Source organism: Rhinopithecus roxellana, chromosome 14 (assembly GCF_007565055.1).
Source record: "Rhinopithecus roxellana isolate Shanxi Qingling chromosome 14, ASM756505v1, whole genome shotgun sequence".
NCBI classification, from domain to species: Eukaryota; Metazoa; Chordata; class Mammalia; order Primates; family Cercopithecidae; genus Rhinopithecus; species Rhinopithecus roxellana.
Window position 1 is genome coordinate 7,855,539 of NC_044562.1, and position 144,179 is coordinate 7,999,717.

At 37.5% G+C, this 144,179-nt stretch overlaps 1 protein-coding gene across 6 annotated transcripts; it reads right to left on the minus strand.

Annotated features, from left to right (window-relative positions):
• Window positions 1-2,860: 2,860 nt before the first annotated feature.
• SPOPL (speckle type BTB/POZ protein like) lies at window positions 2,861-69,398 on the minus strand. 6 transcript variants are annotated; one of them, XM_030916609.1, is made up of 12 exons: window positions 69,053-69,244; window positions 26,106-26,243; window positions 25,796-25,917; window positions 25,368-25,519; window positions 23,387-23,514; window positions 21,537-21,633; window positions 16,874-17,051; window positions 16,737-16,792; window positions 15,144-15,266; window positions 11,411-11,553; window positions 11,268-11,321; window positions 6,624-7,137 (listed from the first exon to the last, which is right to left on the minus strand). In XM_030916609.1, exons 4-12 carry the CDS (start codon window positions 25,395-25,397, stop codon window positions 6,993-6,995), a joined length of 954 nt encoding a protein of 317 aa, XP_030772469.1. In that variant the 5' UTR covers window positions 25,398-25,519; window positions 25,796-25,917; window positions 26,106-26,243; window positions 69,053-69,244; the 3' UTR covers window positions 6,624-6,992. The 6 variants fall into 6 exon arrangements, with proteins under 6 accessions (XP_010379896.1, XP_030772469.1, XP_030772470.1 ...); XM_030916610.1 differs by having other exon boundaries at window positions 25,368-25,448; window positions 69,053-69,240; XM_010381594.2 differs by lacking the exon at window positions 21,537-21,633 and having other exon boundaries at window positions 2,861-7,137; window positions 69,053-69,398.
• Between the last annotated feature and the right edge of the window lie 74,781 nt (window positions 69,399-144,179).

Genomic DNA, 144,179 nt, shown 5'->3' on the forward strand with positions numbered 1-144,179 from the left:
CTTTATGTAGTATTCATTTTTTTCTCCTATCTTCCAGTAAAATTTTGTGGGATATTTTCTTCCTTGTAGAGTCTGTAAGTCTCAAGAAAATTCCTAGACTTTTTCCATTTTATTTTCTGCCACTGTGTTGAGATTTTATTTCCCATCGATGGTTTCTGTCAGTACATATATCTTGTGGATTATCTCTGGATTTTCCTAGCCATTTTACCAAGTTGAAATTCTAGCCATTTTACCAAGCCTAAGAAAAATTTAGTAAAAAGAAAATTTAGTATTTTTACCTAGCCATTTTACCAAGCATGAAATTCTAAATTTGAGTCTCCTAGGAAGACAACTGTATAAAATTTCCAAATATAGGCCTACTTTCTCCTATACTTGGAGGATCCATTTCCTCACTCAGATTCTACTTCTTTCTTCAAAGATTCCTTTCATTTCTTCTTTGAAAAATCTTTTACATTTTAACTTCCTATTTGGCCACTCAGCAGAACGTGACACTGTTAGACATTTCTTTTCCTGAAACATTCTCCTCTCCAACTTCCTGGAGGGAAACTTTCCTGATTTAATCTTATTATGCATCCTCTTTAGGATAATGATAAAATTTTATGTTTCTGCCCTAAGCTGCCTTCTTTTCAGCCCATATAAGCAGATTATCATTTGTGTATTGATGATTACTTCCTTTATAACTGAGATCACTTTTATGATTCACATATCCAACCCGAATGCACCATAGGAACCCTAAGTTCAACAGCCTCCAAATGATATTTTTTTTTCCCAAAAATATTCCCATTCTTGTGATTACTCTATCAGTGAACAGAACTACCCTCCACCCAGTTAGCCAAATGCAAAACCTGGAACCTGGAAGCCACTCAACTCCTCTTTCTCCCTTCTACCATATGAAATTTATTTTCAAGTTTCAATGTTTCCTCTCAACTCTCCCCCTAATGGAAAAAGCCCCCTCCAAACTAAGTAAAGATTGACAGATTGTTGATCAGCATGAAATACCCCCATTTGAAATACTTCTGTCCTCCCAGGTTAAGTCAGGTTCCTTTAATAAGGTCTGTAATAAACTGTAACCCCGCCTTACTGGTTTGTGTTAGTCCTTTCTTCCCTTTACACAGTAGGATATAGTCATGTTCATTTTCATTTCTATAAATGTTCTATATGAACCTTAGCCTCTAAGACTTCAAATAATGGGCTGGATGACACCCTCACTAAACTGCTTAGTTTCCACTGAATCTCAGTTTAGACGTCACTTTCTCAGAAAAGTCATCTGGGACTCCCACCCTCACCCCAGTCTAGGGGCTCCTCTTGTATTCCTATCACAATTATCCCCTACTATTATATGACTGCACTTTCTTCAAGAAAATAAACTTTATGAACACACAGACCATTTCTACTTTATCACTGTGAACAGCTCTACACAGTGCCAGGCACTCCATTTAATTAACTGGTAACATAAATTAAACTGCATCGTCTTTTTCTTCATCTCTCTATTCTTGTCCTTATAATCTGGAACATTTCTCAACCTTGTCTTCTACTGATTCAAATGTCTGCTTTATCATTTCAGGTGTGATCAAATTTAATGCATCTAACTTTAGTACCTTTTTTCAATTGCATGTCATTCTCATTTTTCATCTTTGCCTGTTACAATGACTATCACAATTATTTTACGACTTTAAAAAACAGTCTAAAAACCTCTGCTTATGGCAATGTATCTATTTTAGAGCAGAATAGCAGAGTTCTCGGTGCACTTTTTTTTTTTTTTTTTTTTTTTTTTTTTTGCTGTAATTATTATTTACCAATCCCACCTTTTTTTCTTTTCTTGTTATCGATTAAGGCTTGGTTTGAATCTGAGCAAATGGGTAGGATACCATTGAAATTGTTCAGGTGTTATGTCACAGGCTGGCGAAAGACTACACCTGCACCCTTTACAAAAGGAACAAGGGGGTGGGGGAAGAGCCAGGGAGAGATGGAAAGGAAGCACAAGAGGACAACAGGAATGACAAACCTTCTGCTTGTCACTGTACACTGCAGAGGCATGCAGACCTCTCTGGTATTCCCCAACACCCCCCCAAAAGCAAAAACATATTATGTGAAAGATTTCTACCAATGTGTCTTCTATTTAAAAACAGTGATCAAAGCAAATGCCATTCTTCGTCTTTTCTTAGGAACAAATGATTCTGAGGTGGTAGACGGAGACATCACATCCCAATGTTCTCAAACTATTAAGGGGACTGGCTGCGGCAGAGTAGGAAGCAAAAGGTTACACAAAGTTCATTAGTAACATTTATAATATTATTAACCACTTATCCTACTTTACTATGCTTGCATATATGATGTTCTAAATTTTTCAACCCGCTTTTATTCTATTAGAGAAAATTCAGTGCATGTATGTGTGGCTGAGGTACATGGAAGGTTTTTCACTGTGCCTTTCTACTACCACATTGGTCATAATTTTAAAGCACGAATTGTGTTACTGTTATTAAACTGATTCAGGAATATCCTGCCCCAATTTGCTTTTTGATAGCATCACATGATTAAACTGTCTGGGATAACTGAAATTAATACGGGATAGGAATGACAGGGAAAAGGTGATCTCTAAGTGTTACATTAATCGTACGTAACATTAGAATAAGTCATCCAGTATTGATGGTTCATACATATTAAAATAAATGCATATTAATATTTCACAGTTAAGAATGTCTTCAATTGGTTCCAAAAAATAAGAGCTTACTTATATAGAAAAGGCAATTACTATGCATATCAAATACATATCAAATACATGGCTCTTTCACAAAGCATCATACCAATCTAAAAAAGAGTATGCATTTTTCAAATAAACACAAGATAAGCCAATTAATTCTGAATAAGTAGTAACAACTTTATTTTAACTTATGTTGAAATGCAAAAAATATTTTCAGCAACAAGATACAAGTATTATGTATCTTATCATTAACAACAGCTAATTAAAAACGAGCCTGAAAAGTTCAATATAAGTTTTTATACACTTGAATCTTGAAAATCAATTTCCCCAAGAACTAATCTTTAAATAATTTTTGCGGAATTTCATTTTCAAAAATGAGACTCACGTAAGTTACATCTTCATTTTTTAAAACTGAATGCAAAATTTACTGGGTTACAGTATACAATGATAAACTCTGACAACAGAAAGATTTAAATATAATAATTTCTTTTCAAACATAAAGTTTACATACTGCAAACAGAAGACACTGTGTGATTTCATTCCTAGTAAGGAGTTAGTCTTGCATATGGTAGGCACTCAATATTTGTTCAACTGGACCTAAAATTTACATCATTCCATGAACACTTAAATAAAGTAGAGCTCATTAACTTGTATAAAAAAGGTTTGTAAAATATACTTATGTGTGCGGAAAGTGCTGTCTTTATAATCTGAGAACACTAAAACAAACCCACTCACCCACCCACCTTCTTTTGTAAGAATACATTGAATATTTTTATTTTATCCATCAAAGAGCATGCATGTCCAAGTCAGAATAATTCACCTCTTCAAGTATGCTTGGCTCTAAGCCAAGTATATTTAAGTATGTTGAGTTGGATTTTCACAATCCCTGTTCTATTTTAGTAACACTGAATCATATCTATGACCCACATTTTATAAGGAATTCTGATTAAGATTTTAAACTTATGCACAAAATTTAAACGGGTAAATTATTAATTCTAATTTTGGTCATCTAAGCTCTTATTTAGATCCAGTTTTAAAAAAACCAATAATGTTCATGACAACTTTTTGAGATCTTTGTTAATATTTTAAAACAATTTTATTATAACTCATGTCCTAAAAAGGCACTGTTTTCACATTTCATCATGCAGTAAATTGATCACATTTTTGAAAATTATCATTTGCTCTGTTAATCAATTGTCCTCCAAAGTAAAGCACATTTAAATGAAATATTTCTGCTAACCTGAACTTTCAACATTTAACTGATTTCTATTTCCAGAAATTCACTCTTTTTAACATACCACACACAAGCCCCAAGCAAATAAAGGTATTTACACACACACAGACACACGCATATACACACATACACACACACACACGATCACATATTTCATGCAAGGTTCTCCAATTACCATTTCAAGACAATGACACATGACTATTCAAGGAGGTAACATTGGCAAGCCATATTATGGCACCTTCATTATTTGTGCTCCAAATATCAACACACATTAAAATTAAAAAATGAAAAGGCACAAATATAGTATTTCTAAGTGTTGGTCTAAACAACAGTTACTCAATGATTATTTTTATAGTATGTAACATTTTAAACCATTCACTACTTTCTCAGAAAAAGCCCTGCTTAAGGTGACAAAGGGAAACAGGAACAGGCTAATAGTTCAAAAGGCTGGACAGAATATCTATGCCCACTTTGAAAGTAATGTATGTAGTTTAAAATGAGGGGGAGGAGGCTATTAGAGCACTCATGTCAGAATACATTGTGTTTTTATCATTGCCTCAAGAACCCACAATACCAAAAATATACATAATAAATAAAAAAATAAATCAACTACCATATGATTCTGTTAGTATAATGGTAGGCATTATATTATCTGAAAAGTGGACATTTCTACAAACATGGATATTCTTACAGCACAGTGTTTGACATTTTTGGTACAAAATGTGCTACCAAACTAAAAAAAAAATCTTTATAATAAAATCCTTAAGATTTGCAATAAACTCTTGAGTAAGTAGAAGAAGCTGAAATGTTCATTATATGGTATTTTTACTGAAGTCACTGTGGTTAGAAATATAGATTCTAGCGGTGAATTAATTCACAATGTGCCGGTGTGGTATGCACTGGATATAAATGGATACATCAGTACTTTTCTGATACATGACAACATAATTCTATAGCCTGAGGGAATTTTTGTTTTCTTATAAGACCCTCGCAAAATCTTAAATTGGAAATGTATACATATGTATGTGTGTACGTGTATTTTTAAAATTGTAATATTGCAAACTTAAGAGGCTCAATCTTATGACGGATTTAAGGAAATGAATTTCTACCTCCCATAATACCTTTACACAGGATGAAGGGTGAAGTCCATCACCAGGTAAGAATCTTTCTTCTATCCCAAGAGATTCTTCCAATTTCAAATTTAAGTTACCATGACAAAGAATGAAACTACATAGAAAGTAATGAAGACAGGTGAAAATACGATCTTTTTAAACTCCAGGTTGTTGTGGATGACAAAAGGTTATTTGAGTTTTTTCAATGTAAATATGAATCCAGATGAATCTGGATACATTAAAATTGCTTCAGTTAACACCTAACAAAGAGATAGCAAAAATAAGGTCTATTTGAAAACACCTCAAGCTTCATTTTTTCTTTTGTCCTGAATTCAAACATTAAAGAAACAAATTATACAGATTTTTATCTGAAGAATAGTTATGTTTGCAAACATAGGTATATGCATTTTTTTCCAGTGACACACTTTTTCCCTTGTGGTCAAACATAAATCTTGCCCTTAAGAAGCACATTGTCACCACCACAGTAAGTCAGATATGGTGCCCCGACACTGACTACTTCTGCTTCTCCAGGACAATGCACCAGAACAAACCTCCCTTAAGAACACAACTATCAAACACTGAACGTGTATATGCATTTAAAGCTAAAATTCATTTATAATAAAGAACTGGCCCATGAAAAGCAGTTTATAAATAGTTTATCCTGTTCACATTATGCAGAATTTCAGTATCATCCACAATGTTAGTACAGTAACTGAAACACAATGAAGAAAAACGGGGAGTCGGGGGAGGTTCCTAGCGTGACCTGACATGGTCTAAGGGTTTTCTCCTTTTGTATGCATCTCCCACAGGCAAGTATCAGTTCACTATGTGAAGGAGAGTTGACTATCCAGGATTCATTTATTGTTCGGGTGTCTTTTCCAAAGTGTGAGAAAATAGGAGTCAATTCAATAATGTCTGTAATCCAAACCAATTTAACTACAATCAAGGATACCTTTCTTATCTATTATCACAAACATCCCAGTTGTCTCCGTCTAAAAATTTCTTTCAAAAGTTAAGACACAATTAATTATACCTTATTAATTCCCTCAAAAGCAAAAAAATATATGTACCATTCAGCATACAAAAGTTACACAGTAAAAGTGCATATATATCTTTCTTAATTGGCCCTCATTAAATTTACATTTGGTCATCTTACTTTTAACATGTACAGAATTCTTCATATAAATGTAGGTCAGTATAAATTAAAAAAAAATTACTTCCACACAATACATGCTTTCTTCATGAAATCTTAACCTCAATCAGTTCTTAATCATTGTAAACTTAGAATAAACCCACAGTTTGTTGGACAGTTAACATACAAGACAAACATCACAAATGTCACTAAAAATCTGGGCCAACTCATTGCATATTTGCCCCCTGAAATGAAAAATAAATTAGAACTGAAGCAGTGTATTGCCATAACTTACCTTGAAGGTAAGAGGGTTCTCCCATATTTATAGAACTTAGACTGGAGACATTACTGGTTATCTCCAATACAAGTGCTTTTAAAGAGAACTTAGTTTTAAACTTTGAGATAGCATAGGACAAACCCTATAAAATTCATTTTTCTTTTTGAAAAATAATGGAAGATCCTTTTGAAACTTAATATCTTCAGTTATCAATATTACTGCATTATGGAGCTAGTGCAATCCTGCATAGCCTTGGTCAAAATGACAAGGCACAATAAAAAAAAATTAAAGTATTATATGAACAAGAGAAGTCATTGAAGATAATTTAAGGCCTTGAAGTGAATTAATCAGTCTAATTTAAAGCTGAAGAATAAACCATAAATTATCCACCTGAAATGCAAGCAATATGCTTTTTCAGCTTCTGTTCTGTGGACAAAATAACAGAAACAACTCTTGCTTATGGTTTGTGTATTAGAATCCTTCTGGACCTGGAGGAGTAAAAGTCAGTTGCATTTTTCAACTGTTCATGGAAGATTTCAGGACTGTTTTAGCCGTTTTCGTGGAATGCCAAACTGTGGACACTGTGCAGACGCTAGTGCTCGAAAGGCTTCTGCTACTAAATGAGGGTGAGACTGAATCATGGACTTCCACCCCGATGTTTCCATTATGTCGGTTGCTTGGCTGAAAAATAGAATTAAAAAGATGTTTACTAAAGAATACTTTTCAAAATGTACTGTTGCACTGTCAATTTTTTAAAAACTTGCAAATTTCAAAATATTTGGCCACTTTTTACCTAGGTATTCGAATCATTTGCTTTTATTAAAATACCATCTTTATCTTACTGGTATTTTCTGTGGCAACTGAAACTATTAAATTTTTCTGGAAGTTCTACTCCCTTAAAGTATGCGACATGGGTCTTCACAGTTCAACTCTCATTGTTACCATTTCTGTACCAACTCTTTCAAGAGCCCCTTTCTCTTCTTTTATATGCCTCTTTTTTTTTTTTGAGACGGAGTCTCGCTCTGTCGCCCAGGCTGGAGTGCAGTGGCCGGATCTCAGCTCACTGCAAGCTCTGCCTCCCGGGTTTATGCCATTCTCCTGCCTCAGCCTCCCGAGTAGCTGGGACTACAGGTGCCCGCCACCTCACCCGACTAGTTTTTGTATTTTTTAGTAGAGACGGGGTTTCACCATGTTATCCAGGATTTATATGCCTCTTATAAGGCAGATTTTCACTTGAGTTACAAATATTGAACTCTACTCTTCTCCCTTAACATGCATTATTCATTCTATCTCATCCACTATTCACAATTTTAACTATGAAATTCAATGATGTTAACTACTGATTTGCTAAATCCTAGGGCTCCACACAAAGTTCATTCCCAACCACTTGGTTTTCTCACTTGGATGTGCCTCAAGACCCATAAATTCAGGATTGTCAGATGAGAGCTCATCATCCCTCTCCCCAACCCCAAATTCTTCCTCCTACCTTTCCAGTCAGCTAAAGCTTCCACCATCATCCAGTGATGCAAGCTAGAAATCTGGGAGTCATCATAGACTCTCCTCTCCAATCATCAAAACTTTATTTTAAGGTCTGAAAGGCTTCAGAGATGTCCTGAATCCCAGTTTAAGGCCCACATCATCTCACGTTTGGATTATGACAACAGACTCCTAAGTGGTCTTCTAGTCTCCTGCTCCTCTCAAACCGAGCTTCCATAATGTTACCTTGGTAACACAAATATGACTATAGGAGGCCCTCTTCATTGTTCCCCACTGCCCATATCCAAGTTCTTTAGAAAGAGAAATACAGCATTATATTATGTTTGGTTTCTTACTCTACACACACTTCCAACTCCCTCTTCCATGATCTGGCATTTTATACTCTGGTATTGAACTACTTTTGTACCCTATGTACACTATGCTCTCACCAAACAATAACAGTAAATAAATGCTCCAGCAACAAATCTAGTTACCCTTCCTTGCCTCATTTCTCTCCTTTATGCCATCTACCATCCAAGTAATATCTAAATATTAGATTCTCCCTTCAAAATATTTCTTACTTTCTTTCCTCTCTAGCCCCACTGTCACCAATCAAATCTAATTTCCACCGCTCATCTCTTGCCTGAACTACTCCAATAACTTTCCAACTAGCCTTCCTGTATTCAACCTTGTTTCTCAACTACTATCGCCACTGTAACCTCCCCACAATTTGTTCTCCACCCTGCATGCAGAGATTGTTAAAAACGCAAAACTAATCATGTCCCACTCTGGGTGAAAACCCTTTACTGGTCACCTACTACTCTGAATATCTAAAAATTCTAATGTTATTTTACATGGCCTTTCAGGAACTGACCTCTGCCTACTTTCTCCTGCTTCTTATTACCTACCTCCCCGCCGCAACACACACACACACACACATATATACACACACGTACACAGAGTATACTGCTCTTTCTCATTGTTAAAACTTTGCACATCTCATGCCCTTTTTCTGGGGTGTACTTTTCTTCCTCTCTTCCCTCTTGTTTACCATGGTAACCTCTACAATATTTCTGGTATTTAGTTTCATAACAATTTTTTGAGAAGGCTTTCTCTGATTCCTAGGTTAGGTTAAGTCTCTGCTATATGCTCCTATGGGTATGCTACATATTCCCTATCATCACACTTCATTGCAATTACCTGTTTAATTAATCTGCTGCTAGACCAAACTCCATGAAGGCAGGGAAAATTTATATCATGCTCACCACTGTATTCTCTATACTGTGCACCATAACTTGGGAATTTACTGGATAATAAAAGATAAGTATCTGTCAAATGAATGATCAACTACTACTTTACGCTTCTATACTTTGGTTCATGCTGTCCCTTCTGTCTGCAATGCTTGCTACTTCCTTCTTAGTTCTGCTAACTCCTATTTGTCTTCTAACACTCAGCAATCTCCAGGAAGCCATTTCTAAATTTCCAGGGTTAGTCAAGTGCTTGTACATATTCTTCTATTGTATTACTTACCATATTATAATGAAATTATATATTTATATATCTATCTATATTAGATAACTTTCTCAAGACCAAGAATTTCTCTTGAAATTATTTTTATATGCATTGTACTTGAAACATAGAAGATGCTAATGTTTGCTGAACTAAATAGTAGCTGATATCAACAAAACAATTTTTTAAGTTGGCAAACATCAAATTATTAGGTTGGTGCAAAAGTAATTGTGGGTTTTGCCATTAAAAGTAATGCCAAAATCTGCAATTACTTTTGCATCAGCCTAATATCAGTGTGTCATTGTGTTCAAAATTTCAATTAGTTGTTTAGAATCACATAGATACGTATTATACCTTTTTCATTTGTTAATCAATATCTATTGATGAATATGAATACAGCTTCTCCAAGGGGGTACAAAACAAGCTATTTTTTGACACTGAAAAAGTTATAAAACGTAAAGTATTTCCTTAAGAGTAAAACTAGAGCTTGAAAATGGCTAAGTGCAAAGGAGCCTAAACTGACATTTGATGCTAATATATTTTAAACGCAAAACAATTTTTCTCTAGGATCAAATACCATGATGATATCATACTAGCATACACTGATCAACATATTATACAAGACAACCAATAATTTTAAAGTTGTTATTACTTTTTACTTTCAGAAAACAGAATCTACAAACTAATAGGATGAACTCAGTTAAACAACTTCACATATATCAAAACAGATTAAAGCAATGGAAAATAATTAAGTCAATAAACTAATTCATTTCATTCTCTAAAATATTTGGCTGGGTGCGGTGACTCACGCCTGTAATCCCAGCACTTTGGGAGGCCAAGACGGGCAGATCATGAGGTCAGGAGATCGAGACCATCCTGGCTAACATGGTGAAACTCTGCCTCTATTAAAAATACAAAAAATTAGCTGGGCGTGGTGGTGGGCTCCTGTAGTCCCAGCTACTCGGGAGGCTGAGGCAGGACAATGGCGTGAATCCAGGAGGCAGAGCTTGCAGCGAGCCAAGATTGTGCCACTGCACTCCAGCCTGGGCGACAGTGCGAGACTCTGTCTCAAAAAAAAAAAAAAAAAAATTTTTCCCAGTTTCTTATATCAACTTTTGATAATTTGAGGAAGTGAAATTTAAGGATTTATAGGCAAAACTAATCAAAATCAGACGCAAACACTTCAACCTATTGACTCCCCATTTTGATTTCAAATAATTACGAAGAATATTAAAGTAATGAAAAATAAGAGAAGGGAAAAAAGTAACAGTATGTTCATGTTCACAAGATCCAGTCTTAGAAGATATAGCAACTATCCAACCCCTTATAGGTTCACTAGGGAAAAGGGAATATCAAATTGCTACCATTTTTGGAATATTAGGAAGCTAGTCTAATATAGCATATTACTCAAGGTTCCTGACTAACCTAAGAAGCAGTGAGTCAGCCTTCAAAAAGGCTTTCTCAGCAAATCTGGAGGGTAACATTCCTCATAAGAGTAAATGAATTATTTCCCACACTTTTTGGAATGTTTTTTGAAGAGGCACGGACTGGATCTCTAGCAATACCTGGACTCTGCTATATACCACATGGCATTATGCACTTAAGATATTACAGCATCTATCCGAGGTTGCATTAGAAGCTGACCTACAAGGGAGCATAGCCTCAGGAATCCACTAAGTAGTCTTTGTTTGTTTGTTTTGAATAACTGGCAGTTTGCTTCATATAATATCTGGATTCATACTTATTGTAGATGAACAAAAGGCTATGCAAACACTTAATTTCACTTATGCAGAGCAACTTTAAGTCAGAAACTGATGTCATCTTACTTGCTGTTCCAGTTTTTCCCATCTTTACACCCAAGTTGTCGAAGTACACTGCACCTGCATTGAAGATTTAAACATACTTAAAAAAAAGTCCGGTGAAAAAATATTGAAGGTGTCATGCCCACTGAAATACAAGCATAGCTTACCTATTAATAAAGTCTATGGCTTGTGCTTTCAACTGTTCTGCACTGTGCAAATCTGCAAGGACAAGGGTATCCGCAACATTCTCTACTGAGAGGTTACTACACAAAGCTTCTTCACACATGACCTTCAGTCGTTCCAGTGCATACTATCCAAAATGAAAACATAACCATTAAACATTTACTCCAACTAAGTTCCTGAATACATGACACATTTGTAACTTGGAAAATAAAGGTAAAGTAGATTATTCTTCACAATTATTTTAAAATTCTTTAAGTTACTGTTTTAACCTAATATGAAGAAAATATAATGAATGCACTTAGAAAAAAGACTAATTTTCTTTAGGAAACTGCAATTTGCATAAGTGTATTTTTTAAAGTAGGATTTATTCTAAAAAACTACCTTATTACTCAGTATTCTTAATAAATATACTTCTCTACTACTTCAAACACTAATGTGTACCACCAAGTATACTGCATGTTGCCACCACTCAGTAATGAAGAATGAATTCATTATAATGTCAAATAAATCATATTTACAACCACTAAACACTCTTCCAGTTATTAATGTATGTTATGTAACATGTTGAGCAGCTTTACTATGGTATAACTGACACACAATAAAGTACACATAAGGTTCACACTCTGGTAAGTTTATAGAGCCATAAAACCATCATTAACTCTGTAGTAAATATACCAATCGTCCCCCAAAGTTTCCCCCTACCTCTTTGTAATCCTTCCCTCTCGCTCCACCCTAGGTAATACCTCTGATATGATTTCTATCACTATAGATAACTTTGCATTTTCTGGAGTTTTCTATAAATGAAATCATATATTACATATTTGTTTTTGTCTGACTCCATTCAGTATAATTATTTTGAGAATCATGAACGTTATTGCCTATCAATAGCTCAATCCTTTTTATTCCATCATACATAGATATACAACAATACGTTTTACACATTCAACTGCTGATGAATATTTGGGTTGTTACCAGTTTTTGGCAGTTACAAATGAAGCTGTTAGTCATATACAAGTGCCTGTATGGGCATATGCTTTCTTTCCTCTTAGGTAAAAACCTAAAATTGGATTCATTAGATCACAGTGTAAGTTTATGTTTAACTTTCTGAGAAACTGTCAAACACTTTTCCAAAGTGGTTGTACCATTTTACATTTCCATCAGCAGCATATCAGAGCCTTACTTTTTCCATGTCTTTAACATATGAGAATCCTATTCTTCCACATCCTTGACAACACTTAGTATGGTCTTTGTACTTTTAGCCATTATAATAATATGTAGGAATATCTCACGATGGTCTGAATTTACATTTCCCTAACGACCTAATGATGTTGAGTATCATTTATTTTTGAGACAGGGTCTTGCTCTGTTGCCCAGGCTGGAGTGCAGTGGCACAATTAGGGCTCATTACAGCCTCGACCTCCTGGGCTAAAGGAATTCTCCCATCTCAGCCTTCTGAGTAGCTGAGATTACAGGCACATGCCACCACACCAGGCTAATTAAAAAAAAAAAAAAAAATTGTAGAGATAGGGACTTACTATGTTGCATAGGTTGGTTTCAAACCCCTGGGCTCAAGTGATCCTCCAGCTTAGGCCTCCTAAAGTGTTGGGATTACAGGTGTGAGCCACCATGCTTGACTAGAATATCTTTTAAAGTATTTCAGACATTATTTCAGAAAATGTCTGCTCAAATGTTTTGTCTACTTTTAGAAATAACATTGTTTTCTTATAACTGAGTTTTGAGAATTCTTTATATAGCCTGAATACAAAAGTCAAATATATTCTGAATAAAAGTTGTTCATTAGATATCTGCTGTGCAAAATACTTCCTCCCAGTTTGTAGCTAATCTTTTTATTCTGTCTTTTGAAGAAAAGCAGTTGAAATTTTATTGAAGTCTATTTTATCATTTTTTTCTTTTACAGATTTTTTGGTGCCACAGCTAAGAAATCTCTGCCTAACCTAACATCACAAGGACTTTCTCCTATGTTTTCTTTTAGAAGTTTTAGATTTTTAGGTTTATGATGCATTTTGCATTACTTTCTTTTTTTTTTTTTTTTTTTTGAGATGGAATCTAGCTTTTTTTTGCCCAGGCTGGAGTGCAGTGGCATGATCTTGGCTCACTGAAACCTCTGTCTCCTGGGTTCAAGCGATTCTCCTGCCTCAGCCTCCCAAGAAACTGGGATTACAGGCACACACCACCACGCCCAACTAATTTTTGTATTTTTAGTAGAGACAAGGTTTCATTCACCATGTCGGCCAGGCTGATCTTGAACTCCTGACCTCTAGTGATCCGTTCACTTTGGCCTTCCAAAATGTTGGGATTACAGGCTTCAGCCACTGTGCCCGGCCCACACTGTCTTAATTTCTAAGGCTTTATAGTAAGTCATGATATCAAGTAGTGTTAATCCTCTACTTTATTCTTTTTTCCCCCAAAGTTATTACACATAAAATCTTAAATCAGCTTGTCAACTTCTGGAAAAGAAAAAAGAAAAAAGACTGCTAGAATCTTGAGAGGAATATGGTGACTCTACTATCAATTTTAAAGACAACTGACATTTTAATAATACTGAGACTTTCAGTCCATGGACAAGATTTATGTACTTATTTAAGTCTTCCTGAGTTTCTTTTAGCATATTTTGTAATTCTCTTTTTCAACTTTTATTTTAAAATCAGGGAGATACATGTGCAGATTTGTTACAAAGGTGTATTGTGTAATGCCATGGACATAAAGATGGGAACAACAGACACTGAGGACTCTTTGAGGGGGTAGAGAGGGAGGGGGGCAAGGAATGAAAACTTACCTATTATTGGGTACTATGATCATTACCTGGGTGATGGGGTCAATCACACCCTAAACCTCAGCATCACACAGTATACCTTTGTAATTTTCAATGTGCAGGTTTTAAACCTCTTTTTTCAAATGTATATCTATGTATTTAGTACTGACGATGCTGCTATTGTAAATGGTGTTTTTAAGTTTTTATTGAGACAGTCACAGATTCATGTGCAGTTGTCAGAAAAAATAGATTCCATATACACTTGGTCCAGTTTCCCCAATAGTAACATTTTTCAAATGATGTGTATATATACACACATATCATCCATCGACACATACACATGCATAAGTACATATATACATACATACATGCATATGTGAACTTGTACACTGAATGTGCTTTTATAATTGAGAACCATTGGCTTATACATTTTTCTGATGTTTTCTGCAGTTTCTCTGCCTTCAAAAAAATCACCATTACAAAAAAATATTACAAAATTGTTAATATTGTTTTTGCTCTTTCCATGCTGTCATAATAAAAAACCATCTCTACATGGAAAGAATCAAATTACATAATATCCAGTATTTTTTCCTTTTTTTAAAAAAGGTCATGCACTACATCTCAAGACTAAAAATATCTGAAAATTACATATGCCACTGTGTGTGTTCTTTTAAATGGAAGTCCATATACACTTAAAACGACTGAGTTTACAGGTTACTCTCCCATGAAAAAAAAAAACTTCTTTCTGGTTCAAGATGCTTTTCACATCGTGACTTAAAAAAAAAAAATTCATTTCCAGATTACCCCACTATATGGTATTTCATAAAGCTCTCAAGAGCCATCTACAAGTAATACAAGTTATTTGGAGTTTTCATTTGATGACAGTTTTCTATATAAATCAAGCTTGAGGGTATATTTTGGTTCCTTAAGACCTAATTACTTACTTTGTCTGCAGCTGCCAACAAGTTGTCAGCCATTTTGTCAAGGTTTGGTGCTCTCCCTGTGTAAATGAATCTCATCATTTCTTTAAAAACTTCAGGGTCTAAATCATTTATTTCCACTCGATTCTGATATTGAAAAACAACACAAAAGAGTTTAAAAAAAATGCACACACAAATGAACCAAAGTGAATCTTTGACAGTAATTTAAAAGCCCTACATCTACACTAAAATAGTGTATAACTCAAATACACATATACAGATATTTCTAAATTCTACTTTAAAATTGAGGTAGGTACATCTTCATTAAGTACTTCGGCAAAGTGAAGTGGACAAGTCCAAGAGGAAAAGCATACACTATCGGAGAGGTGGGAACCATGGCCAGCTGGAGAGACCACATCCGGATATTCAGACCAAGCCAAGCACCACCATGCGGAAAAAGGAGCCCCAAGTTTTCAATTAAAAGCAGTTAAAAAAAAAAAAAAAAAAAACACAAGTAAACAAACGGAAAACTATAAGCCAAATAAAACACATCTGTGTTAAGTTTCTGATCACTGTTCTAAAGGACACTGGCTATTAACCCTTTCTTTGTTGAATCCCTAGGTCCTAATACAACACCTAAGACTCTATAACAAACAGTTCTATTTCCAGAATTAATCAAAAGTAGGGCAAGGTACCAGAGAGGTAACAACAAAGCCCACTACCTCAGAATTCTCTAATTTGCAAAAATGGCATGTATTATCAAATACTGGCACTTCCTTGCTTACCTGAAAAACAGTCAAGTCCAAAGAGGACTAGTGCTTTTTTACTGCATGTTTTTGTATTTAGTTTTTTTGCTGAGATCAATAAGGCTAAATATCTAACTAAATGAGAGCAAATTTTTCTGACCCCTTGATGTCAACAGTATATGATATCATTGATGTCTCCCAACTTGAAAGTGATCATAGCATCTCCCCAAACCAAAATCTGGAAAAAGAAAGCAGTTATTTTATTGCAGCATCTAGTTCTGCAGAAAGAATAAAATTGAGCCAATGAATAAACTCTGGAGTTGTCCAGCTGGAGCCCTACGGTCCACAAGTTATGCAAACAGCAAAGAATTAACCTCTGATCTCTAACGTAACTACATTTCACGATGACAAGTGAAAGAGAAATATCTCGGGGAGTCAAGTAGGTAACATCCTGATTTTACAGTTGGTATACAATAATACTGATGTCATCTATGTTATTTTTGTTGCTAGAAAACAGATTCCAAAAATCAATCCATAAAGTCTACAAAGGGAGAATATATACCTTGAACAGAGACTTCTCAAATAGCTATGGACCAGAAGAGTCCTTTGGATAACTATCCTTTTGGATAACAACTATCCAATTTACCTACCAGACGGGCATAAAAAATAGCTGTTCCCTGGAATATTCACTGCACATCCACATTGAGCTACATCTATTGTTCTATTATAGAACACATTTTTTCTTATTTATAAAAATTTTCCCTGCTTATCACAGTATGACAATTAGAACATTGCACTACTACTTTTAAAACATACAGCCAACTACTTTACCTTTGTATAAATTAAATATTAGCCTTTAAGCCATGTTTACCTTTTTGCTTTCTTCCATTTCATGTTCAAACATGGCGTTAAAAACTGGGGATCGAGCTGTAACAAGATTATGCATCATTATTTTATGCATAAATGTATTTTTTAAATGTACTATATTACCCCGTAAGTAGAAAGTACCTGCAAGCACAGATTTATGAGCTTTAAATTCTTGTCCTCTCACGAAAAAACTGCAGTCTGTAAATTTTGTGTTTTCCCAGAGATTACCTAAATCTTCTGCTAGACGACACTCAGGCACCTTCAAAGTATTTGTATTAGTATGTCCTGATATGTTTACTGAATCTTGGACCACACTCACCTAATAAAAAAGGAACAGCAAGAAAAACACTTTCACAAAGTAATATCAATAATTAAAGTCTATACTTCAATTTTTTTATGTTTAAGATTATTTGGATAATTCAATGTACTCCTAATCAAAATTTATAATATCTAGAAACTGAAATTAAAAACACAATTTAAAGGAGAGAAATGAAAAAATTAGAAATAATATAGATCTTTTTCAATTTATTTTATGTAAATAAATGGCTTATCAATTGGTCAGAATGCTTGATTATTAAAGTAATTACAAAAATACTTCGCAATAGAAAAGCCACAATATGATATAAACTCAAACAAGAGTACCTCTTTGTGAGGTGGAGAAATAAATTTTTTTATTTTCTTACACTTCAAACCTATCTACATTTAAATTTTACTATATGTACATAAACATAGTATTTTGCTTAGAAGTCAAAATGACTTTTTACAGTATAAAAAAGGTGATAAAATTACAGTCTATGATATGCAAGTTGAGAAGTGTTTAAAGTGTTATTCCTAATGTTTCACTTCTAGTAAAACTAATTTAAATACATATTAAACTGATTTAAATGTTAAGGTACAAAAACTTCCACAAAAGCAACTGTAATTATTAAAGTTCATGAAAATCTTTTATGGAAGATCAACAGCAAGAGCAATATAATTTAGTTCAATTTGCAGACCCTTATTTACTTAATAATCAATAAAAGTAGGTAATGATTACAGTATTATTTTTATGGAGATTCCAATATAATATAGATTAAGTTATTTCCCATAAAAGATGACTACATACTGAATAATATCCTAAAACACTACTAAGTCTTGCACACAAATTTTTAAAAAATTTTATTTATTTATTTTTTATTTTTGAGACAAAGTCTGGCTCTGTCGCTCAGGCTGGAGTGCAGTGGTGTGATCTCGGCTCACTGCAACCTCTACCTCCTGGGTTCAAGTGATTCTCCTGCCTCAGATCTCCCAAGTAGCTGGGATTACAGGTGTGCACCACCATACCAGGCTAATTTTTGTAGTTTTTAGTAGAGAAGGGGTTTCACCATGTTGGTCAGGCTGGTCTTCAACCCCTGACCTTAAGTGATCCACCTGCCTTGACCTCCCAAAGAGTTGGGATTACAGGCATGAGCCACTGCACCTGGCTGCACACCATTTTTTTAAAAAACGAATTCTACTATGCTATTAACAATTTCACATTACATTTAACACATGTAAAAAATACATTTAAAGAAAACACTACCTTAACTACTAAGTAAATGTTTCAAAGTAAATGACTTTAAAACAAACAAACAAAAAGTGCTACATTGTTCATCTATTGCTGTTTTCAACTGCTAAGTTTTGGGATCATTTGTTACGCAGCAATAGATAGCTGTATTAATTTAACAATATTTCATCAGGCTTTTATTAAGTAAAATATAAATAAGGACACACATATATACAATAAACTATGCAGAAAACAGAATCAGAAATAAATAAATTTGCTAAACTACCAACATGCTAACAAACACAAAGTCTAATAATGTAAAATGCTTGGAGAAGATTAAGTCTCAGAAGTCCCAATACATCCAAACATACAAACATGTATCTCATGTGAATGAACACACACTTCTAAAGAAAAATCAGAAAATTTTTATTTTTCTGAGGATATTTTTATTAACCACTTTTGCCCTAAATTTACATATTAACCTTTTGAAATCATGTGTCATAGAAATCATCCAATCTATTCACCTTATTTGATAAAGAGATTTCAAACCGTGCTAAAGACAAGGTAAACAAAGTGTTCCAAACCATATTGTGCTGGCTAGTACGAAAGGAAGACTACACCTAAATCTCCAGATTCCTTTCTTTCTTTTTTCTTTTTCAGACAGTCTTGCTCTGTTGCCCAGGCTGGAGTGTAGTGGCGCGATCTAGGCTCCCTGCAAGCTCTGCCTCCCGGGTTCACGCCATTCTCCCGCCTCAGCCTCCCAAGTAGCTGGGACTACAGGCGCCCGCCACCATGCCTGGCTAATCTTTTGTATTTTTAGAGACGGGTTTTTAACCGTGTTAGCCATGATGGTCTCAATCTCCCGACCTCGTGATTCACCCGCCTCAGCCTCCCAAAGTGCTGGGATTACAGGCATGAACTACTGCGCCTGGCCCAGATTCCTTTCTTTATGGCTGTTTGTGCAATATTTTTTTGATATTTTTAAAAATTAGCAACATTAACACAATTATGATCAAAAAGCATTTATTACAACAATCTTGTGAGATGTTTCTCTAAGTATGGGAGCCACAAGATATTGTATAAATAAATAAATCTGCCAATAAAGGTTCTCCTATCTTATCAAGTTTTTAATCAAATTATGTCTAAAATTTTAATAACTGTAAAAGAGAAAAGAAGTTTCACTAATCCTTACCCAACTGCCCTATTCTACTACACTTATAACCTAATGGTATAGACACAAAAAATGTTGGTGTTAATATTCAAGGTTTCGTAAGGGATCAGCTCTTTAGACCCTAATAGCATTTATTTGTTCATATCAAGCACTGCTCTTGAAATTTCTAGAGAGAAACACTGGATCTGTTCAATGTCTTGCATGATATATACAGCAGAGTTATAAAATGTGATGATGTATTTAATTTCAGAAATGATTTCTTGAATTCTATTTACTGTCTCAACGAATTCAAAATAACATATTTAATTAAAAATTTGGCAAAAAATCAGGTAATAAAAGGATTACAAAATAAAGACAATATTATCAGACACAGATATTGATATTATATTTGTATCCTGTATAAGCAAGAACAATTCAGAAGATTTGTATTATTGACATACCTATCTACATAGTATTATCACAGCAACCACAAATTTTAACTAAGATACATAATTAACACTTCATACTCCAAAGAGTATTCAAGAGACTACTTATAGAGCAGAAATTAATGATCTAATTAAAAATCGACACATGCAATGGATTCTGATTTTCTTGATACCTATATTTAAGAAAATGTTAAAAATTTGGTTTTATCTATTACATACTCAAATGTAGGTAATGAATACTCTTACTGAATGGAACCTAGAATAAAAAATTCAGGAAAAAGGCTGAGATTCTTTTCTGAGGTCAAATTTATGCTTCTTTCACACACACACACACACACACACACACACACACACACACACACACACAAAGGCAAATGTGCAATCCTCAAAATTGTTACATGTTGCAAAGCAAAGCCTCAAAGTCATTTGACAGTCCTTTTTCAAATTTGCTTTTGGCTCAACTCAAAGAATACAGTTTAGACTGACAAGGAGCATTTGAGGGATCTAATCTGTGACTATCCTGAAAAATGTGCGTCTCTTCCAATGCAGAGCTAACTGTTGGTTCCAGTTTTTGAAATCTGAATTTTCCAACTAATTCTAAAAGCCAGGAATTTCCAATGCTGCATAGTACTACAATTTTGCCATTATAATCAACTAGCCAAACACCCACCACACTGGCTCCAAAGTGAGAAACTTTTAACAGTCGAATTTCACATGAATATCTTCCAGAATAGTGAGTTTTAGACTTTTTGACTTTCATAGACTGGTGTCATTTTTTTAAAAATCTGGTGACAGAAATAGGGTAGTCAACTTTTCATTTTGCCAAGAAAGGGCTTTTTAGAAAATAAATCCCAACTTCCACCCACTATCATATATAATTATTTTAAAACAGAAAGGCTATCTGATTTGAATGTATTCCACAAAGATCATATGTTGGAAATTTAATACCCAATACAACACTCTTGAGAGGTGAGACCTTTCAGAGGTAATGAGGTCATGAGGACTCTAACCTCATGAATGGATTAATGCGTTTACTGAGACAATGGGTTTATTAAAGCGAGTTTGGCCTGTTCTCACACACATACACCCTTCTACCCTTCATCAACCCCCACTCTTCCCCTCACCTCTTCTCTGTCTTTCTCACCATGTGATGACTTCCACCATGTTATGATGTGAGAGAAAGGACCTCACCAGATGTAGCCTTAATCTTGGACTTCAAAGCCTCCAGAACCATGAGCCAATAAAAATTCTGTTCTTTTAAAATCATCTAATCTCAGGTATTCTGTTAATGGCAACATGAAATGGACTAAGACACTATCTTAGCAAAAGATAAATAGGATGGGAAAAAAGATGTGTCCTTAAAATGAGCTAGTTAAACCTCATGAAATACTTGTATATATATATTTTATCTGTACATATATTTTTCCTGTATATCATGAAATGGCATGGGTCTGTAGACTATCAGAGTATTTAAAATCTGTTGGATTTCAAAAGATAAATTAAACTAACCAGTTTTCTAGTTTTCCTACTTATTTCTCAATTCCTGTTTTCTGCATCACTTTGGGAAGAGGGCAGAACTGCTTACACTACCAATCTCTATCTCTGGCTACTTTAACCACTGTAGGGAACTTGCAAGATTAAGTTATGTTTTGTGCAAAAAAGGGTAGCACCCAACTGCCTTACCTGTCTACAGCACCACTTGCAGGGGAGGGGGAGGAGGCAGTTCTTTAGGAAGGGTAGTGCAATGCTTCCTCCTCTTCTGCAAGCAGTGCTGGAGATTCTGTAGAAGGAAGGGCATCCGTGAGCGGGGTGGAAGAAATAATGGAGGGCATGAAGACTGTTAGTTAAAAGTACCTTTTGCCCACCTATGCTAAATACGGTGCCCAGGGTATAATTATCTATATCAGCAAAAAGATGTATATTTCAGGATCCAAAAATGAATCTGGTCGATGCCAAATTTAAAATATATGTCATGCTGGGTTTTGTTTTTGGGGGTCACTAAGCAGGTGGCATATGGATACCAAGCATACAAAAAAAAAAAAAATCTTAAACTTAATTTCAGCCTTATTTCTGAATTTCTTGGTTGTCTAGGTTCCAGCACAGTGTACTTAGGAGAATATCTGTAAATACGATTTCAATTCTAAAAAAAAAAAAAAAGGTATTTTCTAAAAAGGTTCATTTCTAAAACTATTTTAGCTGGTCATTTTTTTTTTTTTTTGTTAAAATTGGATCAAATAGCCTTTAAGATCCTTTCTGTTCTAAATTAACATTTTAAAAATTTACATGTTGAAATTTAGGATAACTGCTAAAATTCTGGAAGACTCTACAGTAAGTATGCTAAAAATTTTATATAGCATAACCTATATTTATTTAGAATACTACTTAGAATATCTGCCGATTAGCAACAAATACTGTTTTCTTCCCAATTACTTAATAAGACTTGTGCTATGTGCTTTGTCAACCAAATAATTGTATTCATAATAAACTCATCATACAGTTAACGGGTCTAAGTAAAAAAATAAGATGCAATTATATAGTCCCTGGCGGCATATTTCAATTATTCTTCTGACATAATGTCATACAATTAGTTTGTAATCTTGTCAAGAAATCTTACACACTTACTGTAAAAAGATTACAGCTAACTTAAAGAAGTTATTATACTCCTAACACACTCATCTGTCCATGATAATCTGTTGAAATATATCTACTGCTGAATACTTGATAAAAATCTTTTCAACTATCTTTCTTATGAAAATTATCAACTGCCTTAAACATTTTGATAAAACTGTTACTGATGTATATTCTCTATAAACTGTACTGGTTAAAAATATAATCCTTGAATTCAGTCCAAAGGTGAATCTCAAAAATTCATATAGATAAAACTACCTAATGATAACATGACAAAAGCAAATCCAAACATCAAATTAGGACAAATCATAAGTGTACGTTATTGGCAGAGGCAATGCTAGTAACTTTCAAAATATGCCATTCTATGCACATAATTACACCTTATAAGTTTGTCAACAGACACAGGCATATCTTAAAAATTTGAGAATTATTTCTTAGAATGCTATTTGATTAGATTAATCCAACTGCCTGAACAACCAGAAAGCTTCTTAATGTTTTCCAGGTACTTCTGGGTTCAAACTGATAAACTCTCAGTAATAATGTTGAATACAATCAATTTGAAAATTTTTTTAAAAAGTGACAATCTATGTCAGTTATTCAGAATGAAGAAAATATTCAGGAATGTTCACATATTCACATTCACAGTCTTTTCAAGAGAAGAAGGATGCAGTGTTGTAGTATAAGTGTACACATAAATTATAGCTAGAAATATGACATGTTTCCAGACTGGGTCATTACATTGATTTGTAGTCAATAATTTTCTACAGCTTTTTCTAGTCAAGAATTTACAAAGGAAACTTGATGAACTATACCAATTAATTTTTAAAGGGTTATTAATCCAGTTTATACTTTTGCCATATCACTAAATAAACCATGGGGTTCCTTAGAATAAAAGATGTACCCACCTCACAAAATAATGTAAGCTTGTCATCTGGTAAAAGACCATTAGCTTCGTCAAGCAAAAAGTCCCTTCTAATGAATTTTTTAAAACCCCAGTCCTTCCCTTGCACAAATCGATATGCTCTTTGGCTTTCTGGTGGAAAACAGAATAGAGTTTAAATAAAATAAATATCCAAGAGACTTTTTAAACATGGTAACACAGCTAAATGTGTGAAAACAGGACTTGCCAATACATCCATCATAAAAATTGCAGATATTTGTGTTTATAAATCAAATGTCGTAAGAGTTTTAAGTCAGGTAGAAACAGTAACTTCACATGCCTACTCAATTTTAGCCATTGTCAATGAGCTCAATTTCAGACTTCTGGATCTCAAATAGAAAAGTCAGATCAAATGTTATGGAGAAGGAAGAGACCTTTTTAACAATCTAGGCCCTAAAAGACAATGAAATAGGATCAAAATATGTTGGTACAGGCATACTACTCATCATCTAATATCAGAATCTGGTAAGAAACATACATCTTATTTCCTGCTTCTCCCTTTAAAAATGGATGTTCTAAATATCAAGGCATGTTTAAGCTTTCCTGGCATAACCATCCCACTGATTTAAGTTTTATCCAACTATAGAAAAATCCATGAATCTGTGAAAAAGCTAAATAAAGTCCTTTATCATTCTTAAGTCTCCAGACATAACCTCCTCTCCCCTAAAAAGAATTTTTCATGAAAGTCCAAAAGATGCTTTTCATGTAATTTGTAATAGATTTAATAAATATCTGAAGTAAATATTTCAAATGCCTAAGGTACTCTATAACAACTATATACTAGGCAGTAAACAAGAACCTCTACAGAAAGTATTCATCATCTATTATACAAAGAATAAAATGGAAGTGGAAAATCAGTAATCAATCTATCTGAAATACTCCACTATCTTAAGGTAAGACAATATGAAAATATATATTATGTTAGCAATATATTATTTAAAAATGTATGTGAATGTGAATTTTCTGTAATCAAAAGTTATTTGATTCTGTGATTTATTTCTAGAAAATATTATTCTCCTGCCATACACAATGTACATTTCCTACATCACTCTTCTATTATGAAGCTCAAGGCTACTACTGCATTTCAGCTGGCTATATATGTGAATTTTGGACTGAAATTAATAGGCCCTGAAACTAAGAAAAACAGCTCCTTTCAGTCAGTGTTCAATCCACTGCTCAAAAAATTCTAGTGATGAAATATCAGGGCACTCTATCTCTTTCTCATTGTTCTTCAGATTTTATTACCTGGCAAAAAAGGCAAGAGAGAAATTTTTCCTGAGCACCTATTATATATACCAAGCACTGAACCAGGCACCTTACCCTAACAGCAACTATTTTTCATACCAAGCACTGAACCAGGCACCTTACCCTAACAGCAACTATTTTTCTTTTTTTTTTGAGACGGAGTCTCGCTCTGTCGCCCAGGCTGGAGTACAGTGGCCGGATCTGAGCTCACTGCAAGCTCCGCCTCCCGGGTTTACGCCATTCTCCTGCCTCAGCCTCCCGAGTAGCTGGGACTACAGGCGCCGGCCACCTCGCCCGGCTAGTTTTTTGTATTTTTTAGTAGAGACGGGGTTTCACCGTGTTAGCCAGGATGGTCTCGATCTCCTGACCTCGTGATCCGCCCGTCTCGGCCTCCCAAAGTGCTGGGATTACAGGCTTGAGCCACCGCGCCCGGCCAACTATTTTTCTAAGTGACAACTGGGATGTCATTTTAGGACACGCAGAAGTAATATTATTAATCATTTTTACATGTTTTACGAAGTCTAAGACTCAGTAAAATAATTATAGCTCTCTGCTGGATTTAAATAATGGTCAAATTAAAAGTTTCAGGTTAAGCAGATTTTAGTGGAAAAAAGTCCCAGACTTTTCTAGGTAAAGGTGCAGAAGAAGTCCCAATATGTAGTTATACAGGAATGTCTTCACTCAGTTTGCAAATCACTTACCCATTGCTTTTGTTTCTTCCCTTTTAGCATTCAGAAGGGAAAATTTGAATTTTGCTCGAACTTCACTTTTGGGACAGCTGACTAAAAGCAAATACAAGGACAAGTAGTCTTTACTTTCATCATCTAATCCCTTTGGGTTTACCCTCAGGCACCTAAAATAAAACAATAAGCTCACATGGAGGAATACAATACTTGAAAAGCATGAGACAGAGAGAGAGAATACTGAAATCATATGTTAATGTCACAAACAGCACTCCTGTCAACATCCTCACAGTTCTTTATAATTCCCCACACAATAAGGAACATATTACCAATCTAATATGAAATTATAGTAATACTCATTCAGGAACAATAACAACAAAATCATGAGCAGATGATGATCACATCAAAAACAAAGAACAAAAATCCAAAGCAAACAAAAATCTTACCATTTCATTTTGTCACTTGGGCCAGATGAAAATGTTGAACTTTTTAACACTTCACCCATTTCCTCTCGACAAAAACTGAAGTTATTAATGGTCCACATGTAGGAAAATTTTACTACTTTAACCTAAGAGATTCGGAAAACCACTTTTATAATGATGACACTAATACTTTTAACTTGTTACATGTTCAACATCCTATGATCCAGTCTTCTAACACTTCTAATAACTATGGCAAAGTGTTTCACAATAATATTCTCAACATACTGTAAAATTTATAAGTGACATAAAGTGAGGGATTTTTAAGAGCATGTACCTGTGTGTAACACCAGCTTTCTGCTATGGGACCAGTAGACATATCTCCAGGTAGAGGTGGGGTAGGTTCCCGAGACATTGCCACTTTATTGTAGTCTTTTAGGATTTACGTAGTACCCCACACAGTTGACTACCTTACCTACAAAGGAAAGAAGTCTGATGTACTGATTAAAAAATTTAAATGACAGAATCAAGAGGGAAGACATATTTAAACAGACATGAAACAATTACTATCCCAAACTAGGTTATGAAGGAACATGTGAGAATTTTAAATAAATTTAATGATTTTAAGAAATATAAAATAAGTTTTTGTAACATATAACACTTGAAATCTAAACAAACATAGTATTTATAGATAAGATTATTTTGTAAAGACGTGTTCTCCGAAAAATCACACATTTTAAAATAACGTATAGTTTAAGAGTAAGAGCATATACACAAAACCACAAAATACCTTGGAAACATAATGACATCAGTTAATATCTGGTTTACCTTCCTTCACCCTTTCATTGACATAGTCATGAAAACAAAAAGGTTTGCAAAGTTAGAACTATAAATACTAGTTACCCATCTGTCAGACTACAGAATTTTTCATCAAGCAAAACATAGAATGAAATGTAACAGGCAATGAATGCTCTGTAAGAAGAAATACAGACTTTCTACGAAAGTTTACGTCTATCTCAGACAACAGGTTCTCTGATAAGACTTCATCCCTAACAGAGTGCTTCTTACCGAGATGTACTATGTCATAAAATTTCCTCCCAGTTAGTTGTACTATACTTGTACTATATACAATGGGATGCATAATTACCTCTTCATAACCTAACCAGGATATTAGTGACCAGATGCTGCTGCTTTGTAACTTACTAAAAGAAAGAGGCACAATCAGAATAAGCTACATAAGCAGTGCACTCTTGAGGTGCAAGATGGTTTCAAGATTACATGACAATATATGTACTGAAGTCTGGAGAACCCTATGCTACCACAGATAAAACAGACTTTAAGACAAAAATTGTTACGAGAGACAAAGGATATTATATATTGATAAAAGGGTCAATCCATCAAGAAGGTATGACAAGTACAAGCATATATACACCACATAATAAAGTCCCAAACTATATCAAGCAAAAACTAACAGAATTAAAGAGAGAATAGACAATTCTACAATAATAGTTGGAGACAGCAATACCCAACATTCAATAATGCATAGAACCAGGAAGATGGATAAAGAAATAGCAGACTTGAATAGCAGTATAAAATAGCTAGACCTAATGGCCATTTCACCCATCAACAGTAGAACACACATTCTTTTCAAGAGCATGTGGAACATTCTCCAAGACAGACCACTATTGTTTTCTACAGAGTTGGGAGTAGAAACAAAAGCAGAAACAGAAGTTGAATATTTATTTTACGCAAATTCATAGTTAATTAAATAAATGTACTGAAAGAGTAATGATTATTAGACTTATCTGTTAGAAAAATCTCTAGTAATACAAGAGAAGGATGTGTCCTGGTCAATACTTTTGCCAGTGACTGTAAACAAACCTGATAAAATAAGCCATCATGACCAATTTCAAAAATAATAAACCAAGAAAAAATATCTGAAATGCATATAGCACATGAAACTAATTTCCTTAATATATAAAGAATTTGTACAAATAAAACAATAAGTGAATAACTCACAGGAAAGAAACTTATAATTAGAAAAATAAAAGTCAAAACTAAATTAAAAAGCCACTTTTTCCCTATCAAATGAGGAACAATCCAAAAGATGAATGAGAGTATAAGGAGAGGTGCTCTCATACTTTTCTTGTGGGAATACAAATAATATAATAATCTCCCTTATTATTTCCTGGTGAGATTTCTGGCAAGAAGGGAATGATGCTAAAATACAAGCTACCAATTTCTAAAAGTATAAAAATGCAGAGGGTGTTATTTGATGTCCATGAAATCATTTATATGATTTCTGGCAACTTGCATTGATTTCAAAAACATTCACACACACACAAAAATGATGAGATGAGCAAGCATTTCACAGAAGAATGATTACCAAAAAAAAAGAAAAAAAAAAAGTTTACCCTCACTTGTAATCAATGAAATAGAAAAAGAACTCATAACATTTTCTACCTATTGCATTGTCCAAGATTATTTTAAACTGTCAAGCCCTACAGCCAGCAAAATTGCAGAGAAGCAGATGTCACTATACTGGGAATAAGGCTTTGCTATAGATCAATTTTATAATTAGTATCAAAAGAAATTTTGTCAGATTCATCCTATAAATACATCCTAGGAAAATGATTACAACTGTGAAAAAGATAATTTTGAGCACAGTATATGTAATATTAACACATGGAAAATGTGCAACCATTAGGAGTGTATTAAATTTTCTTAATGACAGGGAAGTGTTCAGGATATGTTATATATCTAAAAAAAACAAACAGAATGCCTAACAGGACATCGTTTTTATAAATATAAATAGTATATGGAGGTACCGGTGCATAAAGAAAAACAGACTGGCAGGTGGAGGCCCTGAGTTGCACTTTGGCATTTCAGTGATAATGTCAAATACATCTAAATATTAAAGGCTATCTCTGAGTGATGAGCTTTTTTTCTTATTTTTATTTATTTATATTTCATCAATGTGTTATATTTTAATTAATACAGAAATACAAGTAATTATTTTTAAAAGTAGTGGGAAACATGGTTATTTTCAAACTCATACGGACCACAACAAATACGTAATATCTTGTGTCTATGTTATTATTTAACTAATAGATCCTGAGGTAGAAGGTAAAAAGAAAGAAATCAAAGAAAACGTTAACCTGAATCTTTAAGCTTTTATAAAAAGATACTATTATAATTTAACACTAACAAAATACATAAATAAAAAAGTTTTAGAAACCCCAGACGGTAAAGAGAAAGTTCTTCAATATCTCTAGAAGAGTTATTATCTTCCTGAAGTATAATTCACAACATACCTCATATATAAAAATATACTTCATACACACTTCAAGTGTAATTCATATATAAAAGCAAAATAATCCCAGCACTTTGGGAGGCTAAGGCAAGCGGATCACTTGAGCCCAGGAGTTCAAGACCAGCCTGGCAAACATGATGAACCCCTGTCTCTACTAAAAATACAAAAATAAGCCAGGCATGGGGGCAGGCGCCTATAATCCCAGCTACTCTGGAGGCTTAGGCAGGAGAATTGTTTGAACCTGGAAGGTGGGGTTGCAGTGAGCCAAGATCGCACTACTGCACTCTAGCCTAGGCAACAGAGCGAGATTCCATCTCAAAAAAAGAAAAAAAAAGCAAGCTACATAAAAGGTTACAAGGATTTTTTGTCGTCGTCGTTGTTTTCTCTCCAGCTACTCCTTCAAACCTTCAAAGGATGTAGTTACAAGATGAGGGTATGGAGAATCTGAGTGAACAGACTGTATGTGTGAGCACTTTACAAGATATCATATGTTGTTTATTCTTCAGTAGCTCTGTGAGATGGGTGTTAATACCCCATCTTAATGATGAGTAAAGAGAGTCTGGAAAGCTTACTTTAGAGTTTAAGTAATTAGAAAATAGTTGAACATAAATTTGCCTGGCTCCAAAGTCAACGCTCTTTCCATAGAATCATAGTGCCCTTCCAGATTTTACAAAGCTGAAACAGGCCTTACCGATCTGTTCCAATTCTTATTTTACAAATGAGGACCAAGACGAGAGAAACGGACTGGCACAGAAAATAAGAACTGTCCAAATTTACACTGTTAGATGAATACTAGAACAAAGAACAAAGACAAAGATCTCCCAAAGTCCACTTTAGTGCTATTTCCAGGATTCTACTTTTTTCCTCCTCTTCACAAGAAGAAAAATGAAAATAAAAACAGCAGACTATCAACTACCTATTAACATTCAGGCCTTCCTGTTCTCATTCTTACAGAAAAAGCTTGCAGAGAGGGTACAATGAAACTAAGACCTAGAGAAAAACACAAGACAATCAATCCATATACATCAACGAATAAGTAAAAGATTCTTCCCTATCCCATCGTATAGTCTTAATCATTTCAAGTGTGATATTTCCTACTTTTACTTATTAAAGGGAAAGCAAGATTTGTTATTTGAATAAACATATACAAGACTTTCTACTTCAACAAAATGCTTGAGTGTCACAATGTTTTATATATGTCATATAGACACATACAACTATCTAACTTTATATAAACGTTTCAAGTATTCAGAAAACATAAAAAGAATCACATGTCAAACAATCACGTACCCACCATCCTGGTGCGTCCCTACCACCATCATATTTCCTCTCTTTACCAGAAGTAACCTATATCCTGAATTGCTGATTATCATACCAATAAATTTATTGACATTCTTTAAAAATATCTATGAATCCCTAAACTATATAGGTAGAAATTCATAGATATGTAATAATGTATATACATGTAGATGTCACAAAATAGTAGAGAGCTCCAAAACTCTATCCCTCCACAAAAGAAATGAATAGCTGGTGAAATGGTCAGAATCAGCTTGTTTGAAACTCTGGAACTGAATCAAAAACTTAACAGCTAAGGGAATGCTTAGTGAAGACAGAAGCTACTGAATTTCAGTGAGAAAGGGCTGTGGCATTTTAACACATCTGCTTATTATGGCCCCCTCCCCCAGTTTGGTGGTCCACCCAAGTCATCAACCCTCATTCCTGATACAGGATGCTGGTATAAAGTCATTTGCCCTCATTCCTGGTATAGGGTGCTGGTACCAAAGGGAGCAATAGGGACCTTATTCTAAAACGTATTGTCATTATGTACTTTGACCAGTCTGGCAATTCCCTGAAGGACTGACTGAAGGGCCAGTGTCACCTGCCTTGGAGCTTCCCCGAGGTAGGGGACAGCATTCTGGGATCTGGCATTTATCAAAAACATTAAGAGGCAAATGTATTGGTTATAGCCACCTAAAGAAGGAATCAGAGTTGGCACAAGCAATGGCCAAGCAAAAAAGCCTGGGAAGGAAGAAGCTGGGGAATAAAAGCTTTGGAAAGCTCCCACATGTACCAGGAAATCTACAAAGCCATGGTATGGCCAGGGGCAAACACATCTTGAAAACAGGTAAGAAGGTCCTAAGCTGGCTCACAGTGCTGAGCCAACAGGAAGTGAAGACTAAGGCAGAGTTGTAAATGGCCTGGCTAAGCACTGAAGAAGTGATCCAACAGACAGGCAATCAGCAAAGACTGGAAGAGTATCTTTAAGGGTTCTTATGTTTATGGAAATCAAAAACAGGTTGAAAGTGAAACGACAAAAAAAGATATTTCATGCAGAAGAGAGTTGGGGGGTTATGCTACCATAAGACAAAACAGACTTTAAGTCAAAAATTGTTACAAGAGACAAAGGATATTATATATTGATAAAAGGGTCAATTCATCAAGAAGGTATGACAAGTACAAACATATATACACCACATAATAAGAGTCCCAAACTATATCGAGAAAAACTAACAGAATTAAAGAAAGAATAGACAATTCTACAATAATAGTTGGAGACAGCAATACCCAACATTCAATAATGCATAGAACCAGGAAGATCAATAAAGAGATAGCAGACTTCAACAGTAGTATAAAATAACTAGACCTAATAGCCATTTCACCCATCAACAGTGGAACACACATTCTTCTCAAGTGCATACGAAATGTTCTCAAGGATAGAACATATGCTCGCTAGGCCACAAAACAAGTCTCAACAAATTTTTTAAATATTAAATTATACAAAGTATCTTCTCTGATTGCAGTTGAATGAAACTATAAATCAGTAACGGAAGAAAAAAAATTAAAATTCACAAATGTGGAACTACCAGAAAACTGACTCAGGAAGAAACAGAAAATGTGAACAGACCCCCATAACCAGCAAAGACTGAACCATTAATGAAAAAAGCTTTCAGCATGACAACTTAAGGAGTTACATGGACACACTCCCCAGCAAATTTGGTGAAAAATATAAAAACACTGCTGGAAGCACAGAACAAATGAAGAAACATTTATTCAAGAAAATTTAGTAGAGACTATGAGAAAAGTGAGAGACTGTGGTGTTTGAACCAGGACCTGCTCTGTCCCAACTCAAGGAGTTAGAAACTCCACTCCAGACTGGTGTAGCAACAAGCACTGTGTTCCCTCTTCCAAGAGGTCCAGTCAAAGTCTTCCTGTGACAGGAAGGATGTCAACATTTCTTATCCTGCCTCTAAGGGAGGAGACCACCCCTCATACTGTTTTACGCCCAATTTCTGCCTCCAAAGAAAAAAGAAGTAAAAACTAAAAGGCAGCCCGGGTGTGGTGGCTCATGCCTGTAATCCCAGCACTTTGGGAGGCTGAAGTGGGTGGATCACGAGGTCAGGAGATCGAGACCATCCTGGCTAACACGGTGAAACCCCGTCTCTACTAAAAATACAAAAAAAAAAAAAAAAATTAGCCGGGCATGGTGGTGGGCGCCTATAGTCCCAGCTACTGGGGAGGCTGAGGCAGGAGAATGGTGTGGACCCGGGAAGTGGAGCTTGCAGTGAGCCGAGATCATGCCACTGCATTCCAGCCTGGACGATAAAGCGAGACTCCTTCTCAAAAAAAAAACAAAAAACAAAAAAACAAAAAAACAAAAAAAACTAAAAGGCAGAAATGAAATCCACAGGCAGACAGCCCGGTGCTACACCCTGGGCCTAGTAGTTAAAAATCAACCCATGACTTAAGTGCTTGTGTTATCTATAGATTCCAGACACTATATGGAGAAGTATCATGAAAATCCCCATCCTGTTCTGTTCCATCCTGATTACCAGTGCATGCAGCCCCCAGTCACGTACCCCCTGCTTGCTCAATCGATCACGACCCTCTCATGTGGACCCCCTTAAGAGTTGTAAGCCCTTAAAAGGGACAGGAATTGCTCATTTGGGGAGCTCGGTTATTTGAGGCGTTAAGTCTGCTGATGCTCCCGGCTGAATAAAGCCCTTTCCTTTCTCAACTTGGTGTCTAAGGGGTTTTGTTTGTTTGGTTGGCTCATCCTGCTGATATTCCACGTGAATGTAGCCAAGAGGTAAGGGGCTGGCTCCCTTCTTCAAATCAGTCACTGCTGGAAAGGGGAGGCTCTACTTTGGGCATGGTGCTGTCGGGGTAACAATCACTGTTGTCTTGACTTCTAAGCTGTGGGTTCCATACCAGGAGCGTGAAGATAAGAAGAACTGAGGTTACTGCCTCTCTCCAGCTCAGCTCCTACAGTAGACATATCACTGGGAAAGAAATACCATTGTTCATTACTCCTTACTCCAGAGCCTGGGCTTGGAGATGTTTGCCTGTGGAAAGAGGTGGACCATAAAGCAGACTGCTTTTTATCTCTTCCCACAGAAACAAAGTTCATTTGCAAAGAAACATGCAAGCATGATCTGAAAAATAGTAGAGGCTGTGAGAGGCAAATGAGAAGAGACTGGAGGAATCAATGGACACAAAAGCTAAACCGGACAGTTGATTTGCCCCCCCCAAAAAACAGGAAAAGAGACGGCTGAGAGGAGTCCACCTGGGTTCAGAAGAAATTTCAAGCACTGACTTAGGGAACTATTTCTTCAAAGGAAACCAAATTTGACGAGTCTGCAGAACAACATAATGCCCCAGGGCATTGTTGAAAACAGTGCAATTAGCACTAGATTAATGGACCTTAACAGATGTGTGTAGTCAGGCAAAAAGAGAGCTCTGCCAAACCACTATCACCCAGGATAACTGGGAATACCCAAGGTTGCTTCCCCAGAGGTGCAACATCAGAGGCTTAAATTAACACTGTGTGTGTGCGCGCGCGGGGTGGGGGTGGGGGTGGGGGTGGGGGTGGGGGTGGGGTTGGGGGCGGGGCACTAAATAGACTCCACTTGAAACAGTCCATAAACAAAATAAGCAAGAAGCAACAGCATGCACTGGAAGGAAGAAACCAGTTCCAAGAATTTCTCAATATACTACGTAAAATGTCTAGCTTTGAATAGAAAATTACAAGGCATGAAAAGACAGAAAGTATGACCTATATGCTGGGGAAAAAAGCAGATAACAGAAACCGTGATTACACTTACATGTTGGATTTAACAGACAAAGCATTCCAAATCGTCATTAATAAATATGTTTTAAGAACTAAAGGAAAACATAATCAAGGTAGAGGAAGGTATGATGACAACGTAAAAAAATAAAACAAACAAAAAGAATGTCAACAAAAAGGTAAAGGTTATTTTTTTTTTAAAAGAACTAAATACAAATTCTGGAGCTGAACAATACAACTGAAATGAAAATTCACTAGAGGAGGTCAACAGTAGATGTGAACTAATAGAAGAATTAGTGAACTTACAGACAAATCAATAGAGTTTATACAATTCAGATAGAAAAATATGAAGAAAAATGAACATCTTCAGAGAACTGTAGGACATTATTTCAGGCACACTGACGTACACATAACAGGAGTACCAGAAGGGGAAGAAAGACAAAAGAAGCAGAAAAAAATAGCTAAAACAATAATGGCTGAAAACTTCCTAAATTTATTGAAAAGCAATAACATATACATTTAAGGAGCTCAATCAAGTCCCAGTAGGTTAAATGCAAAGAAATCCGCAAACATATGGATCACAGTAAAAATGCTGAAAAAGACAAAAAAAAAAAAAAAAAAAAAAAAAAAAAAAACCTCACTAGAATGGCTATAATTAAAAAAAAAAACAAAAAAACAAAACGGAGTGGGGAATCACCTGCACTGACGAGGATGCAGAGAAACTGAAATCCGTGCACATTGCTTGTGGAGATGTATAACGGTTTAACCGCTGTGGAAAACAGTTTAAGGATTCCTCAAAATATTAAACACAGAATTACCCTATGATCCAGCAATTCTACCCCTAGGTATGTATCCAAAAGAACTGGAAACAAGTGTTCAAATGACTGAGACAAAAATGTTCATTGCTGCAGTATTCACAATAGCCAAAAGGTTACTAGCTAATAATCCATCCATTGATGGACAGTCCAAATGTTCACCAAGGAGGAATAAATGAATTTTTAAAAAGTGGTACATATACACAATGAATTTTCCTTTTTTTAAACAGTGTCTTGCTCTGCCACTCAGGCTGAAATACAGTGATGCAATCACAGCTCACTGCTATGCCTAGGTAATTTTATTTTTTATAGAGACGAGGTCTCACTGTTGCTCAGTTTGGTCCTGAACTCATGGGCTCAAGGGATCCTTCCACCTCAGCCTCCCAAAGTGCTGAGATTACAGGTGTGAGCCATTAAGCCTGGTCACACAATGAAATAATATGTAGTCATAAAAAGAAATAAAGTATTGATGCATGCTACAACATGAATGAATCTTCAAAACATTATGCTAAGTGAAAGAAGATAGGCACAAAAGGCCACACTGTATCATTTCACTTGTATTAAATACTGGGCAGATCCATACATACAAAAAGCAGATTAGTAGTTGTTAGGGCCTGTCGGGAGGGGGAAATGGTTAAGTAATTGGTTATGGAGTTTCCTCTGGGACTGCTAAAAGTGTTCTGGAACTAGACAGAGATGCTAGTTGCACAACACTGTCAATGTACTAAGCCACTACTGAACTGTACTTTTTATTTTAAAAAAATGATAAATTTTGTATGAATTTTACCTCATTTTTAAAAAGTACCTGCACATACATGTCCATATGCAAATATATACACATTTCTTTTGTGATTGAAAAGTAATCAAAGTTGTCTCTTTGTTTCCATGGGAGACTGATTCCAGGACTCCCATGGATACCAAAATTCACAGAGGTCAAGTCCCTTATATAAAATGGCATAATAGCTGCATTTGATGTACACATATCCTCTGGTATCTTTAAATCATCTCTAGATTACTTAACACCTAATACAATGTAAATGCTATGTAGTTGTTATACTGTGCTGTTTTATTTGAATTTTTTAAATTATTGTATTGTTAATTTTTTTTCGCCAAATATTTTTGATCCACAGTTGGTTGAATCCTCAGATGCGGAATCGGTGGATACAGAGGGTCAACTCTATAAAACATCTTCTGTAACTATTGAGTCTAAATTAGCCACTATTAGAGAATAAAGTACTAATTGTTATTTTTAATCAGCCAAAGGAAAAACTATTAAGTTTCTTTAACAAATGTCTTCAACTGTGCAGTATATCAAGTGTGTTAGCTATCAGGCTTCTAGACTAATAAAATATATAAATTCCCCAGGAAAGTAGGGTTAAAAAAAAATCATGCTGTCTAAAGAGTATTATCAAAATTTTATACAGTTATAAAATGAGACTGATGTTTATGAGCTACGTCTTTCATTGTTATCTGCAATCAGCTCATTCATCTTCTAGGAGGTAGCTTAATCAATTGTGATTTAATTACACACATAGCATTTTTGTTTATTAACTCTACAATTAACAAATGGTAAATTACTTAAGAATTTTGAAATACCACCATATTTATGCTAAAAGTCCTCTGAACTGCTTCAGGATGTTATAACAAAATACTGCCTGAGGTCAAAACAACTTTATATATATGATGAAAAAGAGTTAATATAATATGTAATTTAACATATAGTTCAACAGTTTTGCTAAGACTGTACTAGGGAGTATAATTAGATTCTAATAAGTGTTTAAGGTGATAAAATAGTAATACACACATACATTTCTTAAATCCATTCAAATTAAGTATACAATGACTTTAGGGAAATACAATAAACATTTATTATATGCTTAGATATATCATGTACTCTAATGAACCCTGGGGTACAAAGACAGAACACATTCCCTACTCTTGGCAAAAACTATAACACAGTAGAGGATACAGACACTGAGATATTTTGAATATGATAATATGAGACAGAACTGTACAGAGTGATAATGAAGCACTTCAGGACAGCAAGAATGTCCTGAAGATATTCCCTGAGCTGTATTCTATAGGAAGCAAACAAGATTATAGGAAGACCACAAACAATAGCATAGATTTTAATAGCAAGAGTTATATACTGAGATCAATGTGAATCAGTGCTTTGCCATGAATTCTGTGATCTTATAGATACTGGGCCTCTCCTTTGTTTATTAAATTATTATAGCACCTCATTGCCCTATGGTTCCTGAGTGGATAATAGGAAATTTTATACATATACACACTCTTACCACAATGTGAGTACTGAATAGAAACAGTAAGTAAAACTTTACTGCTGACAGTTGACGGTAAAGATGGGCAGGGGAGATAAGGCTGGTAATGATCAAAACAACGTATATAAAAAGTACTTAGAGGCTATCATGAGATCTTCTGCTTCTGGGGATAATGGAATAACTGGCAGGTAAAGTAAATTCTGCTGAGAAATAGAAAAACTCGAATAAAAATAAGTATGTTTAAAGGTATCTAGAGCTGCTCAAGCAATCAGGACAAAAGATCACAAGATTCCAGAGAAGGGAGAACAACCTAAAGATGGGCTGACATTTCAAGTCATCACAGAAGTAAAAAACGAAAACAAGGCCAGGCATGGTGGCTCATGCCGCACTCTGGGAGGCGAGGCAGGCAGATCACGAGGTCAGGAGATCGAGACCATCCTGGCTAACACTGTGAAACCCCATCTCTGCTAAAAATAAAAAACAAAAACAAAAACAAAAAATTAGCTGGGCGTGGTGGCGGGCGCCTGTAGTCCCAGCTACTCGGGAGGCTGAGGCAGAAGAATGGTGTGAACCCGGGAGGCAGAGCTTGCAGTGAGCCGAGATCGTGCCACTGCACTACAGCTTGGGCAACAGAGCGAGACTCCATCTCAAAAAAAAAAAAAAAAAAAAAAAAAAAAAAGCAAACAAAAAGAAAAATAAATAAATTGGGCTGATAGACTACCACCACTTTTCTCCCCAAGAATATCTGTGGATTGTAACCATAATGCAAGAGCGAGAATCCATACTTTACCCAGACAGAGCCACTGCCATGGGATGAAACTATCAACAAAGATTCTGTTGGCCTCATGGCGCTGGAGATAAAATAGGATACCCAAGGGGTTAAGATCCTGGTGAGGTGCTCTTTAAGACTTCTGCCAAATGCTGACTTTGCATGAAGCAGTAATTCAAGCAGCAAAGTTTTCAGACATCTTACACTGCAAACAAGACAAGGATTAGAGTTCAGATTTGCCAGAGAGTGTCCCAAGAATTTAAGACTCTAAATTGAAACACCTGTAACGTAAAGCTAGACTGTATGAAGACAAATCAAATGTACAAATAGCCTTAAAACAGTCTTGATTCACTTTAGTCCCTGACTGGATAAAAGCTATCAGCTCCCACACTAACATGTCTAAGAAAAGAAATAATAAATCCTGTCTAAAAGAAGATTATCATCTGGAGCCTTCACAATTTTTACAATGACAATTATTCAATCAAAAATTATCAGGCTGCCAAAAAACAGATGCCTATGAATAAAAGCTAGGAGAAAAAAAAAAACAAAAAACCAGGCAATGGAGTTTTACCAATAATTTAATTTAAAAATAATCAAATGGAAATTCTAGAACTGGAAAATAACTGAAATTACTTAATATAAGTTGAATAGACTAAACAGGAAAAGGTAAGACTAGAAAACTTTTTAAAAGATCAATGAAGATATTTTCACTAAACCAGAGAAAAAAATATAGGTATTACAAAGAGCCTAAGGCAAACGTGAGACACAGTGCAAGAGTCTAACACCTATTTAGTGGAGTCACAGAAGCAAAAGAGAGAAGCAATATTTGAAGAGATAAGTAAGAATTTTCCAAAACTGGCCAACGAAAAATTGTAATGTCTTGGGGCTTAAATATAAGTAGAATTAAAATGCATGCCAACAGTAATGTAAAAACCAGGAGGGATAAATGGAGTAAAAAGTGTTCTTCATAGGGAAAAAGGTATTCTAAGTAAGGTTTTAGCATTCTTGGGGAAGTGGGGTAAAAATAATGCTTGGTGGTAGCTCAAGTTACTCCATTAAGTACACCGTAATCTCTACAGTAACCACTACAAGAAAAGATAGCATAACTAAAAATAAAATAAAGATTTTAAAAAGGAGAGAAAAAAGATTATAAATAAGTATATAATTATATTATTTATAATTACATTTTTATACATAAGCCAAAATATTCCAACTGTTAGACTAGATTAAAAATTAGAATTTATTAATGTAATTTATTCCATTAACAGAAAAAGAAGGGAAAAGATCACTTTGATAGTTGCAGAAAAAGCATTTGATAAAATTCAATATCCATTCAGGATGAAAATGCTACACACTAGGAATAAATCCTTAATTTTAAAAGTGTCTTAAAACACACACACACACACACACCCTACAGTAAGGTTTCCCTGAGAAATGGGAATGAGACAAGAAGACTACTATTACCACTTCCATTCAACATGTACTAGAGGTCCTATCCAGTACCTTAAGGTAAACATAAATAAACAAAAGCATAAGAATTGGAAAGGCATAAAGAAAATGGTCACCATTCACAGATAACATGGTTGAGTCAGACAAACTAACAGGATTAACAATGAAGTTTGTCAAGGATGCTGTATTCAAAGTTAGCATATAAAAATCCATTATATTTTTATGTTAGCAACAATCGGAAAACAAAAATTTTAAAAGATACCAAAGTATAATTTAAAAGTCTACTTCCTAGAAGTAAATCTAATGAAGGATGCAATCTTTATACTGAAAACTACAAAAGATATTAAGAGAAAGTACAGATAATGTAAAGTAATGAAGGGATATATAATATTCATGAATTAGAAAATTCATTATTGTAAAGACATCAATTTTAATATATTCAGACTGACTTCAACCATTGTAGAAAACAGTGTTGCGATTCCTCAAAGACCTGAAAACATAACTACTATTTGACCCAGTAATCCCATTATTGGGATATAGCCAAAAGAATATAAATCATTCTGTCATAAAGACACATGCACACACATGTTCACTGCAGCGCTGTTCACAATAAAGACACAGAATCAACCTAAATGCCATCAGTGGTAGACTGGATTAAAAAAAGGTGGTACACCACAGAATACCACACAGCCATATAAAAGAACAAGATCATATCCTCTGCAGGAACATGGATGGAGCTGGAGGTCATTATGCTTAGCAAACTAACACATGAACAGAAAACCAAATACCACAGGTTCTCACTTTTAAGTGGCAGCTAAAAGATGGAAACACATGGACACATAGCAAGAAACAACACACTGGGGCCTATTAGAGGGTAAAGGGTGGGAGGAGGGAGAGGATTAGGAAAAATAACTAATGGGTACTAGACTAACTAATACCTGGGTAATGAAATAATCTGTACAACAAACCCTCATGACAGGAGTTTACCTATATAACACACCTGCACATGTACCCCTGAACTTAAAATCAAAGTTTTAAAAAAGTATATATTTTCAGACTAACATATAAACTCAGTGTAATAACAATAAGAATCCCAATGCTGCTTTTTGTGGAAACTGACAAGCTGATTCTAAAACTTACATGGAAATGCAAATGGGTCAAGAATACCAAAGCAATTATGAACAACAAAGTTGAAAGACTTAGAAGTAGAAAACATAAACCTAAAATACAGCAACTGTAATTAAGACAGAGTGGTACTGGTGGAAAAACAGAGAAGTTGACTAAAGAAAAAAAAAGAGTCCAGAAACACACACACAGGCACATGCATACACACACACACACACACACACACACATACGCAAACAGTTCATTTATGACCAAGGTAACAATGAAGAACAGTATGGAATGGGGTGGTCAAAAACATATTCAAAAGGGCCATAAAGAATGTATCATATTCATTATAACTTTATAGAAGTACACACAGAAAAATGATACAAGATGGGTATTACTTATTGGCTTCCTATGAGCCCAATTATGCAAAGGGCTCTACTATTTCAGCAGGTGCCTCCTAAGAGGGACAACCATTTCTAGTAGCTAACTTCTCTCTGCAAGTATACTTGCTACTCATTCCAGCAAGCCACTAACAAACTTCTTCACCAAGAGCTTTCAACTCGTAATTTTTCTCCCCAGATATTATAAAAAGAACTATTTTGAAATTTGGTTTATAATAATCTGCTTCACAGTCAACTTTGCAAAAACTTATCTGTCCTATAAGGAAGGGGCTATCTAAAATGCATAAATAACATTTTCCTGAAAAGAGGCAATTTAAAAACAATGAGAACAGATTTTTTTCTAAAGGTTTTCAATATGCCAGACTTAAGTATTTATCTAATTGATTCTCAAATTAACTCTAAGAGGAAGATAATAACTGCCTCTGCCAATATTACAGATAAGTAAACGAGGTTGCAAAAATGCAAAGTAACCTACTCAAAGTCCTAGCACTAAAATTTGGCAGCACTTGACTGGATTTGAGTCCAAGCTTACACTAAATTCCTTAAGACATGTCCTTTCCAGAATGTAAGTAACAGACAATGCTTGGTTTTAAAAACCCAGAACAAAAGGGAGTCATACCGTCTTGTCAATTCATATGTGACAATAGTATACAGTTTTTCTATTAATTTTCTGATTTCTAGATACCTGAGTCATATATTGCAACCAAGATGGAACTTTGAGAAAAATGTATATGGTTCAAGGCAGTGAAATGAACACATTTATCAATCTCTTGTATTTCCCAACACCATACTCAATGAGATGACAACAAATTTTTACAAAAAAAAAAATAAATAAATAAACCAATAACAACGTTAGAAAATAAGAAAGGGTGTGATACTGGTAGATCAGACATTTTTAAAAATCCAAGTCAGAGGAATGGCAATAAATTAGCAGAGATATAAAGGGAGATAAATCACAATCCAGGGTACTGTAAGTATCCATGTTTCTTTCAAGGAGGCCCAAAGAAAAATTAACCTTTCATCACGTACACAAAGAACAGGAAAAGGTCAAGAGGCAAGCCTCAGAGTAATTATTTTAGAAACAGTATTTAGGCTAGATGAGACAGCTGGGGCTCTACCCTTCCCCCAGGTGGCAGTTGCAGCTTTTACCATCACGGCAAAGCCAACAATTGCCCTCTAAAGGAAGAGGGCCACCTGTCTGGGTATGTTTCTTGTGAGAGTGCCAATTCCTGAGAGACAAACAGGATACAGCGTGGACTAACTCTCAATACCATAGCAGACATTAGGAATGAGATGTGAAGAAAAAGGAGGAGAAAAGATAACTTCTAACAGAAATTAAATAGTATTAGAGCACCCTCCCACACAAAATAAAGCCCTCCTTAGTCTGACATGTGTGACAGTTCCCAACTTACGCATGCAACTTCAGGGGAGTCATCATGTGGAGACACCTTGCCCACTTATACCAAATGTGCCCATAACCTTTCCATTCAAGAAAGAGGATGCTGGGGAAACAGATCTACACAACTGCACTGAAGACCATGACAGCCAGATACCGTCTTTAAGCAACACAGTCCCTCATCCTAACATATGAACGGAAAGCCAAGGATAACAGACATTTGGGGAAAACTAATAGATAAAAGAGAAGGTACAAAATGGGAAGAAAAAAAATTAACAAAGAACTCTCACAGAAATGGAGACAATTCAGGGGACTGAATGGTATACTTTTAAAAAATTTCTCATAAAGTACAATTGAATAAAACAAGAACAAGCTGCTTTGAAAAAGTGGTCAGAAACAAAGACTTCTTGATTAAAAATAAATGACAAAATAAGTTTAACGTGCAAGATAAATAATAATATGGTCATAACTGATGCATGAGTAGAAAATAAAAGATAAAGGCGACTTCTGAGGAAACAGATTAAAAACACAAATATAGGAAATATGAGAAATCAGGGAACTGCGGATCACACTGGGGAGGTCCAGTATTGATCTGACAGGTGCTTTTAAAGAAGGTACGACTAGGAGCAACAGAGATATGTAAAGAGAAAAACACAAGATTATTTCCATAATCTGAAGGGAGACACAAGTTCATAGACAGGCCTCATCAACTGCCAAGAATGATTACTGAAAAAAGATCTATACCTAGACACATCTGGATAAAACTCCAAAATTCCATTAAAAAAAGAAAATCCTAAAACTTCTATGTTATCTACAAAGGAACAAGTCAGACTAAAATCTGAATACTATATTAAGGCAAAGGGTAAATGCTGTTAAGAAAAAAAAAGCTGAACTTAGAATTCCATACTCAGGTTGGGTGCCATGGCTGCTGCCTGTAATCCCTGCACTTTGGGAAGTCGAGACAGGTGGATCACTTGAGGTCAGGTGTTCGATATCAGCCTGGTCAACATGGCGAAACCCTGTCTCTACTAAAAACACAAACATTAGCCAGGTGTGGTGGCAGGTGCTGTAGTCTCAGCTACTTGGTAGGCTGAGATAGAACAACTGTTTGAACCCAGGAAGCGGAGGTTGCAGTGAGCCAAGATTGTGCCACTGCACTCCAGGCTGGGTCACAGAGCGAGACTCCATCTCCGGAAAAAAAAAAAAAAAAAATTCCATACTCAAATTTATTCAAGAATGAGGACCAAATAAAGGACATTTTCAGATAACATGTACTTGAAAAGTCTGACATCCTGTATTTAAAATGTATTCTGAACCCAATTAAACTCTAAATTTTTTTGTATGGCACACCCTTATGAGTAAAAAAAAATCTGAATATACTCTCAGTATAGTTTTATAAAATATATACATCACTATATTAATATATGTATTATAAAACATACCAAAATAAAAATTAAAAATTGTAGATAAAAATTAACACATAATTTAATTTATAATAAATCCTGATACTCCCATAAATTATTTTGTGCCTCCTTTTACATTAATGTCTAATTTTAAATACCACAGCTCTAACCAAATGAAGAAGAAAACACAGAAGTGAAGACACAACAGAGCTGAATAACCTCAGAGGAAGAGTAGGAAACAACAATCAGATGAGAATCCACAAGAATTTTCCACTTGGAAAATTTTCAATTGATGGAATTTTCATGTACAGAGGATTACATTTCATACTGTAGAGATATTCCACTTTGTTCCATAGTAAGTATTCATATAATCATCTATTTCTAGACTTAAAAATCATTAGAATTGATTTAAAAAGTAAAAAAAGTTATAGTCAGAACAAAATGCAAATACCTTGATGATGCAAAAATAACAACTAATTAAAATTTTGAGACTGAAGGAGTAAGGAAAGGAATAAGACTATGATTCAGAAACATGGGTAATACTATCTAGGCTAATAAAGAACATATAGAACATTATAGAAACCACTTATATAAGTAAAAGCAAGCACAATAAAACTGAGAGTGAAGGTGAGAATGGATGATATCCTATTCTCTCTACTCTCTTACGTAATGCAAAAACTGATACAGTTACAACTTTTTTTTGAGACAGGTTCTCATTCTAACTCAGACTGGAGGGCAGTGGCACAATCAAGGCTCACTGCAGCCTTAACTTCCCAGGCTCAAGTGATCCTCCTGCCTCAGCCTCCTGAGTAGCTGGGACTACAGCCATGTGCCACCATACTTTGCTAATTGTTTTTTTGTTCTTTTGTTTTATTTTTTCTACTTTTAGTACTGATGCAGGTCTTGCTGTTACCCAGGCTGGTTTCAAAGTTCTGGCCCTGAGCAATCATCCTGGCTCACAAAGTGATGGGATTACAGGTGTGAGCCACTATGCCCAGCCAAAACTTCTCTTTTTATAAAAGCACTATTAAGTAGGAAAAAAGCAGTATGTAACACAGTATGTCAATCATCTGGAAAACTGAAATCAGTTACTGACTGCCAGTCAGCTCACGTGAAACATTTCTACCACCCTGATACAGTTTGGCTCTGTGTTCCCACCCAAATCTGATCTTGCAGCTCCCATAGTTCCTATGTGCTGTGGGAGGAACCCGGTGGGGGATGACTGAGTCATGGGGGCGGGTCTTTCTCACGCTGTTCTCATGATAGTGAATGAGTCTCATGAGATCTGATGGTTTTTAAAACAGGAATTTCCCTGCACAAGCTCTCTTCTCTTGTCTGCCACCATGCGAGACATGTGTTTTGCCTTCTCCCATGATTGTGAGGCTTCCCCAGCCATATGGAACTGTAAGTCCAAGTAAATCTTTCTTTTGCAAATTGCCCGGTCTCAGGTATGTCTTTATCAGCAGTGTGAAAAGGGATTAATACAGTAAACTGGTACCAGTAGAGTGGGGCGCTGCTGAAAAGACACGTGAAAAATGTGGAACCAGCTTTGGAACTGGGTAACAGGCAGAGACTGGAACAGTCTGGAGGGTTCAGAAGGAGACAGGAAAATGTGGGAAAGTTTGGAATGTTGAATAGCTTTGATCAAAATGCTAATAATGATATGGACAATGAAATCCAGGCTGAGATGGTCCCAGATGGAGATGAGGAACATGTTAGGAGCTACAGCAAAGGTGGGTCTTGTCACTTTTTAGCAAAGATATTGGTGGCATTCTGCCCCTGCCCTAGAGATCTGTGGAACTTTGAAGTTGAGAGAGATGACTTAGGGTATCTGGCAGAAGAATTTCTAAGCAGCAAACCATTCAAGAGGTAACCTGGGTGCTGTTAAAGGCATTCAGTTTTATAAGGGAAACAGAGCATAAATGTTTGGAATATTTGCAGCCTGACAATGTGATAGGAAAGAAAATCCCATTTTCTGAGAAGTTCAAGCCAGCTGCATAAATTGCATAAGTAATGAGGAGTCGAATGTTAATTCCAAGACAATGGGGAAAATGTCTCCAGGGCACATCAGAGACCTTTGCAGCAGCCCCTCCCATCTCAGGCCTGGAGGTTTAGAAGGAAAAAATGATTTAATGGGCTGGGCCCAGGGTCCCTCTGCCCTATGCAGTCTAGGGACTTGGTGCCCTGGGTCCCAGCCACTCCAGCTGTGACTAAAGGGGGTCAAGGTACAGCTCAGGCTGTGACCTCAGAGGGTGGAAGCCACAAGCCTTGGCAGCTTCCATGTGGTGTTGAGCCTGCAGGTGCACAGAAGTCAAGAATTGAAGTTTGGGAACCTCTGCTTAGATTTCAGAAGACGTATAGAAACACCCAAATGCCCAGGCAAAAGTGTGCTGCAGGGGTGGGGCTCTCATGGAGAACCTCTACTAGGGCGGTGAGGAAGGAAAATGTGGAGTCAGAGTCCCGCCCCTGCCCCCCACAGAACCCTACTGGGTCATCTCTTAGTGAAGCTGTGAGAAGAGGGCCACCACTCTCCAGACCCCAGAATGGTAGATCCACTGACAGTTTGTACCTTGTGCCTGGAAAAGCTGCAGACACTCAACATCAGCCTTTGAAAGCAGTCAGGAGGGAGGCTGTACCCTGCAAAACTACAGGGGCAGAACTGCTTGAAACCATAGGATGCTGCATCAGCATGGCCCGGATTCAAGACATGAAGTCAAAGGAAATCATTTTGAAGCTTTAAGATTTGACTGTCCTGCTGGATTCTGAACTTCCATGGGGGCCTGTAGCCCCTTTGTTTTGGCCAATTTCTACCATTTGGAACAGCTATATTTACCCAATGCTTGTACCCCCACTGTATCTAGGAGATAACTAACTTGCTTTTGATTTTACAGGCTCATAGGTGGAAGGGACTTGTCTCAGATGAGACTTTGGACTGTGGACTTCTGAGTTGAGACTTTGGGGGTTAACTACTCAAAACCAGTTGGAAAGGTATGATTGGTTTTGAAATGTGAAGAAGATATGAGATTTAGGAGGGGCCAGGGGGAGAATAGTATGGTTTGGCTCTGGGTCCCCACACAAATCTCATCTTGTAGTTCCCATAATTCCCATGTGTTGTGGGAGGGACCTGGTGGGACATGACTAAATCATGGGAGTGGGTGTTTTACGTGATGTTCTTGTGACAGTCTCATGAGATCTGATGGTTTTAAAAACGGGAACTTCTCTGCACAAGCTCTCTTGTTTGCTGTCATGTGAGACGTGCCTTCTGCCACGATTGTGAGGCTTCTCCAGCCATGTGGAACTGTAAGTCCAATTAAACCTTTCTTTTGTAAATTGCCCTGTCTTTATTGGCAGCATGAAAACGGACTAACATACACCCCCACTAGCCTACCTCATTTACTGTCTTTTACTATAAAGTTTATGTGCATGGCTGTGGTATTACCTAAGTATATCATCTCTATTTTATTCATTTCTGTAAGGCAAAGCCTAGCACAACACTTAGTGTTGGTTTAAAAATAAAATGAAAAAGAAACGGGGTTAGTTACATGTTTTGAGATAATTAATGGAATAGCTAATTTTGACCTACACATGAAAACAGAAGTCCATCTTGTAGTTTTAATTATTCAAAACCAGTTTACTTAAAGTTGACTAAAATTTGTACTAAATTTTAGTCAATTTAGGCTCCTCTCTGAAATAGAAACAGCTGTGTCTTTCAGCAGACTGATTAGACTAAGTGGCAGAGCTGGACACCATTGCTATTGAAAAGAATGTTGCAGGGGCAAGAAGAGTGGGTGGTTAAAGATGCAATAATGGCAACAGCTGAACCCTCAGGAAAAAAAATTGGCTAAGGACATGAAAAAATATTCCTTCTTCTTATATATATTTCTATTTAAGGGGGAAGCCAACAGAGCTGGGGGAAAGGAAGGAGAGGATGGGTACACTGAAGTAATTGGCATTGGTAATATATTTACACAGGACCCCAGTTTTTTTAAAAAAAGGGCGGGGATGAACAAATACCTTCATTTACCTTATAGTCTACTTACCTGGGTCCCTGAGTCATAAGAGAAATAGCTATTCTATAGTGTTTTTTCAGTCAATTGTATCAGGTTGAATTACATGACACTGACATTTTTGTATGTCAAAAGCAGAATATTGGTAATTTCATGTGGTCCTAAAGCAACAGTCCCCCACTCTAAGTGATTACAATGGTAGACCTTAAAGGTTTATGTTTTTCTAGGGTAGTAAGTCTCAAAGTTAAGTGTGCAGTAGAATCACCTTGGAGGGCTTGTTAAACAAAATGCTGGGCTTCAGTCTGGGTGTTAAGGGTTCAATGGGTCTGGGTCAGGTTCCCAAATTTGCATTTCTAACAAAATCTCAGGTGGTCCTGGGATCTCACATTAAGAACCTTGGTTCTAGTCTGAAAGCTGAACCAGGAAGCTATCAATATTACTAACACACACAAAAAAACTCATCACCATCTCCCCAGCTGCTCATTTGTTCTCCATCTCTGAATAAGTCTTCCATTTTACTTGGGTACTATCCTGAGGAACCGGACTACTTTCAACTTCTTTTTTGGGAGGTCTTATTGCAATGTTAGGGAATCTCTTTTGAAATCCACAACATCCTCCAACACTGAAAGCAAGGAGATAGTTTTAGTCACATTTTATAGATATATGAAAAGTTTACAAGGGTAGGCAAAAGACTTCCAGATATTTTTGGAACAATTCTTTTTCTGCTTGATAATTCCTAAAGGCTAATAACACATGCTGTTATAAAAGAGGAGATTTAGAGCCTCTGTTTACTGCTGCCTTGTCACTTACTGCCAGGGTTCTCCCACAAAAAATAAACAACTGAAAATTAAACTAAGAGTGAACCCCTGTGTACCACAATATAACCCCACAAAATCACTTCATTTCTGTTGCTTTAATGTATTTTCAAAGAAAATATTAAAAGCAAGAAATCATCTAACATTTCTAGATATAGGCATAATGTCGTTTTCCATGGCAATAGTAAAAATGGAGAAAAAAAAAAAATGCTCTAGGGTCCATGTGCTGAGATACCTGGATTCTATTTCTACCCGTTTCATGGTTCAGGCTATGTACTCTTTGGCACATCACTGAGCTTCTGGCTATAGACAGAATTGGAGGCAAGAATTACTAAGTTCTGTCCAGTTCTACCATAAGTTAATACAGATTCATAAACTGTAGTGTAAAATTTACTCAACATCACCAAATAATTTCCTCACACTGCAATTACCTTCTTTTAAAATACAAACTATAGGTCACTGCAGAACCTGACTACTTTTGCTATAGCATAACGTATTAAAGATATTCTGGATCTCTGGAAATCATTTTTTAAAATCATCATTTGCAAACAACTACATTTATATGGCATGCTAGTTGTGACAGGTACAATTTTTTCTATTATTTATTAATAATATTGTATAAACAAGGCATGTAAGAAAAAAGCCCAGTGGACCTATGTTATACAGTATTAGGATTTTTAAAAATCAACTGTATTCAGTTAGCACCACAGTTTATAACTACAGTTATAAGAGATAAGATTTTAAATTATAGTAATATATAAACAGGGTAGTAAACTACAATGGGCCAGACTAGCAGTCAGGTGACTACTCACAAAGGAAACCTGCACAGCCTTTTCTTTTTTTTAAAAAAATCATTCATTCATTTGTTCACTCTCTTTCTTATTCATTGATCCATTTGAGTATTTTGGGGGAACCTACACTAATGTAGGCCATGTGGAAATAAGGAAAGACAACACAAAGACAGTCTCTGACCTCATAATTTGAACTAGCTCTCAGAGGTCCTCCAGATAAAATCTTCTACAACTTCCAATGTGCTTAAGTGAATAAACAAAATAGCAAAACTTGGCCATACCTTTTTTGGTAAAAATTACAAATAGCTGAAACCAAATGTTGTGACCAAATGTATGTCTGTGTACACGTACGTATGCAGGTATGTATGTATTTTTAAGCAACACAAACATGATAAAAGGAACAGGATTATCCAGATACTCTTAATGCCAAAGCAGTACCTCCAAGTTCACTATAGTCTCTAAAAATAAATTTACTTGAGCACCGGTCTACAAAGTTTTGCAAATTTCAGCAATGGCTTAAAGTTCTTAAAAGACAGAAGGAATCAGAAATTACCTATGCATAATTAATCTTTTATAAAACATTACAGAATACAAAAATATACATTTTTAATATAACAAAATTCTTAGTCAATTTAATTCAAGCTCTAGTTTATAAACTATAGTAACACACTTCTTTTTTTTTAATTTTTATTTTTTTATTATTATACTTTAAGTTCTAGGGTACATGTGCATCCAGCATATAAACAGAACCAAAGACAAGAACCACATGATTATCTCAATAGATGCAGAAAAGGCTTTTGACAAAATTCAACAGCCCTTCAGGCTAAAAACACTCAATAAATTTGGTATTGATGGCGGAGGGGGGAGTAACACACTTCTTTTATTCAGTTCATAGAGGAGTAGGTTATTTCAACTAATAAGTGACAGATAATTTAACCTTATCTCTTTAAGCACCAACATTGCATTTTAATCTTAAATGTCACCTCTTCGTAAAACTTTCACTAACCACCCTTTGGCCCTCCACCATTTTTCTGGGTAAAAATTACTCCCTAGCTACCTGGGACTTTCAGAAAAAATGCTACCCACACAGAATTAATCAAATGTATTGTAGTTAATAGTACAATAATCTGTAAGAGTTTGCTTTACACATTCAAACTTTACTTTTTTTAAAAAAATTATTTTTTATTTTATTTTTCTGACAGAGTCTCACTCTGTCACTCAGGCTGGAGTGCAGTGGCATGATCATGGCTCACTTCAGCCTTGACCTCCCAGGCAAGCAATCCTCTTGCCTTAGCCTCCCAAGTAGCTGGGACTACAGGCACATGCCATACCTGCATAATTTTATGTCTGTTTTAAGACGGGCTCACACTATGTTGCCCACGCCAGTCCTGAACTCCTGGGCTCAAGTGATCCTCCCACCTAAACTTTATTCTTCACACACATTATTTCATTTGATCCTCTAGACAAACCTGTTAAGTATTTACTTCTGTTCTACATATAGGGAAACTGAAACACAGAAAAGCAACACTACTTAAGGTCACAGAGTTTTTTTTTTTTTAAGCCCAAGAAATCAGAAATTGAATCCAGAATTTTTAAGTGAAAACACTATGACTTTTCCAATTCATCAAATACGCTAAGCTCCTTAAGATCACTGTATTTACATCTTTATGCAACCACTGCCTAGTATAGAATGTGACAGACAGTAAGCAAAGACATGCTGACTGGATAAGAAGTCAACCACTAGTAAAGAATTAGATGTTTACAAAACAGTACATAATTTAATGCCTTGTAAAATAAAGCATCAAAAATAATTTAGTATTACAGAATGATCCAGAGAACACCATCACAGTTAAAAGTTCAGTTTCTGATATCAGACTTGAGTTCGATCCCAAAGCAGTGTAAGGTCTCTGGGTCTCAGTTTTCTTGTATATAATATGGGAATAATAAATGGTAATTCTCTCAAATGACTGGTATATTGAATGGGAATGTACAGAAGACACCTAGTACAGTGTCTGGTAGACAGAAAGCACTCAATAAATTATTCATGAGTATCAATATAAAACTCAAAGATAGAACTTGTTTACAAAGTAGTAATAATCTTGGAAACTATGAAGGACAGCAGAGTTAAATTTGTCCAAATATAGTTTTTGAGGTTTTAGTCTTGCTGTTTAAACTTTTATTGCTTGGCTCTCCATTAGGTATATACCAGCTATTAACTCTGCTGTTCTCACACTGATTATCTCCAGCAGCTCCCATCTGTCTTTTAATATGAGCAATGTGGAGGTGCAGCTGGAAGAAGACAGACTGATGTCTAACTTGTCTCTTACGAATTGTGTAACCTTTGAGGGAACTTTCTGGAATAATGGAAATGATCTATATCTTGATTTGACTGTTGTTACACTGGTGAATACCTCCTTCGAAACTCACTGAAATATATCTGTAAAGTCTGCATATAAAACTTTGTAAATTAAACAAAAACTTAGGTTTTATACCCTTGAACAGGTTACTTTTCCGGCCCTTAGTTTTCTCATTTTCAGAAAGGGAATAATTCTTTACTCAGAAAGGTCATATTGAGTATTACAGGAGATAAGGTCTATAAAGTACTTAGGGTAGTTCCTGCACAGTTAGTTGCCATTTCTGGACCTACTAATATTAACCCTAGGCATTTTTCAAATTTACCTTAGTTCTAAAACATTCATCTATAAGAAAAGCTATGTTCTCTCCCTCTCCCTTCTCTCATTCTTCCCCAACCTCTTCTGTTTCAGAATAATTTGGCTAAACATTTCATTAAAGCTTCCCCAACTTCCAAAGTTTTCTTTTTTTTCTTTTTTGCCTTCATTATTTCTCTTCCTTCTTCATTTAGCAATTCAGAATTTTTTTTTTTTTAGACAGAATTTCGCTCTTGTAGCCTTGGCTGGAGTGCAATAGCTCGATCTCAGCTCACTGCCACCTCCGCTTCCCAGGTTCAAGTGATTGTCCTGCCTCAGCTCCCCAAGTAGCTGAGATTACAGGCATGTGCCACCACACCCAGCTCATTTTTGCATTTTTAGTAGAGACCACCACGTGCTGGCCAGGCTGGTCTTGAATTCTTGACCTCAGGTGATCCGCCTGCCTCAGCCTCCCAAAATGCTGGGATTATAGGCATGAGCCACCACGCCCCGGCCTAGGTCAGAATTTTTTTTTTTTGAGACAGAGTCTCCCTCTGTTGTCCAGGCTGGAGTGCAGTGGCGCGATCTTGGCTCACTGCAAGCTCGCTTCCTGGGTACACGCCATTCTCCTGCCTCAGCCTCCCGAGTAGCTGGGACTACAGGTAGGACTACAGGCGCTCGCCACCACACCCAGCTAATCTTTTGTAATTTTAGTAGAGACGGGTTTCACCATGTTAGCCAGGATGGTCTCGCCCTCCTGACCTCGTGATCCTCCCGCCTCAATCTCCCAAAGTGCTGGGATTACAGGCGTGAGCCACTGTGCCCGGCCAGAAATTTTTTACTTTAAATTACTGAAGATTTCTTTTTTTTTTTTTTTTTTTGAGACGGAGTCTCGCTCTGTCGCCCAGGCTGGAGTGCAGTGGCCGGATCTCAGCTCACTGCAAGCTCCGCCTCCCGGGTTTAGGCCATTCTCCTGCCTCAGCCTCCCGAGTAGCTGGGACTACAGGCGCCCGCCACCTCGCCCGGCTAGTTTTTTGTATTTTTAGTAGAGACGGGGTTTCACCGTGTTAGCCAGGATGGTCTCGATCTCCTGACCTCGTGATCCGCCCGTCTCGGCCTCCCAAAGTGCTGGGATTACAGGCTTGAGCCACCGCGCCCGGCAAATTACTGAAGATTTCTTTACCCATCTTGCCCCAAAATTAATCTGCTACAATTCAGTCCTCAAAAGTCTAATGCTCCAATGAAAGGAAACAACAAAGAAAGCAGCAGCTAGAGATCAGAGGTGTAATAATTGTCGAAAGTTCTAAAAAATATGCATTAATTTCATAATAGCCTCCTCCTGCCAACCTCTAAAAATCAAGAATGTTCCCCCAAACATCCCAACTACCCTTTATAATCCATCAAAAAACTGTCATCCACCTATTTATGTAAAAAATTATGTAATTTATTTCCTGTACTATGCCTGTAAACACAAACATGTCTCATTATAGTTATGGTACTTAATTCCACACTTTGAAAATATAATTGTGTTAAAGTAACAGTTCTTTTACTAGTTTTCAAATCACTTTTTTAAATGTCTAAGCAATGTTCTTTATTCTAGAATTCCAGGACACTGGCACAATTTCACATTTGTCTAGCATTTACAGAACAAACATTTATTAAGTACCTAAATAGGTCAGGCATTGGTGAAACAAAGATTATGAAGATAAGGTCAAAGAGGTAAATACCTAATTAAAGCAGATAAACCAGAACTGCTCAAATAATACTCTTTTCTTACACCTGTGAAGGATCTAGACAAAAGAAGTATGGAGCAATTAGAGTTCTTTCAACTCCCTGATGTTGTTTCTAGACAACTCTTCCAGCCTTCTTGCAAAACTGGCAACTGTGTGAGTCAAATGCAATACCCTCTTCCCCTCTTTTCCCTGGCTACCATGGGCTTACCTCTTCTGTTAATAGTTAGGTTCCCTTTTTGAGGACTTCAGCACTTGTCTCCCTCCATAGTTTTCTTCACTATTTCTATCATCACCTTGGATGAGTGTACCCTGTGGACTTTCAACCTACCAGCATCAAATTCCTTGACATTCCTGAATGAGCTCACCCACATAATATTATAGCAATCTTTTCCAAAAAAAGTATTACCTAGAATAGCCTGACCAACTCTGAAAATAAACCTCAGTATATCTTTTAAAACAGACCTTAGTCCTGTTTTGTCACCAATTTAATCCCTCAATATCTCTTATTACCAATACTTCCTTAGCCCCTTCCCATTTTTTTAAAGTCATTATTCCCATTATGGCTTCACTTCCTTCCTTGTCAAACCTCAAATCCACAATGCATCACTTCAAACACCCTCTAGCAAGCATACTTAACATTTCACTCCTTTGTTCTTTTACCGCAACCGTCCTGTAAACCCTCCACCCCTTAACAATCTAACCACCCACTGTCTGCTTATTTGAGCTGAACAATGCTGTAGAAAATTTTAAAAAGCAGAATAGCAGCTTCATAAGCGCATGCTTTCATTAAACATGTACTTGTTTTTTTTTTGTTATGTTTTTTAGCTAATTGTTGTCAAACAGGTTTATTTCAAAATAAAAATCTTACAAATAATGAATGACATCTTAGCTCTTCTGATGATGAGCTAATAATTCCAAGAGTTCTGTGACTAGCAATAATCAGTAAATACTTGAATATGTAGAGCAAAAAGTATTTATCAAACGGTTGCTCTACCTTAAAACAGTAGTTTGCAGCAGTAAGAAATGAAGCCAGTTATAAAAATAATAACTGTAAAAAGTTAGGCATAGAAAATGTAGAAAGGGAAAACTATGGGCTTATCTGGAGTTAAGAGTTTATGTGCATATCTTAAAAGAAATCAACAAATATTATCCCCAAAAGGTACAGGAATGACACTTCCCTACATACGATTCTAACATAATCTACAATGATTAAGGAATGAGAAAAGATTAACTACAATCCTAACACTGAAAAGGATACAAGGGAAAAATATTTTTTGCACTCTTAGGCTTTCATTACAAAATGACAAAAAATACAGCTTAGCAACACTTCTGTGAAACTTAAAAGAAAAACACAAATAACAAGAAATTAAATATAAAACAACACACAGGATGCTGTGAGGAAATGGTTATTTGGTCAACTTTTTTCAAGTTCTGAAAATTGAGAAACATCTGCTCATATAGTGTTCCCTTCTTTAAACTGTAGCAAAACCCCACAGAATAATGAATGAACACAACCTGCAATCTGGGTAGATGGTCAAGTAAGAACAAGCGCATTTCAGCATTGTGTAATCAGAGCTTTGGGCCAATGTTGCAAACTCACTCAGTAAAATAAAAAAGCCTATAAAACTTTTCGCCAGCCTGCAAAATCTTAAAACTCAACCATGTTTAGCAAGTCAGAAGTGCACTATTTGTCAGAAAATCAATAAACTACACTGTGGCGCTATAATTTTCATGACCATCTCATTTTCCCTAAATTATACTTAAATTTGTTGTATATTCTGCCTCTTACCAACTGGCAAGGCGACCAGAATCATCTGATGGGTTTTATGAAAATATACAGGTCTCTGTTCCACTTTCCCCTGGTGTGCACAAAGGAGGGGACCAAGGGTAGGAGTAGGGAAAGGAATCATGTTTACTTTGAGAAAATAGTCTACCCACAACTTAATACCATGTTACACCCACCAGAATGGCTAAATATATGAGAGAGAATATCAAATCAATGTTCCAGAGAATATGGGACGACTAGAACTCTCATCTGCTGCTGATGAGGTTATATACATTGGTACAACTTTGGAAATCACTGGGTTATACTAAAACTGAACAAAGCACACATATGACCCAATGATTATATCACAAGGTACATTCCCCAGGGAAAAGTCAAGCTGGGAACTGCTCAGGGCAAACTTGCTTCCCATTCTATTCAAAGTCACCCCTCTGCTCACTGAGATAAATGTATATCTGATTGCCTCCTTTGGAGAGGCTAATCAGAAATTCAAAGGAATGCAACTATTTGTCTCTTACTTACCTATGACCTGGAAGCCCTATCCCAGCTTTGAGTTGTCCCACCTTTCTGGACCAAACCAATATTCATTTTACATATGCTGGCTGATGTCTCATGTCTCCCTAAAATGTATAAAACCAAACTGATTTGTTTTTCTAAGACCACCAGAGCGGGCACAAAGAACCAGAAAGTAGGCAAGGGCAGGAGCAAAACTGCAAATTTATTTTTGGTCACCTAGCTTCAGAGAAGGAGGTGGGTAGGGAGAGGTCTGTCGGCCTCCGGCAAAGGAGGCCAAGAGAGTCCCCCGGTGAGCTCTCGGAGGGAGTTCCTGCAGTCCCGACAAGAGTGGGGGGCTGGGAAGTCCGCCCCGGGCGTCTGCCGGGAGCGGCTTTTCTAGGAGTGGGAGGGCAATAGGCGGGGCATGGGCCTGTCGGGGGGGCGTTCCGCAGGTGCGACCCGGTAAATCTTGGTCTCTTCGGATTGACGTCACCTGGCGCATGCCCAGTTGGTCTCCACCGTCCCGGGTGGCGGCTGCATTTTCGCCCCGGGGAAAAGTTGGTGATGAAGAACCGGAAGTGCGCCATCTTGCCTCCGTTTGTCCAAACACAAACCATGCTCTGCCCACCTTGGGTACATGTCATTAGGACCTCCTGAGGCCGTTACCCCAGCGCAGGTCCTCGACCTTGGCAAAATAAACTTCCTAAATTAACTGAGACCTGTCTCAGATATTCGGGTTCACAGATCACATAACCATATATGTACGTTTAGAGTAAGAGGCGAGGATAAAAGACCATACATGATGTATGATGATATGTGCATGTCTTTGCATGTTATACTTCAAAAGTTTACTTAAAAAAGCAAAAAAAAAAAAAACCAAAAAACAAATAAATAAGCACCCTTGATGCCCTGAAGTGTGTAATAAAATCCTGCTCCCAGTATCATTCTCCCTCTACCCTAAAATGGGAACAGGATACTTTTTTGAATCTTCCCTCACGCTAGTTCAAATTTTTTTACATTAAAGATTTGTTTATATCAAAACAAAGGTATGTTAACAGAATGCAAAAGCCAATTTTTTTTTTTTTTTTTTTTTGAGTTAGGGTCTAGCTCTATTTCCTAGGCTGGAGTAGTACAGTGACAAGACCATAGCTCACTGCCTCCTCAAATGCCTGAGCTCAAGTGATCTTCCTGCCTCAGCCTCCTGAGTAGCTGGGACTACAGGCGTGCACCGCAACACCAACATGTGGCTAATTTTTTAATTTAATTTTAATTTTAATTTTTAAGATGGAGTCTCACTCTGTCACCAACGCTGGAGTGCAGTGGTGCAATCTCAACTCACAGCAACCTCTGCTTTCCAGGTTCAAGCACTCCTGCCTCAGCCTCCTGAGTAGCTGGGATTACAGGCATGTGCCACCACACCTGGCTGATTTTTGTATTTTTAGTAGAGATGGGGTTTCGCCATGTTGGCCAGGCTAATCTCAAATTCCTTACCTCAGGTGATACAATCGCCTTGGCCTCCCAAAGTGCTGGGATTACAGGCGTGAGTCACCATGTCCAGTCTAACTTTTTAATTTTTTTTTTTTTTTTTTTTGAGACGGAGTCTCGCTCTGTCGCCCAGGCTGGAGTGCAGTGGCCAGATCTCAGCTCACTGCAAGCTCCGCCTCCTGGGTTTATGCCATTCTCCTGCCTCAGCTTCCCGAGTAGCTGGGACTACAGGCGCCGGCCACCTCGCCCGGCTAGATTTTTTTTTGTATTTTTTAGTAGAGACGGGGTTTCACCGGGTTAGCCAGGATGGTCTCGATCTCCTGACCTCGTTATCCGCCCGTCTCGGCCTCCCAAAGTGCTGGGATTACAGCCTTGAGCCACCGCGCCCGGCCACTTTTTAATTTTTTATAGAGACAATGTCTTGTTATGTTGTCCAGGCTAGTCTAGAACTCCTGGCCTTGGGTAATCCTCCTGCCTTGGCCTCCCAAAGTGTTGGGATTACAGGTGACAGCCACCAAGGCCTCAAATCATTTGTAAGAGAAAACACTAAATTGAAAAGAATTTTAACATCAAAGCTCTCCCCCTTCACCACCACCATTATCACACTCAGATTGTCACCTCCCTTTGATTCCCCAAGAGTTCCCTCTTCTCTGCCATCTATTAATAGAAACATTTGAGAAGCACTGACCTATCTTAGCAGTGTAGTTACGAGGATTAAATCAAAAAATGTATATATAAAGTCCTCGGCACCATGCCTAAATACTCAATGACTAGACATTTAATAAATAGTGAGTTCTTTCAGGTCAAGGGCTATTTCCAATTCATCACTGTAAACATAGGACTTGGCATTTAACAGTCGGTCAATAACTATTTGTGAAGTAAATGAATAATTTGAGTCCAAAAAAAACCAAAACAAAACAATGAAAACAAAGCAAAAGTGGGAATAAGGGAAAAAGCAACAAGTTCAAAGGAAGGTCTTAATCCATTTTTGTTACCAGGGTATATGAAAAGATTTTATTTTATTTATATAGAACTGTGGTTCAGAAAGATGATAAGATTTTAAATCTCAAAGTGAACCAACAAAATCATCCGCATATAAAGCTATTACAAAAACTGTCTCGGTATTATCTTTACTCTATACATCGTGCAATGAAAAGGCAGTATATTTTAACTGAAATTAAAACATGCATCAATAATACTGAAACTCTTTTAAAAAATTTCTGAATCAGTTTCTTGTGAGGTTGACAGGAATCTCAACTGTATCACAGGTTATTTTCAAGATATCCATCATAGCACATCAATATTCTGACTAAATATGTCATAACAGAGATGAAAGGAAAGCAGATTTCAGCTAAACATTTATACAGTATTATTTTTATGAAAATAAAAATATAATTTAGATGTCAAAATTGTCAAGACTGCAATCTTACATTAATTTTAAAGGACAAATCAATAAATTACTTTAATATTTATTATGTGCACAAAATATCAATGAACCATTTGATAAGGCTCTTTTCCTCTCCCTTTTAAGCTTAAAGCATCTACTTAGATCAGAAACAACAATACTGTTTTAATTAACCAATCTATGTGCAGAGCATTTAACCTCATGGAAAGCATATTATAAATGTATATACAACTCATTCAGTTCTCACAACTATATGGTTTTACCATTGTCATTTCTATTTCCATTTTATGGAAAAGAAAACTAAGACTTTAAGTAACTTCCCTGAAGTCATACAGCTATTAAATGGCAGACTGGCTGTATGCTCCTAGTCTCTATGCTCTGATGCCTGGAGAGCTCTGGAGTAAAGCAGACCTACATTTGTCTTGACTTCACATCATTTTGGGAGGTGAGTTGTCTGGAGAACCCTAAGTGATAACCACAAAACAAGGTAGCACTAATTCCACCTTTCACTAATTCTAAGACAGCTATTTTGTCACACTTTAACATTTCTGAAATTGATAGCATCTTACAATTAAAATCTGCAGCGCTCTCCCTCTGGGGTACATAAAATAATAATCCATCTGGTAATTGATAGCAACTGTGATTCAAAAAATTATGATATTATCTATATCTCATGGGTTACTGATAAGAAGCAGATGAGATAAAATGTCTTAAGTACTCGACACAGTGTCTGTCTGGCACAAGGGCTTTACAAAGGGTACTTCTTCTCTTTTAATAAAACAATCCATGAGGAAATTTGATGTAAAGGTTATATTTACCACTGTAGAAAGCTGTCAGTTTCTCAGGCTCATGTGCGAATACACCTGGTACACTCTCATAAGAAAAAATACTGGTTTCATTAAACTACTTAAAGTTTAATGAAACTTTTTTTTAATAAAAAACTGAACATGCTACTCATCAATCATGGTCCTTGGTATTTACCAAGAGCTGAAAACTTATGTCTACACAAAAACCTGCACAAGGTTGTTCATAGCAGCTTTATTCATAATCTGCAAAACTTGTAAATAATAAAGATGTCCTTTAGTAGGTCAATGGATAAACTGTGGTACATCCAGATAATGAAATATTATTCAGCATTAAAAAGAAATGAGCTATTGAGCCATGAAAAGACACAGAGGAAACTTAAAATGCATAATACTAAGTGAAAGAAACTGATCTGAAAAGGCTACACTCTCTGGAAATGGCAAAATAGTAAAAAGATCAATGGCTGTCAGGGGATGCAGGAAGGAAGAATGAATAGGCCTAGGTCAGAGGAGTTTTAGGCTGTGAAAGTACCCTGCAAAAGACATCATAACGGTAGACTGATGTCATAAAAATTGTCCAAATCCATAGAATATACTATACAATACCAACCGTGAATCTAATGTAACCATGTACTCTGGATGATAATGATGGGTCAATGTAGATTCATCAGTTTAAAAAATGGGTCACTCTGGTGGGGAATGGTGATAATGGAGGAGGCTATGTCTGTACGGGTGCAGGGGATACATGGAAAATCTTTGTAGATTCTGCTCAACTTCTTCAGTGAACCTAAAACAGCTTCAAAAACATAAAATCTATTTTTTAAAAAAATCATTTAACTGGGGGGTTTGAGGAGGGGAGATAAAAATGTATTTTACACAAGAAAAAAATTTTTTTTTTTTTTTGAGACGGAGTCTCGCTCTGTCACCCAGGCTGGAGTGCAGTGGCCGGATCTCAGCTCACTGCAAGCTCCGCCTCCCGGGTTTACGCTATTCTCCTGCCTCAGCCTCCGGAGTAGCTGGGACTACAGGCGCCCACCACCTCGCCCGGCTAGTTTTTTTGTATTTTTTTTAGTAGAGACGGGGTTTCACCGTGTTAGCCAGCATGGTCTCGATCTCCTGACCTCGTGATCCGCCTGTCTCGGCCGAAAAAAATTGTTAAATTTGCTTCAGAAAACATACCCAAACAGGAAATAATAGTATTTTCTTTGTCAATAAATATAACATTATATTTTATTTGTTATCCCCTTCAACTTCTTCAGTGAACCTAAAACAGCTTCAAAAACATAAAATATACTTTTTTTTTTTTTTTTTTTTTTTTTTTTTTTTTTTTTTGAGAGGGAGTCTCGCTCTGTCGTCCGGGCTGGAGTGCAGTGGCCGGATCTCAGCTCACTGCAAGCTCCGCCTCCCGGGTTTATGCCATTCTCCTGCCTCCGCCTCCCGAGTAGCGGGGACTATAGGCGCCCGCCACCTCGCCCAGCTACCTTTTGTATTTTTTAGTAGAGACGGGGTTTCACCGTGTTAGCCAGGATGGTCTCGATCTCCTGACCTTATGATCCGCCCGTCTCAGCCTCCCAAAGTGCTGGGATTACAGGCTTGAGCCATAAAATATATTTTTTTTAAAAAAATTACTTAACTGGGGAGTTCGAGGAGAGGAGATACAAATGTTTTTTACACAAGAAAAAAATTGTTAAATTTGCTTTGGAAAACATACCCAAACAGGAAACAATGGTATTTTCTTTGTCAATAAATGTAACATTATATTTTATTTGTTATTTTTGTTTAATTTATTCTCAGCTCACACCTATAAAATAATACTTCAAAAGCATGATACTACTTTTTAGGTATACTATTAACCTTACAGTTCTGCAGAAAATAAAAATACCTCTTTGTTTTTAATTGTTAACTCTAAATATTTATATTTATTTATCTAATATAGGATGAAAGCAAACACACCAACTCTAAAGAAGTGTGTGTACTGGGGGAAGGGGAGTATTTTCTAAATATATTCATATTGCAGAGATGAGTATCTTCATCATATTTTCACTTCAGGTATATCTAACCTGTCTCAATGATGATTTGAGGTGCAAAAATTTTATACTTGAGAATAAAAAAATCATTTTAATCTGCTAGCTTTTACCTACGTAAAGTTTAGTCTCATGTATTACACAATTCAGAATATAATGCTAATAATTATTCTGACCTCTTTTAGAACATATAAGCAGGTATAAAGAATACCAAACAGGAGCTATAGTTATGTTCAACATAAAGATAAAAGGCCTCTAAAAGGGTACCTATAAGAGCCATAATAAATACATGAAAAGCATAGAGTTGTTATATAAGACATACAAAACTTAAAACCAAGAAGAAGGCAAGAACAAAAGATTGTAAAGCCAGTATGAACTAGGAAAAAGAAATGCTTAAAGTTATAATTTTCTTAACATAAAATTTCAGGAAGACCACCCTAGCAGATCAGAATAACACAATGATGGTTCCACAATAACTCAAGAAGGTATTTCAGAAACAGGTTTTGAAAAAGTTGACCCCCTTTTAAAGTATGTTCCTTCTATGGCTGCATTGGGTAGCTCACACCTGTAATCCAGCACTTTGGGAAGCCCAGGTGGGAGGATCGCTTGAGGCCAGGAGTTTGAGACAAGCCTGGGAAATACAGCGAGATCTCTGTCTCTGCCAAAAATAAAACAAAGTACATGTCTTCTAGAACTTTTCATTTACTGTGTTTTTAAAATTCACTTTGGCCAGGCCTAGTGGCTCACGCCTATAATCCCAGCACTTTGGGAGGCTGAGGCGGGCAGACTACTTGAGGTCAGGAGTTTGAGACCAGCCTGGCCAACATGGTGAAACCCCGTCTCCACTAAAAATACAAAAGTTAGCCAGGCATGGTGGCTATGCCTGTAGTTCCAGCTACTGGAGAGGTTGAGGCAGGATAATTGTTTGAACCCGGGAGACTGAGGTTGCAGTGAGCTGAGATCATGTCACTGCACTCCAGCCTGGGCGACAGGGGCAAGACTCCATCTCAAAAAAATAAAATAAAATAAAATAAAGAATAAAATTAATTTTAACATAATTTTCCTTTCTATCCCATTATTTCCTATGAGACACTGCCCTTGTCAATTAAGCTTTTACCAACTACAGTATTCTTCAAAAAGTTTACCCGTGTCTATAAACTGTATTCTACCCATGGTTCAAGAGAGAAGTCCAGGGATTTGTAGACTCTTTGATGTAATACAACCACCTAAAATAACATTTAAGCTATCAGGGGACGGCTGTCATTCTACTGAGCCCAAAAACACCATCACTGACCATATGCCCAAGGTTTAATAGTATATCTTCACCAATCCTTAGCAAGGCTTTCCTTAACTCCCTAAAATTGAGAGAAAAAGTTACATGTATAAAATTTCTTCCATACTAAGTCACTGGAATGTAACTAAAATATTTAAGTATGCTATCAGTTATTGAATGAATCTGTAAGTATGGGTTTAATACATACAATGTAAAGCTAACTAGCAAAAATAAAACACTATCTTGAGCAATAAATACTCAAACAAAGAAATATTTCATTCTTAAAGATAGTAAAAAGATACCTCCACAATTATTGACTGTATGGGTGGTAAGGATATTAATCAAAAAAACAAATCCAAAAAAGATACAAGTTCAAGTAAGAAACTTTTAAATGGTATGGCCAACCTTTCCAACCTACTACCCATGTACTCTAGCCCCAATTTCTGCCTTTGCAGACTTTCAAATTACTTAAAGTATCATTTCTTTAAACTCCTCTGCCACCTATGTTTAACTAGCCCTCTCCACCTATGTAATTTGGCTTTCAGAAACACTCTGCTCAAGGGTCACTTTCCTTAGAAAGCCTCCCTTGATGCCCCTGCTCTGTGCTTCCAAGGCAACCTGAATAAACTGCCATGACAGCACTCACTACACAAGAAAAACAAATATTTGTTTAATCATCCATGGTCCCTAATCTCTGAATTCTAATCCCATACCTAGAAGTCTAGTATTCAGTGTCTGATAAATAGTGACTATTTAAAAAATACGTACTATGAATGAATAAGCTGTGAAAAGTTTTAGATATTTATAGAACAGCCAAATGATAAACAAAAACATGTCTGAACTCAGAAAGACAGATATGGCTCATGTTAGAGATTTAATATTTTAATTTAGGATTGTAGCTTTAGCAGATTAATACAAAATTCATTGTCAAACAGTTTATGGGTGGATTGACTACCAGAAATATAAAATTTTCTTCCTGTTGCTGAATTCAGCATGTGTTCCTTAGTTTGCCACCTGATTGATTTCCCAGTTGCACTCAAAATATTCAACTGGCCACTCCCTTCTATTTCAGTCTATTGCCTTGTCTTCAGTGATACCAACAAAATTTTCCTCCAATCTCTAGCTTCTTCCTTCTCAGCCTCTTTAGTTCCATTTCTTTCTACTAAAGTTCAAATGCAAAAGATTCACAGGGCTTACTCATAAGCCCCCTTATCTTCTCTATACTTTCTCCTTAAACAATCTCATCCCTCACTCCAAGACATCAATTATAAACTGTACGCTGACTATTCCCAATTTATTCCCAGTCCAAACCTCTTTGCTGAGCTCCAGACCTATACATCCAATTGCTACTAGACGTCTCTACTTCTGTGTCTTAGTCTCAAGTTAAACAAGCATCAAATTGAAAAATGACCAATACCTCCCCCTTCCCCGAAACTACAAAATAAAAAACTGCTCCTCCCCCAGTACTCCCACCTTAAGCACAAGAACTACTGGCCTTGGAAGTCAGCCTTTTCCTCTCCCCAGGATCCCCAAATCTCATCCACCTCTGTATCTATTACATCTATATAATTTTTCCTCCCAAATATTTGTCAAATCAGGCTAGTTTATCTCTATCACTGCCATCCCGAACCAAGGTTCCACCAACTCTTGACTACATTATTATAACAGTTAATCTCAATACTATTCAAATTGTGATCTGTGCACTGACACTGATCCACAAACTTTTGTTATTGGTTTGAAATGAAATAAATACAGAAACCTTGAGAAAGGATTTAGGAACTTTCACAGCAATTTGACACTGCCACAACAAACATCTTATTGTATGTTACTAAATACCAGTATGAACTGAAAATTAAAACAAAATTGGTCCTTCAACACAGACAAGTTTGAGAGGCAATGACTTAACTAGTCTCCCTGTATTTACACTTGCCTCCTTCCAACCTATTCTCTACAGAGCAGCCAAGTGATTTTTTTAAAGCAAAAATTTGGGTAACTTATTCAGCTGTTTTCTCTGGTGGCTTCCTATTGCTCTTAGGATTAAGTACAAAATGCTTAGCATGGATTTTGGCCATTGTGATATGCTCCAGTCTATTCCCCATCAACCAACTTCATGTGCTAAGGTTCAGTTCTTACTGGGCCTGTCAGTTCTAGAAAGTTGAAACTGCCAACATCACTTGGGTCACTAAAGTCCATCCTTTAGGTTTCTGTCTAAAAGTCATTTCTTCAGAGAAGCATTCCCTGATGGATTGGTGGGCCTTCATTCTTTACAATGATTTTCCTTTGTAGCAGTAATGGTAACTAATTACTTTTTATAATTTTTTCTTTCTTTTTTTTTTTTTTTTTTCTTTTTTGAGACAGAGTCTCACTCTGTTGCTCAGGCTGGAGTGCAGCTCACTGCAAGCTCTGTCTCCAGGGTTCAAGAGATTCTCCTGCCTCACCCTCCCAAGTAGCTGGGACTACAGGCATGTGCCACCACACCCAACTATTTTTTTTTGTTTGTTTGTTTGTTTTTTAAGAAGAGAAGGGGTTTCACCATGTTCGCCAGGCTGGTCTCGAACTCCTGACCTTAAGTGATAAGCCCACCTCAACCTCCCAAAGTGCTGGGATTATAGGTAGGAGCCACTGCACCTGGCCTGTAATTGTTTTTCTTTATTTTATTCCCCAAACAGACTTCTGCCTCCATGAATACAAGTAATATCTTTCCATTACCACATGTCACCAGAGACTAGCACAGTGCCTGGCACAGATGAGTTGTTAATAAACTTTCGTTAAGTGAACAAATCCAAGTAAGCAAACAAAACAGTGAGCATGACTACTAAATGTAAATGCCTTCAATATCTAGTTATACATAAGGCTTGACATAAGACTTTTGACGAGGTGCTTAACAAGAGTTACATCTCCTTTACTTTCTTTACTAAACAACATGAAAAGAGAAGGAAACTCTGCTGTGAAGCTTACATTTATAAAAATAAATAAATAAGATATTCAGAAAGGTGAAGAATTTTCTCTGATCAACAAGGAAGTGAGTCTTCTCTAAAGTAAATCAACAAGGAAGTGAAAGGTATGAGAGTCAAAAGAGTAATCGATGAGAACTATGTTGCCTGGCTGCAACACTTTCTCAACTGTCTGATTTTACAGAAGTTAAGTCATCTGTTTCTCAAGTTCCTTATTTGTAAAATAGGAATAAAAAAGTCTTCTTAAATAATTATTATGGGGTTTAAAAAAGTTAATATATATAAACTGTCTGTCAGTGCCACATTAGAATATAAATTACAAAAAAAGCAGAGACTGCATATTACTCTTCTCTGTACAGGAGCTTTTCTCAACTAGGGCTTTGCAGAAATTAAGCCCTACAAAAACTGACTGGAGTAACTACTTCCTCAGTTCTCTCAAGAATGGTACATAGCTAGTACCATCCTAGTACATAGCTAGGTGCACAGGAGATGAGATAATTCATTACATAGCTTAGATGCCTCAGAGCATTAGGGTTTGATTTTCACCCAGAAACATGGTGCAGAAGGGCCACTCTCATGTATCCCCAATGCCTGGCACATGGTAGATGCTCATTAAATATTTTTGGAAAGAATATTTACAAAACCAAAGAAATAGTGCTAGGCATAGAGTAGATGCTAAATGTCAATTTTATCCCAGCCTTTCAAAGTTCTATAAGCTTTAAAAGTCTGATTGTAGGGGAGTTTTCTTCAATCTACACTGCTTATAAAAATTCATGGCCAAAAATGCAGATACAGATATTAGGAAAGCCAAGAAACGAAATGTTGGAAGGAACTAGGTGGAAGCAGTGAGAGGTGGAATACAGGTAGAACCTGGATATGCAGGAGAAAGAGCAAAGGTTATTCTAGGTCAGGGAACAGGATTACCAAAAACAGTGTCACCCCAAGTATGGAATATTCTCCATGGTGGCACAAGAATGATTTTAAACTATAAATGAAAAAACATTTTTATTTTGATAGTTACATATGTACATATTTTTACATGTAATTAGGACAGCAAATAGTGATTTCAAACTTTTACTATTTAAAACAACACTAAAGTAAGTAATACCTATTCAGATCCTTTAATGTGAGTCCTTTAAAAATGTAATAAGCAAGCAATAGCGCACAAGAGGTAAGCAAATGCGGCAAAAACTGTCAGCATTTTTTTAAGTGAGTAAAATTCTGTAAACACCAAGACAAGAAGACATGTGAATATGAATGAACGTAACACATGAAGAGAAAACGGCCACCAGTCTTCTGAATGAAGCCAAGCCAAAGCTCTATCTCGAGTAGTGATTGAAGATAAAGGTCAGATGAGTACGAAGAATACCACCAGTTTTGAGTATTTAACTTACAGCACTAACATTTTTATCTGTAAAATCTCAGTTTCCAGTAGATGAATCTATTATATACAGTACTTTCACTTTGTTTATTCTCAAAACAAAGGTAAAATTGTAGAAGTTCCAAATAGACATCTGAAATAAAGAATGACCTATCTGTAGCTTGGCAGTCAGTTGACTCGCAACTGGTGGGCTACAATCCTATAGTTTTCAAATCAGAAGGAATTAATTTATACAATAACAAATTATAAATGCGATCTATGTCAAAAAAAAAGGATGTTAAATGTCAAAAAATAAGACGGTAGCTTTCCATTCCCACCTTCCTGTCTTGGAATTAACCTACCCACAAGTCGGATCAAGTAAAACCAAGAAGTGATGATAAAGATAACATTTATCAGATATTTGCCCTGTGCCAGGTACTGTTTTAAGTACTTTACTTGTATTTACTTGTGCAATTACTAGCACCATTCTATGAGGTAATATCATAACCCCATTTTACAGCTGTAAGAATACTGAGGCCAAGAAATATTAAATAACTTCTCCAAAGCCAAAGCTGGTAGATGGCAGAGCAAGGATTTACACCCTGGCAACTACACTAGTTTGAGCTCTAGAGAAGAGTTCTTAACCACTAGGCAACATTTCTCACAAGAATGATGAAATGGTAATTTGACATATTTCACCAATCCCATTGTGGCATGAGAGAAGTAATTTTCCAGGTATGAACCTTTTACCTCGTCAGTTTCCAGTCCAAGAAACAGTGAATTCAATTGCAAGTAGGAAAGTGAGTACTACAATGGGTCAAACTAGGCCCAAGTTTATTCAAATATAGACAAAGCATCAGAAGCCTGCAAAGAATCACTGAATGACAGAGTTCAGTCAGGAAAGAGAAACGAAAGTTAGGATAAGCAGACGGTGAATCTTATTTCTACTGGATTCTGTGACTGTTTTGAGAGAGAAAATGCTACCATCCCTTTTCTTTTATGTTGAATCAGTATAGAAATACATCGACTCAAAAAGAATTAGGAAAAAGGAGAGCAGCAGGAATAAAAGTGGGCTCTCTCAAGACTTGGACCCCGAACTGCTCGGTTAGCTTGATGTACTCTGGTATAAGTGAGCAAAAATGTATTAGAAAGCAGGTGGCGAGGTTAAAGGCATGACCATAGGAGTGGAGGTACTGAGCGGTCTGCGGAGCTAAGAACTCTGCCTAAAATGGGCTACCAGGGATGAGAGTTTCAAGTGTCTGTATTTGGGATGAGGAGGTATGAAAGTGGACGCTGCGCGGTGGGAGAGGAGGCAGTTTCTGGCTTTGGGCAGCACTCAGGTAAAAAGGGGCAGGCGTGGAGTTATACAGGTATAGAGGAGGAGGGAGACCAGAGGAAAAGAAGGGGCGAGGCCCGGGTGTAAAACGAAAAGGGATCCTGGAAGGCGGAGGCTAGGAAATCAAGGAGGGATTGGGGGCATCCCCGGGGAAAGCGGCGCCGCAACGCGAGAGAAGGGCGGTCCGGCGGCTTGGGAGGTAGACCCCAGAGCAGGCCGCAGCTCGCCGCCCGAGCGGGGGTCCCGGAGCCAGAGGGAAGAGGGCGCAGTGAGGCGCGAGCCGGAGGCCGCCGGTCTTCGGCTAGCCGGGGGAGGGGAGCAAGCGCCCAGGGCTGCCGCGGGACCAGGGGGAGGGGGAGGGGCGCCTACCTGGACGTGCTGGGCGGCAGCGGTCAGTCCCGGCGGAGACTCTTCTCCTGCAGAGGCAGCGACGGCGTCGGCCCCGGGAGCCCGAGGCTGCGGTGGCAGCGGCAGGGGTGATGGCGGCAAGTCCCTGTGGCGGCCGCCTCCGCCGAACTGCATCCCTCCTCGCCGACCCGCCCTCCTTCCCTATCTCCCGCTCCTAAACTTCTTCCCCGGGATAAACAAACCCGCCGCCAGGGGCGGCCACCTCCGCCGCTCCCGCCCCCGCGCAGCCCCCACCCCCCCCGCCGCGGGCCCGTCTGGGCTCCGGCTTCTGAGTTACGACTCCTGCCCCAGCCCCAGCCCGCGAGGGCGCGTGCGCGCGGCGGCGGCGGCTCGGGGGCTCTTGCGGGCTCTTGCTCCCTCCTCCAGCGCCGGGCACTTCCGGGCGGGCCCGGATCTGCCGCAGCGCTCGAGCCGCCGCCGCGCTTGGGAAGCCACCGCCGCCTGGCACTGCGCTCCCGACTGGGCAGGCTCCGCAGCCCGCACCGCTCTGGCTAGGCGCGCGGAGGCGCCTTGCTTAGCCTGACCCTTATTTGGCCAAGTGTAAAACTTGTCCTGCTTAAAGCCTACTGAGACCTCCTAACTGGTCTAATCTGCGGGAGACGCCAAAGGCGGCGGCCGTGTGTGCACGCAGGATTTTCTTGGGTCCAGGAAAGCAGGGTAGAACTTTTGCTAAACTCCTGTTGTGAGCCCAGATCTGTAAGAACTGCTGAGACACAACCAGCAGTATACAGGCTCCAGTTGGAAATCGAGAACTTTCCAGGTAGATGTAGTGCCCCATGGAGCAGTTTTCGGGTGGAGGGGATGAGGCTTAGCTGGAAGTCTCAGGCCAGAAGGAGAGCCTGCCGAGGGGCGGCCAGGGATGCCTAGGAAGTGAATGCAGAAGAGCAGGTAGCCTCCTGGGACTGCACGGTGGGAAATAAAGCTACACCTGCACAAATGTGTGACGAGAGGATGGGACTGCCTTGTCTCTGCGGCCATTTAGTTTAAAAGGGGGGTTACAACTGAACTCTTTATTCCCCACGGTCATGGGACAAAGATACTTAATCGAGCTACTTCTGAGCAACAGGAGTAAACTTCTTTAAAGAAGTTTGGGGGACCAACAACTCGGGCTTTGCCTGAACAGGCATGGACGTCATTCAAGGATCCCAACTCCACTTTAACTGCGTATGTTGGCAATTTTTTTTTTTTTTTTTTTTTTAAGACAGGGCTCTCTGTCACCCAGGCTGGAGTGCAGTGGTGCCATCACAGCTCACTGCAGCCTCGACCTCCTAGACCCAAGTGATCCTCCCAACTCAGCCTCCCAAGTAGCTGGGACTACAGGTGTGCGCCATGCCCAGGTAATCTTAATTTTTTGTAGAGATGAGGTCTTGCTATGTGGCCCAAGCAGATCTCGAACTCCTGAGCTGAAGGGATCTTCCCACCTTTGTCTCTCAAAGTGCTGGGATTTACAGGCGTGAACCACCACACCCGGCCATAAGTCAACTTCTCATTGCTTACCTGGCTTTCCAAGAAAAGAGGTGGGGGAGGGAAAATATTATTTTGCTATGTGCTGAGTATTCTAAGCATAGACTTGTATCATCTCTATTCTCTCAACAACCTCTCTACAACTTCAAGGTAGAAATTATTTCCATCTTAAAATTAAGCAACAAAAACTAGAAATGGCAAGTAATTCATCCAAAGTTTACTGGGATTTGAATACTGGACAGTCAGATCCCCTCATTTCAATCTTTTTCGTTTCTTTTTTTTTTTTTTTTTCTTTTTTCTTTTTGTTTGTTTGAGACAGGGTCTCGCTCTGTACCCCAGGCTGGAGTACAGTGGCATGAGCTTGGGTCACTGCAACCTGCACCTCCCAGATTCAAGCAATTCTTTGCCTCAGCCACCAGGTATCTGGGACTACAGGCGTGAGTCTGACTAAAGTTTATATTTTTAGTAGAAACGGAGTCTCACCATATTGCCCAGGCTGGGCTGAAACTCCTGGACTCAAGTGATCCTCCCGCTTCTGCCTCCCAAAGTGCTGGAATTACAGGTGTGAGCCACCGCATCTGGCCTTACAGTAGCAATCTTATTGACTTATTTACAAAACGTGCTTTAAAACAAAATCTGTGCCAAAAGTTTTCAGATAAAGATAAAATTAGCAGTGTAACCATAAAATTCAAAGTTGCTTTGGGCTGAGTTCGTAGAATGTTTATGCAGATCAAGGAACTCCAAAAGTTAAAAAACAGAAGTAGAAGTGAGTATAGGGAGTGGGGAAGAGTTGGTGGAGAGAGGAAATATTAGTGCAAACATTTCACCATCTCCAAACACCAGCAAAGAACCGTTAAAACTATTTGCTATACTCACTGTGCACCCGTGTTAACTTTATAGTATGTGACATACAGCAAAAATTACATGTAATTTTTGACTAAGGCTTTTAGCTCTTTCAACCCCTTCATAGTATGTCACCCCCTTCTCTTCCACTAATTAAAAATTTTAAGACACCTGGTAAATATAATACACTCAAAGAATTAAATTATAAGTCCATCAAGTACATTTCCAATTGGAAGTTAAGAGTAATGCTGACCCTTCACAGTTGACTGGGCTAAAGTTGGGAACTGATTCAGTAAACTTCCACCACAAGGATGTCAAATTGCTCCTCAGGGTATTCTCATAGAGTCTTTTCCCTAGGCTTGATCTCCTTACCATCCATAAGTGTTAGGACACACCATTCCTCTCTTGCTTGCAGTATTCAATGACTTTACCCACCAATAAAATGATAGTAAGAGTGAATATGGCTTGTAAGTAATGCTAACAAAACTGTAACGGCTTAGCAAAGTAGAAGATGGTTTTATGGTCAATAAGCTTGGATTAAAGCTTATTAAAGCTTGATGCTTTATTACCAATCTGCTAAAGAACTACCTTCTTAATTTGATTTCCTACTTACTAGATACCTATTGGAAAACTAGAGAGATATGATAGGCTTCCATTTACTGCTGCCATAAGTAAATTTTTAAAATACATAAATAACAGCTTTATCATTAGTGTAGAGCGCAGTGTGCCTCTGCTAGGCCAGTATCCGGCTTGCTTTGTTTAAGGCATTAACCATTAGGATCACCCAACCTGTCCTGCCTAAACACCTACTGAATAAATATGCATATAACTTTTGCATATTTATTTTGCTACTTATTGTTGATTTTCTATAGGAAACTATTTATACTCTTCAGTGTATATGGCCAACTTGGAAGTTCTACTTCCTATTATTATGTCAACAGTTAGTGAAGATGATCAGAACAGCCGTTCTGAGTTTAATAAACACAGATGAGCCTCAGACTCTGGATCTCCATGACCCAACCCTATGAGGCTCTGCCTAAAGAACCAATCAAGCTTCCCACTTTGATGTTTTAGTGACTGTAGCATCTTGTTCCTCTTCTAAATTAAACACCACGGATGCTCCCATTTCATGGCTGTGTAGGCACGATGGACTCATCACTGCCTTCCATACCACCACCTGCTTTATGCAATAATTTTCCAATTCCAGTTGTCAAAAACTAAGCTATACAAAACTCACAAATCCATTATTATCTTCCATGTAGAGATAAAAAAGCAAGGAATATGCTTGTTAGCAAACTTGCAATACTTTATGAATCCTTGGTGATATACTTGGGCTCGCTGCTTCTGGGGATTTTGCTAATGCTCCTACAAGTTTTAATGCAATCTACCAAGCTCTTTGCTAGTAAGCTGATTTCCACTATTTTTCTTTTTCCTTTATCTTTTTTTTTTTTTTTTGAAAAAAAAAAAAAAAAGAGACAGGGTCTCCCTTTGTTGCCCAGGCTGGAGTGCGGTGGTTATTCATAGGCATGATGATGGCTCACTGCAGTTTCAAACTCCTGGACTTAAACAATGCTGTCTCAGCCTCCTGAGTAGCTGGAACTTACAGATGCACACCACCATGCCTGGCATCCCACGTATTTTTCTAATTATCATTCCCTTCTTTCCTAAATTTTCTTCAAGGAAACCAAACTCAGTCCCAACTTCCACAAGCTAACACTTATACAATTAGAATGACATTTAGTTTCTGGAGTCAATGTGGAAAGAAATGACAACTCATTTGCTGATTATTTTTCACTGTAATAAATATGAGGCCTTTTATCTGGAAGGAAACACCAAACCCTTGTTCAATATTAATAGCTTGTAAATTATTGTACCCGTAATTTCATTCTCTCTTCTCATGTCTTCATTTTTCTGCCTCAGGCTTTTCACCTTGCTTGTGAATTCCTAGTTTTGTAGTACTTTTATATTATATGATACTGACTTCTTAAGGTTGCAAAAAACTTCAGAACTCAAACAATTATACCTGTAACCCTTGTCTAGTGATGCCTATGGCAAAAAAAGGACCCATACATTTGATGTACTTACTCAAAAACCATTCCCAGAGAATTTTCAGAAAACTCAGAACAGGGCCTACCCTGAATTCTGAGAACAGGACAATTTTTAAGTCCTTTAAGTCCTTCATTGACACCTTTCCTCTTACTTTTCTTTCTTTCTTTTCGTTCTCACCTTTCTCTTTTTCTTTCTTTTCCTTTTTTTTCTTTTCTTTTCTTTTCTCCCTTCCCTTCCCTTCTTCCCTTCTTCCCTTCCCCCCTTCCCTTCCCTTCCCTTTCTTCTTTTCTTTCTTTCCCCCTCCCCCCTTCCCCGTTCCCCCTTCCCCCTTCCCCCTTCCTCCTTCCCCCTTCCCCCTTCCCTTCCTGTGTCTTGCTCTGTTACCCAGGCTGGAGGGCAGTGGTTCCATCATAACTCAGTGCAGTCTTGACCTCCTGGGCCCAAGGAGGATCCTCCCATCTCAGCCTCCTGCAGGCATACACTATCAAGTCCAGCTAATTTTTTTTTTTTTTTCATTTTATTTTTTGTAGAGACAGGATTTCACAATGTTGCCCAGCTGGTCTGGAACTCCTGGCTTCAAGTGATCTTCCTGCCTTGGCCTCCCAAAGTGTTGAGATTACAGGCATGAGCCACAGTGCCTGGCCAATACCCTTACCTTTCTGTCCCCAGTCACATTATGTCAAATATTTCAGAATGCTTCTGTGTTCCAAATTAAATACATGTTCATAAATTTACTGCTTTGATTCTTTGGATAGTCTGTCAGGTCTACTATAGGAGAGATAAAATTTTTGTTGTTTTTCTTGTGAAAAATTTAAAGGATAAGTTGAATGGTTGGCATACTGCTACATCTTATAGCCGTTCAGTTAAATATTCATTTGAATTAGGTTTTAAACATGGTGGAGGCTCTTAAAATGCTAGTAATTCCTAGATTCTGTATCATTAGTGTCTCACACATTAGAAATAGCAGTACTTCTGCTGGGAAATATATCATCTGGGAAAAGTCTTGGCTACCCTACCTGCAGGTCTTCTATTCATATGTAGTAAAAGAAAAACAATAAAAATGATCTCTTCTACAAGATTATCCAAAACTCCTACAGCATCCCTCCAGGCATTAGCTGAGGGCTCTTATCCAAAGTCGCTTACTGTTGCTGGAATTCTTTTATTCTGCCAGGATCCAGGCAGTTGCTGCTGCCATGATCTAGTCCCTAATGACCTGTCTCTTCAGCTTGGCCAGCTAAGCTCTCTCCTGCTGGTGCCCTGCCCCTGCCCCTTCTCTGCTCAGGTAACAGAGAAAGAGGAGTTGTGGTTGGCTCTGGACCCTGGATACAGACCCAGGGGAAGTCTAAAGCTCTCTACTCTGTTCTTCAGCCAGAGGCCACCAGCATCTGCATCAGCCCTGATTGGCTCTAGAGGTGCAACTGATTGGTCTCCTCCTCTTTTATCTCTGCTCAGTCATCACAGTGTCTCCCTGTCAGGGTCTGTGGTCTCCTCAGAGAGACACACCCTCCTCCCTATCAGGGCCGTACCTGGGTAGAAGAGTTTGTTTAAACATCTGCTCCTGCAGTGCCTACTGGGTGGTTTCTTGTCTTTGTGTCCTTCTCCTAAATTGGAGCCACTTCACCCCAGTCATCTTGGAACCTGACTCAAGAAATGGCAGTTCCATGCCTATTTCTCTGGACACACAAAGGGGTCCTGTCTCCAGGGTAATCTCTGATTGGATCACTCCCTGTTTCACTTAGACTCTGGTGGCCCTTCTCCCAACAAGGATGCATATAGAATAGAATTAGGCCCTGATCCCAGACAAGCAATCTAGAAGTCCATTCTCATTGGTTGACCTTCTGTGGTGTTCCTGAAATTGCCTTGTAGCCAATCAGACACTAAGTAAACCCAGGAGCCTTGGAACCTCTGGACCTCAGTGTTCATTGACTCACTGATTTTCCACTGGTCTGGTGCCTCAGAAGAACCAGATTCTCCTGTTCAGTTGTTACTTCCCTTCTGCTGCCTCCCTGCTTTAGAAACTAAGCCCTGTCTTACTTTGTCAATTCTGTATTTATACCCCCACACAACACTGAATGGCCACTGGCCTGTAGATGGTTCTCCTAAACTTCAGTCTTTTACTGCTAGCCTGCCTGCTGAATTGGAAACCCTGGTATGACCATTTCCAAAATTAGAAACCAGACTGCACCATCTCCAGGGGCACTGTGCCTGCATCTCTCAGCACTCAGTCAAGCCAACCTCTGCAACTGTCCCAGACACCCTTTCTTCCAGTCTCTTCTCTTCCCCTCCCCCACATTTCTGGCTATGTGTGATTTGGACTTTTGCCTTCCAGTCTTTGCCCAACCTTGCTGAAGTCTTAACAAACTGAACCTCCCCTGCCCGAACTATGCCAAGCAGAAGAAAGACCAATTCAAGGGTTACATAAACCCTGCATATTCTTTTAGAGGCCTCATCCCACACGCTATCAAACACTGGAAAATGTAGTCCTATCCTACATGAAAAGTACAATGTTTTGTTATGAAAAATTAAAGGAATTCATATAACTTTTCTCTTGAAGTATTTATTAATTTCATTTTACAGTCTGCTTTGTATTTTAGAGCCAGGGCATTTTCTTGTCCAGCTCTCAAACAATTTGATAAGACTGGGAAAGGCTTATGAGCTCTGGTCACTGCACCTACCATGAGAACTTGAGCCTCAAAGGATTAGAAAAATGCCACTGGGAGGGAAGCAAACACTTACACACATCTCTATGACACAATTCAGGCCCCTCACCCCCATCATCACTTAAATCTCTCTCTTGCCCAGTTTCTATATCCTAATGGGCTTCTTTGCCTGATCCTCTTTCTTGGCTCCTCACCTTCTGCCAGTAGCTGTCAGACAAACACTCCCCTTATTCCCAAAGCGAGCTGGCCTGCCTGGATTTCAAGAGTTTCACTAGCCCCTAGATTCCCTTTCAAGCTCTTGTTCCATCTCTGAGGACCCTGCCCCCAGGCAACTGCTGCTTTGGACTATGACATTTGTTTGCTTGACCCTGTAGAAATGATAGCTGGACTCTCTTAAGGCTGCAGCTGCATCTGGCTCTCTGGAGCCCCCTTCAAAGCCCTGGTCTGGGACTGCATATTGGGTCCTTCAGTCTTGCCCTGCCTGCAGGGACTGACCAGCAAAGGCCACTTGTGTCCCAAGTAGGACATCTACCAGAAATCACACTTCACATTTTCCTACTTAAGGTGCCTGCTTACATTTCCCTGTGCTTTGTGTCTCCTTCTCTAAAGGAGCCTTTTATGACTCTGTTACTTGTGGCATCCCTGCTATACTTTTCTGTGGCTTTTCTGATCATTTATGCAGATTAAGAACATATACAAGAAAGTCAAAGTATCCCCAGCAATTACCCCAGATTACATCTCTTCTAAATGTTAACCATTACTCAGTAGAAATAGCCATTAATAGTTGGCTTTTATGTTCCAGGATTTCTGAGGTCTCTATACTAGTGATTCTGCAATTTCAATATATTTCTTAGAATTGAATTACACGTATTTTGGGTACACAGTGATCTAGTTAAGAAGGAGAGTCTGCAATTATATATTTTTGTCTCTTTAGTCTCCTTTCTCATTTTTTTCCCCAAAAAGGAAATTAGACTAGCTTTTTAAAAATGGTGTTCTGCTACAGTCTGTAATTTTGAGAGGAAAGGTGATGAATGCCTTTATTTTCATGTCGTCAAAAGCTCAGCAAGAATTTGCCTCTAATTTGACTGTGGAGCCTACTGTGTGCAAAACAGGTGTGACAAAATCCCACCTATTAGAGCTGTTTTCTTTCTGTCTTCTATTTTAAAAAAAGCTTTTCTCTCTGTGATAATCACTTAACCCTACGAGGCCTGGATATTTATACAAAAAGGTACAGTGCTTCATTTGTCAAACACTCTTTCTCTTCTGAGTTTGATTTTAATTTTAGTTATTTAATTGTTTGGTCCAGGATAGACTTAAAACATCTTATTTTGAAAGAAAACATGATTAAGCTCCTGGAATATTTACTTGATCACTTGAACCAATCCATGGTGTTCCTCCATTGGCGTTCCTCTGCGAGACATGTGATGACTAGCCTACTAGTCTTGGAAGATACTCCTCCCCTGCCCTTCTCTCTCCTTATCTCAGCTGGCTTCTGCAGGCTGTTTTCCAGACCCCTGTGTCAGCTGGCTTCCTACTGGGCTAGGCTAACAGGGAGCACTGTCAGGTGACTGGAGGGTGTGAGAAGCCAATGTATCTCCCCATCTCTTTCTGCCTTAGGCACCATCCCCTGCAGCAGCTCTCTCCCCAAAGGCTCCCTCTCTTGCTGGACAGGCCTACCATGAAATCAGCACTGGGATGTGACAATACCACCTCCTCCTGCCACCTACTAAAAAGTGTAATAGTTTCCTGTGGTTGCTTCTCTAGAGAAGAATTTCCCCTGGATTCTCAGTTTTTTCATCACCTGTGCAACAGATTCCTTGTATCTCATTCTTCATTCGAAGAAATAAGTGTGGTTTCTGTTTTTCTAGTTGAATTCAGCAGATTCATGTGTTTTGTGTTTTCATAAGGGTATTGCCCTGCTTAGGGGAGAAGGAATGATTTTCACAGGAAAGCAGTCACATTCAGTTTAGGAATCTGCCTGTGCTTCTCCAGGTGGCTTTAGTAATGTCATTGTTTTTTCCACCTCTTACTCCCCATACTTGCTCCTCACCTCCCATATCCAACCTATGTCTCTCCTGCTTCCTCCATTCTTAGAGCATATGACAGCTATCTTCTGGGGTCACATTCCCAGAGGTGCACAATGATTTGTTTTTGTTTATTTTTACATTTCTTTTCATATAGTGTCCTTAACAAGAATGTCACCACCGTAGGATAGGATAGCAAAAGAGCACTGGGTTTTTCATTCAGAATGCGAATCAGTATCGCTTGTTTGAATCCTATAGCCTTGTCCTGCACAACAGTGCCCGGGATAGCAGAACAGAAAAAAAGATAATTTCACCACAAATCTATGAGGAGAAAATGAGATGAAACATATGAAAAGATTCTGCAAAAGATAAAAGGCTAAAAGAAAAGAAAAAGAAAAGACTAGGTATGGTGTTTCGTGCCTATAATCCCAGCACTGTGGGAACCCAAGGCAGGAGGATCACTTGAGCCCAGGAGTTCAGTACCAACCTTGGCAGCATAGAGAGGTCCTGTCTCTATTTAAAAAATTTGTTTTAAAGATAAAATGCTAAGCAAATAAGTTATTGTTTTGAAATAGTAAATAAGCCTAAATTAGTTGTTTTTATAGAAACAATTGTAATTTTAAAAGTTACCACAAATGTATTTCTCAACTAGAATTTATACGGAAGCTTAACATCACAGAGTCTTGATCTAACATGAATTCTCAATTTCAGTTCTATTGACATGTGAGGTTGGATAATTCTTTGTTGTTGGGAGCTGTCTTGTGCGTTGTAAGATTTTTGGTGGCATCTCTACCAGTAGCACCCACATGTCTAGTTGTAACAATCAAAACATTTCTCAACATTGCCAAAAGTCCCCTGGGGGAAAAAAAATGAGAGAGACAAATGCGCCCCAAATTGAAAACCACTGATCCAACAAAACCTACTTGGAAAAATGTCACTTCTTTTTAATATAAGTTGTTACAACAAACAATAATTAAAAGAAGTCTGGTTTTTCATACATTATTTGGGAAAAGTCTTTTAAAAATGCAGTTCAGTCATGAAATATAATCTTAAAGATCCATAAACTCTACAGTGAAAGTCAGTGGTGATTGTCACAGCAGTGGTGTGTGTAACTAAGTATTTATGTTGGAGAAGCTAATCTTCCTGTTAAGTATTGTGGTTGGACTACCTGACCAAGATGGCCTTTCTTCTTCATACAATTAATACCATTGTTATTTTTACTAGGTGTTAAAAAATATACACTAACACTTTATATCTGACTTTTGTGTGTTGAAATCCTTTGATGTCCTTTAAAAGGCAAGGTGACTCTGATTGAATATTAGTAGGAATATATATTTCACTCATAACATGACTCAGATGTTCTGGGTTTGTACTTGTATGGACTACCTTGAGTAGCTGCAGGACTTAGAATTTTATGAGCATCACAGCTAAGTCACAGTCTATAGAATCATTCATATTTCAATTCCTAATATGATAGTCTTAGCTACCATTTAATTTCTAGAAAACTGTAAATCAAAGTATAACTATTTAAAGTCTAGAAATTATTGTATTTAAAATGTTGATTCCCGCTCTCTAAATATGTCTCTTCTAACTTATATCAATAGGTTTCTAAAACCAGTTTTCCATCTCCACTGTGTCAGTTAGCTTTCTTCCCAGCTAAAGAAAATATTGACCAAAGCAAGTTACAAAACAGGTGAAACTGGTTGTAGTAAAAGAGTTACTTTTTGCTGGGAAGATAAAAGAGATGTAACTACTCTCCTTGACATGAGTATATTGCTAAGTTTTGTGGACACACATTCTGAGATTGGTAAAATACTTACTGCTTCAGGAAAATTACATATATTTCCTCATCTGTCATTTTGCATTCTCCTAGTTAATCTTCTTTTGGGGGGCAATGAGCCTTCTTTGAAGGACTTATGGGCATTAATAATAATATCACTATACAGAAATTAATATGTATTGCTCTTCTTTTAAAGATATTTTTGTACGAGATATTTTAATAAAACAATCTTATTCAGTGCTGTTTTTTGTAGTTGGTGAAAAATAAATAAATAAAAACTATCTTATAACCGAGGCAGGTGGTCAGAGTTTTGGATGCAGACACTGGGATTAAGTTCAGTCAGAAAGTTAGGGCATTTTCATTTGCTGTCATCCTTTTGAATTTGAAGGACTTTGGACCAAGCCTGCCTCAGTTCACTGTCATGTTCTCAGTTCATCACATTTTACATCTGGCCTACACTTCACATCTGTCAAGCCTCTGTGCAGACATTTGGATCTGTAAACTCTGCCAGGACAAAGCTTGGGCTAGCATCCCATACTATACATGACTATTCCCCAGTGGAATATTTTGTTTCCAAAAAAGAAATCTATTTGAGGTATCAGTGCTTGCCCCATCTGTTTTTTAAGATCTGAGAAATAGCTATGTAAACATACATAGAAATGATTTGAGTCAAAGCCCTCATTCTCATCATAAATAAGGAAGGAAAGGCATTGATGATGGGCATTTCAGAGTCCTCTCTGCTATCTCTGATTTAGAAAAAAAATATGGTCAAGATGGAGTAGTAGAACTAGATTTACCCTCCTACCTGTAACAACTAAACAATAACAAAAACAGACAAAGGACATGCAACAATGGTTTTCATTTCATTAGACATCAAGCAATGGACATTGTGATTCTTGAAATACAGGAAATAAAAGGAATGAGAACTACTATTGCCCCAGCTTACTAATTTGAGAGTTTTCAGGTCATGACATGTGGTAGGAGAACAGAGGTGAATCCCAGCTATGATTCTGAATTGAGGCAATGTTGCTGAGAGTCCGGGAAGATCAATGCAGTGAGATTTCTTAGGAGAGAGTGACAGAGGAGAGAGAGAGAGAGCTGTGCAGAGTGAAGCCTGGGGGTCCACAGAAGGATTTCCGTCAAGTATTCAGAAGACTTTTGATCATGACTATGAAGAAACTATGTGAGGCCTAGAAAAGGACCATCTGGAGGAAGTAGACAGAACCTGTGGCCATAACATACATAGGGCCAGGAGGGCCAGAAATAGTGTCTGTTCCCACTACCAGCCAGATTGGAAAAACTCATAACTCACAGGCACTGGATAAAGTACTCAAGAAGGTCTTGCCTCAGTGGTGGGAAATAATTAGCCCTAGCCTGAGAACTGCTTTCAACCTGCCAAACAAATCATAAAAGCAACATCTGAAAAGATCAAACTGTTTCCAAGTAACTTAACGTCGTACCTGTAGGAAGCTCAAGAAGATTTATGAGAGTTCAAAAGTATCTAGCACCCAACAACTTCACAAAGTATGCATGCAATCAAAGATTACCAGGCATACAAAGAAACAGAAAAACACAACTCATAATGGGGAGAGCAACCAATCAATCAAAACGGTCCCAAGATGATATAATTAGCAGAGACAGACACTAAAACAATTATTGTGACTATGTTCCAAATGTTCAAAAAGCTAAGTAGAGATGGAATATATTTTTAAAAGACCCAAATCTGGTTGGAATTTCTGGTGGGAATATAAAATGGTGCAGCCACTTTAGAAAAGTCTGGCGGTTCCTCAAATTTCTAAACGTATAGTTACTACATGACATAGCAGTTCTACTCCTAGGATGTACCCAAGAGAAATGAAAATATTTTCGCACAAAAACTCATACATGAATGCTTCTAGCAGCCTTATCTTTAACAGCCAAAAGGTGGAAACAACCCAAATGTCTATCATCTGATGAACAGATAAACAAAATATGGGATATACATAAAATAATCGAGTATATTTAGTCATAGAAAGGAATAAATCATGGACACACACTGCAGCCTTGCAAACATGCTAAGTGAAAGAACCAGACACAAAGGCCCATGTGTTGTATGACTTCACTTGCATGAAATGTCCAGAATAGGCAAATTCATAGAGACAGAAAGAAGACAGTGGTTGGCAGGGATTGGGAGATTGGAAAGTGACTGCTAATGAATGTGAGGTTTCTTTGGGAAGTATTGAAAATATTCTGGAATTAGATAGTAGTGATAGTTGTACAATCTTTTCAATACACTGGATACCACTGAATTGTATACTTTATATGGGTAAATTTATGGTATGTTAATTATATCATAACAATGATGGTTAAAAATGGATTTAATCAGAATCAATATAACTTTCTACTACCATATTAGTTGTATAAACTCTCTTCCATTTCACTCCTCCTATTCTGTCCCTAACCCATCCCATCTTTTCACTAGTACGGTTTCACAAGGTTACCAATGACCTGAATGTATCTGATTCATTGTCAACCTCTGTTCAATTTTTCCTCAATCTCTCAGCAGCATCAAAATCTCTCAACATTGCATCCTTTTAGTAACAGCATCATCTTCTATAGATTTCATGAAATACACTCACCTAGTTTTCTCTTACTGGACTTTATAGCTGCATACTCATAATCTTCACTTAAATGTCCAGTAGGTACCTAAAACCTAATATGTATATGACAGAATTCTTATCTACTTGCTATAACCACATCCTGCAAATGCACTTTAGGTAGGCCCATACCTACTCTTCCCCTAGTCTTTCCCATGAGAGTTAACACACAATCATTTATCCAGGTGCTCAGGCCAAAAACTCAGGAGTTGTTTACCATGTTTTATTGCTGTCTTTCCCTAACCCTACCATATCGAATCCGCTGGCAGGTCTTAGTAGTTCTACCTCCAAAAATCTATGTGGAACCTGTCTCCATTCTCCAGTTATTTATTCAGAGGTTAAAGAGGTGGCATGTGGAATGGTGCCTGAGGGATTAGAATCTATCTGGTCTTGTGAGCAATTGTATGAACATTCACCTTTATTCCAAATGAGATACAGAGTTTTGATCAAAGTAATAACATGATCTGACTTAAGTCTTAAAAGGATCACTCTGACTTCTATACTGAAATTAGACTGTGGGGGAAAATGAAAATAAGGAACTCAATCAGGAGAGTATTGAAATTTTAAAAAAGGATTATGGTTCGTACTAGAATGTTGGGAGCAATGGAGGTGTAAGTGGTGATCGAGTTCTATTTATACTTTTAATATAGAGCCAAAAAGATTTGTTGATAAAGTAGATGTGTGGAGTGTGAAAGAAAGAGAAATTAAATGATGCCAGGACTTTGGTGTGAGCAATTGGAATGATGAGTATGCCATTTCCTGAGTAGAGGATCATTGAGTAAGCACGTTTGGATAGGAGGATATAAATTTGGTTTTTAAAATTTCCAGTTGGAACTATTTATCAGGTACCAGATAGAGCTATCAAAAAGGATAGTGGATATATAAGTCTGGAATTCAGAGGTGAGATCAAGCTGGATAAATAAATTCTGGAATTTTCAGTTTATATGTGATATTGAAAGCTACAGAGATTTAACAAAATCACAATGTAACCAGCACAGATAGAGAAAAGTTCATGGGCTTAGCCCTGGGGGCACTCCAATAGTTAGAATCAAAGAGACAAGGCAAAACTAGCAAAGTGGGTTGTGACAAAGTAGCCAGTGATGTAGAATAAAAACCAGTTGAGCATATTATCATTTTCAAATGGTCAAAATTGCAGCATATTTGACTGCTGTGAAGAGGGAAAATTTAGGATGCAGATAGAGCAAGATGAATTGCTAGAATTATGTCCTTCAGTGGGCAGGAAAGTATGGGATTAGAACACTAGAAGACATGTTGGTCTGGATAGGCACAGGGTGTTCATTTATAGTAACAGAAAAGGCAGTAGGTGGGCACAGATGCAGAGCCATAGGCAGGTATTTGGTAGGAGATTCTGGAGGTTCCCTTAGGAAGGACAGATAAGATCACTGAAGAAGAGAGAAAGTCAAGGAACTGAGAGGCCATAGAGTTGAAAGAATCATCCACATGAATATTACAATCACCAAGAATTATTATAGGAATAGCATTTGATAAAATGTCAGTCAACTGAAAGCTAAATCTTTAAGGAATAAGGAGGAGTGGTCAAGGGAAACACAGTGAATCATAGCAATATTGTGGTGGGAAGATATGATATTAAAAGCTGGAGTTTTAGGGGAAGAAGAAGAGAAAATGATCTGGAAGCAGTATGGAGCCCCCGACTGGCCTAGTGGTATGTGGCATCTGAGAGAAGATATTGGCACTACTTGAGAGGGCTATAGGAAAAGCTCTGTTTCCAGGGGAGAGAGAAAGACACGTGGAAATATGGAAATGCATGTATTAAGTTTTTGGCTGTCACAGTAGCTAGTGGAATTTTGTGTCCAAAGAAGAGACAAGCTAAACATCCTGAAAAGTAGTGGCAGGATTGTATGACATAGACATATGCTACCCAAATGCCAGGAGCACCCCTGTTAGGAATCTAAAAGTAGAAAGAACATTCAGAGAAAAGTCTCGGATTGATTGTCTTAGTTGAATTTCTCCAGAAACAAATCTCGATTTTAAGTAATTTATTCATAAGTACTGGAAAAACCAGTAAAGGAAGAGGGAAGTGATCCAGGGAAAAGAAGGCAGTCATCCAATGGCGCGGTATCGTGCCAAGGTACTGCCATGGGCAACTGGAGTTTAACCTTATGGGAAGCTCAAATGAGGAAATCTGAGAAAGAAGAAAAACACACTCCTCACAATTATTTAACCTTTAGAGTGAGATAGCTGAAGTGAATACACACCAACTTCTGAGAGTCATTGATAGGAGGCTGCAGATCTGATGAACATGAGCAGAGCACCGACAGCATCTGTTACAGGATGTAGAATAAAGTTTATCTCTAGGATAAATTACAATGAGAAAAATCTTCTGCGTCTAAGAATAAGTACATGTGTAATATTGATAGATACCTCCAAATTGTCCATCACAGGAAGTATACTAATTTATATGCACCCCAGAAATGTATGAGAATATTTCTTTCTACCCTCCCCAAGTTTATATTCTATTAAACTCTCTTCTTTTTGCTAATCTTTAGTAAATATACATTTCAATGTAATTTTCATTTTCATTTATCTTATTAGGAGTGAAATTGAACAGCTTAATATATATTTAGAAGCATTTTTTATTTCCTTTTCTGCAAACTGCCTGTTAACATTCCTTGTTCATTTTACTTTTAGTTTTCAGTCTTTTTCTTACTGATCTGTAGAAAAGCAATATGAAGTTTAAATATTTTCCTAGTCCATTATGTTTTTGGAATTTCTTTCTTTCTTTCTTTCTTTCTTTCTTTCTTTCTTTCTTTCTTTCTTTCTTTCTTTCTTTCTTTCTTTCTTTCTTTCTTTCTTTCTTCTTTCTTTCTTTCTTTCTTTCTTTCTTTCTTTCTTTCTTTCTTTCTCTCTCTCTCTCTCTCTCTCTCTCTCTCTCTCTCTCTCTCTCTCTCTCTCTCTCTCTCTCTCTCTCCTTCCTTCCTTCCTTCCTTCCTTCCTTCCTTCCTTCCTTCCTTCCTTCCTTTCTTTTCTTTCTTTTCTTTCTTTTCTTTCTTTCTTTCTTTTTTGAGATAGAGTCTGGCTCTGTTGCCCACGCTGGAGGGCAGTGGCACGATCTTGGCTCACCACAACCTCCGCCTCCTGGGTTCAAGGGATTCTCCTACCTCAGCCTCCTGAGTAACTGGGACTACAGGTGTGCACCACCATGCTCAGCTAATTCTTGTATTTTAGTAGAGTTGGGGTTTCACCATGTTAGCCAGGCTGGTCTTGAACTCCTGACCTCAGGTGGTCTGCCCGCTTTAGCTTCCCAAAGTGCTGGGAGCCGCTGCACCCGACCTATCTTTAGAATTTCTTTATGGAATTCTGTCCATTTCTCTTCATCTCCTCTACTGATCCAAGCCTCCTTCTCTCAGCTCCCACTTACACTAAACCCTCGCCTCCTACTAAATCTCTCCTTCCACTCTGCCACCAAGACACTATTATTTTCTATGTACAAGACAGGGTGCAATATGAAAAATATGGATCAGATCATACTACATCCCTACTAAAAATACCCCAAGAACTGCTTCTTAGCACACATAAATCTAGACCCCATGCTATGACCATTATGGCCTGGTATGATTCACACCTTGCCTACCCATGTCCTACTCCCAAAATTCCGTGTTGTTCACTTTCTTCTTCATTTAGCAGTCAGCATGATGTCACCCTTTGAGAGAAGCCAACCCTTGCCTTCTGAGTCAAAATGGCATGCACACCACAATGTGTATGAGATACCAGTGAGATACCCACATCTTCAGCTTTCTGATCTCTTTCTGCCTCTTTATATTATATTTCTCTTATTATTTAGTATGATGCCAAGCACATAATAGACTCTTAATACTTTGTCCAAAAGTATGCCTTAGAATAAAAGTATGTTGTCTTACATTCAAGTTCTTGTAAGTCTTTCACATTTTAGAGCATTTTCTAAATTACTTTTTTTGAACAAATATTATTTGGAGAATACAAACTGAAATAACCCAAATCAATACTAGATTTATTTATTTATTTATTTATTTTTCATTCAACTTTTGTTTTAAGTTCCAGGGTACATGTGCAGGATGTGCAGGTTTGGTACACAGGTAAACATGTGCCATTGTGGCTTGCTGCACACATCAATCCATCACCTAGGTGTTAAGCTCAGTGTTCATTAGCTGGTCTTCCTGATGGCCTCACTCCCCCAACCTCCCCCATGAAAGGCCCCAGTTTTTGTTGTTCCCCTCCCAGTGTCCATGTGTTCTCATCATTTAGCTCCCACTTATAAGTGAGAGCCTGTGGTGAGACCAGCCTGACCAATGGGTGAAACACTGTCTACTAAAAATACAAAAATTAGACAGGTGTGGTGGCATGTGCTTGTAGTCCTAGCTACTCAGGAGGCTGAGGTATGAGAATCACTTGAACCTGGATGGCAGGGGCTGCAGTGAGTCGAGATCGCACCACTGCACTCCAGCCTGGGTGACAGAGTGAGGCTCAGTCTCAAAAAATAAATAAATAAATAAATAAATAAATAAATAAATAAATAATTATATTATAAAGATATATGCACCCCTGTGTTCATTGCAGCACTATTCACAATAGTAAAGACATGGAATCAACCCAAATGCCCATCAGTGTTAGATTGGATAAAGAAAATATATACCATGGAATACCATGCAGCCATAAAAAGGAGTGAGATCATTTCCCCTGCAAGGATATGGAGGGAGCTGGAATCCATTATCTTCAGCAAACTAACACAGAAACTCCTAACTTCAAGTGATCCGCCCACCTCGGCCTCTCAAAGTGCTGGGATTACAGATGTGAGCTACTGCACCTGGCCTATAACAGAATGATTTATATTCCTTTGGGTGTATACCCAATAATGAGATTGTTGGGTTAAATGGTATTTCTGCCTCTCGATCTTTGAGAAATCACAACACTGTCTTCCACAATTGAACTAATTTCAATTGAACTAATTTACACTCCCACTAACAGTGTAAAACTGTTCCTTTTTCTCTGCATCCTCAACAACATCTGTTGTTTCTGGACTTTTTAATAATCACCATTCTGACCAGTGTGAGATGGTATCACTTTAAATCCCTATCAAGGTCATTTAAGTGCTTATAGAACTGGCTTAAGGTGGGTGGGGGGGAGCGGGAATAAGGCATGATAATGTAAACGATTCAGTTTTTCTGGGAGGATTTTACAATTGCAAGAATACCATGTAAACATGCTTTTCAAATCTCACTTAAAAAGCAATGTGGCAAATATGAATATTGTGAAGATATGGTGAATGAAAACAAATCAAGTGAGAGACAAACCTATCTTGCAAAATATAAAATAGGAGAGAATATTTGCAAGCCGTAGGTCTGTATAAAGAATTAGTATCCAAAATATATAAAGAACTCTTACAGCTCCATACCAAAAACCCCCTAAAAGCCTGACAACAAATAATCTGGTTAAAAATGGGCAGAGGATCACAATAGATATTTCTCCAAAGAAGACATGCAAATGCCCAACACTTATATCAAAAGTGCTCAACATCACTAATCAGGGAAATGCAAATCAAAACCACAATGAGATCATTTCCTCATACATATTAGGAGGACTATTAATAATGGAAAAAAGCTAACAAGTATTGGCCAGGATGCGGATAAAAAAGGAGCACTTGTATACTGTTGGTGAGAATGTAAATTGGTGCAGCAGCTATGGAAAACAATAAGGAGATTGCTCAAAAAATTATAAATAACCCTGTCATATGATCCAATAATCCTACTTCTTGGTATTTATCCAAAAGAATTAATGTTAGGACCTTGAAGAGATATCTGTATTACTAGATTCATGACAATAGCCAAAAAATGGAAACAACCTAAAAGCCTGCTGATGGATGAATAGATAAAGAAAATGTGGTATATGTTTACAGTGAAATATTATTCAGCCTTAAAAAAGTAAGAAATCCTGCCATTTGCAGCACCATGAATGAACCCAGAAGGTATTATTCTAAGTGAAGTAAACTGGACACAGAAAGACAAATACTGCATTATCTTGGTTATATGATGAATCTAAAATAGTCAAATTCATAGAAGCAGAGAGTGGAATGATGGTTGGCAGGGGCTGTGGGGGAAGTATTAATGGGAAAGTATTAGAGTGTACGAAGCTTCAATTATACAAGATGAATAAATTCTAGAGATCTACTGTACAGTATAATGCCTACAGTTAACAATACTGTAATGTATAAGGTAGACTTTTTGTTTCATATTCTTATCATACACACATACAATAATAGTAAGGGCAGGAGAAAACTTGGGAGGTAATGTGTAGATTTATGGCATAGATTATGGTGATGGTTTCATGAGTGTATGCCTACTTCCAAACCCATCATGTTGTGTACATTTAATATTTATGACCTTTCATATGTCTATCATACTTCAATAAAGTGGTTTAACAAAAAAATTACACAAAAATTTAGTAAGCATTGACATGAACTTATTTGTTATTCTAGAAACAATTTCAATGTGCAAATATACATAGGCATCATCCTCCCTAAAATACAAAAACAGAAAACAAAAAATATATATCCTAACATTATATCAATAGATGCTTGTGGCTTAGAACAAAATTTAGACTTGATAGCATCATATACCATTTAAATAATTCTTTAACTAAAAAAATTTTGACAAAACTAAAAATGATATTCTCTGAAACCCACTGGAAGGTGATAAATGCAGCATCAATTTTTTTAGTCTTTGGATGAAAGACATTATTAGCCTTAAGAGTCACCTTGACCTACAACAGACTTACAGTAGATAAGTTACAAAATTCTGTTTTATTAATCTAAGATATGTTTTTCAAGCAAAGTATAACCTAGCCTATACTGACAAATACAACTGTCTACAATATTTCCTTGAGTTAACCTAGCCAGCTGAACATAGATTCATACTGTTTGTATCTTTGTAATGTCCTTTACTTTCTTTTAGGGAAAAAAACAGTGTATAAAATAACACTTATATAAATAAGTCACTCCAGAAATATTCTTACCTACAAGTGTAAAATTTAAAAGACTACCACTTTTGAAAAATAAAAATCTTTTTAAGTATCATCAATCATATGTTTATATTAATTTACCTTGAAATATTGTTACCACAGTGTCTGAAAAATCAATTTGTAGATCTTTTTAAAAAAATCTGCATTTCTGGCCTGGCACGGTGGCTTGTGCCTGTAATCCCAGCACTTTGGGAGGCCGAGGTGGGTGCATTGCCTGAGGTCAGGAGTTTGAGACCAGCCTGGTCAAAATGGTGAAACCCCGTTTCTACTAAAAATACAAAAATTATCTGGGCGTGGTAGCAGGTGCCTATAATCCCACCCAGCTACTCGGGAGGCTGAGGCAGGAGAATTGCTTGAACAGGGGCGGTGGAGGTTGCAGTGAGTCATTGTGTCACTTCACTCCAGCCTGAGCAAGAGCAAAACTCCACCTAAAGAAAACAAACAGAAAAAACAAAAAAACAAAAAAAAAAAAAACAAAAAAAAAACTGCAGTTTTACAAGCAATATAAAAACCAAACAACTTTCTATGGCCGGGCGCGGTGGCTCAAGCCTGTAATCCCAACACTTTGGGAGGCCGAGACGGGCGGATCACGAGGTCAGGAGATCGAGACCATCCTGGCTAACACGGTGAAACCCCGTCTCTACTAAAAAATACAAAAAACTAGCCGGGCGAGGTGGCGGGCTATTGTAGTCCCAGCTATTTGGGAGGCTGAGGAAGGAGAATGGCATAAACCCAGGAGGCGGAGCTTGCAGTGAGCTGAGATCCAGCCACTGCACTCCAGCCTGGGCGACAGAGCGAGACTCCGTCTCAAAAAAAATAAAAATAAAAATAAAAATAAATAAATAAATAAAATAAAATAAGATAGGAATATGCATGGTCACACACTTGGAATTAGAAATGATAATTTACCAGATAGAGGTCTTTGTCTACATTGTCAATGTAAAGAAACAAATCTCTAGTTTCATAAAAATGTGTGTTAAAAACATTTCACAGGAATATATGCTTCAATAACTTTAATAACATTTTATAACAAGATGTATTTTGTTTGTTTGTTTGAAATGGAGTCTCGCTGCGATACCCAGACTGGGGTGAGGTGATGCGATCTTGGCTCACTGCATCCTCCGCTTCCCGGGTTCAAGCAATTCTTGTGCCTTAGCCTCCCGAGTAGCTGGGACTACAGGGGCCCGCCACCATGCCCAGCTAATTTTTGTATTTTTAGTAGAGACGTGGTTTCACCATTTTGGCCAGGCTGGTCTCGAACTCTTGACCTCAAGTGATCCGCCCGCCTTGGCTTCCCAAATTACTGGGATTACAGGTGTGAGCCACTAGGCCCAGCCCATAACAATATATATTTTTGATAGTAAACTGTATTTTCTATATCCCCATTTTTTCCATTGGAAATAAGGGTTTCTCAAAGACTAGCTTGAGCCACCGACCCAACCATCTTGAGACTAACTACAGAAACACCACTTCTCACTTCTTAGTGCATACCCTGTGGTAATCTGCTACCTCAGAAAACCAGGGTTTTGGTTTACGTGTGCTTGGTGGCGAATGATGGCTTTCTCTGGAATAAGGGTAGCATAGTAGAAAGCCCATTATTCCAATTTAGAAATATCCCATTTTAGGTTTCCTATATCCTTCTTTATCATGTCTTCTAGTCTCATCCACCAAGAGACACAGGGAACACATGCAAATTTTTTTACCACACTTCACCAGCATTTGCTACCATATCTTTCTGTATAGTGATTTCTTTTTTGTTTTTGTTTCTTTGATTACAGTCTTAACTTGAACTTTATCGCCAACCAGAATATATTCATTGTGATATGAAGAAATTGTATGATTATAAACATTGGTATGAGAATATTAGAAATTATAAACAATGACTCTCCTATTATTTACTGCTTTATTTATGTATGTATGTATGTATTTATTTATTTATTTTGAGACGAAGTCTTGCTTTGTTGCCCAGGCTGGAGTATAGTGGCGCAATCTCGGCTCACTGCAAGCTCCGCCTCCTGGGTTCACGCCATTCTCCTGCCTCAGCCTCCCAAGGAGCTGGGACTACAGGCGCCCGTCATCATGCCCGGCTAATTTTTTTGTATTTTTAGTAGAGACGGGGTTTCACTGTGTTAGCCAGGATGGTCTCGATCTCCTGACCCCATGATCCGCCTGCCTCGCCCTCCCAAAGTGCTGGGATTACAGGCGTGAGCCACTGCGCCCAGCCATACTGCTTTATTAAGAGTAAAAAAAGCTGTATTATTACCGACACTTACTCTACAAGATCTATTTAAATTTTGATAATAAAGTTGTTTTTGAGAAGACACTCTTTAATCATCTTAATCTAGCTTGGAAATTTCACAGAACTCAGTTACTGAATTAATGTCTATGGCCTGGTTTATAATAACATAGCTTAAATCAGCCACAGATCTGGAAGAGAAGCAGCATTGTATGGTAAATCAAGGCTCTCCACAAGAGGTACACATGTCCTGGATTCTCTACCCTCTTATTTGCTGTGAGACCTGAGCATAGCATTGAACTCCGTAAAATGAAGGCATGTGTCTACTTATCGTTTATTGGTTAGAATATAGGGGATAGGGCAACATAATCTTTTCAGAACTCTTATAGCACCAAAACCATTGGCTGCTATATAAGAGTTAAATTAAAAATTGAAAGTTACGGAAATTACTTGACTCTTTGGAGGAGATCTATTTATCCAGAAATGATGTGCCTATTTATCCCCAAACCATTAACTAGATAGAAAAAATTACCTATCCTCTTTAAAAAAAAGTATCCCAACTACTAAAGGATATTTTAATTTTAATTTTTGTTTTTAAATAGTGGAACTTGGAGAAATGAAATAAAGAAAAATCACTGAATGAATTTTCTGTGAATCAGGACAGCCTTTATAAGGGGTGACTTCACAATTTTTTCCTTGCAAATGTAACAGACGGACAGATGAAAATGTATTCCAAGTTTTCCAGGTCCAGGTTTACTGTATCTGCGGACTAAGGGGAAAGTAGTTGGATTGGGTTGCTGAATAAAGCTCTTTTGGTAGGCCAAGACATGTTTCCATCCACTTTAAGTCTTCTCTTACCAGAGAAAGTAGAATGACAGCCTATTCAGACTTGGAAAAGTGCTGATTGATACCTGCCGTTCAACATCCTGCAGCCAACACTGTGGGATTGGTTGGAATGAAACAGGAAAAAACAAAACAATGACAAAAACACCTTCAGCCACTTCATTAAAGATATAGCTATTTAAAATATCTTTTTGACTAGTTGCTTTTCTTGATGACTTCTTCAGACATCTGTTTTTTTTTTTCTTTTTGGTTGGTTTTTGTTTGTTTGTTTTGGTTTTTGAGACAGAGTCTCACTCTGTCACCCAGGCCAGAGTGCAATGGTGTGCTCTCAGTTAACTGCAACCCCCACCTCCCGGGTTCAAGTGATTCTCCTGCCTCAGCCTCCACAGTAGCTGGAATTACAGGTGTGCACCATCATGCCCAGCTAAATTTTGTATTTTTAATAGAGACAGGGTTTTGCCATGTTGGCTAGGCTGGTCTCGAACTCCTGATCTCAGGTGATCCGCCTGCCTCAGCCTCCCAAAGTGCTAGGATTACAGACATGAGCCACTGCACCTGGCCCCAGACATCTGCTTTTATTTCCCAAGTTTTTTTCAAAGGCTAATGAGATTTTTTTTCATACTCTAGTGGAAAAATAAAGTATAGATTATTTATGTCCTTGCTTTGATCATCATTTCCATGACTGTCCAGTAGGCTTCATGAACTATTACTGAGCTCAAAACATAACAATTCCTGTTACCACACTGAACAAATATCTCCCTAAGTAAATGTGCAGAAGTTTCTTTTCATTCACCTGCTCAGGAGCACAGTTCCTGGAAATGTATAGTGTAGAACTCCCATAACCCTTTTCATTAAAAACTCTGATTCCTCACTGACAAGGGTTCCTTGGAAACAACATATATAATAGCTTTGAAATAGGACTCGTGTTGCTTCTTTTTATGTAGTTACAAATATGTGCCTGTTGTCCTTAATGAATTCATTTTCTTTACTTTTGTGTTCTCCAGGTCCATCCAGCTGAAGTCAAAAATGCCCCTCTCAGGCTGCCCCCAGTGACTCCAGTTTCCTAGCAGAGCCTAACCAGGTCAGGTGGTAAAAGCAGTTTTCTTAGCACCACCTATAGACAGAGTCTAGAACTATTATTCCTAATTTGTAATTGGCATGGCCCTGCCAAGCTCCTGGAGCATATAAACCTTTTGTTGCAGGGTTTTTGTTTCTCCCCTGTTACCCACCAAATTAATTCAAATCATCAATTTGCTACGCTTTCCTTGCTGGGCTTGAGATACTCCTCAAGCTGCAATTCACTTGGCTGTGACTCCAACTCCCTACATGGCTTGTACCAAGCCTCTCTCCTGTGGATCCTGGCTCCTGTCAAGAAGCTTGCTGTGACAAGAGTTATAATCAACATCAGATGGATTTCTGATGCTTTCCCTACCTTACTGATGGGGACCCTTACTGATGGGGACTCAGCATTGGGCTTCCATATTTTTTTATTTTTGGGCATTGGAATTCCTGGCTAGTCCCTCAGAAGCTAGCTGTTCAAGATTGGCATGTCTTATATTCTTCAAAGTCTCAGCTTCTGCTCCTTTCTTGTTGATACAAATTGCTAAGGTACCAGGATGTCTCATGTCTCAGTCTGCCTAATTTGTAATACTGTAGTGCTTTTCCCTATATACACATATAAATCATTTGTTTTTATTGCTGTAAGACAAAATATACTAAAGAATAGGGCATTGTATCTCCAACTTTCATTAGAATCCTCATATCATGGTGTGGAAGAAATATCTTGAAGGCTCTGAAGCCACTGCTTGTTTGATCCTTGAGAGCCATAACTACTATCTGTAACTTGTTCATGTACTTCTACATCTATGACTCACCTAAATGAAATTTCATAAACCTACCTGAGGTCTAATAGAATGCACTGCTCTTAATTCCTTGCTTAATTTCATTACTTGATGGTTTCTGGACTACCCAGAACTTCAGAAGTCATTCCTTTCCCTAACAATCTAATTTACATCTAAAGCTGCATTAAATTTACTACTTGACTAAGTTGAGCCAAAAACATGATGCTGATATCTAAATAACATGATTTTACTTTATAGACTCTGATAGTTGAGAGCTATCAAAGGTGTCACTCTGGTACCAAAGTTTTGTCTCCCACAGCACAACTTTAATAGTTCTGAATTTCTTTCTATCAACTAAACACATTTTTCTATCAACACATGTTTTAATTCCCCTTTGCCTCCTGGAAACCTTTTCTTTCTTGGCATATTACCATGATCATTTTTTAAATGCTATTCAGAAACTTTCATTTTCTCTAATACAATAAAGCATGGTGAAGCATTCGTTGCTCAGACTTTCTTTACCTTGGCTTTTGTAATGGAGAGTAGATTCTTCTTCAGAACGTGAAGTTTATATTAATAGTAATCTCAGGTAAAACCATAATTATGGCATGTCAAGGCTCCAGAACAGTCTCATTGATGTCCCTGCTTCCTGGGCTTATAGTGAACTCCAGACAGACTTCTGTTGTTCCACCAATGAACTGCCGGGCAACTTTTGTCTTAGTCACTAAGAATTACTGTCAATATTGTTTTTGAATCTTTCTGACTTTTGTCTTCCTCTCAAGCTAACTTCCACTAATCTGACACGTGTGAGTAAACTTTACCTTATAAGTATCTGTTCCTGTTTCCCTTATGGACGTTAGACATCCTATTGTATATGGTTCACAAGTGTTGTCCCAGGGATTTTTAGTCAGTTACCATCATCGAGGGATTCCCTTTGCCACTCTTTTAAATTTAATGCTCTGTTTGCTTGACACTAGTCTTCCTCTTTCTTTATTTACTTTCTTTTTCATGAAGACTTTGCCTTTGTCAGGCAACTAATGGAGAAGTTCAGTCAGAGTTCAACCAGAAAAACAGAACTAATAGACAATATGTACTAAGGATTTTTTTTTTTTTTTTTTTGAGTCAGGGTTTCACTCTGTCACCCAGGCTGCAGTTGTGGAAGCTGGCTAGACAAGTCCAAAATTTGTCAAGCTGAAGCTGATAGGTAGAATTTCTTCTTCCAGGAAAACTCATTCTGCTGTAAAGCTTTTCAACTGATTGAATTAGGGCCACTCAGATGATATAGGATTATCTCTTTTACTTAAAGTCAACTGACTATAGATGTCTATTTTATCTATTCTTTCTTTCTTGAGATCTGAAAGATTGTCTTCAGTCTGTAAGAAAGCTTGAGATCTGGAATATTGTCTCACCAGGCTGTAAGCTTGGTGAACCACCCTTATTTATTGATAGAATCTACCTCAGGTGACCTATAGTCTCTCTCTTCTTGGATAGTGCAAATTTTTATAAATCTTTATTTTTCATACCACCTTTTCTAGCTTCGGTTTAAATTACTGGGCTTCTGTAAATACATCCCATCCTTTCTACAGATGAATTTGATTAAGTTACATATTTTTTATTTACATTTGATTATTTGACTGGATTGAGATCTCAGGAAAAAGAAAATATCTCTTGAATATGAAACTTCTACAGTCGGTGACTTTCAACTTCTATATTTTAATTCTCAATGGTTTTATTCTCATATTTTGGCCTTTTTGTGATCTGGCCTAAGCTTCTGAGAGTTTCCAATTGTAGCCATCCAGATAATATAAGCTACATATAAATTTGAACTTCTAGTATGAAGATTCTAAGAATCTGGACATTCTGTTCTTTAATCACCGGAAAGCAACTTACAAAGTTTAGCATCCAATTTCCTGCTACTATGACAAATTCCACTCTAAACATCATGGGAAAAATACATTCCAGCTTCATCCACATTAGCAATGAATTTCAATTCATAACCTTACACAGTTGGCTTTAGAAGTACTAGCATTCCCTTCCCACATTCTTATCTATAGCTGCAGCCTCCAACCCATTTCCCGAGACATATGGTTCTGTATTCCTTGGAAGGTTCGCAGCAATTCATTACTACATTCAAAATCCCCTGAGTCCAGCTACAATGCAGGGTAATTACTCCAGTGTGGAGAAGAGTCAAACTGCATGTGAACGTGCTTCTCCAATAATTGTAAACCATATCTTCAAAATAGTGACAAGCATTTTTGCTTAGCTTTTAGAATCATAGGGTGGAAGCTCAGTTAAGTGCTTTGCATAGTGCTACTTTGGACAGTAATCATTGGGAGTACATAGACTTTATTCCATTGGTAAGCATTTAAAAATATTTGTACACCAAAAAAAAAAAAAAAAAAAAGGACTTTACAATATCACTGCCCCTGCTCAATAGTAGCTTTGTCAACAAGCAAGTAAAGTCACCGAAGTGAAATATTCACTGTCAATTAGCAGTTGGGTCAATGTTGCTAATTGTCAAACTATTTTTATGCTATTTTATGCTATAAAACACATTACACACAATCTTGTGTAGAAGCCCACTATATCAAACAGACAAGGGCCAGGTGCAGTGGCTCTTGCCCATAACCCCAGCACTTTGGGAGGCTGAGGCAGGAGGATTGCTTGAAACTAGATGTTTGAGACTAGCCTGGGCAACATAGGGAAACCCCACTTCTAAAATCATACAAAAATTTGCTGGGTGTGGGGCACAAGCCTGTAGTTCCAGCTACTCAGGAGGCTGAGGCGGGGGGTTGTTTGATCCCAGGGGGTCAAGGCTGCAGTGAACCGTGATAGAGCCATTGCACTCCAGTCTGGATGACAGTGAGACCCTGTCTCAATAAATAAAAAGGATTAGGACAGAGTACCTCAGCTTGACGGATATGGGATGTGCAGAGTGACGTTGAGTTTAGCCTCCTCTTCATATCACAGTGGTCAGTGAAGCACATCTAGAGAATCCCAGAGCTCTGCAGAGTATTCAAGGAAACTACAAATTTATGTTATTTACAAGAACATTTTGGTTATTCACTTAGCACATTGGCTATTTTTGCCATACAAAGTTGTCAAAAGACAAAATTACAACAAATTTAGTTATAGATAGAATTGGCTTTTATTTGTGACTCATGAATTGGAGCAGCTTCTATTCTTCAAGATAGAGTAAAGTTCCCACTGGGCAATGGCAGAACAGTGGGTGTTTTAAAGTGGGGACAAGGAAAACAGCAATATAAAAACTGAAGCTGGGCACGGTGGTTCACGCCTGTAATCCCAACACTTTGGGAGGCCAAGGCGGGCAGATCATGAGGCCAGGAGCTCGAGACCAGCGTGGCCAACATGGTGAAACCCCATCTCTAATAAAAATACAAAAATTAGCCAGGTATGGTGGTGTGTGTCTGTAGTCCTAGCTACTCAGGAGACTGAGGCAGGAGAATCGCTTGAACCTGGGAGGCGAAGGTTGCAGTGAGCCAAGATCATGCCACTGCACTCCAGCCTGGGCGACAGAGCAAGACTCTGTCTGAAAAATAAAATAAAATAATAAAATAAAATAACTGAGTGGGGCTGGGCCCAGTGGCTCATGCCTATAATTTCAGCACTTTGGGAAGATGAGGCAGGAGAATTGCTTGATGTCCAGAGTGTGAGAGCAGCCTGGGTAATGAAGCGAGACCTCATCTCTACAAAAAGCAAAATAAAAAATTGGCTGGGCATGGTAATGTGTGCCTGTAATTAGTCCCAGCTACTTGGGAGGGTAAGGGGAGAGGATCTCTTGAACCTTTATAGGCTGCAATGAGCCATGATTGCATCTGTGCACCCCAGCTTGGGTGACAGAGTGAGAGAGTGAGACCCCACCTTAAAAAAAAAGAATAAAAATAACATTATTTAATATCAGGTTACTTTTTTTGTGCAGGTTCAAGGAGAGAGGACTTCCTTATTACTCTAATTCAGGTAGACTGGAGTCTCCCGTTTTCAGGAAAAGTTGGTCAATTTGGGATCTGTCTGATTTCTTAAAACTTTAGTTTAATTATGTGCCATTTAGCATGAGTGTCCCCGTTTTGATTTGGTCTAGTTTGTTAGGGACTAGTGCAGGAGCTCCATCCTAAAACAATGGCCTCCCATAATTTTTGTTTCACAAAATGTAGCTGGTAAGTACCAGTTAGTGGCTAGTTTTTGAAGAACTCATTGTGCATAGCATTAAAATAAGCATTGAGGGGAAGAAATTGCTATGAAAAAATAAAATCTTGGAGCCTGGAGACAATCTGAAATGAAAACAAAAGAAGGAGTGTATTATGAGAAAAAGCTTGAAACAAATGAATACAATCACAGGAAGACATTAAACAATACACTAAATAGAGCACAACTGATCTTATTTGATCTGGGAAACTAAGTAGAGCTGATCTTGTTATGTTGATAGTAAATGCCTAGGGTTACCAAGAGCTATCTAGATACCAGGTAGTTTCAGGGCAAAGATGTTCTTGAGTTTAGCAGGAATCTATTCAATATAATGCTTCACTCACCAGCACTTTGGCATAGTTGTTTTGCTTTTGTGAGCATCAATAAAACAGACAAACCATGATCCTAAAGTACTTGATGAGTCACCAGGAGAAGATTATACTACATTCAGCAGAAGTACCCATATATGATTATAATATGATTTAATATAATACAATGTAATAGAATATCATGTGTTATTATTGTTGGAAACCTGTTGGGAATGTTATATGGTATGTCAAAAGCATATCTTTCCAGTAGCCAGAATATTGTAGAGCTTGGATATTGCATTCCCTGACTGTATCGTGTAAGAGAAGTTTCTCTGTACGAGTACTAAAGAGTAGCTAAAGTCATTGAAGGGACTGGAATCAAGGACATGACACAAAAAGGTTTTGAGAATTTTAAATGTAGAAAGAAGATTTGGCAGAGAAACTTAGAAGAGGGCATTTCTGTTAAAGAATCTCCTCATACTTACATAGCTTAAATTCACTTTGCTTATTATTCAGTTGGTGTATTTGTAAGGCCCTTGTCTTCCAAAAGTAGATTTGTATTTCAATGATAATGGCAATAATGCTTTCTTTGTAGAACCTATCTATGTGATCTTGGCCAAATCAGACTGGGTGAAACATAGAGCACACATTTGCTTCTTCTGAATGGTGCTTCATCTCAGTGGCTGAGCCACGTGGATCGCATTCGGAAATAACAGTTGTGCTTCCACACAGCAGTGAGCCAATCCCCAGTGATTCTAAAGGCTGAATGTTCTGGTTCTGTAACCAAATGAATACAATTATAGATACTTAGCCAACCCTGACTAGGTTTCATTCTTTCATTAATTAACACATGTATTTAGTTTTTTATAGGCACTTATTTGGGCACTGCAGACCTGCTGTAGATCATCTAAAGTTTAATTCAATATGGCTTTCCCCCCTTAGAATCTTGTGATGATTATTCTTATATCTTCCCTTCTGCCCATCTCTGAAAATTTCTCACTTCCCCTCTTGGAACACCATACTATGATTAGATTCGCTTCCAGGGACTGGCCATGGCTTAGAAAAATGATTCTCTTACTTGCCAGGATCCCTGTACAGACGCTACTGAGTCAAATTTAGTGCCAGAGGGAATGTCTGCTTTATTTGATCAGGCTTGATTTCTGAGTTAGGCCCTGGAAAAAGAAAACATGGATTTTTTTCAGTATCTATGGAGCCAGAAAAAAAGTATCCTGATCGCAATCTGTCCTGATTACAGCTGTGCTGGTACCAAGTGTGGCACTCAGAATACCCAGTGTGCTCTCATGGCAACCAAGCTTAATTTCTGTATGCAGCAAATGTTAGGGCCTGTTAAATGGATGAACTGTACAGCTTGTAAAATATCTGCTTCTTAAGTCGGAAGTGACTTTGTCTTTGATAACTTTGCCTCTCCAAAGAAAATCTTCTACCACCCACTCAGAATGTCAGGTTCCTCCTGGTCCCCATGATGATCCATAAATATCTACCCTGAACTTATGACGATGATTGGATTCAAAATTGTAATTGCATATGCCTGACTTTTCCACTCTGTCAACCGCCTCTTTTCTGGAATATCTCCCAGTGATCATGTCATATCCTGTTAGGTAAATTGTGAACCTATAGGATTGTATCTCCTAGTTTTATGAGTGAAGATCACATTTAATTCTCTGTCATTTTCAGAACATAATACATCGTTAGTGCTTTTAAAGGATGAAACATGCATTTGTAAACTTTAAAAGTACTTTTTTATCTGTTATTTTATGCAATCCCTACAATTATCCTCTGAGGGCTGGCAAATCCTGGTTTGACAAATGAGAAAACTGAGGCATAAAGGCTAAGTGACTTCTCTGAAGTCACACAGTGACAGAACCAGATTTAGGATCCAGTTCCCTTGACTCCTAGACTCAGACTTTTTTTGTTAAATATTGTCTAGTCATATTACTACTCTCTGAAAGCTATTCCCACCAGAAGTCTCGTTTTAATTAGATATTTCATACCTTTAAACTCTGTAGTGTGGCTAGCATTTAAAAAATCATGCTGAGTAGAGGCAGTGAACACTACTTGGGTTGCCCAAAGCAGAAAAAAGATATAAAGATGAAATCATCAGACAGATTTTATTTATGACTGTTTTAGAGAGGGTAGTGCAACCTCAGATTCTCCTTGACACCAAGTTATGTTGAAACTCAGTCTTTATCACAGGAACCACTGGGTGCCTTTCTCATGGCCACGGCAGCTTGGTTTACAACAATCTTCAAACAGCCAAGCTGTGCCCCAGAACTTCACTGGGCTTTCTTCCATAACTATGGATCTGTGAGCCTCACTTTAATTTCAGAATGTGAAAGAGACCTTAATAAGGATCATGAATCACATTTTACAAATGAGGATTCACAAGATGTAAGGTTAAGCGACCTGTCCTATCAGGGCCACAAAGCCAGCTAAACTTATTTATTTATTAAGTGAGTCACTCAAAAAACATTTATTTAAAAACCTATTTTGTTCCAGGAACTATTCTGGGTACTGGAAATACAACAGTGAAGACAGAGAGAGGGAAAATAAAAAAAACAAGACAAAAATGATTGCTTTGGTGGAGTTTATATATTCCACTGGAAGAAGGTAGATAATACATAAAAGTGAAAAAGTAAATTATAAGGTGGGAGGAAGCCTTGAGCCTAGGAGGTTGAGGTTGCAGTGGGACGAGATTGTGCCACTGCACTCCAGCCTGGGCAACAGGGCAAGACATTGTCTCAAAAAAAAAAAAAAAAAAAAAAAAAAAAAAAAAAAAAAAAAAAAAAAAAAAAATTAGAAAGTGACATTACATGAAAGAAAAACAATGCAGAAAAAAAGGGTCAGTAGTTTGGGCACTAAGTACAGTTTAAACAGGGTTTAAACAGGGTAGTCAGGGCGTTATTGACTGAGAAAGTGACATTTTTTAGCAATAACTTAAAATGGCAAAGAAGTAAGCAATGAGAATATCTGAGGAAAGCCTGTGCAAAGCCCCTAAGGCTGGAACATGATGAATTCATTGGGAGACCAGAGCTAGGAATATTGGGGCAGCATGAGCCAGATGCAGAATAGTTTGATATGAAATCTTAGAGGTCATGGGGATCCAGATTTATGTACAGTCTTGTAGGCCATAGTAAAGATTTTGGTTTTTAACCTGAGTGAGTAAGATGAGGAAACATTGAAGAATTTTGAGCAGTGGAATGATATCTTTGAGCTTAGTTTTAAATGAATTATTCTGGGTTTTGTAGTAAAGAACGATTTGGAGTGAGGACAGCATAGAACTAGGGAAACCAGTTAGAAATCTATCACAATAACCCAGTCAAGAGAAGATGGTGGCTCAGATCAAGTGGTAGAGGTTGAAATGGTGAGAAGAAGTCAGATTCTAGATGTATTTTGAAGAAGGAGCCAAGAAGATGTGTTGAAAAATCAAATTTGGGGTGAAAAAGAAAATGAAAAATTAAAGATGACTTGAAGTTATAGCCTGAGCAATTGAAAAGATATATTTGCAGTTAGCTAAGATGGCAAAGCCTTCAAAAGGACCAGGTTTGGAAAGTGATGAACAATTCAGTTTTGGAAATATTTAGTTTGAGATGTATATTGGATATCTAAGCAATAATGTCAAATAGGCATTGAGTATGAATTTAGAGTTCAGGTAAGAGAATGGAACTAGAGAATTAGCTGTCAGCAGAGTATAGGTGATATTGAAAGCCATGAGAAAACCAAAGCAGTGAATGTAGATAGAGAAAAGAAGAGTCATCTAAGAATTAAATCCTGGGATACATTTGGTATGTCAGTCTAGAACTCAATCATAGGTTCTTAACAAAGTGCACCCTGGAATATTGGTTTAAGGCTCATAGAATTGGATTAACCCTACTTTGTGCTACTAAAGACAAAATTTCATAAAAAACCTCTCAAGAATCCAAAGTTTATTATAAAACAAGCTTTCCTTAAATGTCAAGTATGTTGAAGTATTGCTCATATTCATGGAGTAAAATGAGAGCAACATTTCATAGGACTGCCCCCACCCCTAACCTTTTGGGTCTGGTGCTAGTTTGTTCTTCACTGTTTCTGTGTACTTTCTCCATGTAGACTGCAACTCCTTGAACAATTAGTCCCCAACAGAGTAAGTACTAGCTGAGCACTGGATTCCTACAGTTATGTTAATGTGTTGCTTTGGGGACTGTGGAGCTTTCAGATAACAATGCTCTTTTTTTCTTGCAGAATGAGAACATTTTTCTAGGAGTTAGTTTTAAGATGGTCGAATCTGTGTTAGCTTTGTCTCCCTATCCGTTAGGCACTAGTTCAAGGATTTAAGTGTATGCAAGAATCAGAATATGCTTATTTAAAATGCAGATTCTCTGGTCTTTTTAAATCATAATTTTTAAAAATTTATATTTTTAATTTTTTTATTGGGATGTAAATAGTTGTAGATTCTCTGGTGTTATTTCTTCAGAGATTCCAATACTTTAGGTCTGGAGTGGAGCCTATGAATTGGTACAGCAAGTGATTCTGATGCTGATTCAGAATCAGAAGAGGCAACTTACTTTTGACAGTGGACAAGTGATTCTGTTAGGCCATTTCTTTGATATAGGAAGAAAAATTTCTAGGGTTGCTAGGAAGATTGTGGACAGATTATGATCTTGAAAGAAGTCCTAAAAGTGGACTGTATTAAATAAAGTGTACATTCTAGGAAAGGATGTAAATCCATATAGCGGAGATTTCTTTTTCTAATAATCAGCTTTATCAAGGGAAAGATACTTGTGAATGTGTTTCATCTTTGATGAATAAAAGAAAATATCAATTTGAGATGTCGCAGAGGAGGCTCCTCTGTGGGAAATAAGGTTTTACTAGTTGACTTCTAAAGCTGCCATAAATTATTTTTTAGAACAAAACGAAGAATGTATAAAGAAGTAGCCTCTTGGGTTCCTGCCAGCTCACAGATTCTTTGAGTGTTTTTAAGGCATTCAAAAGACAAAGGACTAGCTCATATTTTTATCATAATTTTTGCCTACTTCCTTCAACATGTGGACATCCTGGTAGAGAAAAAAAATTTAAAACTGTTTCCAGATATTTTGGTAAAAGTTTGCACTCTACTCTGGGTAAGTAGTGAATTAGAATTGGCATGACTAGGATTGCTACTATCTTTTGATAAACCACATGAATGATAAGAAAGAAACTGTTATATGAAGAGTTTGGCCTGGATGATTTCTAAGAGCTCTTTACTTCTAGGTTCTCTAAGTTCTAAAACTCTATGGTTTCACATGAGTTCTTATCCACCCTTATGAAAAACTGCCAGAGAACTCACAGAATCTCATCTCTCTACCTCATTGCCTGACTTCATTCAGGCAAACAAAGTGGCGAGATGATTCCAACAGCCCCAGCTCCTTATTCCATCTTTTAAATGATTTTTTTTTAATCAATGTCAGTAGGTTTTTGGGGAACAGGTGGTGTTTGGTTACATGGATAAGTTCTTTAGTGGTGATTTCTAGGATTTGGTGCAACCATCACCCAAGCAGTGTACACTGTATCCAGTGTATAGTCTTTTATCCCTCACTCCCCTCCCACCCTTCCCACTGAATCTGCAAAATCCATTGTATCATTTTTATGTCTTTGTGTCCTTAGAGCTTAGCTCTCTCTTATGAGTGAGAACATACAATGCACCATTTTCCATTCCTGGGGTACTTAACTTAGAATAATGGTCTCCAAATCCATCCAGGTTGCTTCAAATTCCAATATTTCATGCTTTTTATGGCTGAGTAGTATTTCATGGTGCATCTATATATATACCTCATTTTCTTTTTTTATTATTATTATACTTTTAAGTTCTATGGTACATGTGCACAATGTACAGGTTTGTTACATATGTATACATGTGTCATGTTTGTGTGCTGCACCTATTAACTCGTCATTTACATTAGGTATATCTCCTAATGCTATCCCTCCTGCCGCCCCCCACCCCACACATCTACAACCATCTGATCTTTGACAAACCTGAGAAAAACATGAAATAGGGAAAGGATTCCCTCTTTAATAAATGGTGCTGGGAAAACTGGCTAGCCATATGTAGAAAGCTGAAACTGGACCCTTTCCTTTTCCTTTATACAAAAATTAATTCAAGATGGATTAAAGACTTAAATGTTAGACCTAAAACCATAAAAGCCCTAGAAGAAAACCTAGGCAATACCATTCAGGCTATAGGCATGGACAAGGACTTCATGACTAAAACACCAAAAGCAATGGCAACAAAAGCCAAAATTGACAAATGAGATCTAATTAAACTAAAGAGCTTCTGCACAGCAAAATAAACTACCATCAGAGTGAACAGGCAACCTACAGAATGGGAGAAAATTTTTACAATCTGTCCTTATGACAAAGGGCTAATATCCACAATCTACAAATAACTTAAACAAATTTACAAGAAAAAAACAGCCCCATCAAAAAGTGGGCAAAGGATATGAACAGACACCTCTCAAAAGAAGACATTTATGCAGCCAACAGATGCATGAAAAAATGCTCATCATCACTGGCCATCAGAGAAATGCAAATCAAAACCACAATGAGATAATCTCACACCAGTTAGAATGACGATCATTAAAAAGTCAGGAAACAACAGGTGCTGGAGAGGATGTGGAGAAATGGGAATGCTTTTACACTGTTGATGGGACTGTAAACTAGTTCAACCATTGTGGAAGACAGTGTGGCAATTCCTTGAGGATCTAGAACTAGAAATACCATTTGACCCAGCCATCCCATTACTGGGCTTATACCCAAAGGACTATAAATCATACTGCTATAAAGACACATGCACACATATGATTTTTGCAGCACTATTCACAATAGCAAAGACTTGGAACCAACCCAAATGTCCATCAATGATAGACTGGATTAAGAAAATGTGGTGCATATACACCATGAAATACTATGCAGCCATAAAAAAGAATGAGTTCATGTCCTTTGTGGGCACATGGATGAAGCTGGAAACCATCATTCTGAGCAAACTATCACAAGGACAGAAAACCAGACACTGCATGTTCTCACTTAAAAGTGGGAATTGAACAATGAGAACACTTGGACACAGGGTGGGGACATTATACCACATTTTCTTTATCCACTCATTGATTGATGGGCATATGAGCTGATTCCATATTTTTGCAGTTGCGAATTGTGCTGCTATAAACATGCGTGTGCAAGTGTCTTTTTATATTATGACTTCTTTTCTTCTGGGTAGATATCCAGTAGTGGGATTGCTGGATCAAATGGCAAATCTACTTTTAGATCTTTAAGGAATCTCCATATTATTTTCCATAGTAGTTGTATTGGTTTACATTTCCACCAGCAGGCTAAAAGTGTTCCCTTTTCACCACAACCATGACAACATCTATTATTTTTTGATTTTTTAATTATGACCATTCTTGCAGAAGTAAGGTGGTATTGCACTGTGGTTTTGATTTGCATTTCCCTGATAATTAGTGATACTGAGCATTTAAAAAATATGTTTGTTGGCCATGTGTATATCTTCTTTTGAGAATTGTCTATTTATGTCCTTAGCCCACTTTGTGATGGGATTATTTGTATTTGTTTTTATTTTTTTATTTTTTTTATTTTTTTATTTTTTTTTTTCCTGGTGATTTGTTTGATTGCCTTGTAGATTCTGGATATTATTCCTTTGTTGAATGCTTCGTTTGTGAAGATGTTCTCCAACTCTGAGGGTTCTGTTTACTATACTAATTATTTATTTTGCTGTGTATAAGCTTTTTAGTTTAATTAAGTTCCACCATTTTGTCTTTATTCTTGTTGCATTTGATTTTGGGTTCTTGGTCATGAAGTCTTTGCCTAAGCCAATGTTTAGAAGGGTTTTTCTGATGTTACCTTCTAGAATGTTTATGGTTTCAGGTCTCAGATTTAAATCTTTGATCCATATTGAATTGATTTTTGTATAAGGTGAGAGATTAGGATCTAGTTTCATTCTCCTGCATGTGGCTTGCCAGTTATCCCAGCACCATTTGTTAAAAAGGGTATACTTTCTCTACTTTATGTTTTTGTTTGCTTTGTTTAAGATCAGTTGGCTGTAAGTATTTGGTTTTACTTCTGGGTTCTCTATTCTGTTCCATTGGTCTACATGCCTATTTTTATACCAGAACCATGCTGTTTTGGTGATTATAGCCTTGTAGTGTAGTTTGAAGCCAGGTAATGTGATGCCTCCAGATTTGTTTTTATTTTTTTGCTGCTTAGTCTTGCTTTGGCTATGCAGGTTCTTTTTGTTTTAGTTCCATATGAATTTTAGCGTTGTTTTTTCTAGTTGTGTGAAGAAGTATAATGGTATTTTAATGGGAATTGCATTAAATTTGTAGATTGCTTTTGGCAGCATGGTCATTTTGACATTATTGATTCTGCCCATCCATGAGCATGGGATGTGTTTTTATTTGTGTCATCTGTGATTTCTTTCAGCAGTGTTTTGTAGTTTTCTTTGTAGAGGTTTTTCAATTCCTTGGTTAGGTATTGCCTAAGGCCACGAGAGCCCAACTCTTGCATCAGCGTGACCTAGATGTGAGACATAGAGGTAAAGGAGATCATTTCAGAGCTTTAACATTTGACTGCCCCACTGGATTTTAGACTTGCGTGGGGCCTGGAGCCCATTCATTTTGGCCAATTTCGCTCATTTGGAACAGCTATATTTACCCAATGCCTTCACCCCCATTGTATCTAGGAAGTAACTAACTTACTTTTGATATTACAGACTCATAGGTGGAAGAGACTTGCCTTGTCTCAGATGAGACTTTGGACTTGGACTTTTGGGTTAGTGCTGGAATGAAGCTTCTGGACAGCAAAAGAACCGTCATCAGAGTGAATAGGCAACCTACAGAATGTGAGAAAACTTTTTCAATCTATCCATCTGACAAAGGGCTAATATCCAGAATCTACAAGGAGCTTAAACAAATATACAAGAAAAGACAAACAACCCCGTCAGAAAGTGGGTGAAGGATATGAACAGACACTTCTCAAAAGAAGACATTTTTGGGAGGCTGAGGCAGGAGGATCACTGGAGGTCAAGAGTTTGAGACAAGCCTGGCCAATATGGAGAAACCCTGTCTTTACTAAAAATACAAAAATTAGCCAGGCGTGCTGGTGGGCGCTTGTAATACCAGCTACTTGGGAGGCTGAGGCAGGAGAATTGCTTGAACCCCAGAGGCGGAGGTTGCAGTGGGCCAAGATTGCACCACTGCACTCCAGCTTGGGTGACAAGAGTGAAACTCCGTCTCACAAAAATAAAACAAAACAAAACAAAAATGCCTGTAATCACAGTACTTTGGGAGGCTGAGGAGGGTGGATCATGAGGTCAGGAGATCGAGACCATCCTGGATAACACGGTGAAACCCTGTCTCTACTAAAAATACAAAAAAAATTAGCCAGACATGGTGGCAGGCACCTGTGGTCCCAGCTACCTGGGAGGCTGAGGCAGGAGAATGGTGTGAACCCAGGAGGCGGAGCTTGCAGTGAGCCGAGATCGCGCCACTGTACTCCAGCCTGGGTGACAGAGTGAGACTCCATCTCAAAAAAAAAAAAAAAAAAAAAAAAAAAAGACATTTATGCAGCCAACAAACATATGAAAAAAAGCTCATCATCACTGGTTATTAGAGCAATGCAAATCAAAACCACAATGAGATTCCATCTCACGCCAGTTATAATGGTGATCATTAAATGTCAGGAAACAACAGATGCTGGAGAGTATGTGGAGAAATAGGAACTTTTTACACTGTTGCTGGGACTGTAAACTAGTTCAGCCATTGTGGAAGACAGTGTGGCAATTCCTCAAGGATCTACAACCAGTAATACCATTTGACCCAGCAATCCCATTACCCGGTATATACCCAAAGGACTATAAATCATTCTACTATAAAGACACATGCACACATATGTTTATTGCAGCACTGTTCACAAAAGCAAAGACTTGGAACCAACCCAAATGTCCATTAATGATAGACTGGATTAAGAAAATGTGGAACATATACACCATAGAGTAGTATGCAGCCATAAAAAGGATGAATTCATGTCCTTTGTAGGGATATGGGTGAAGCTGGAAACCATCATTCTCAGCACACTTACACAGGAACAGAAAACCAAACACTGCATGTTCTCACTTGTAAGTGGGAGTTGAACAATGAGAACACATGGACACAGGGAAGGGAACATTACTCACTGGGGCCTGTTGGGGGATGGGAGTTAGGGGAGGGATAGCATCAGAAGAAATACCTAATGTAGATGACAGGTTGATGGGTGCAGCAAACCACCATGGCATGTGTAGACCTATGTAACAAACTTGCACATTCTGCACATATATCCCAGAACTTAAAGTATTAAAAAAAAAAAAAAAAAAAAAAGACTTTGGGGGACTATTGGGAAGGCATGATTGGTTTTGAAATGTGAAAGAGACATGAGGTTTGGGAGGGGCCAGGGAAAGAATGATATGCTTAGGTTTTGTGCCCCCACCCAAATCTCATCTTGAATTGTAATCCCCATAATCCCTACGTGTCAAAGGCGAGACCAGGTGGAGATAATTTAATCATGGGGACAGTTCCCCCATGCTGACCTCATGATAGTGAGTTCTTACGAGATGTGATGGTTTTATAAAGGGCTCTTCCCTCTTCACTCAGCACTTCTCCTTCCTGCCTCCTTGTGATGAAGGTGCTTTGCTTCCCTGTCACCTTCTGCCATGATTGTAAGTACCCTGAGGTCTCCCCAATCATGTGGAACTGTGAGTCAATTAAACCTTTCTCCTTTATAAATTACCCAGTCTTGGGCAGTTCTTTATAGCAGTATGAAAATGGACTAATAGAGTTATATGCGTAAGTTTTGTTTGTTTGTTTTTGGTTTTTGCAGCTATTGTAAAAGGGGTTGAGTTCTTGACTTGATTCTCAGTTTGGCCTCTGATGGTGTATAACAGTGCTATACACCAATGTACACTGATTTGTGTACATTGATTTTGTATCCTGAAATTTTACTGAATTAATTTATTGGATCTGGGGGCTCTTTGGATATGTCTTTATGGTTTTCCAAGTATACAGTTACATCATCAGTGAACAGCAATGGTTTGACTTCCTCTTTACCAATTTGAATGCCCTTTCTTTCTTTTGTCTGAGTTCTCTCGCTAGGACTTCCAGTACTATGTTGAATAGAAATGGTGAGAGTGGACATCTTTGTCTTGCTCTAGTTCTCAGGGGGAATGCTTTCAACTTTTCCTCATTCAGTATAATGTTGGCTGTGGGTTTGTTATAGATGGTATTGATTGCCTTAAGGAATGTCTCTTCTATGCCAGTTTTGCTGAGGTTTTAATCATAAAAGGATGCTGGATTTTGTCAAATGATTTTTCTGCATCTATCGAGATGATCATGTGATTTTTATTTTTAATCTTGTTTATGTGGTGTATCACATTAATTGACTTGCATATGTTAAATCATCCCTGCATCCCTGAGATAAAACCCACTTGATCATGATGAATTATCTTTTTGATATGCTGTTGTCATTTGATCAGTTAGTATTTTGTTGAGGATTTTTGCATCTATATTCATCAGGGATATTGGTATGTAGTTTTCTTTTCTTGTTATATCCTTTCCTGGTTTTGGTATTAGGGTGATACTGGCTTCATAGAATGAAATTAGGGAGGATTCCCTCTTTATCTTTTGGGATAGTGTCAATAAGATTGCTACCAATTCTTTGAATGTCTGATAGAATTTAGCTCTGAATCTATTTGGTCCTGGTCTTTTTTTTTGTTGGTGATTTTAAAAATTACCATTTCTATTTCACTGCTTGTTATTGGTTTGTTCACAATTTATATTTCTTCCTGGTTTATACTAGAATAATTGTATCTTTCCAGGAATATATCCATCTCCTCTAGGTTTTCTCGTTTCTGCATATACAGTTGTCTGTAGTAGACTTGAATAATCTTTTGTATTTCTGTGGTATCAGTTGTAATATCTCCCATTTCATTTCTAATTTAGCTTATTTGGATCTTTTCTCTTCTTTTCTGGGTTTTATAAATTTGGGAGCTCCAGTGTTAGGTGCTTATATATTTAGGATTGTGGTATTTTCTTCTTGGACTAGTTCTTCTATCATTATGTCCCTCTTCTTTTTTAACTGTTGTTGCTTTAAAGTCTGTTTTGTCTGATATGAGAATAGCTACTCCTGCTCACTTTTGGTGTCCATTTGCATGGAATATCTTTTCCCACCCTTTTACCTTAAGTTTATCTGAGTCCTTATGTGTCAGGTGAGTTTGTTGAAGACAACAAGATACTTTGCTGGTGAATACTTATCCATTCTGCCATTCTGTATCTTTTAAATGGAGCTTTTAGGCCACGTACATTCAATGTTGATATTGAGATGTGAGGTACTATTCTATTCATCATGCTAGTTGTTGCCTAAATACCTTTTATTTTTTCCTTGTGTATTCTATTATAGGCCATGTGAGATTTATGTTTTAAGGAGGTTCTGTTTTTTGTATTTTGAGGTTTTGTTTCAAGATGTCTATCTCCTTTTAGCAGCTCTTGTAGTGTAGTCTACCAGTTGGCACTGGTAGTGGTGAATTCTCTCAGCATTTGTTTGTCTGAAAAAGACTTTATCTTTCCTTCCTTTATGAAGCTCAGTTTCACTGGACATAGACTTCTTGGATGAAAGTTGTTTTGTTTAAGGAGGCTAAAGATAAGACCCCAGTCCCTTCTAGCTTGTAGGGTTTCTGCTGAGAAATCTGCTGTTAATCTGACAGGTTTTCCTTTATAGGTTACCTGATGCTTTTGCCTCACAGCTCTTAAGATTCTTGCCTTCATCTTGAATTTAGATCACCTGATGACTATGTGCCTAGGTGATGATCTTTTTGTGATGAATTTACCTGGTGTTCTTTGAGCTTCTTGAATTTGGACGTCTAGTTCTCTAGCAAGGCCAGGGAAATTTTCCTTCACTATTCCCTCAAATATGTTTTCCAAACTTTTAGATTTCTCATCTTCTTCAGGAACACCAATTGTTTTTAGGTTTGGTCATTTAACATAATCCCAAACTTCTTAGAGGCTTTGTTCTTTTTTTTTTTTTTTTGATTATTTTTTCTTTGTCTTTGTTGGATTTGGTTAATTCAAGTGCCTTGTCTTCAAACTCAGAAGTTTTTTTCTTCTACTTGTTCAATTCTATTGTTGAGATTTTCCAGTGTATTTTGCATTTCTCTAAGCATGTCTTTCGTTTCCTGCATTTTTTTTTTTTTTCTTTTCTTTAAGTTGGTTTTCACCATTCTCTGGTGCCTCCTCGAGTAGCTTAATAATCAACATTCTCAATTATTTTACTGGCAATTCAAAGATTTCTTCTCAGTTTGGATCCATTGCTGGTGAGCTAATGTGATCTTCTGAGGGTATTAAAGAACCTTGCTTTGTTATATTACCAGAATTGTTTTTCTGGTTCCTTCTCATTTGGGTAGACTATGTCAGAGGAAAGATCTGGGGCTCAAGGGCCGCTGTTCAGATTCTTTTGTCACATTGTTCTCTCTCTTCCCCTAGAGATGGGGCTTCCTGAGAGCTGGACTGCAATGACTGTTATTGTTCTTCTGAGACTAGCCATCCAGTGGGGCTGCCAGACTCTGAGCTGGTACTGGGGAGTGTCTGCAAAGAGTCCTGTGATGTGATTGGTTTTCAGGACTTTCAGCCATGGACATCAGCACCTGCTCCGGTGGAGGTAGTAGGGGAGTGTCGTGGACTCTGTGAGAGTCCTTGGTTGTAGTTGTATTTAGTGCGCTGGTTTTCTCGAATGCTAGTTTTGCTAGCAGTTCGTTGGTCTCCAGCCAGGAGGTGGTGCTTTCAAGGGAGCATCAGTTGACCCGGGTGCAGTGGCTCATGCCTGTAATCCCAGCACTTTAGGAGACTGAGGTGAGCAGATCACCTGAGGTCAGGAGTTCGAGACCAGCCTGACCAACATGCAGAAACCCCATCTCTACTAAAAATACAGAATTAGCTGGGCCTGGTAGCGCATGCCCATAATCCCAGCTACTCAGGAAAGCTGAAGCAGGAGAATAGCTTGAACCCTGGAGGCAGAGGTTGCAGTAAGCCGAGATTGTGCCATTGCACTCCAGCCTGGGCAACAAGAGCAAAACTCTGTCTCAAAAAAAAAAAAAAAAAAAAAAAAAAAGAGGAGAGCATCAGCTGATACAAGTTTGCCCTAAGGTTGCTTGGATAAGTATTTGGGTTTCTCAGGCAATGGGTGGGGCCATAGAATCTCCCAAGAGATTATACCTTTTGTCTTTGGATACCAGGGCTGGTAGAGAAAGACCATCAGGTAGGGGCGGGTTTAGGTGGTGTGAGCTCAGACTCTCCTTGGGCAGGGCTTGTGGAAGCTGCTCTGGAGTATGGGGGTGTGGTTCTCAGGCCAATGGAGTTATATTCTCAGAGGGATTATGGCTGCCTCTTCTGTTTCATACAGATCACCGGGGAAGTAGGGGAAAACCAACAGTGACAGGCATCACCCAACTCCTATGCAGCCAGCAAGACCAGTCTCACTCCCATCATGCTGCATCAACAGCACTGAGTTTATATCCAACCAGCCTGTGAGCAGGGCTGAGATCTTGCCCCAGGCTACAAGCCTTTCTGCTAAGAAAGTAAGCAGGGCTTTCAGGCCCCACCCCTACCCACCGGCCTTGACTTCGGTGCTCCCATCTGCATTTCCCTTTTGCCCCCACCCACCCAGTTGTGTACAGGAAAATTTGTGTTTGGTCAAAATTATTACAAAGATCTGCTGGAAGTTTCCTTCTCCCTGTGATCCTTCCCCCATTTCCACTGGCAGCCCTCCCTAAGGAACCCTGTGAGATAAAATCAGAAATGGCTTCCCTGAGGACTGGCAGAGCCTAAAGGGCTCTTCCCACTGCTTCTTCTACTTTTGTATTTCTCTTGGCTCTCTACATTTTTTTCAGATCTAGGTAAGGTTAGATCTTTCTCCTGTGATCCGATTGACAGGTTCCCCAGTGAGGGTGTGTGTTAGAAGGTGGACTTACCCCCCTCACACTTTGGGCACTCGTAGTGTTTTGGCTGTCTCACGGAGTTTGCAGAAGCCACCTGCTTCTTTCAAAAGGTCTCTTGTATTCTGTTGGTTTTTCTGATATGTTCCTGTCATAGTTTTTAGAGCAAAAGTTCACAGTATGAGTCCCCACATGCTGTTCTATCCATCTGAGGTGGAGCAGCAAGTTAGTCCTGCCTCCTATCCGTCATTTTTTTCATCTCTTAAATTATTATAGATATCAAATACTTAGTTCTGCCAATGTCTCATTATAATCAAGGAAAACAGTTATGAGAGTTTGCAAAAAAGGTTTTAATTTCCATGTATGTTTTTCAAAATTCATATCAAAATATACTCACAATTTTGTTTTGAATTCTTACTATTATTTTACTCCAGGTATTTGGTATGTAATGATTTGCCAATCAATGACATTCTTATAGTACATCTTTTTCAGAATTCTAAAAGCACATTAGCAGTGGTAAAACCCTGAGAGGTAGGCATATTTAACTGTAAGATAACATTGCCTTTTAGGTATTGTTTGCCATGTATCTTTGAACACCTAGGAATTGTATTATCTCATTGTAGCAGAAGGCTTAGTGTTTTCTAATGTAATTATGTGATGAAAGAAAGTGTAGTTTGGAATGAACTATATTGTGCTGCTTATGTTTTTAAACGACAGGTTTAATAACAATAAAATAGATAACTGTAAGTAACATACTAAGAGAATAATATAAAATTATTCTAACCTGATGTACTGAGAACTTTCTAAAATAAGTCTCTGTAATGATTAAATGGGATAATCTTAAATCAGCTTAGCTATTGGGTTTATCTGAGGCAAATATCTCCTTCTATAAAATGTATTAAATCTAAACCAGACATTTTGGTCTGTAATTTATGTTTTAGTAGTCCAGCATTCTTTTCTTTCTTCTTGATACAATACCATGATTTCCTGTCTTGAGTTACCTTTTGCCCAATGTTTGCAGTCTTGTTCACTGTTAAAGTCCCCTGTCCTCACCTGGCCAAGGGGTGAGTATAAGGACCAACCAAACATTCTTTTTCAAGATTTAACTTTTAAAAAGAGTGATATAAAGATAGGAAAAATAGAGCTAATTCATCCCCACAGAGGTAACCTAATAAAATCACAGAGTAGTTCCTGCTACTTGGCTCTTGCTACCTGCATCCCTGGGTTCTTTGCTGAGCACACTTCAGCAGTTATTACTTTGCTTATGTGAGCCACCTGTATCCTTCCTGTAAGTCCTTTTTTATTTTTCAAGTTTGCCAGTGCTAGCCTTTTTCGTTGCAACTGAAGATCTCTAATTGGTACACAAAATCTTGAACTCCATCACAATCTTTATGTTACCTTTGTTAAAGATTATACAGAATTTAACATTTAACATTTTATATCAGTATACAGGTATCAGACATTTACCCCTTTCCACTGATGTGTATGTGTGTGTGTATGCTTGTGTGAATGAATGTGTGTTGGTATGTGAGACTCATCTGCAAATATCAAGCTTCTACTTGCCTCTTTTTTTTTTTTTTTTTTGAGACGGAGTTTCTCGTCAGCCAGGCTGGAGTGCAATGGCGCGATTGCAGCTCACTGTAACCTCTGCTTCCTGGGTTCAGGTTATTCTCGTGTCTCAGACTCCCAAGTAATTGGGATTACAGGCGCGTACCACCACGCCCGGCTAATTTTCATATTTTTAGTAGAGATGGGATTTCACCATGTTAGCGAGGCTAGTCTCAAACTCCTGACTTAAGACGACCCCCCTGCCTTGACCTCCCAAAGTGCTGGGATTACAGGTGTGAGCCACAGCTCCCGGCCTCCACTGGCATCTTTATGAGACCTTGATCTTTCTTAATTAAAGGAAATAAAGCAGAAACAGGTGTATTCTAGGGAGTCTCCCTTCAACACTCTCCAGTTTATCGGTGAGTTTCTAAGTCCTTTTTTATTTGAATAAAAAGAAAAGAGCCTTTTACAGCCAGAAGTTTCCTACATATTTTTACAATGTTAAATACATACAAATATTATAACAGGTTTGCATATGATACCTGGAGAAAGTAATTTAAGTTCTCTTAACTATGGTGGATTCTGTTTCTATTATTAGACAGTAAATCAACATTTGAAAAGATTGTAAAAACATTGCAATGATAACATTTCTGGAATGTTCACATAGATTTCTTAAGAGGCTTATGAGAATTTAGAAAGATATATTATGGTCTATAGTTCTGAAGCCTGGGAAGACTGAGACTTTGGACATATTCTTGCCTATGCTAATGGATGATCTTAGATATTAATTTAACCCTTCTCAGTCATAATTTCCCCAACTGTGAAGTGAAGATAATAATCTCTTTATCTATATCATAAGCTTGCATGAAGATCAAATGAGATGTCCTCCAAGTAGTTAATGGAAAATGTACTTTTGATTAGAAACCTATAAAAATAAAAGTTAAGATGCGAAACAAAGGAAACAGAAAATAAGGTAACCATTGCATAGAAGGACTTATAGAATTTGTGTGGGTGACCCAAAGTAAACAGATTTAAAACCGTGCCAATCAAAACTGTATCAAACTTATTCAAAGGCAAGTTTATGAGGTGTGCAATCATTTTTAAACAAAAGTACCCTTTATGTTTTTATAATAAGTATTATGAAAATTAATATCCATTAAACATGTACTGTTTCTTAAGTTCTCTGTTAGCTATACTTTTGTCTCATTTAATCCCTTAAACCAAGTGAATTGGATATTGTTATCTTCATTTTACAGAAGAGAAAACTCAAAATTTTGAGACTCAAAGAAATAAAAGTACTTGTCAAGGTCAAAAATGATAGAGCTAGGATCCAAATTTCTTGTGTTTGCCCTTCCCACATTGAGTCTAGGTTTGACCTTGGGACTTGCTTTGGCCAATGGGACATTAGCAAGCATGACATTAACAGAGGCTTACTAACCACTTGGACTTAGGGGGTTTGTCTTCTTTGTAATGTTTCCTCTTGGAACCTTGAGACTACCATGATATGAGGAGCTCAAGCTAAGAGTCAGAACCAAGACTCCAGTCTCAAACTTTCCAGTCTGGCTGGAAAGGCTCAAAGGCCTCCATTGAGCCTTTCCAGCCAGCTCCTGTGTATTTAAGTAAAGTCAGGTGAGGTTCCAGACATCAAAGAACAGAAACAAGTTATTACCATTGTACATTGCCTAACTACTTGACCCACAAAGTCATAAGTATATAAAATAGTAGTCATTTTATGCTACCTAAGTTTGGAGTGATTTACTACATAACAATAGATAATTGATATTTAACTTGGGTTCAGTCTAAAGCTTGAGTACTCTTTACCCTGCAATATGCTGTCACAAATTATTGAACTTTCCTGTATATTATCAAATGAAGTCTGGAACCTTGTTTTGCAAAGAGATGAAACAAACTTTTATTAAAAAGTAAAAGAAGCTTAATAGAGAGAAGAGACAATCCACAGATTGGGAGAAAATATTTGAAAATCACATATGGGATAATGAGCCAATATCCAAAATATATAAATAAACCAAACTACTCAATAACAAGAAAACAACTCTATTTAAAAATGGGCAAAGGACTTGAATAGACACTTCTTAAAAGAAGATGTACAAATGGCCAAGAGATACATGCAAAAAATGCTCAGTATCTTTAATCATCAGAGAAATGCAAATTAAAACCACAATGAGATACCACCTCACAATTGTAGACTGACTATTATCAAAAACATAAAAGATAGTAAATGTTGGTGAGCATGTGGAGAAAAGGGAACCCTTATACACTGTTGGTGGTATTATAAATTAGTAGACATTTTGAAAATAATGTGAAGATTTCTTAAAAAACTAAAAATAGAATTACCATATGACCCAGCAATCTCACTACTGGGTGTATACTCACAGGAATTAAAATCAGTATGCCAAAGAGACATCTGCACTTTCATGTTCATTGCAGCATTATTCACAATAGCCAAGATATGGAAACAACCTAACTTTCCATCAAGGGATGAATAGATTTTTACAATGTGGTATATATACATAACGGAATACTGTTCATCTTTAAAAAATAAACTGAAATTCTGTCGTTTTCAACAACATGGATGAACCTAGGGGATATTGTGTTAAGTGAAATGAGTCAGGCACAGAGAGACAAATACCATGTGATCTTATGTATATGTAAAATCTAAAAAAGGCAAGCTCATAGAAGGAGAGAGCAGATTTGCACCTAATTCTGATGCCAAAAAAAAAAAAAAAAAAAAAAGAAAGAAGTAGGGAGCAGAATGATGGTTACCAGGGGCTTGGATTGGGGGAGGTAAATGGACAAAAGGAGAGACATTTGTCAACAGGTACAAAGTTACAGCTAGGAGGAGGAGTAAGTTTTAGCTGCTCTATTTCACAGCAAGGTAACTATAATTAATGTATTAGATATTTCAAAATAACTAAAAGAGAAGATTTTAAATGTTCTCACCACAAAGAAATGATAAGCATTTGGGGTAACGGGTATGCTAATTACACTGATTTGATCATCTCACAATGTATATACATGTATTGAATCACATCCTACCCCATAAATGTATAGAATTATTATTTGCCAATTAGAAAAAAGTAGAAGAAGAACACTAAAATGATTCATATCCTTCCATAAAGAGATTAATAGTTGTTGGTTAATATTTTGTCTTGTTTACAGTCTTATTTTTAATAAAATAAATTATTCTATCTTTTCTTGTAAATACTAAGTGTATTTTTAGAAGGAATTCAAACACTGCAAAAAGTACAAACACGGAGATTTAAAAATCAGTTAAATCTCACCACATAGGAAGAAACTTGGTTAATATTAGATTAACTTTATCCAGGCATGTTTCTTTAAAAAACAGACCGCTAGACAGGAAGGAAATGCTTTAAAATATGATTATATTATAGATGACTTTTTTTTGAAAAAGAGTCAGGGTCTCACTTTGTAGCCTGGACTGAAGTGTAGTGGCACTATCATAGATTACTACCACCTTGAACTCCTGGGCTCAAGGAAACCTCTGGGGTAGCTGGGACTGCAGGTGAGTGTTATTATGCCAAGGCAATTTTTTAATATTTTGTAGAGATGGGGTTTAGCCATGTTGCCCAGGCTGGTCTTGAACTTCTGAAATCAAACAATCCAACTGCCTTGGCCTCCCAAAGTGCTAGGATTATGGGCTTGAGCTACCATGCCTGGCCTATTATAGTTTTTGGGTTTTTTGTTTGTTTGTTTGTTTGTTGAGACGGAGTCTTGCTCAGTCACCTAGGCTGGAGTGCAGTGGCACGATTTCAGCTCACTGCAACCTCTGCCTCCCAGGTTCAAGCCATTCTCCTGCCTCAGCCTCCCGAGTACCTGGGACTATAGATGTGTGCCACCCTGCCTGGCTAATTTTTGTATTTTAAGTAGAGATGGGGTTTCACTCTGCCAGCCAGGCTGCTTGTCAAACTCCTGACTTAGGTGATCTGCCCACCTCAGTCTCCCAAAGTGCTGGGATTACAGGCGTGAGCCACTGCACCTGGCCTATAGATGTTTTTTAAAGTGAAAAAGAAGCCAATTTCTTTATGACCCAAACACACACACACATGCGTACATACACACCACACAAACATTCCCAAACACCCTGATGGAAGTGTAAGCTTCAAACAAATATTTTCTTTCCTTTCAATGTAAAAGATTCCTCTAAGACTGTGGAAGAAATTTTGGAAAAACACAAATGTTAAGAGATTGGAGGGGCTGGGCACAGTGACTCACGCCTGTAATCCCAGCACTTTGGGAGGCTGAGGAGAGTGGATCACCTGAGGTCAGGAGTTCGAGACCAGCCTGACCAAAATGGAGAAACCCCCGTATCTACTAAAAATACAAAATTAGCCAGGCATGGTGGCACATGCCTGTAATCCCAGCTACTCAGAGGCAGGAGAATCGCTTGAATCCAGGAGGCAGAGGTTGTCATGAGCTGCGATCGCAACGCTGCACTGCAGCTTGGGCAACAAGAGCGAAACTCCATCTAAAAAAAAAAAAAAGATTGGAAAGTCTCAGTTTTAATAGTGATTCCCTGCTATAAATAATGAGGACATTAACAGTCACATCCATTCTGTCATCTCATTCTATCTACCTTCCAGGTTTTATTAAAACTTATTTTTAACATAATAGGACTATTACAATGTACCGTGATTTCCCCCCAGAACCATGAAGATCAGTACAACCAATCTCCAATTGTCAAGGAATCTGAGGCCAGTGTGATTACTTCCCCGGTGATAGTGATTGGCGTTTTTGGTCTTTTTTGTTTGAATTCTTTTTCTTAATGCTTGATAGTAGCACAACTAGCATAAGGAAAATCACCTAACTAGAATATGAATTGGCGTTGACTACTCTGTGTCAAATTTCTTTCAAATTCAGTGTGTTCTTTCAGTCTGCAGCATTTGCCTTCAATTCAGGGAAATTATTCTTGTTTCATATTTTCAAATAACTTTTTGTATTTGTTTGGTTCTTTACAACCCAGTATCTATGTTAATCCTTTTAGTTTCCCCCTAATCTCTTAGATTGTTCCTCCTTCTCTTCCTTCTTCTTTTCTTTTTTACATTCACTATTATTATCTTTAGCCATTTCCCTATAAGAACAATTCTATATTTATCAGAACCTTTTTAATTTTCTTTGCTTCTTTGAAATTATTCATTTTTCTCAATTTGGCCAAAGTCAGTATCTGTGTTTGCAACTCAGTTTGGATCCTGTGAGGAAACAGAATTTGCCCTGTTTGCTTAAAATTTAGACATATTAAGAAGTACTGTTGGGGTGGGAATGAGATTAAGAGAAAAAAATTAGCAATAGTGAGATTCCAGAGACTAACAACTGCTTGAAGCTGCTACAGGCACTAGGGGAGGAGGTAGCGCTCCTGGAGTCAACGGACAATGAACACAGAAATGAAGGTCCCCTCACACCAGCAGAGTGTGGAGTGTTCTATCTACTGTCAGAGACCTACAGAGCAGCAGGGAAAAATTGGAGGAACAACATATTGGCCTCTCCCTCCTCCTGCCTTCTGATCTCCTGCCCAACTGGAAGCCCAAGGAAAAAGGAGCAAGGGCGATGAGTCCTCAGGGGTCAGCTTTCCATGGAACACAGCACATTAGAGAAGGTCAGGGAATGGTAGTGGTGGAAATGGTATTGAGGGTTTTGCCAGTGAGAATGATTAGCGTATACTTGTCGTTTTATGTGATGTTGCTGAAGGAACACACTTTAACTCTTCACTAGGTCTCAAATATTTACTCCTCTCCACTGGCGAGTGTGTGTGCATGCACACATGTGCATTTGCCACGTTTCCACCAGAGTCTTCATGAAGCCTTGATCTTTCCTAATTTCAAGAGAAGGCGTATTATCTTTAAAGCAGGAAACAGGCGGTATCTTAGGAAATCTCTTCAAACAATGAGTCTGGCTTATTTCCTGAGCTCCTAAACCCTATTTTATTTGGAAGAAGAGAGAAGAGCCAACAAATTTTATGGCCTGAAAACAATGTTATCCATCCTTAATTGTTTTTTTCTCAGACTGACAAACTTCTTTTTGATCTCAAACCGTTGTTTGATCAACTCATTTTTCAGTTCATTCTTAAAATCCTTTGAATTTGTATTCTTATTAAATTCATCTGTAGCTTAAAGCAACTGTGAGGTATTTCCATGTCATTTTTAAGCTATAATTTCTTCCAAGTTGGGTCCTTTTACTTTGCATTAAATATTTGTTTGTTTTTGCCATGAGATTTATTTTCATCTTGATCATGCCCAGGTAATTCTCCATTGATACAGTACAGGTGCATTCTTCCTACCCTATGAGAATAATTTGTTTTCCTCTTAGCCACAGGTAGTGGGCTGACTTTTCTGCAGTCTCCACTTTTCTACGGCCGGAGAGAATGGCAGGGGCAAGAGACCCGCCCAGCTTGAGAGAATGTGTACAATCTTCATCTTCCTTACAGTGCCTGGTCTTTGTCCTTTTTTGTGAGGGTTTCTCAAAGCCCACCACCAGCTTTCTATGTTCCAGTCCCATAGAGACAAATTTCTAGCTTTGTGCTTGACAACCATTGCTAAAAAATATTGGAGCAAAGCATAGGTCAAGCATCAAGGAATTAAGTAAATTGACTTGTCTATGTGAAGCCAGAAGACGTTAGATCTAGAAAGCCTGTGGTTTTCTGAGAAGATACAAGTCTTACTTGGCTCTCTTTGGATCTATTATCTGTAACTAGTGGCTACATAATTTCACTGTTGTCTATATAATTAGAAAGAGAGGATGGCAACCAAGAAGTTGGGAAAACCTATGAGCATTATCCTGAAAATAAAAACCTAAACAAAAAAGTTAGGCAGAGATCGTTCTGAACAGTACAACAAGAAGTGAGTCAGTGAAAGGAGCTAAGAAATAGCTGACTTAATTCCATTGACATTTCCATAAACTCCAGAGGGAGATCTATAAAAAACATTAATCTATACAGTTTTTTGTCATTGTAATTTGATTTTTTAAAAATTTTGTTCTCTTTATTTAAAAGTCTTTAAAAATATTAGAAGGCTTTTGTGTAAAATGGATATACCTATGTTTTCTTTTTTCTTTCTAGCATTTCTCTTGAGGACAATCCCTGGAATTTTGCTGAAACTATGAGGAAAGAGACAACTTGCTGGTGTGGGGAGGGCGGGGGACAGGCGTATTGACTGTAAAGATGATGGAAGCCTAGAGATGCTGGTGGTCATCTTTGCCACATGTGGGAAGAATCTGCCCAGAGAAAAACAGAGATAGAATGGGAAAGTCAAATCTTTAAGACGTAATTTGAGCGCTATTATCTAGCCGTGCCTGAAGTTCATTGGTGGAACTTCCCAGCTAGAAAGTCAGACAAGCCTGTTTCTTCCAAGATGTTTGGGTAGGCTTTTTATTACTAAAAGAGGTTTCGTATTAATATATTTTGTTTCCAAGGAACTAATGGCTGGACTTTAGAAATAGCTAGGCCTGCACTTTTTTCACTGCTAAGAAAGGGACTACTTAGTAGCTGTGTTGAAGAAAACACAATAAAACAAAGAATAAGAATGAAACAGCTGAATGATTTAAGTCACCAAGTGGCTCCTCCTGGAAGCAAGGCAATCTATGATTATGATGTTTGTCATCCCAGGTGATTTGGCTGATTTGCCTAGCCAGGTGAGTATCCTTTCCCTCCCTTTCTTGTGTTTCCTTAACAAAGTTCCTTATCAGGTAGTGTACACATCAGGGGATTTCCTGATGGGAGGTCAGGATGGGGGAACCCTTAGGAATTGAGGATGGGGTGTTACTACTACTGCTTTCGCTTGTGTGTGACTTTGATCTTCCCGAACCACAGACTGTGTCCTCTCTTGCTTCTTCATTACAGTATTCCCAGTGCCCTGGACAGTATTAGCCCACTATGGAACTTAATAAATGTAGCAGAAACTATTTACTTCTATGTCAAAATCAGTTCTGCTGGAAGCATTATTCTCAGAGGAATGGCACAAAAAGAGAGGACTCAGAAAGGCAAGGAACCAAGTATCAGCTTAATGCCTAGCTTATGGCTAAGAGGTACTACTAGGTTATTGACATATTCTCACAATTACTAAAAAAAAAAAAAATTGTATGCAAGGAAAAAACAAATGTTGCAATGTAGTATACATTTGTTTTGCATCAAAATTTTAAAACTGTGCTAATTTTGTGACAAATGACCTATTTTTTAGCCACAAATTTTAATTCTTAAGCTATCACTCTGTGATTATCAGTATTTTGCCTTTTTAAATTTCACAATAAAATTCTAAATAACAATGTATCATGAAAATGTAAACTTTGGAAGTCAGAAGAGAAACATTACTTCATTCTTTTTTTTTTTTAAATGGAAAGTTGTAAAGCATCTTTGAAACACCGTGATAAAGATCCCATTGCAGTTGAAGATTTGCTTATCTGATTGCTTTACTTAATGAAATCTATGGAACAGGCTGACCAGCTGTTTAAAATTAGATAGTAGGTTGGGAAAATGTGACATCATCGTCTGAGACAGCCTTAGACAAAGTTATACAGCAGGTGAATTTGGCATTCAGAAATGCTGCCTTTTCTTTTTAACCTGGTGCTAGCCAGTTTTCAGTACTGTCTACTTTCTGTGCTGACTCTGTCTGAGAAAATAATCAAACATACCAATCTGGCCATTTATTTTTTCTTTAAAGTGTTCTAATGACCTTTGACTCCTTACAGGATAAAATCCAACCTCTTTAGCATGATAAATTTTGTTTTTTTTTGATCTGGAACTTTCTTATCTCAGGGATTTGCCAACAGATTTGATGTATTTTTGAGTTCACTGTTTTTTGTTTTTGTTTTTGTTTTTGCCCCACACTATTGGAGGTCAAGGGGGTCTTCTAAATAGCACACACCTTGTCATCCAAGTTCTGAATCCATTAAAAATAAGACAAAAGTGTAAGGTATATGGGAACCCAAATGTGATATTTGTTACTGACAGAGCTGATAGTTGAAAAATTGCCTACTGGTGGACAAGTGGACTTTCTAATATCAGTACCCAGAATTAGATGGTTATACAAACCATGTCATAGGCAGTTCTGGAAGATAGCAAAGTGGGTGCCAATGTGGCCAGATAGTACCATATGGAAGCAGCACAGCATAAGGTTCTTCCCTATAGACAACTGGCTCCCAAGCAGAAGGAGACAGGAAGTGGCTTCTCTCCTTGAACACCCAGTCTCTCCTTTCAAATTTTCCCATCATATTAAGATACTTTTCTCAGAGGAGGACTAGTGAGCTGGAGGTAGGGTGGGGTGGGGAGTGGAAGCCCAGGGCTGTGATGCAAGTGGAAGACCCGCCATATGGAAGGGAACATAGGACTAGAGAAGAAGCATCCCGGGGCCGGGCGCGGTGGCTCAAGCCTGTAATCCCAGCACTTTGGGAGGCCGAGACGGGCGGATCACGAGGTCAGGAGATCGAGACCATCCTGGCTAACACGGTGAAACCCCGTCTCTACTAAAAATACAAAAACTAGCCGGGCGAAGTGGGGGGCGCCTGTAGTCCCAGCTACTCCGGAGGCTGAGGCAGGAGAATGGCGTAAACCCGGGAGGCGGAGCTTGCAGTGAGCTGAGATCTGGCCACTGCATTCCAGCCCCGGCGACAGAGTGAGACTCTGCCTCAAAAAAAAAAAAAAAAAAAAAAAAAAAAAAAAAGAGAGAGAGAAGAAGCATCCCTCCAGTAAGACGGACTGAACCTCCAGCTTCACTACTGTTATTGCCAAAGCACTGAGTTCTTTTAGTGAGGATCTCTTTTTAGACTCTTTATTGCTTGTATGTCTGAAAACATCTATTTCTCTCTCACTTTGGAAAGATTATCTAGTCTGGTGGTTTTCAGAAAAGAGAATGACAAGATTGCTAGATCTTCCTCTGCAGCTATTGACAGGGAAAAGGGAGGGGAAACTGTTAAGCTGGTGGGATATGGGTTCTACGTTCCAGCCATAGCCATACCCTCTTTATTTCTCATATATATTTACATATTGATTTTCTACATAATATTGTTTAGAAGAAAGGATCTTATTAATAGACAAAATCTGAAAGTTGTTATTATAATTGAATCCGTCTTATTATAATAATAACAAACAATTAGCACTTATTATGTTTCAGAAACAACCTTAAGTTATGGTGTGTGTGTATGTATTTATGTGTATAAACACACATGGTAATTTACTTATAAGACAATCTTATGAAATAGTTATAATAATATCACCCTTTTATTGATAAGGACACTGAGGTACAAATATTTTATCTTTTCTGAAATTGTGCAGCTGGTAAGAGGCGCAACTAGAACTTGGTCCCAGTTTTCTGAATTGGGAGTGTATATTATAAACAATGGCACCATTGTGAATTCCAGAAAGTTAGAATGAATCCCACAGCTAGATAGTGGAATGAGGAAAAAAACAAGAATCTAGATTTCCTCACTTTCCTACTAGACTTTTGTGACTACGTCATAGCATTTTCAAGGTGACCACCTACTCTGTGCTCATATAATGTTGAATCTGACCAACTTTGTGTTCACTGTTGCTGATGTCCATAGTTTAGTGGAGATGACTCCAGACTTGGATATTTAGCATCCTACTTGATTTCACCTGTTGGATGACTCACGCGCATCACAAACTTTAGAAGTCCCAAAGATAACTTATGATTCCATACCCCATGAATCTATTTGCCCTACTCATCTTCTTTCAGTAAATGACATCACCAGTTTGTCAGTTGCTCAAGCCAGGAACTTGTTCATCTTTTTTTTTTTTTTTTTTTTTTTTTTTTTTTTAAGATGGAGTTTCATTCTTGTCGCCTAGGCTGGAATGCAATAGTGCAATCTCAGCTCACTGCAACCTCCGCCTCTCGAGTTTAAGTGATTCTCCTGCCTCAGCCTACCGAGTAGCTGGGACTAGAGGTGTGCACCACCATACCTGGCTCATTTTGTATTTTTAGTAGAGACAGGGTTTCACTATGTTGGCCAGGCTGGTCTCGAACTACTGACCTCAGGTGATCTGCCTGCCTCAGCCTCCAAAAGTGCTGGGATTATAAGGTTGAGCCACCATGCCTGGCCTTGCTCATCATTTTTAATTTCTTCCTCTCTTTGCCTCCCATTTCCAACCCACCAGCAAGTCTTTTTGATATACACATAGTATACAAAATATAGCTGGAATCTATATAATTCTCTCCAACACTGCACCATCCTTAGAAAAACAACACAGTAGCTATTACCACCATATTTTTTTCTTTGTTCTCCCCAAACAGAATGAAATCCCTCTATACACCATCTGTCTTTTCCAAGGTTTACACTCAATATACTCAAAAACAATACTCCATCCAATCCTTTTTACCATTTTGCAACCCCATATTGTGAGAAATAAATTAAAAGTCACAAACACCTCAAAATTTACCCTGAAGAATCACATTTTACAAAATTTTCTTTCAAAAGGGATAAGACATTATAAATACACACACACCACAACTCTCTTATCCCAATTTATTTTATGCTTGATCTAATTTCTAATTCATATGGTTGCAAAGTTGTTAGCGTAAGCTATTCAGGAATATTTTATGGAAATTTGCCACAAAAACCTTTTGCTATCTGTTTCAGTATTTAACTTTTCAAGATTTGATATCAAAATATATACTTGGGAAAGTTTAATTTCAAACAAAGTCCTTAAGCTGTATTGAACTTGTTTAGTTTAGTCATATTTTAATCTTCCTGTTATTATATTGGCATGTTGCAATTAATGGCCTATTTGAAATTCCATTAAATCTTCTATTATCAGCAGTTCATAACTGCAGCATAAAAATTTTTCTCTAGGCTGAAACTTGTTATACAAAAGTCTCAGCCTAGAACCAATTAAAAAAATTAGTCATTAAGTACTTTGTCTTTGAATGCAGACTTGTCATTTTCATTAATTTTTGGACTAAGCTATTTAGCCAGGTCTATACTGCTCCATGCTAATGTTCTAAAAATTGTTTTTGAAATGTTCATGGAAAAAGTTATGGGAAATACAATGAAAAATACTATCTCGTTTTAGACTGGGGAATGATTTGGCTCTTTATGTCCAGTATTCCCCAGTCCTGCATCTCTCTGGCCCACCCTTACCATCATGTAAGTCTCAATTCCTCTTCCAAGGTTGGGAAGGATCCATTGCCTGTCTATGCAAAGTGAAGACTGAAATTTTAATCAGATTTTCAATGACTCTACCTGTTTTTAGTCCTACATTCACCTCTCATTTTTAGGGGACCAGGTACCACCTGTTTCTTTGCCTCCTTGGGATTTTGCAATGAACGTCAGTTCTTCTTGGTTCAGTGAATGGAATGATAAAGAGTACCGCTACTCAAGTTTACATTTTGGCTATATTGTTCACTAGTCTTTTAATCTTAAATCAAATACTTAACTTCTGACTGACCCAGTGGCTCATGCCTGCAATCCCAGCACTTTGGGAGGCTGAGGTGGGTTAATCTCGAAGCTAGGAGTTTGAGACCAGACTGGTCAACATGATGAAACCCCATCTCTACTAAAAATACAAAAATTAGCCTGGAATGGTGGCATGTCCCTGTAAATCAGCTACTTGGGAGTCTGAGGCTGGAGAATCACTTGAACCCAGGAGGCTGAGGTTGCAGAGATTTGAGCAGCTCCTGGTGGCCACGATCACACCACTGAACCCCAGCCTTGGCAACAGAGTGAGACTCTGTCTCAAACGAAACAAAACAAAACAAAACAAAACAAACAAACAAAAAAAAAAAAAACACTTTTTTTCAGCCTCAGTCTCCTTATCTACAACATAGGGATAACAGACTGTCATAGGGTTTGTGTGAGGGTTAAGTGAGCTAAAGGGGGTGATGTTTAACATAACAGAGGAATGGATCAGGCAGAACATGAAAGGCCAGTTAAGGACTTGGCTTTTACTCTAAGTGAAGTGGAGAACCATTGCAAGGTTTTGAGTGGAAGGGTGACATGATCAGATTTTTAAAAAAGAAAACAATTGAGGTTTAGGATTTTCTGACAGATTGTATGTTAAAGAAAGAGAAGTGTCAACGTGATTCCTAGAGTGTTGACCTTCAGCAAGGATAGAGTTTCCATCAACTGAGACAGGCAAGGCTGTGGGTAGAGTGGGTTTGGAATGGTTGGGAGTAGGAATTGTGTTTTGGTTCTCTGTTGGACATTACAATAAGGCAGTGGAGAGAGAGTTATGGGCAGGAATGTGAAAGTTGAGAGTCTTCGCACTGAAATTGTGTTTAAAGCCCTGAGAAAGAATGAAATCACAAGGGAGTGAGTATAGACAAAAAGGACTGTGCCCTGGGGCAAACTAACACCAAGCGCTCTGGATTAAAAAGAGGATTGAGACTGAGAAGGAGTTCTCAGTGAGGTGCGAGGAGACCAAGAAAGTTGTCCTGGATGGCAAGGGAATGAAGTGTATTGGAGAGAAGTGAGGGATGAATTGTGTTTCATGTGGCTGATAAGTCAAGTATAATTAAGTCTGCTGGATTTAGTATAGTGAAAATCATTGAAGATCCTAACGAACGATTTTCATGGAGGATTTGGGGAGAAAGTAAATGAAGTTGTTTCACAAAGTAACTGAAGAGGAAGAATTGGAGCCAGCAAGGCAGATAGCTCTAAAGGATTTTTCTGAAAAAGGAGTAAAAGAAATAGAGTAGTAGCTTGCAGGGGTCAGGGATCAAGAAATAACAGCTTATTTGTATACTATAGGAATCAACTCCCATGAACAGAATTCTAGAATACTATACAGTCCACTTATAGATGCAGAACTTTTACTTATATAGCATATCCTCAAATAACATTGTTTTGTGCAAAGTCATTTTATTATGCCATCAATGAAAAAAAAATAATTCTGGGACAGAGTCACTGTCTGTGTGGAGTTTGTATGTTCTTCTTATGTCTGCATGGATTTTTTTTTCTCAAGTACTTCTATTTCCTCCTATATCCCAGAACTGTGCATGTTAGGTTAACACGTATGTCTAAATGATGCCAGTCTGAGAGAGTGTATGTATATGTGTGTGTCTGTGTGTATGTGCATGTGTGTGCTCCACAGTGGAATGGTGTCCTGTTCAAAGCTGCTTCACTCCTGGTGCCCTGAGCTGCCAGGAAAGGCTCCAACTACCTGAGACCCTGAACTGGAATAATCAGGTTGGAAAATGAAGAATGAATAGAAATGATGGTAAAATAAAAATTTGTAAAGTATGCAATAATCATACAAATACAGGACAATAAACAATTTGGCATGAAAGCACTCAGTGAGCATACCATATTTATGGTTTTTTGGACTGTGTGGTGGTTGGAGGTGCTCATTACAACTCTCACTTTGCAAACATTTATTTCTTGATTGAACCCACCACCACTACTACTGCTGTGACTCACTGATTCACTAAAAATTAGATAAGTAATTATCTTGTTTTTATTAATCTTTCTGAAATGTACATGTAGACAACATTTATTTCAATGCTTACTATTAGAAGTGGGTCTTTATTAAGAAGTTTGGTGATGTTTTTGTGACCAGAACTATGCCACAGGATCTTAACTCTTATTTATATCAATTAGCCTATCATAAAATCGGTTTTGTTGAACGTCGCTTTGTTTAAATTTAGTTTCCAAGAATCCATTGATGATATTAAGTGAGGACTTACTGTAATAGTTAATAAATGGAATAAATTTGAGAAAAGAACATGTGTAAGCCTAAAGCACAATGGTTAATTGCATGTATCAAGTTATGTAGTCAAAATGCCCTATCTTCAAATTCTAACTGTGATATATATTGGCTCTTTGATAGGAATAATTAAGCCTCCTTTGAAGAGTTTGATGAAGGTGGTTTCAGTCAACCAACATTCATCATATGCCTGATGTATGTCAGGCACTGTTTTAGGTGCTGTGGATAGAGCACTGGACAAAACAGATAGTAAATGCTAATCATTTGTCACAATGCCTTATCATAGAAAACAATAAATATAGGTTGTTCTCATAATTTTTTTTCTCTATGTTATCCTCATCAATATTAATTACAGAATATCTGGAGGGGACCAAGGTCATGAAATATTTAAAATTTTATAGTAAAATCACTGATCATTAGAGAAATGCAAATCAAAACCGCAATGAGATAGTATCTCACACCAGTCAGAATGGCTATTACTAAAAAGTCAAAAAATAACAGCTTCTGGAGAGGTTGTGGAGAAAAGGAATGCTTATACACTATTGGTAGGAGTGTAAATTAGTTCAACCATTGTGGAAGACGGTGTGGCAATTCCTCAAAGACCTAAACACAGAAATACCATTCAACCCAGCAACCCCATTACTATATATATACTCAAAGGAATATAAATCATTCTATTATAAAGACACATGCACACATATGTTCATTGCAACACTATTCACAATAGCAAAGACACGAAACCAACCAAATGCCCATCAATGACAGACTGGATAAGAAAATATGGTACATACCATGGAATACTCTGTAGCCATAAAAAAGAAAAAAGATCATGACATTTTCAGGGACATGGATGGAGCTGGAGGCTATTATCCTTAGCAAACTAATGCAGAAACAGAAAACTAAATATTGTGTGTTCTTAATTATAAGTGGGAGCTAAAAGATGAGAGCACATGGACACATGGTGGGGAACAACACATATTGGGGTCTATTGCAGGGTGGAGGGTAGGAGGAGGTAGAGAATTAGGGAAAATAACTAATGAGTATTAGGCTTAATACCTGGATGATGAAATAATCTATACAACAAACCCCCATGACACAAGTTTACCTAGGTAACAAACCTGTACATGTATCCCTGAACTTAAATTAAAAATAATAAAATACAATTATTTGACTATTACAAAATCTGGAGTATAATGCCTAAAAGAAATGTGAAAATATTAAAGAGAAAAGGAAGCAGAATTATCAGTTTCTCAAATATCATCCGGAACAAAGAGTAGAAGGAAAGATATTACAGCTAGATATGAACATAAAATATCTCACAAATTGAATGGGCTATCTAATTGTGACAAGTAATTAATTCTCAGAGGTAATATTCACACAGCACCATCAGGAATGTTGTATTGGGTATTTCTATTTGAGAGTGATATTTTAGACTTGGATGTTTCTAAGATCATTTGTGGGTCTAAAATGTAATGATTTAATAAATTTCTTTAGATATAAATTATTCATCCTGGTTAGAGTTTTGATTGATTTGTTCTTAGGTGGTTCACTTACCTTCTTTAGGTCTCAATTTGGACCTCATCTGTAAAAAGACTTCTGCTGGGTTTTTAGCTCTAAATTACTTTAGTTAGTTAATGAAAGCAACCTGAAAAACTATTTTTTTCCATTGCCAGGCATGTTGGTACTTGCCTGTGGTCCCAGCTACTCAGGAGGCTGAGGCAGGATCACTTGAGCCCAGGATGTCGAGTTTACAGTGAGCCATGATGGCACTACTACACTCCATCCTGGATGACAGAGTGAGACCTTGTCTCAAAAAAAAATAAAAATAAAAATAAAAAATATTTAAAAAAATTTAACAAAAACCTGTCTTCCCATTTGTTTTTAGTTTTTATTTGGAGCTAGGAATGTGGAGAATCCTGGGCTACATGCAGTATATAATATTACTTTTCATCTCCATTTGACTTTAAAGATTAAAAATTACATGAATTATATTTGAAAGAAACTCTGAGCTTTACAGATAAGCAGAAAAGCCTCAGCAAATAAAAACTATATTGCAAAGAGAATACTGTGCAGTGTAGGTAAACATCAAACATTTACTCTTTGTTCTGAAATCTAGGTTACTGGAAGTGAACAAAACTGCAAACAATTATTGCTGTGAGAAACAACTCTTGCTGGGCAGTCGTAGGATGTCAACTCTAATTCTGCACTGAGGGCTAGTTCCATGGTGCCTGGGATAATTATTGAGAAGACAACTCTTTCCAGCATTTACTATTTTTAAGTACTTTTTTTTCTTTCAGTGCTCTGTCTTTATTTCTCTACTCTTATTTTCCTGTGCCATTTCATTTTGATCTTTCTAAATTCACAATTATTTGAACATATATGCTCAGAATAACTGACAAAGGATAGCGGCAAAGGAATATAAAGAAGTGTAAGACTTGGTCCCTGATCTTAAAGGATCTGTAGATTATTCAATGAAGGAAGAATGGAAGGAAAATAGAATAAACTGAGTTCTTGCAGTGACCTTGGCACTGTATTAAGTATGAGAAGACTTAAGTAGTTTTACAGAGGTCATACATAATACTTGGTGGGCATTACTCATTGAATCCCCTCACCAACTCTGTAAAATAGTTATCATATCCACATATTGATTCTAGGTTAAGAAATTTGTCCATGGGTGCCTGAACTGAAAGTCGTATTTTTTTTTACCACAATGTGCTGCCTTAGAGGAACAATTGAATACAATGGGATCAAGTGCGTTGTGGGATGGAGTAGGCTGTATTTATAACATGCATATGAGAGAGAGAGGTAAGATATCACATGCAGTTGGAAAGATGAGTGTGAACTTCTTGAAGAAGTGGGGACTTGAGTCATTTTTCATTCATTCTTTAATGAAATATTTATTAAGCATTCTATACCAAGCAGTGTGTAGACCTGGCTTAGCTGCTGGTGATACAAATTTTAGAAAGAATCGATGCCTACGGAAACAAAAACTTCTTGAAATATGTATATAATAGGCAATGACCATGTTTGATAATGTCTTTATTTTCCCAAGTTTTCTTGACAAACATTAATTTGAATTTGTTGATTGAAGGGGAGCCTCTAAGATCTTTTAAAAAGTCAATAAAAATCCCTGCTTTACTTTTGGTTTCCACTTAAAATGAACATTTAGCACAATGTTTCCCAAATATAGCTGAGAGAACTAATCACCTGGGCACATCTTAAAACTGTAGATTCCAGAAAAGTCTAGGAATCTATATTTTTAACAATAGCTCCAGGTTATTTTTATTATTAGCAAGTTTGGGAATCACTAAGTTAGCCCAGAGCTATTTAAAATGTAGCCTTAGATTTCTTCATAATCAACCCAGGCTTGTACAATCCAAACTGGTTTGACACACAGCTGGAAATGTCAGATCACTGGACCAGATGAACTTGAAATTGGCCTTAAGTTTTGATGGGAAAACAGCATTACAAACCAGATTTGTAAACAAAATTTAGCATAATTAACATTTAATCCTATTAATACAAAAAAAAAACAAACTCAAATTTGTTCCATTTCTACATTCCTAAGATTAAGCTTTTGGGGCAAGAGAATCAGATGGGGGTAAGTAAAAAGACAGTGGCAGTATCATTAATTTTAATTTTATGCTTGGATACTTGAAGCAAATCAAATATGGAGGAGAGACAGAATCTGGTTTTTAGGAGAAGATTGTTGTCTTGTTTTCAGTTTTAATAGAGTTTAAGAGCTGAATAACAGAGGGGTGAACAATAATTTTAGTGAAAAAGATTTTAGGTGCTTGAGGAGGATATTAAAAAAATTCTGTGTTATATATAATACAATTGATAAATACTTCTTCATGGAGATTATGATAAACTTTTCTCAAAACCAGAGCTTTTATTTTCTTTTCTTTACTTTTTTTTTTTTTTTTTGATGAAGCAACTGAAGGCTGGCTTGTGGTATAGAGAAGAAAAGATACTCTAGCTTTCTAGTCCTTAGCGGTGAAAACTAATGTAATCTATTCCAGATTAAACCCAAATCTATTAATTAATAGGTTTGGGTTTGTGTTGGTCCTGCAATTAATGTGCTATGTGATTCTGGGCAATTTACCTAGCTTCTCTGCTTTATATCTTCAATCTCTGTCAATGGGATGTAATAACACATATTCCATGCATCATACAGATTATTGTGAGGCTTGAATGCCATAATGGGCATAAATACAAAGAGTTATTAAACTCATTGGATAATCACAAATTCTGTATATTTTATATCAAAATGGTCTGAAAATCATTATTCTAAACTGTTTAAAAGGAGTATTTGGTGAGGGTATCTAATACAGGCAAGGGAAAGGCCCAATAAATTATTGAGATCTTACCGGTGCCCAGCTTCTCTCAGTGACACAGTAATAGTCCACCCTATCCCCAGAAGTTGTTTCCACATCACAGTACAAAAGAACAGTGGTGTGGGAGCTACTCTTGTAAACTTTCCCAATCCCTGCTTGGCTTGTTTAGCAGCTCAATAGATACTGTATAGATACTGTCCTATCGCTGCTGTCCATTTTCACCCCTTTCACGGGTCTGTAACTCAGGCAGTGGCTTGTGTTCCTTCTTAGTTTAAATGCTATTACTCACTTGGAATTCCAAATGGGAAAATGCTGGCAATGCAAAGGTTAATAGAAGCGCTGACACAACTCTAATTGCAGCAGCACAGACATATCTCTGTAATTGTAGCCTGCACTTATCTCGGTTTCTCATACTCTTTCAGCCCATTGAGATCTGCCTCAAGCTGAAGATGAAAAGGGGGACTCTAGAGTCGCTTGATCGAGCAGAGTCTGATAGAGTTATCAGGCTTTTGCAGATAGAATGCCTACCACTGTTGGATACATTGTCATAATCAGTATTCAGGCAAAACACCTGGACTTCTGCAAGGACCACCAGCCCCCTCCCCACCACAACACTACTGGTGCCTAGGCATTTGTCTGACCAGGAGAGACAGATGAAACTGAAAGGGATAAAGGTGCCAGTCTGAACTGGTTGTCAGATGCTTCACTGAACGTTTCCCATTAGGTCATTATTGAATATATGTTTATTTTCATACTTAGGAAGGCATTGGAAACATGCCCAACTCATCTACAGCAACTGACTGCAGCTTCTAAAGCCCGAACATGCTGATGCTTGTTGAGTGTAATTGGCCATACTACATGGTGATGGCTTTGGGAGGGTGGAGATGCTAATTTTGCAACTTTGGGACTCTCAAGTCAGCTAATTTAATGAGGACCCAGCCTCCTTACTGTCAAAAGAGACTCTCATGAAATTAACCATCACGATTGTTTGTCTCCTTAATGTTAGCATTGAACTTGCCTAGGTTGGGTACTTTTATGGTATGAATTAGACCAATGTTAACTCTGGGTTATATGTGTAGGTGGAAAGATTGGTATTGATAAATCTAAATTTTCCGAGTCTTTGTGTATTTGGTTCTGTTTAAAGATTTTATGGAGGTAAAATGTATGTGAAATTATATATTCTCTCTCTTTTATTATCATTCTATTTATCTGGTTTGCTTAGGCTAGTTATAGGTTCCCCATATGACACTGCTGTGTATATGATTGTAGATATTTGTACTCAATATTTTTACCCTGATCCTGGGTAGATCATGGAGCTAACATTTTTCAGGTGGAAATGTGTACATAGAAAGACACTTCTGCAACTTTGTATTGATTTCAAAGGCAAAGGCCTTTGTCAGCTTTCACAGACTAATGTCTAATGCACAGGTTTGCTTTTGACACCTCCAGTCACCCACTGGAGAACTTTTACTTCCTCTCCCTGAAGATTCCAATGCACTCAAGGTCTACATTTTTCTTTCATTCAATTCAATAATTTATTTACACTGATGATTTAGTAAGTTACCCGTTTTCAGTGGCATTTTTGTTTAAAAACGGGTACGTGGTGAGGAAATAGTTCATCTTAACACTAAAGAATCACTAAAAATAACAGGCAGCAATGATTGGTGGCAAGGACACTTTCAGGGAAAAGATCTGCAGTTATCTTCACTCCTATAATCAGCTTTGGTAAAAAGGCCCAGACTCTGGGATGTGATTGTGACAACCTGAGTCATAAGAATGAGTGGGTGTGTGAATGTGTGGGTTTGTGTCCTGGGGGAGATGAAATACAGGCAGAAGAAATACCTACTGAAAATTAAAGGGGCCCTACAAAACATCTTGAGGAATGACATAAAGGGGAGGAATGTGTTGAATGAATAACTATATACACAAATGGCAAACCTGGAGCTCAGCTGTAGTATTTTCACATGACTAATGATAGCAGTAACACTAATAACAATAAGCCAGCATTTATTAAGCATCTACTCTGTGCTGAAACTGTGCTAAGTGCTTTATTGTATTAGTTCCTAGAATTCTTGCAACTACTTTATGAAGTAGGTATAGTCTTTATCTTCATTTTAGATGGTAAACCTGAGGCACGAGAAACCTAAATAAATTATTGAACATAGTAAGTTGTTAGAATTGGATCAAATCCAGGTGATTCTAATTCGAAAACCTAGTTTTTTGTTTTGTTTTTGTTTTTGTTTGTTTGTTTGTTTGTTTGAGACGGAGTCTTTCTCTGTCTCCCAGGCTGGAGTGGAATGCAGTGGTGTGATCTCCACTCACTGCAACCTCTACCTCCCGGGTTCAAGCAATTCTCCTGCCTCAGCCTCCCGAGTAGCTGGGACTACAGGTGCTCACCACAACACCTGGCTAATTTTTGTATTTTAGTAGAGACAGGTTTCACCATGTTGGCTAGGCTGGTCTCGAACTCCTGACCTCCGGTGATTTGCCCGCCTCTGCCTCCTAAAGTGCTGGAATTACAAGTATGAGCCACTGCACCTGGCCCAAAACCTAAATTCTTAACCAATGTACTATGCTACTTCCAACAAAGTCATTTCAGAGTCTTTTTTTGTTGTTGTTGTTCTCAGAGAATTTTATAGGTCAGCTCAGGTCGAGGAAGGGAAAATAGCTATTAAGACACAAAATACATGTATCCTACTATGAATTGCTTTACTTCTTTTAAACATCTACTCATTGTCAGGATCAGATTAGATAAAGAGAAGAAAGTCCTTTTTAAGATCTATAAATAACAATTTTAGAGAAAGCACAGAATGAAATGAGTGAAAAGTCCTTCCTGATCTCTATATTTTTATAGCAAAAACCATTATATGTGTTCTATTTTAATCAGGAAGATTATATGCTTATTTGGACTTTATATGTAAACTGATTTTTAAGAGTCTTTAACATTTTGAAGTTGTGAGGCCCTCCTAGGAAGTGGCTTCATCTTTTTCCTTGTTGAATTTCAACTCTAGCACAGGATTGACCTTTTGAGAGAGTGGAGGGTGACTGACTCTCCAACATGAGGAAATGAGGTAAAATAAAGTGAAATATTGGCATTAGATGCCTGGATTCAGTTACCAGCTTTGCTTTCCCATCTGTGTGGGACCTTGGGCAAATCAAATCATTTAAGCTCTCTAATGCAGTGACTCTGACACTTTAGTACGCACCAGAATCACCCAGGCTTCTTGCTGAAACACGATGTGCTGGGCTCCACCCCAGAGTCTCTGAATCAATAGGTCTGAAATGGGCCCAAGCATCTGCCTGACAAGTTTCCAGGTGATGCTGATGCTATTGGTCCAGGGCCACACTTTGAGAAACATCATTCAGAGTCTCATGTTTGCATCTTTAAAAGGCGATAATAGTATCTGCCTCGTTAGGCTGTTGTAAGGTTTGGATACTGAATCTCAAGCTGACTTTCTCACCTGTGCGTGTACACCCCACACTAGAACCCTACGTTTGTTTAGTGCTTAAAGTCCACTATTCAGACCCTCCATTTGGATTGTTAAAGGGACATTGGTGATTCCAGAGTTTCTGGAAAGTGTCGGTTAAAACTTATCAGCTACCAGATGTGTGGAGTTAACTTGCAAAAGTTACATGTATCTGAGAAAGAAGGAAAACAGGAGCAGGGATCTGGGCTTACGCAGATAGAAGAAAATGTATGAAGAAGACCTTCTTCCCATTCTGCATAACATTCATGAAGGTCTCTACTGATTTTCAGTATTTTCTAAATGCAAAGTTGAGAACCAAATTAACTCATTAATTAATTTATTTAGCACATATTTACTGTGCCTTAAAAAAAAAATCCTTGTTCTATGAACTCCTACAATACCATGCAAGGATAAGAAAAATGTAATTCTTAGCCTCAAGAAAGTTTCTTAAAAATCCTTTGTGATATAAATGATGAATTGATGGGTGCTGACGAGTTGATGGGTGCAGCACACCAACATGGCATAAGTATACATATGTAACAAACCTGCACGTTATGCACATGTACCCTAGAACTTAAAGTATAATAAAAAAATAAAATAAAATAAAATAAAAAAAAAAAAAAAAATCCTTTGAATCTCTGTTTCTAGATTAAATTCTGGGTCTTCATCTATAATTTGACTATATTTGTTATTTTACAAGACTTACTGATCTAAATCAATCTACGTATGCTGAATATCACATTATTCTCTCTGACCTTTATTAAGTTTAATGGATAGCACAAGAGAAATACCACAGACTCTGAATTCAAAGAACTAAGAGTTTATTAACCAACACGTATTTAAATATTATATACTATCAGCACTAATACCACATATATTTGCTAAATATTAAGGAGTGTTCAGAGAAGGAAACCTAAAGGAAGATTTCCTTGTGATTGAAAGTGCTTTCATTTGGTGGACCTGCCACTATATTTCAGAGGCAATTTGAGATTCAGTCATTGATACTATGACTTTTAACTTTAATTCAAAGTGAGACCCTAATTGAAATCTAAAACTTGCTGAAATACGTGGCAAAGAGAAATCTGTTTGATGTTTTCCCTTATAAGTACTATTTTATAATTCCATTTTCATTTCTTGGGTTCTGGAAATTCCAACTCATCAAAACCTTTATGACAATATATATGAAACTCTCTAAGTTTATTTAATGACTCGGAATTTTTTTATTTTATTTTATTTTATTTTTTTGAGATGGAGTTTTGCTCTTGTTGCCCAGGCTGGAGTGCAATGGTGCTATCTCAGCTCACCATAACCTCTGCTTCCTGGGTTCAAGTGATTCTCCTGCCTCAGCCTCCCGAGTAGCTGGGATTACAGCCCCTGCCACCACGCCCAGCTAATTTTGTATATTTAGTAGAGACGAGGTTTCTCCATGTTTGTCAGGCTGGTCTCGAACTCCCGACCTCAGGTGATCTGCCCACCTCGGCCTCCCAAAGTGCTAGGATTGCAAGTGTGAGCCACCATACCTGGCCAACTCTGATTTTTTAAAGTGATTCTACCCAAAGTTGGAGAAAACCTTTACCTGTAACTATATCTACATACCAGAGAAAATGAATGCACAAAGCTTACTGTAGAGTTTGACATTGATCATAAAGTCCCCTTGGTAATCTCTGGATATTTAATAAAATGTAGTATCCTTCAAAGTCAAATATGATATTGTTGACATAAATGTATCAACATGTTCTTGCAATAGATAGCACATAATATCTACTATGTTTTAGAAGTCACAAGAATGGTTTGGTACTGATTTTTGCACATGTTTTATCTTGGTCCCACTTGAATTGAAAGGTTCTCATTTTCAAATTTTCAGTTAGAACTAAGGAGATAGGAAGAAGTCACAGAACAGATCTTCTGTCCTAAGTCCAGCCATTTTTGTTGTCAGTTATTGGGCTGTTGGTTGGAAAATTTAAGCCTGTAAAGGGAAAGGGGTGGAGGTGAGTCAAATGAGACTAGGATATTTTTCACATCTGAAACTCTATGACCATCCTTATGGCTGGTTAAAAGAGTGCTAGCTAAAGGAAAAGAAATACCATTTTTGTTGAAAGTCTGAAAAGTCATTCTGAGTTTACTTAGTCATCAGTGCTTCATTCACATTAGCTTTTGTTTGTTTGCTGTATTTGTCTGTTTTCACACTGCTGTAAAGACATACTCAGGACTGGGTAAATTATAAAGCAAAGAGGTTTAATTGACTCACATTTCTGCATGACTGGGGAGACCTCAGGAAACATCATAGTGGAAGGGAAAGCAGGCACGTCTTACATGGTGGCAGGTGAGAGACAGCCAGCAAGAATAGGGACAACTGCCTAACAAAACCATCAGCTCTTGTAAGAACTCTTTCACTATCACAAGAACAGCAGGTGGGAAATCACCCCCATGATCCAATTATCTCCTGCCCTCTGCACGTGGAGGTTACAATATGAGATGAGATTTGAGTAGGGACATGAGGGCCAAACCATATCATTTGCTTTGGTTTGTTTATTTTTTGGTTCCTTTTGGGAATCATATTTACATGTGAGATTAAACAGAGTCAGGTTATGCTTGCAGTGCTTAAAGTTCTTTCTTTGACAGCAGCTCAGCCTCTGCTACGTTAGATGGGAGCCAGGAAGGACAGGAATAAAGAGGATATCCAAGGTTGGGTGGCTTTCTTTATAAGTGTTCTTAAGAGTATAAGGGGTGAATATGATAACCAAACATCCTTGGGGGAAATAGAGGTATAAGAAAGGGTCACAAATTGTGAGGGAAAACTTTAAACTTTAACCATTTGATAGTTATGCCTAGAGCTGATCCTGTTTTCTATTGGTAACTTTTCCAATTAAGTAATAGATAAAATCTGCAAACTTGAGGTTACACATTTTTTTTAAACTTGAGAGCTTTTAACATATTTTAAAGATCTTACTGTAAAATTGTTTTATAAATTGCCACTCAATTAGCATTTGACTTATTTAATTAATACAACAAAGGAAGAAAAGAAAGCCAATATATCATCTCAGATTCTTATGTAGTTTTTTGAAAGGTAAAAACAGACCTCTTCATTTCTGGGTAATCTAATTTAAAAATCAGTAATTAAGAGTTGATATTTTAAAGAATAAGTTAAAGCATTAAGTTAAATTATCTCCATTTTCAGATGGTATGATTATGTGACAAAAAAATCAATAAACTATGTAAAAATTACTATAATCAATAGTGTAATAAAATTGCAGCATTAAAACTGACATACAAAATTAAATAAACATATATATAATATATATATAGAGAGAGATTATTTGAAATAATAATAAAATTGAAGACCCAATTTGTGCTTAAAAACAAACACAGACACACCTATACATAAGCTCAACATGAAATGTCTACAGCCTTTGTAAAGAAAACTATAACACACACTATTGGAAGGTCCAAAGGTACTGTTGAACAACCAGAAAAGATATGTTTTGGACAGTAAAATTTGACATAACACAGATATCAGTTATTTCTAAGTTAATTAATACATTTAATACATTTAATACACTCCCAATAAAAATGCCACCAATTTTTTTTTTTTTTTTCTGGAACTAGAAAAGTTGTCTATAAAGTTGATTTGGAAAAAAAAAGGAGCAAGAATAGACATAAGAACCTTTAAAAAAACACAAAAAAGGTAGACTAATCCTGAAATATATTAAAATATCCTATGAAACCTCTAAATTAAAATAATATAACATTATAGCAAAGGTTGAAAGAAAAAAACAGACCCAAATACATATGCAAATATAGTATAAAATAATTTTAGTGGGGTAAAGAACTTAATTTAAATAAATTAGTGTTGGCATAAGTAGATGGCAATAGAGAGAGAGAAAATTGGTCTCATTCTCCTTACTGCATACTAGGACAAATTCCAAATGTGCCAGAGAGTTAAATTAAATCAAAGAAGTGCTGAAACAAATCATAGGTGCAACCCTATATCCTAGGCATAAGAGAAACTCTCATAACTATAACTCAAAATACAAGAGTGGTAAGGAAAAATATTAATAATTTGACAGCATAAAAATTCAAGATAATAACATCAAAAAACTTTTCATGGCAAAAACAAGGAAACATTATGAAAGTGAAAATGACAAAATGAGGAAAGTATTTGCAATGTATATCAAAGACAAAGTTTAATAGTATGAGTATACAAAGAGTTTATAACAATAGAGAAGAAAAATATTCTATAAATCCTATAGAAAAATGGCAAGAGATTTAAGTAAAGATAGAAAAAAATAAAAATGGCTCTTAACTATTTGCAGAGGTATTCAGCATCATTGGTAAAGGGATCAGCAATTTAAAGCTACACTTAGATCCTTTTTCCCATTTAGGAGATTGGCCAAAATTCAAAAGTTTGACAGCATCCCTGCTACCTGGATGAGGCATGCTCATACATTGTTGGTTGGAATGAAGAAATGTACAATTTCAAGCAGAGGGCAAGTGGGCAATATCTGTTAGTTGGTACAGAAATCTTACTTTTAGGAACCTATTTTGAATAAAGTGGAGGGAAAAACAAGATGACATTTGCACAGACTACTCATTGCAGCAAAAGGCTTAGAAAACCCAAAGTGCCCATCGTAAGAGGACTGGTTGAATGCTGTGTTACAACCACATGATGGAGTAATATGTAGTAGTAAGGAGAAGTTGGAAAGATTATTATATACTACTATGAAGTCATCTCTGGAACTAATAGATTAAAGGAGAGACTTGAGAGACATAGCCACCCATTGCAGTGTATCGATCTTATTTGTGAGTTGACAAACTTTTTCTGCAAAGAGCCAGATGGGTAAATATTTTAGGCTTTCTGGGTTGGTCCTACAGTTTCTGTCAGAACTACTTATCTCTGCCCTTATAATGCAAAAACAACCATAGATAGCCGTCTGAACTGCATTTCAAGACATCTGTACTTAACAAAAATGGGAGACAGCCAGATTTGGCCTGAAGGCTACAGTTTGCAGGTACCTGTCAAATTGTATTCAAAAAGTATCTAAAATGACTTGAACACTGATTGGATGGAAGAACAGGGACAGGATAATGACAGTTAACTCTTCTATTTGGAAAGGAGAACAATGAGATGCACAGAGCAGTTACTGGTCCATAGATATTCTGAAATCCTATTAAGCAAGATTCTTCTACTGGGTGGGGCGCATGGGGGTGGGGGCAGATTGTTCCAAGTTCACAGCCTAGTCGACTAGTCTCTGTTCTTGTAAGTAGATTTTCAGTCCATTGTGTTCTATGACTTTTAGCCCCATTTTCTGGGAGTTCCTACGATTTTCATGATTATCTTTGACCTCATCTGAAAATCCTCTCCTTGCCCTCCCCTCACCCCCAGCAGCTTCTGAGCCTGCTTCCTGTCTGTGTTGAATTGTCTACTGTTGACTTAGCACCTGGGCTCCTGTCTAAGATTAGGAACTACATTTCTCAGAATCTTCTCTGTATGGTTGTGAGATGGAGTTGGTCCATTAAAAGAAATTTTATGAGATTGGAAGGTAGATAAGAGTAGAGGACATCATTCTTGGGAGGTTATGGTCATCAGGCATCATCTGCAGAGGTGCCTGGTGAGTCTCTGGTTGTAACTCTACTGCTCCAGCTCATCTTGATGGCTGGCCACGATGACCAACAGCTGCCTCAAGCCCACCTGAGCTTGGTTTGTGGATCCACTGAGGCTTACACAAGACTCTCCCTGAGCGCCTTCTTTGCCAGGTTCTCCAGTTCCTCTTTGGCAGTATCACATGCCAGCCGGTCAAGATAAAATCATTAGTGACAGTTTCTCAACTTCTATGTCCAATCCCTTTACTTTCCCAACTCCACTAATGTTTGCATAAACTCTAATTCCCATATTAAATCTCTTATTCCTTTTTATTTTGTTTTTTTGTTGTTTCTCTGTACTTCAATGGATGCTCTCCTTATTCCTTGTAATACATATAGTGGCTCTGGTTTCCTGACTTAACCTCAAATGATATAGTACTCACAGAAAGTTCAGGACCAAGACTTACTTTATGTCTCAGTCATTCTTATTTAGTCCAGACTGGATGATCTTTTGAGTACAACTCTCTCAAAAACTTACATGACCTTTTTCTATTTT

Excerpts from the sequence above, each read along its gene's own strand:
- SPOPL (XM_010381594.2), bottom strand. The coding sequence starts at position 26,183 with ATGTCTCGGGAACCTACCCCACCTCTACCTGGAGATATGTCTACTGGT. Across the intron at positions 17,052-23,386 it reads AGCTTACATTATTTTGTGAG|GTGAGTGTGGTCCAAGATTC; the intron begins GTGGGTACATCT and ends CTTTTTTATTAG. Across the intron at positions 15,267-16,736 it reads AAATGGAAGAAAGCAAAAAG|AATCGAGTGGAAATAAATGA; the intron begins GTAAACATGGCT and ends TTTCAATATCAG.